This window comes from Microcebus murinus, chromosome 13, assembly GCF_040939455.1.
Source record: "Microcebus murinus isolate Inina chromosome 13, M.murinus_Inina_mat1.0, whole genome shotgun sequence".
Lineage (NCBI taxonomy): Eukaryota > Metazoa > Chordata > Mammalia > Primates > Cheirogaleidae > Microcebus > Microcebus murinus.
In genome coordinates this window covers 5,132,957-5,256,170 of record NC_134116.1, presented here as the reverse complement: position 1 = coordinate 5,256,170, position 123,214 = coordinate 5,132,957, and the positions used below count along the sequence as shown (strand labels likewise).

General features: G+C 41.9%; 2 protein-coding genes and 1 long non-coding RNA gene across 3 annotated transcripts; 2 read left to right on the top strand and 1 right to left on the bottom strand.

The window, feature by feature from the left end:
* Positions 1–32,815: 32,815 nt before the first annotated feature.
* LOC142874950 (uncharacterized) lies at positions 32,816–37,152 on the bottom strand. The gene is made up of 3 exons (XR_012922534.1): positions 36,935–37,152; positions 35,195–35,265; positions 32,816–33,999 (listed from the first exon to the last, which is right to left on the bottom strand). It is a non-coding gene; the product is annotated as an uncharacterized LOC142874950 (long non-coding RNA).
* Positions 37,153–61,515: 24,363 nt separating this feature from the next.
* On the top strand, positions 61,516–109,968 carry LOC105864199 (uncharacterized). The gene is made up of 5 exons (XM_076009277.1): positions 61,516–61,693; positions 71,646–71,735; positions 84,509–84,635; positions 85,131–85,232; positions 106,464–109,968. The coding sequence occupies exons 1-5, from the start codon at positions 61,664–61,666 to the stop codon at positions 108,365–108,367; spliced, it is 2,253 nt and encodes a 750-aa protein (XP_075865392.1). The 5' UTR covers positions 61,516–61,663; the 3' UTR covers positions 108,368–109,968.
* LOC105864207 (MOB-like protein phocein) lies at positions 74,672–77,281 on the top strand. Its single transcript, XM_020290247.2, has one exon. The coding sequence runs from the start codon at positions 74,688–74,690 to the stop codon at positions 75,363–75,365; it is 678 nt and encodes a 225-aa protein (XP_020145836.2). The 5' UTR covers positions 74,672–74,687; the 3' UTR covers positions 75,366–77,281.
* Positions 109,969–123,214: the final 13,246 nt, after the last annotated feature.

The window sequence follows — 123,214 nt, the reverse complement described above, 5'->3', positions numbered from 1 at the left end:
GGCTGTGTGGGGCCACGGCTAGGCTGAAAAAGGCATCCTTTAAATCTAGGACAGTGTACCAAATCTGCGTTGGAGGAAGGGAGCTTAGTAGGGTGTAGGGGTTAGGAACCGTAGGGTGGATGTCTAGGACATGAGTGCTGTCCTCTCTGAGGTCCTGCACAGGCCGATAATCCTTTCCACCCGGTTTCTTCACTGGCAACAAAGGAGTATTCCAGGCTCTCTGTCACCTCCGGAGAATCCCGGCATCCAGGAGGCTTCGAATGTGGGGCGTTATTCCCCCTCTAGCCTCCTGGGGCATGGGGTACTGTCTAACTTGGGCTAGCTCAGCCCCTCTATACTCAATGTATAGAGGTGGCCGATGCTTTGCCCACCCTGCACCCCCCGTTTCAGCCCAGGCTTTGGGAAATTCGTGGAGCCAGGGCTCTATGTCCTTTTCCTGGCTCTTCACAGGCTGGTATAGTCTATACTCATCCGCCTGTGCCAAGGTCAAGATTTGAGTGACCGGGGGGCCTTTATCATCAGTTATTATTATTCCTTCTTCAAAGTAAATACAGGCTGTTAATTTTGTGAGTATGTCTCTCCCTAATAATGGGGTGGGGAACTCTGGAATGACAATGAAGGCATGACTCACTTGTCCTGAACTTAAGTTCAACTTTCATCGTGTAGTCCATCAGTAGGGCTTGGTTCCAGTTGCCCCTTGCACCCAGCTAGTCTTGTTAGACAGTTTTCCCGTGGTCTCAGTAATCACCGAATGTTCTGCCCCCGTGTCTACCAGGAAATTGAGTGGGCTTCCCTCCACTAGTAAAGTTACCCTGGGCTCGGGGAGGGGAACTGAACCCCGTCCCCCCTATTCATCCTCTATTTGCTCCACCACCATAACCTTCTCGGAGGATTCAGCTCTACCTCCCCCTTCCTCTTGGGGCAGTTCCTAGCTCAGTGTCCATGCTCCCTGCAATTGGCGCACTGATCCTTGCCTAGCCTCTCCCTCTGGGGTTGCTCTTGGCCTCTTGACCCTAGCTGACCTCCTCCCGTAGCTGCGAGTAGGATCTTGGCCATTTCTCTGTTCCCTTTACGCATCTCACCTGACTGGAACTTCCTTTCCTCTAGCATCATCCTTTCTAACTTTTCTTCAAGAGTCTCTCTATTGTTGTAAACTTTCTCTGCCACTTCTAGCAAGTCCTATAGAGTTTTCTCGCACAGCCTATCTATCTTTTGCACCTTTCGCCTAATGTCTGGGGCTGCCGGATTTACAAAGGCCATCATGATGGCCACTTTACTCTCTTCTATGGTGGGATCTATCGGAGTATACTGCCGAAAGGCTTTTATAATTTTTTTTAGGTAAGCTGCCAGAATTTTTTTAGGCCCCTGATAGACATCTCCTACGTTAGCCAAATTTATCGGCTTTTGTGCCGCTGCTCAAAGACTGGCCATCAGAGTCTGGCGGTAGACCCAGAGACGCCCCCTACCTTTAGCCTCATTGTAATCCCAGGGAGGCCATTTAAGAGGAAAGGTCTGGGCCAGGCGCGGTGGCTCACGCCTGTAATCCTAGCACACTGGAAGGCCAAGGTGGGCAGATTGCTCGAGGTCAGGAGTTCAAAACCAGCCTGAGCAAGAGCAAGACCCTGTCTCTAGTATAAATAGAAAGAAATTAATTGGCCAACTAATATATATAGAAAAAATTAGACGGGCATGATGGTACATGCCTCTAGTCCCAGCTACTCGGGAGGCTGAGGCAGTAGGATCTCTTGAGCCCAGGAGTTTGAGGCTGCTGTGAGCTAGGCTGATGCCATGGCACTCACTGTAGCCTGGGCAGCAAAGCGAGACTCTGTCTAAAAAAAAAGAGGAAAAGTCTGGTCGATGACTCAGGGGTTGATGGTGGGTCTGCCGTCTTCTCCCGGTGTCCCGGCCCGCAGGACCTTCTGTTACTCGCGGGGGCGAGGGGGACCGTGCCTGAAAGAGATGGGCGAGAGAAAGAAACGAGACCAAGCAAATGGTTGTCAAGGTCTACTTTACTTGGATTTTTAGTAGGTTTTATATACAGAAAACAAGGAAGTAGAAACAGAAAAATAGAGTAGGGGGATGATGAGGCTTGGGTGTGGGCTAATCAGCCCCAATCAGCATCTCAATGGCACCGAAAGCTGTTTGTGATGGATCACTCAACCCCAACCTGGCAGGGGGTCGGGAACAATTGCAGGTAGCATGCCCTGGAGCAAGCACGTCATGAAATGCATTCTTCTCGGAACTATAGCTGGAGGGCTGGGTGCTATTTTCATCTTAGGCTATTTTCCTTGCATAGGACAAGTCAGGACAAGTCAGGACAAGTCGTTGGAATGTGGAGGGTCTTAGTCTCCAACATCCTGGAACCAGCTTCTGTGCTTCCACTTGGATTCTCTCTCTTCAGTTCTAAAAAGTACCTTAAGCAACTATTGGCAATCATCCCAAGTGGGCTGGTGTGTAAAAAGGACCGATTCTAGAATATATATATATAAAAAATTAGCCGGGCATGGTGGCTCGTGCCTGTAATCCCAGCAACTCGGGAGGCTGAGGCAGTAGGATTGCTTGAGCCCAGGAGTTTGAGGTTGCTGTGAGCTAGGCTGACGCCATGGCACTCACACTAGCCTAGGCAAGAAAGCGAGACTCTGTCTCAAAAAAAAAAAAAAAAAAAAAAAGGACCGATTCTAAAAGGTTAATTAAATCCCTTGGATTTTTAGAAAAATTTGCATTTTGGATTTCCAATTGTAGAGGTCACTGGTGGAGAAGGGCCAGTACTTGTATGTCTGTTCCCCATCTGCTCCAGGGGGTCCCGCCACTCTCAGGAGGAGTGTCCTCACGGGCTCCGGATCTGGAGCCCATCCAGTCCACTGCCTAGTCCCGTAAGCCAGTCCTGCCATCAGCGATTCCATTGAGACCATAGGCGCCGCCGCCACCAGGGGGGGCGGGGTCAAGTGCCGACGCTGTCACCAGGGGGGCAGGCGCAGGGGCAGCCGCCACCAGGGGGGCCGGTGCGGGCACTGCCAAGAAATTATAGGGCGAGGGCGCATTCCACTCCAACTCTGTTGAATCTAGGTACAGATTTCAGTCCGGCAACACAGGGGAGGTGCCAGCAGAGGGCGGCCCAGCAAGCCATGAGTCCTGCTTCTCGCCCTTCTTCACCCCTTTAGAAGCCAAAATCTTGGCCTTTTCCTTAGGGAGAGGAAGGAGGGTCTTTAGCCAGGGTGGGCAGTCCTGGACCAAACCCTGCCATACCACAATGTAAGGAATTTGATCGGGATGGCCATGGCAGCCAAACACCACCCCTTTTACCTTTTCGATGAGGGAGGCATCAAAGGAACCCCCTTGGGCCATCCCACCCCAAACGTAGGCCACTCCCCCTCACAAAGAGTGATAAGCTTTCCTTTTTTTTAACCTCCAAGGACAGGTCCTGTGCCCTCGCCCTCACATCCTTAAAGTCACTCATGAGGATAGACAACGGCGTTGTCAGGGTTTGCCCCATTCCTGGAAAGAAGTCCTAGACACAGGACGAACTCACTCACACAGTCACACAGGTGACAGGACTAGACAGACGAGGAACAAATAACAAAACGAGTAAACGGACGAGAAACAATGATCCACCTATTCCAGAATCTCTCCCCGGTCCCCTTCTGGCCGAGCCTATAGCTCCAAAGTCAGCTGTGGGGTTTCCAAAGAGGCCAGCAGACGTCTCCATCTGGCCTCCACCGGCGACCCACCAGTGCGTCCGCCTAGGTCCTAATACCGGTCCATTAGACCGGGGCTCCAATCTATACACTCCTTCTCTGACTCTGCGTCCTATCCAGCAGTCTGTGAGAATCCTGGACGAGTCCCCAAATGTTATATAGCCGAGATTCGCAGGGCCGTGGGACAGAGAGACAGAGTCAACGAGGCTGTAATTATCAAAAGGAGTGTTATTGTCTAGCTCAAGCTAGGGTCCAAGGCCACAGAGTGCCAGTACAGTGGCCTCTTCTTCAGGCAAGGACCCCCCTTTGTGTGCTAGTGAGGCTTTTATACCCAAGCTGTTTACATACTGATCATGCATCCGACATACTGATCATGCATCCACCCCCACAGTGATTCTTCCTTCATCCTGCCCCTGATAGGCTCTAACCTGTTCCGGGTCCTAGCTGAGAGACTCCGGTTTCCGCGTTCTTTGTCTTTCTCCTCTACATCCAATAATGTACTCATAATCCCTTGCAGTTAGCAGACAAGCAGTAAACAGAAGCTGTAAGGTATCCATTGTCCTTACAGCCCAGTATCTTCCAAGCTCCCTAACTGCCAGCCCTCCCAGGTGTCGTGCGCCCAGCCCAGGTGGCGTTCCTGCGCAGGGAAGCTCCTGGCCAGCATCACAGCCAGGGGAGGCCCAGTGGCGTGAGGTCTGGCCTACTGGCACAGACCTAGGAGTAGCCGCAGAGTTGGGGACGGTGGAAAGAAGCAAGGCCCACTCCAGACTGCAGGTCTCAGACAGCCCCACCCCCACACGCAGATTTTCTGACTGAGTGGGGCCATTCCAGCTCCACCCTGCCCCTCCCTGGAAGCTTTTCCTGGAAGCAGAGAACAGAACTTTGACCCCTGCTAACGGTATTGGTGGTGCCTGAGGGGAAGGCTTACCCAACCCAGCTCCACACAGACTCACTCCAAGACCAGCCCTCATTGAGAGGGAGACAGGGACACACCTGGAAGTCCCAGGGCCCCACCCACCACCTGAGGCACTAGAGTGCCTCTCTAGAGGAACCAGACATGGTCACAGGTCACAAAAACAACAGCATAACCTGTTCCTCCAAGCAAGCGCCACCTACTGACAGGGACGGCATCCTGCACAGCCTTTTCACGGCACCCACTGACTCAATATACAGGGAGTGGTCGAATATCACCCACAGACACCATCTACCAGCTCAGAAACTAAACAAGGCGTATGAATACCAAAAAGAAAACCTAAAGGAAAGAAACAACAACCAATCGACATGGGAAAAAATCAGTGAAGGAACTCTGGAAAGATGAAGAACCAAAGGAAAACCAAACCACCAAAGAGGAGCACCAGCCCCTTAGAAACGGACACCAACCAAAGTCAGGCAATCAAAATGACAGAAGAGGAATTTCAAATGTGGATCATAAGAAAATTCAATGACCTGCAAGAACAACTCCATAACTAACACAAAGAAACCACAAAAAGCATCCAGGACCTGGAAAAAATATTCACTAAAGAAATCGATACAATGAAGAAATTTTAACCAAACTTCTGGAAATGAAGAATCAATTCAGGGAACTACAAAACACAGTGGAAAGCCTCAAGAACAGGGTAGATCAAACAGAAGAAAGAATCTCAGAGATTGACGATAACACCTTCCAATTAAATAAATCAGTCACAGAGATAGAGCAGAGAAACAAGGGAAAAGAGCAAAGCCTACAAGAGATGTGGGATTATGTGAAGAAACCTAATATGAGGGTCATAGGGTTACCAGAAGGGGAAGAAGAAAACACTCAAGGGTTGGACAAGCTATTGGAATATATAATAGAGGAAAATTTCCCAAGCCTTGCTGAAAATCTGGATATACAAGTTCAAGAAGCTCAGAAGACCCCTGGGAGATTCAATGCAAACAGGAAGATGTCACGACATACAGTCATCAGACTGACCAAAATATCAAACAAAGAGGCCATTCTAAGAGCTGTAAAAGGAAAGAAGCAAGTAACATACAAGGGAAAGCCAATTAGAATAACACCAGAATTATCTACTGAAACTTTACAAGCAAGAAGAGACTGGGCCCCATTCTCACTCTTCTGAAACAAACAATGCCCAGCTTAGAATCTTATTCCCTGGAAAACTAAGTTTTGTATATGAAGGAGAAATCAAGACATTGTTAGATAAGCAAAGACTGAGGAAATTCACCAAGACAAGACCAGCCCTTCAAGAAGTACTCAAAAGAGTGCACCCACAGATCAGCATAATGAATGCTCACGAATGTAAATCTACAAAGCCCAGACACTACACTGGCTCAAGAGAGAAAACAGAGCAACAAAGTTCAACCCAACATAATGAACAGAAATCTGCCCCACATATCAGTTATCTCAATAAATGTGAATAGCTTGAACTGCCCACTCAAGAGACACAGGCTGGCTGAATGGATAAAAAAAACACAAGCCAAGTATCTGCTGCCTTCAGAAAACACATCTAACCTGTAAGGATGCAATTAGACTAAAGGTAAAGGGGTGGAGAACAATATTTCAAGCAAATGGAAGCCAAAAGAAAGCTGGCATGGCGGTGCTGATTACAGATAACTTAGTTTTTAAATCAACAAAAGTAATAACAGACAAAGAAGGTCACTATATAATGGTGAAGGGTACAGTTCAACATGAAGACATAACAATTCTAAATATATATGCACCCAACCTTGGTGTACTCAGACTCATAAATCAAACACTACTGGATCTAAACAAATGGACGAACAATACCACCATAATAGCCAGAGATTTTAACAGCCCACTGACAGCACAGGACAGATCCTCCAAACAAAAAATCAACACAGAAATAATGGACTTAAACAGAACTCTAGAACAAATGGGCCTGACTGACATTTACAGAACATTCTACCCCAAAACCACTGAATACACGTTCTTCTCATCAGTTAATGGGTCATTCTGTAAGATTGACCATATCCTAGGACACATCTCAAACAATTTAAAAAAATAGAAATTATACCATGTATCTTTTCAGACCACAATGGAATAAATGTAGAAATCGATCATAACAGGAGTCCTCATTTCTACACAAAGTCGTGAAAACTAAACAACCTCCTCCTGAATGATCACTTCATAAACAAGGAAATCAAGATGGAAATCAAAAGATTCTTTGAACTAAACAACAAAGGTGACACAAGTTACCAAAACCTGTGGGACACAGCTAAAGCAGTCCTGAGAGGAAAGTTTATTTCCATAAAGGCCTATATCCAAAAGTCGAAAAGATCGCAAATAAACAACGTAATGAATCATCACAAAGAGCTGGCAAAAAGAAGAACAGACCAACCCCAAACCCAGCAGAAGAAGTAAAATCATTAAGATCAAATCAGAACTAAATGAAATTGAAAACAGGGAAACTATACAGAAGATTAATAAAACAAAAAGTTGCTTCTTAGAAAAAATAAACAATATTGATACACCATTGGCTAGACTAATAAAAAGCAGAAAAGAAAAATCTCTAATAAGCTCCATCAGGAACAATAAAGGAGAAATTACAACTGATGCCATGGAGATACAAGATATAATTTATAAATACTATAAATACCTCTATGTACACAAACTCGAAAATGTGGAGGAAATGGACAATTTCTTAGAAACACACAGCCTCCCTAGGCTCAACAAGGAAGAAATAGAATTCGTGAACAGACCAATATCAAGTACTGAAATTGAAACAGCAATAAAAATCCTTCCTAAAAAGAAAAGTCCTGGATGGAATTTTACCACACCTACAAAGAAGAACGGTGCCTATCCTGCAGAAATTATTCCACAACATCGAGAAGGATGGAATTCTCCCCAACACATTTTATGAAGCGAACATAACCCTGATACCAAAACCAGGTAAGGATGCAACAAAAAAAGAAAACTATAGACCAATATCCCTTATGAATATAGATGTAAAAATTCTCAACAAAATCCTAGCCAATCGAATCCAGGTGCTTGTTAAAAAATAATTCATCACAACCAAGTGGGTTTCATCCCAGCGATGCAGGGATGGTTCAACATATGCAAATCTATAAATGCAATTCACCATATAAACAGAAGCAAAAACAAACACCATATGATCCTCTCAATAGATGCAGAGAAAGCATTTGACAAAATTCAACACCCTTTTATGATAAGAACACTCAAAAAATAGGCATAAGCCGGGCACGGTGGCTCACGCCTGTAATCCTAGCACTCTGGGAGGCTGAGGCGGGTGGATTGCTCAAGGTCAGGAGTTCAAAACCAGCCTGAGCGAGACCCCGTCTCTACCATAAAAAATAGAAAGAAATTAATTGGCCAACTAATATAAATCAGCCGGGCATGGTGGCTCGTGCCTGTAGTCCCAGCTACTCGGGAGGCTGAGGCAGGAGGATCGCTTGAGCCCAGGAGTTTGAGGTTGCTGTGAGCTAGGCTGACGCCATGGCACTCACTCTAGCCTAGGCAAGAAAGTGAGACTCTGTCTCAAAAAAAAAAAAAAAAAAAAAGGCATAGACGGGGGTTACCTAAAAATGATACAAGCCATATATGACAAACCCACAGCCAATATCATACTGAATGGGGAAAATTGAAAGCATTCCCACTTAGAACTGGAACAAGACAAGGTTGCCCACTATCTCTACTTCTGTTCAACATAGTACTGGAAGTCCTCGCTACAGCAATCAGATGAGAGAACGGAATTAAGGGCATCCAAATGGGAGGAGAAGGGATCAAACTCTCACTCTTCGCTGATGACATGATATTATACCTATAAAACCCCAAGGATTCAACCAAGGGACTCCTTGATCTGATAAATGAAGTTGGTAAAGTCTCAGGATACAAAATCAATACAGAGAAATCAGAGACATTCATATACGCCAACAACAGTAAAAGTGAGAACCAAATCAAAGACTCAATTCTCTTGAAAATAGCAACAAAGAAAATAAAGTACCTTGGAATATAGTTAACTAAGGAGGTAAAAGACCTCTACAGGGAGAACTATGAAACACTGAAGAAGGAAATAGCAGAGGACGCAAACAGAGGGAAGAATATACCATTCTCATGGGTTGGAAGAATCAACATTTTTAAAATGTCTATACTACCCAAAGTGACCTACAGAGTCAATGCAATCCCTAGCAAAATACCATCATCATTTTTCACAGATATACAAAAAATAATTTTACCCTTCACATGGAATCAGAGAAGACCCCGTATATAAAAATCAATCCTAGGCAATAAAAACAAAATAGGAGGTATCAATTTACCAGACTTCAAACTATACTACAAGGCTATAGTCATTAAAACAACTTGGGATTGGCACAAGAACAGGGACATTGACCAGTGGAACAGAACAGAGAACCCAGAAATAAAACCATCCTCATATAGCCAACTAATCTTAGACAAAGCAGACAAAAACACACACTGGGGAAAAGAATCCTTATTCAATAAATGGTGCTGGGAAAACTGGATAGCCACATGCAGAAGACTGTAACAAGACCCACACCTTTCACCTCTCACAAAAATCAACTCACGCTGAATAACAGACTTGAAACTTAGGTGTGAAACTATTAGAATGCTAGAGGAAAATGTTGGAAATACTCTGCTTCACATTGGCGTAGGCAAAGAATTTAAGAAGAAGACCCCAAAGGCAATCACAACAGCAACAAAAATAAACAAATGGGACCTGATCAAATTAAAAAGCTTCTGCACAGCCAAAGAAACTGTAAAGAGAGCAAAGAGACAACCCACAGAACGGGAGAACATGTTTGCAAGCTACACATCCTATAAAGGGCTGATAACTAGAATCTATTTAGAACTCACGAAAATCGGCAAGAAAAAAACAACCCTATCAAAAAGGTCAAAGGACATGAACAGACACTTCTCAAAAGAAGACAGAATAAAGACCAACAAACATGAAAAAGTGCTCAACATCGCTAATCATCAGGGAAATGCAAATCAAAACCGCAATGAGATATCACTTAACTCCAGTGAGCATGGCCTTTATCAAGAATTCCCGGCCTGGCTCGCTCCCGGCCGGGCGCCCGCGGGCTGGAGCCTCGGTGGCCGCGCGGGCTCCAGGAAGCGGGCGGCGCGGCGCGGGCCCAGCGGCTAGACGGGCGTCCAAGGAGCCACCGGCCCGCGCCCTCCGTCCTTTCCCTGCGCGGGCTCGGCGCGGGGAGCCGCCTTCGCTGACCGGCGCCTGGACGCGAGCGAGCGAGATGCCCAACCCCCCAAACAGCAAAGGCGGCCGCAAAAACACGCGCGACAGCAGCAGCGGGGACGAGCAGGAAAATGGAGCCGGGGCCGCGGCGGCGGGGGGTGGGGCGGGGGGACCCTGGCGGCGGCGGGCGCGCCGGGCACCCGGGGCGCGGCGGGCGCAGGAGGCGCGGGCACTGGCGCCGTGAGCGCCGCGGGCGACGCCAAGAACTGGAAGCCCGCTGTGCCACGCCCCCATCTGCAGCCACGGAAGGCCGGTGGACCTGGAGAAGGACGACTACCAGAAGGTGGCGTGCAGCAAGGAGCAGTGCCCCGCAGCACCCGATGCACCTGCAGCGCTTCTAGGAGTGGGAGCGCAGCGTCCGCGTGCAGGTCACGTGCATGGGCCGGGCGCAGCTGGAACGAGAAGCAGTGCCGCCAGAGCACGTGGACAGAGAAGGGCTACGACCTGGCCTTCCGCTCCTGCTCCTGCCGCGGTGGCCAGGCCCACTTGAAGAAGGACACGGACTGGTACCAGGTGAAGCGGACGCAGGTGAAGCGGACGCAGGTACCATGGCTAGGAGAAGAACACAGGGAGGCCTCCTGGCGAGGCTGCAGAGGAGGCAAAAAAGTGCAGGCCCCCGAATAAGCCCCAGAGAGGCCCGAGCCACGCCCTGCCCGGCGGCGGCGCTCCAGGGACCGGCGGGACTCCCAGGAGAAGGCGCGAGGCGCAGCGCCCGACGCCTGGCTCCCGGTGCGGCTCCCCGCCTGTCCGCGCCGGCTACTCATCCTCCCGCCCCCTTCAGGGGCCCTCCCCCAGGCACCTCGGGGAGTCCCTAAAGAACGCCACCATCTGGAGCCTCGCGAGAAGGCCCTGGCCCGAGCCGCGTGCTCAGAAACGCCCGCCCCGTGCCAGCCCCGCGGGGCGCCCGTTCGCGGGCACGCTGACGCCCGTGCAGTTCCTGCGCCTGGGCCTCTCCGAGCTCCTCGCGCGTCCCCAGGCATAGGCTGAACACTTCCCACGCGCGGATGGGAGACGCCGCCCACGTGAGCGGGGGAGGATGTGCGGAAGTTCACCCTCGCAGCCTCAGCGCCAGCCGCAGAGACGTGGTGAGCTGGGCCCGGGCACCGCCCGGCCGCGCCCGCGCAGCTCCCGCTGGGGACGGACTCTGAGACCGAGTACGATGTTCCTCGTCATCCTAGGGAGACTCGTGCACCTGCGTGCGGCGTGCGTGGGCTGCCCGGAGGGTTCGCAAGGTCATCTCATCAAGTTGAGTCGCGATGGGACGGTAGCTGGCACCAGCTGGGCACCACGCGCACCTGTGGCATCCTGCTGCGTCTCCGTGCTGTCAGGCCCGCCTGAGCTGAGAGCACCGCGGGGAGCCCGGGATCGACGTGGGATCGGGGTGCAGTGCTCTCCGAGTATAGCGACGTCCGGCAGCGTCCACACCGCGGGGAGCCCGGGATCGACGTGGGATCGGGGTGCGGCGCTCTCCGAGTATAGCGACGTCCGGCAGCGTCCACACCGCGGGGAGCCCGGGATCGAGGTGGGATCGGGGTGCGGCGCTCTCCGAGTATAGCGACGTCCGGCAGCGTCCACACCGCGGGGAGCCCGGGATCGACGTGGGATCGGGGTGCGGCGCTCTCCGAGTATAGCGACGTCCGGCAGCGTCCACACCGCGGGGAGCCCGGGAGCGACGTGGAATCCGGGTGCGGCGCTCTCCGAGTATAGCGACGTCCGGCAGCGTCCACACCGCGGGGAGCCCGGGAGCGACGTGGAATCCGGGTGCGGCGCTCTCCGAGTATAGCGACGTCCGGCAGCGTCCACACTGCGGGGAGCCCGGGATCGACGTGGGATCGGGGTGCGGCGCTCTCCGAGTATAGCGACGTCCGGCAGCGTCCACACTGCGGGAGCCCGGGATCGACGTGGAATCCGGGTGCGGCGCTCTCCGAGTATAGCGACGTCCGGCAGCGTCCACACTGCGGGAGCCCGACTACCATTTCGTGAAGCCATTTTCCTCCTTCAGAGTTCTCGAAGCTTAGTGATGAAAGCTTTGCTTTAGTAATAGCTATTTTATTGATTTATTACTTTATTGCATACCTTTTATAGCGAAACATTCTGTGACATTGATTTCTTTTCTAATTTAAAGGAGAGTTACTTTGTGTGTGTGCCGCTAAGACGGGCCGCCCTGCCCTGTCTCGATTCCTGAGTGTTAGTCCTCGGCCTTGAGCAGAGCCCAGGTGGGTGATCCGTGAGTTTGGGTGGGGGTTCGCTCTCTCTCTGAGTCTCCCATGCAGCTTTAAGGTGATGGGGAGAAGATGGCGTGAGTTGAAGAAAGGGATTGTGTGGTTGTGGACTAAAAGCATAGGAGTTGGAAAAAACTCTTACTAAAATCTTAACTTTCTAAAGACCCACTTTTAGATCTTCCCTGGGCCTTGGGAAAAATATGTGACAAATGAATGTAAGTCTATGCCTGGAGAGCAAATAGTGTCCTAGTCCATCTCAGCTTGTGTCCTGCAGCGCGTGCTGGCATGCAGTTTACTCACCGACAGATGGTTTGAAATTGGCCTAAGTGCTGTTTCTAGCACTGTTGTCGTTTAACAGTCAATTTTTCATGCTGAAAATAACACCCAAATTGTAAGATAGTAAAGATGTTGGTATTGCAAATATTTTTAGGTAAGCTGACCTATAACGGAGAATATATGAAATGAATAATGCATACTGACTTGAGGGCACAAAGGCAGAGTTCTCTCATTTGAATTGTGTCTTTGAAGTTTGTTAAAATAGCTCTTAAAGAGAATCCATTAATAACATGATTTGGGCAGCCATGATTTATACAGGTTGCCCTGTCACAGTGCCATTTGGTGTCACATTCTTCTCACAGGTAAATCTCACACCACAGAATCTAACGGGTGAGTTTCAGAACCCAAAATTGCTGTATTTATTGTCCCCAAAATTGCTTATGGCCACATTTAACCCATTTGATACTGAGTTTCCAAAATCAAAGATTTGGCCATAGGAGGGAAAGGACAAATATTGTTTGAGAGGATGATGAAGACAAGAATAATTTTAATATTTCTTTTAAAAGTGTGTTTTACTTTGGAAAATCACTGATTGTAATGTATAACCGTATGTTTGAAAATAGGTCAATCTAAAGATCTCATGATACCTTACTGTTAGTGAAAAAAGATCATCATATATAGAACTTGATTACTCAGAGCATTGGGCATTCCAAAATACAACCTTCTGTTCATTAGATCTTAATGATTTAAATAGAACGACATCCTATATACCCTCACAGATTTGGAATGTGATTTCTCAATGAATTGGGTAATTTCATGTATGGCATGCATATATGCTAAAAGAATGCTGGAAACGTAATCATTTTATGGATAGCCAAATTTGAGGTTGATGTGAACATTTTGTATTGCTTATTTGGTTTATACCATTTTTTTTCTCAGTGGGGTTTTTCATTTCAGAAGTGTTCAGGCATTATTGCAAGTGAGTTTCAGTTCTACATGAAATATTTGATGTTTTGTTTGAAACAGCACAGCATCAAAGAACCAATGCATTAACTAATATTTTTCATCTTTCAGTTTGGAAGGTTGTTATTTGGTTTGCTGCATCTGGTTTGATGTTTGATGATCTGAAAAATATTTTACAGTGGGGGGAAAATGCACAAAATGCCTTTAAGAAGCAGAAAATCATTGTTGGTCTCACAGTGTTTGATGCAACTAAAAGAGGACTATAAGACATAACCTCTTGCAAATTTGTCTTTAATACACAAAACTGTAATTGTGAATTAACTGTTTTTCTATGGATTCTCTCATGTATCCAAGTCTAAAAATTGGTAAGTTTCTCTTCAGAATACCATTTAAATTTTATTTCTGAATTTAAAATAAATAGCAAAATATTTGTAATTCTGGTCTTTAATCCACCTAAATTTTTATAGTGAAACCTGCTTTATATTGTTCTGAAGCTTAAAGTTGACCTGTACACTATATTCCGTAAGCTCCTAAGTTTAAAGCTGCTGTGGGCATAGTGTATGCCGCATTCTGGTTTCACTATAATTGGGTACAATTGCTTCTGGACATTATTTTTTTTTTTTTAAGGTTTTGCGTCTTCTGGCATGGACATTATTTTGATGATAAACTTAGAATTCTCTGGATATATGCAGTGTTTAAAAAGAGAAGTGTATCATACCTGGAATATAATTGAGTATGCAACACTATAAAGATAAATCTTATTTTGGAAATCTGCTCGCATTAATACCCCACACTTGCCCTGAGTACCTTGATTGGAATTGGAATATGTCAAGAAAGATTATTATTGTTGTTGTTAGGATATTAGTTACCCAAGAGGTCCAATTTCTGTTTCTCTGATGAATAGTGTTCAATAACATGAAGCATGTTTCATCTACCCTTAACATTTTTTTTTATCATTTATTTTTAAAAGTTTTATACTTTGAACAAATACAATTACCTGTGTTAGTGGGAAGACAGTTTCTGATTGATCATTGCTTCTTCAGGCCATCTCAGCTGTCCACTCTCTGGTTACATCTGAAGCAACTGATATACCAGGTCTATACCTTGAAACCAGACATGGTGCCATGAAGTTGGGGAGTTGGGTGAATTCCCATTCCCATTACAGAAGAGCATTCCCCAAATGCCCTTTAATTTCTGTTTCCTGTGGAAGTTTATTTTCTGAGAAAGTTATTTTCATATTTGTTTTGGGAAAAATTAACTCAAGAAAGAATCTTACTAGGTTTTCAAACCCTAAAACTATTTAATAACAGATTGACTGATATATAACTTTCTAGAACACCAAAACTAACTTGCTCAAATCTTTTGTTTAGTCCTGCAAGACCAATGCTTAACACATGCAGTCTGTTCTCCTGTGGCCAAGTCCGTAACTCCAGTTTGCTTTTTTTTAGTCTCCTGGTAGCAACTGTTAAGTAATTGTCGTTGGAGGTTGGGGAAGAGGTGAAGAGAAAGTGCTCTTGTTTAGTGTTTTGTTTCCTGAATAGGATGCTGCCTAACTCAGTTCATCTCCATGTCCTGTTGACTTTATTATTATTTCAGCTGATTGAAAGAAAATACAATGGATGGGCACAATTAAAACCAGCTCAAAAATATATTCTTATCGGTAAAGATATCTTGTCAAGACATCTTGCATTGTACTTTTGTTGAGGGAAGACAGTGTAAATAGTTAAAGAATGTTGATAAAATTGAAGCATTTGGTTGTGGAATTGTGCGTGGTGTTAGAGGGTTTCTGTTTGTGGAATGTACGTATTAAAAATAATAAAATTTCAGAAACTAAAAAAAAAAAAAATCCCCAAACAACAAATGCTGGTGTGGATGTGGAGAGAGAGGAACACTTACACTGCTGGTGGGACTGTAAACTAGTTCAACCTCTGTGCAAAGCAATATGGAGATACCTCAAAGCAATACAAGTAGATCTACCATTTGATCCAGCAATTCCACCACTGGGTATCTACCCAAAAGATCAAAAGTCACTTTATGAAAAAGACACCTGCACTCAAATGTTTATAGCAGCACAATTCACAATTGCAAAACTGTCAAAACAACGCAAGTGCCCATCAATTTGTGAGTGGATTAATAAAATGTGATATACGTATAGCATGGAGTACTACTCAGCTTTAAGAAACAATGGTGATACAGCACCTCTTGTATATTCCTGGATACAGCTGGAATGCATTCTACTAAGTGAAGTATCTCAAGAATGGAAAAACCAGCACCACATGTACTCACCAGCAAATTGGTATTAACAGATCAATACCTAAGTGGACATATAGGAGTAATATTTATTAGGTGTCAGGAGGGGGGAGGAGGGGATGGGTATATACAACCACAACGAGTAAGATGTGCAACGTTTGGGGGATGGACACGCTTGAAGCTCTTACTCGAGGGGGGAGGGGGACACAGGCAATATATGTAACCTTAACACTTGTACCCTCATAATATGCTAAAATAAATATAAAAAAAATTTTTTAAAGGTCTAAGAAGTGAGTAGATATATTAAACTATATTACACTTAAGGAATATGAAAATACAGTTTAAATTATTAATCTGTTTACATGAGAAAAATAAAATTTTGAAGTAAAATTACATTAGATTTTTTTTTTTTTTGAGACAGAGAGTCTTGCTCGTCACCCACGCTAGAGTGCAGTGGTGTGATCATAGCTCACTGTAACCTCAAACTCCTGGGCTCAGCGATCCTCCTCCCCCAGCCTCCCAAGTAGCAGGGACTACAGGCATGTGCCACTATGCCTGGTTAATTTTTCTCTTTTTTGATAGAGATGGGGTCTAGCTATTGCTCAGGCTGGTCTGGAATTCCTGACCCCAAGTAATCCTCCACGTTGGCCTCCCAGACTGATGGGATGAATGGAATGAGCCACCACACCCAGCCAGATTTTTTTTAATATTTACAAAGATGTTTAGTGTTCTGATAAAATTTCTGATCATGAATTTCTGCAAAATAACAATGGAACCCTTCATATGATAGGAAATCATAAAGTAGAAAATGTACATCTGTTCCTTATGTTCCTGGGAATTCTGAAACAAATCTCAACACCACCACTATCTGACACATTTCAACATGATGCAAAAAGTAACAAAAATCATTTAAAAGAGAGTTCCTCCTCAGCCAGGCGCAGTGGCTCACGCCTGTAATCCTAGCTCTCTGGGAGCCTGAGGTGGGCAGATTGCTCGAGGTCAGGAGTTCAAAACCAGCCTGAGCAAGAGCGAGACCCCGTCTCTACTATAAATAGAAATAATTTAATTGGCCAACTAATATATATAGAAAAAATTAGCCAGGCATGGTGGCGCATGCCTGTAGTCCCAGCTACTCGGGAGACTGAGGCAGCAGGATCGCTTGAGCCCAGGAGTTTGAGGTTGCTGTGAGCTAGGCTGACGCCACGGCACTCACTCTAGGCTCGGCAACAAAGCGAGACTCTGTCTCAAAAGTAAAATAAAATAAAATAGAGTTCCTCAAAAATACACACAGATATTCCATTGTCCCCAAAAGCAATGAAACATCACTTAGATCAGGCACTTACAAGCCATGAAGAAGACTTTGGCTTGAAGGATGATCACTGAAGAGCAGTAGAGTCCTTATTAGAGCATGACAGAGAAGATGCCCCTATGTCACAGCAAGCAAAAGAAACACAGGCTTCCCAGAAACCATTTCCTTTGCAGCAGAGCTTCCCAAGCCACATTTGAAGATTTGGCTTCCTCCTAGACCTCCGGATCTTTCATCTGTGTCATCTATCTGCTTTATTCACTCCCAGCTACCGGGGTATTTGGGTACTATCTCATGTCTCTTCACATCCCAGGGCTCCAGACAGGGGGTCACATCCAGCTTAAATGCAGCAAGACCTATTTGATCAGAAAAAGTAACATGACTCTTGCTGGGATTCTCCAATTACTAACCCAGTACTATGCTTAGTAAAGAAGAGTGAACATTATGTAAGTTTCTAAAAAATTCCCAGAAAGCCATTTCCTGAAAAAACATTAGAATATTTAGGAAATATTTTAAATTTGTGCACCCTTAGCTCCAATATCCAGTACGACTGAAACAAAAATTAGTTGTAAAAATTGGATGTTATGGTCTGGGCAATAATGGTTTATATCACTAAATTTCTAGAATTGTCACCAATCTAGAAAGACGTATATAGATCAGCTCAAGATAGAGGAAGGTTCATGTCAATATAAAAATCTTGAAAACTTTGTTTTTATACCAACAGGACTCCACGTTTTCCTTGAAAGCAGGTATATAAAACTCATGCTTGAAAATCAGCAAAAAGTCCCCAAAAAAATTCTACAAAGAAAGAAAATAAAACCCTTAGGGTATATTACAAATCTTAAAGGGAAGTTATCCTCACCCAGGAAGACCAAGTTTCTGTAGTTCTCAAACATCACATTTCTACACAAATCCCACTGAGCAGGGTCCAGGCATGCCCACCCATACAGAGAGAACTCTATGGTCATATCACTGAATGTCACCAGTTTCTGGAAAAAAATACATATTTACCAAGCAGCAATGGGAAACATTCTTAATTTGGATAAAGGTAAAATGAGAGAGTGAAAACAACTAGCTCTGACTTACAAAAGTGACTGGAATTATCCAATAATTAACATAGTAATATTCACTAATATATTCTCTAACTCTAAGGACAGAGGATGGCAGAAAGATCCACAAAACAAGTGTAAATACATTTCTGGATAAACTATAAAATTAAGGGCATCAACACAGGTATATAAATTTTTGAGTGGTATATATGCATCACACAGTAAATAGTATGTTTCTCATATGGAAAAGTCATTATGAGTTAGAAGGGTACTTCTGAAATTTTAATGTGTACTACTGTGAACTGGAGATCGTATTAAAATGCAGATTTGCAGATTTTGATTCAGGAGTTCTGGAATGAGGCCTGAGTTTTTGCATTTCTTTTTTTTCTTTTTTCTTTTTGAGACAGAATCTCACTCTGTTGCCCGGACTAGAGTGCCGTGGCGTCAGCCTAGCTCACAGCAACCTCAAACTCCTGGACTCAAGCAATCCTCCTGCCTCAGCCTCCCGAGTAACTGGGACTACAGGCAAACGCCACTGCGAACAGCTAATTTTTTCTATTTTTTTAGTTGTTTGGCTAATTTCTTTCTATTTATAGTAGAGACAGGGTCTCGCTCTTACTCAGGCTAGTCTCAAACTCCTGAGCTCAAGCAATCCTCCCGCCTTGGCCTCCCAAAGTGCTAGGATTACAGGCGTGAGCCACTGCACCCGGCAGGTTTTTGCATTTCTAACAAATTCAGCAATAATGCCAACTCTTCTGGTCCAATATTTTGTCAAACATACAAATAAGTGATAGAACCTGGGTTTCATCTTAGTTCATGTGAACAGTAAACAAAGATGAGAGCCTTCACTTTTCAAAGCAAGCTATAAGAGAAACTAAGAAGGGGAACTTATAAATTAAATGTGATGATATATGTACATCAGTCAATAAGACTCCCCAAGAATTTATTAATGATAAAAAGAAAACTACTGTGGCTTACGCCTGTAATCCTAGCTCTTGGGAGGCCGAGGCGGGCGGATTGCTCAAGGTCAGGAGTTCAAAACCAGCCTGAGCAAGAGCGAGACCCCGTCTCTACTATAAATAGAAAGAAATTAATTGGCCAACTGATATATATATAAAAAAAAAAAAATTAGCCGGGCATGGTGATGAATGCCTGTAGTCCCAGCTACTCGGGAGGCTGAGGCAGAAGGATCACTCAAGCCCAGGAGTTTGAGGTTGCTGTGAGCTAGGCTGACGCCACAGCACTCACTCTAGCCTGGACAACAAAGCGAGACTCTGTCTCAAAAAAAAAAAAGAAAACTAATTAACTTTATAGTGGAGGAATCTGTCAGAGAGCACCTTAACCAAGTAAATGAAATGAACGTCAATTGTAAGACGACAAACTGATGCACGCAGGGCACACCACTGCTGAGATCAATGGCCAATTTTGAAAAAAATAAATTATAATCTGAGTCTAATCATGAGAAAACATCAGTTTTATACAAAATTCAATGCATATATATTTCCACTGATCTGCAATCTCTAATAGTGTATTTAAATAGTCTTTCTTTAGCATCCCTAGAGAGCACATTTCTTCTAATTAATCTTTTTCAGAACTTTCTGAGTTATCTTGGGCAATTAATGACATCTTCTTTCAATGTGTGTTTTTAATTCTTTTTCCTATAGAGATGACGGCGCATCCAGATGGGACCTCAACAGTCCATAGTCCCCTTCTTCACTGATAAACAAGGACCACCCCATGCTGGAGAGGAGCTTGGGTACCCACACCTTCCCATGTTGATCTGTCAAAAAGGGAACATTTTCAATATTGCAGGCCATAAATTCATGGTCAGAATTTCTCACACTTTGTAAAAAGCCTGGATGGAGAGAATGGAGAAGTCTCTGGTATGTAGGGGAGAAGGGTTTTAAAGAGCTTCTTGAATATCACACAAAGAAAGGGGGGAAGTAGCTGAAACAATAATGTTAGGCAGAAACGTCAGAAGTAGAGAAGCAATGGCTTACAAGTCATCAGTACATGACACTCCAGGAGTGAAAGTGGAACAGCCCCTGACCTGGAGACGCCTGAGAACCAGCCATCTCTTCCTTTTCCTCCTCCTCCTCCTCGTCTAGGATTCTTCTCAGGTGAAATTATCTGAACAAATCACAGCTGCATCTTGAGAATGTGCCTTTAAAGACATCAGCACAAGCCCTTCACTTGCTATGACCACACCCACAGGCAGAAGAAACTTTAAGTGCTGATTACCTGCCCTTTGCCACAAGTGAGATTCAGGAATATTTAGCTCCTACATAAAGATGAAAATGTGAGTTTCTCCTTTCCTGCTGTCAGGTGTCCTCCCCTGCCAGACACCACCAATTTCTGTTGCAGCAATGGGAATATGGGTCACACTGACCCACCCCCACCAAACCCAAGCACAGCAGGCCCTATGACCTTGCTTTGGAAAAAAAGGCTGAACTTAATTCTCATAAAGAGATCTGGGCGCCTGCATGCTTGACCCAGGCCTCACCTTTGAATTACATGGGGCACTTAATTAAAACCACATGGATGGTCCCACTCACACCAAATGACAGGAGCTGTGGGGAGGGCACAGGTCATGGTGTTTCTTCAAACTGGCCATGTGATCCTAATTGGAAGCCGGGGCTCAGAGCCACTTAGCTGAGCATTGCCTCTCAAGCTTCAATGTGCATAGAAATCATTTGGTGATCAGGCCTTTGCTGGGAATTCCCCAGATGACAGGGCTAAAGACAGGGCTTCACCCAGGAATGAGAAAAGAGATAATAGAGGAGAAAAAGTGGGGTCAGGGGACTCAAGGCCTTCCAGACCAAGAGTCCCAAGAGTAATTCCTCACTGGTATTTATTCATCCCAAGAACAAAAGATCACCATAAATCATACAAGCAAACATGTTCTAAAAATATCCCACAGGCAAACAATGTTCTAAAGATTTCCATAAAGATTACATGTTCTAAAGATATCCCACAGGCAAACAATGTTCTAAAGATTTCCATAAAGATTACATGTTCTAAAGATATCCCACAGGCGAACAATGTTCTAAAGATTTCCATAAAGATTACAATAACTGAGTATACATCATACAGGCAAGCTTTTAGGGTTACTTATAAAGATTAAGATATCCAAGGATACATAATCTCAGCAAAGCTATTTCTAGCCTAAAACTAAACAAGAACATAGATTTGAGATCGTGGACAGGCTAGTTTTCCAGCAGGTTGGACGTTCCTAATTGCAGTCCCGCAGCAGTTTTCCACCCCAGGACAGAAACTGTTTTCAGTTCCTCCTGACCTTGGAATGTCTTCACCACTTGGAAAAGAGCCACACTCATGTAGACGGTCATGTCCGCAGAGGTCCCTATGCCTGCAATATCGCTAGGCCACCCTAACATTTCTGAGCTGCCCAACAGCCCCAGTCTAAGTAACATACTCTGCAGGTGTGGGAGGGCCATGGACTGTCTTCATTAACAAGTCCCCTGTCAATGCGATGTTGCTTCCCAGACCTGTCATCACTTGCACTTGGCCAGACACAGCAGGCACAGCACAGAGTCCCGTCCACCCAACACTCTGTCACAACATAAATACTTCTGGTCCAAGTAAAGACCATCAATTACCATCCTGAAACAACATTCTCTGCTGGCCCTTTAAAGTTACAGGTGTTGGAGAAGGTCACTGTATCTGAGGAAGTCTGCATTTGGAAAACAACACGCACACGTGCACTAGTGCACTGTTAACCGGCCACGCGCTTGTGCTCACGAGCGTGCCTCAGGGCCCTGTGCTGGGAGCCGCACATTGCTTTAATCCTCATGACACCCTGGGAGTCAGGAACTAAGTGTTTCGTAATTCCCAGCAGGATCTCCACCTTGGGTCCAGCTTTTCAATTTTTCTTCTGTTTCTTTGTAACTGATGAAATAAAAATTGTATAGAATAAAAGGCATACATGGATGGGAGAGATATGAAAAGGAAGGGTGAAGAAGTAATACAGATACTTTTCATTGTTGTTGAAGTGAGCGAGCCGTCCCAGGGTCAGATTGGCTGAGACCCCAAGTCAGCAGAACGGGAGCCCATTGCTTGTTCCCACGATTAGCAGGACATGGCTTGGTGACCGGCTGAAGAAACTGTTTCTCCAGGCAAATGGCCAAGGACCTGTGGCCTCGCGTGCGAGCCAAGGTTGCCTGGTAACCAGCACGCGGTGCTAGAAGCTGCAAAACGGTCAAGGACTCATGGTCTCACACTCCAGCCGAGATTGTTTGTTATCCAAAAACAGTGTCAAACATCAAAAGAGACCTCTTGTAGAAGGCCATGCTTTTTGCTTTGACTAGAAAAGCAGGTGTTGTTGGCCATGGGAAGTCCGTACCAAAAAGTAGCTGGGAAAGTAGCTGGCATGAGAAAATAGCTGCAGGACGCTTGCCCAATTAAACTGTATATAATAAATTGACGAGCACTTTTCCAGTGCTGCAGTCTGAAACCGTATCTTGTCTCTGGGTCCTTTTTTCTTCTAGGACTGCAGCCAATTCTGTCTGTCTGTCTTATGTATATGTTCTGTGTGTGTCATCCCCTGTTCTGTAGTCGGGCCAAAACAGTTGTATTTATATTTACTTTCTTGTAAGTTGTAGAGCATCTACTGGATCTAAAGGAATGGGAAGCAGGTTGGTGGGTTAAATGTCTCAGAGCTGGGACAGGGAGCAAGGTGGAAAACCTGTGGCCTCAACACCACATATCACCTTCCAGATCCCCAAGTATGACTATTTGACCAAATCTAAACTTCACAGAACAAAGCCCTTTATTAAAAGGAGATTTTTGGCCAGGCATAGTGGCTCATGCCGGTAATCCTAGCACTCTGGGAGGCCGTGGCAGGTGGATTGCTCAAGGTCAGGAGTTCAAGACCAGCCTGAGCAAGAGTGAGACCCCGTCTTTACTATAAATAGCAAGAAGTTAGTTGGCTAAATAAAAATATATACATAAAAAAATTAGCCAGGCATGGTGGTGCATGCCTGTAGTCCCAGATACTTGGGAGGCTGAGGCAGGAGGATCACTTGAGCCCAGGAGTTATTCTTTTTTTTTGAGACAGAGTCTTGCTTTGTTGCCAGGCTAGAGTGAGTGCCATGGCGTCAGCCTAGCTCACAGCAACCTCAAACTCCTGGGCTCAAGCAATCCTGCTGCCTCAGCCTCCCGAGTAGCTGGGACTACAGGCATTCATCACCATGTCCGGCTAATTTTTTCTATGTATATTAGTTGGCCAATTAAATTATTTCTATTTATAGTAGAGATGGGGTCTCGCTCTTGCTCAGGCTGGTTTTGAACTCCTGACCTCGAGCAATCTGCCCGCCTTGGCCTCCCAGAGTGCTAGGATTACAGGCCTGAGCCCAGGAGTTTGAGGTTGCTGTGAACTAAGCTGACGCCATGGCACTCTAGCCCAGGCAATAGAAGTGAGATTCTGTCTCAAAAAAAAAAAAAAAGGATTTTTTTTCTGTAAAATTTGGATTCAGGCTGGGCGAGGTGGCTCATGCCTGTAGTCCTAGCACTCTGGGAGACCGAGGCGGGAGGATCGCTCAAGGTCAGGAGTTAGAAACCAGCCTGAGCTAGAGTGAGACCCCGTCTCTACTAAAAATAGAAAGAAATTATCTGGACAACTAAAAATATACAGAAAAAATTAGCCAGGCATGGTGGCTCATGCCTGTAGTCCCAGCTACTCGGGAGGCTGAGGCAGCAGGATCGCTTGAGCCCAGGAGTTTGAGGTTGCTGTGAGCTAGGCTGATGCCATGGCACTCACTCTAGCCTGGGCAACAGAGTAAGACTCGGTCTCAAAAAAAAAAAAAAAAATTGGATTCAGTCCAAAGGACACACTCAAAGATCCAGAAGGCCACATGTGGCCCCAAGGCCGCAGGTTCCCCAGCCCTGCAAGCTACTATTTTAATTTATGTCTTTTCTAAGCTAGCCCAACAGAAATTCTACTTCCACAGTTTGTATGCTTTTAAGCATCATTTTAAAGTACTTTCTTGTCTATTTCACAACATAGCAAAACAAGCAATTTAACATAAACCATCATGGTTTTCCAGGACAATTACATTAGATACTAAATATTTATTCTGAACAAGGTAAAGGCAATAGAAATGACAACAATTTTTGTTGCCATGGATGGTGACATCAGAACTCACAACAAGGAAGTAGTCCTAACAAAGCCAAAGTCACCTGTACATCTACCCTTCTTTGTACTGACCACATGATGCTGAATTGAACCATTTATCTATTTGCTCTAGACTGAATGTTCCTGGACAGCAACTATGACTGCTTCATCACTGTATTTGTAATGGTCATTTGAAATCCTGGAAGCAGCTTGTTTATCAGTTTGAACCTCTAAACCTCTTCCTTGTTTTTGACTCAAGTACCAGGAAACTGTAGCAACTCCCACTGGACAGCAACCAAGGAGATTCTTTCTGTGAGGAGAGACAAACCCAGGATGACACATTCCTCTCCTTCTGAAATGGAAGGAGAATTAGACCCTGTTGTCAACCTGACCCCAGTTTGCACAGGACATCTCCAATGTCTTAAAGACTCCCAGGTGCTGGTGACAGGGTCCCCAGTGCACCTGGCCTGTTGCCCCCATGGTGATCCATGCAGAAGAGACTCGGGCTGCCTCTGTGGATTCAGGATAGAGAATAAGCCTGCCCTGGTGATGCAGCCAATCATGGATCCGGGTGTGATATCACCTGTCCCAATCAGCTAAGTCTGGGGTAAGAGGATGGAGAACACCCTACCACAGTAGGTGTAACACAGTGTCTAGGCAGGGGAAGTTGTGGTCATGGATCTGGATATTTTGTGATTCTAACTTTTCACTGTTAATCAATTTTCTCCCTTCTAATATTGTATCCAGGTAGGGCCTGGTGTTTCTGGAAGTGGTCAACTTGATGCTGATAATGGTCTTTACTTAGAGGTTGTACAATGAACACTGGAAGACATTTAAAGAACTAAAGCAGGTAGCTTGACAAGATCTGGAAAACTCCAGGGGCCCCACCTGGAGAGAGGCCGTGGTTAATCTGAAGGCTGGCCTTGTGTTGTGAATCCCAGGTGGAGGCCAGGTCTTTTTCAAGGAGAAATTACCCTGGCTCTGTATTCTTGGGTTTTGCAGTGAGGAGAAGGAAACTGGACCCTATGTAGCCTGCTCCAGAGCATCGTGAGGATCTCCAGGCATTGGATGTAGAATTTGAAGCTGCAGATTCAGGCACCTACAGAGGTGGGAACAGCAGCGCCCGCTGCACATTTCTGGCATTTGGGAAGGAGGACACAGCAGACGTGCAGATTCTCAGGCCAACTTGGTGTGCACGCACCCATCTGGGTGGGCATCAGATCCCCGTGGTCTCTGAATCAATTTCATCCTGACGATGCCAGGAGCACTGAAAGACAGGGCCGGAACGGCTGGCTGTCATCCCTTGAGAGTATTTTTGTAGGAGTTTGGGCTATCTGTACTTTACAAGGTACTGCACTCCATCAATAGGCAGAGAGGCCAGAAAGCCTATGTTTTTAAAATTATAAAATATATATTCATGAAGTGTTAGTATGTGACTAACAGTTAAAATTGCTTATTCCAACCAGGTGCAGTGGCTCATGCCTCTAACCCTGGTACTTTTGGAGGCTGAGGTGGGAGGGTCATTTTGGCCCAGGAGTTTGAGGCCAGCCTGGGCAACATAGTAAGTCCTTGTATCTACAAAAATAATAGGCTCACACCTGTAATCCTAGCTCTCTGGGAGGCCGAGGCGGGCAGATTGCTCGAGGTCAGGAGTTCAAAACCAGCCTGAGCAAGAGCGAGACCCCGTCTCTACTATAAATAGAAAGAAATTAATTGGCCAACTAATATATATAGAAAAAATTAGCCAGGCACGGTGGCGCATGCCTGTAGTCCCAGCTACTCAGGAGGCTGAGGCAGAAGGATCACTTGAGCCCAGGAGTTTGAGGTTGCTGTGAGCTAGGCTGATGCCACGGCACTCACTCTAGCCTGGGCAACAAAGCGAGATTCTGTCTCAAAAAATAATAATAAACAAAATTAGTCAGGCATGGTAGCACATGCATACTCAGGAGGTTAAGTAAGGGGTGGATCACTTGATCCCAGGAGTTTGAGGTTGCAGTAAGCTATGATAGTTCTTTTAGTGGTTCTTTTAGAATAAAGTTACTTTAAACTAAATTTGAATTCATTTACTTGAAAGTGTCTAGAATCAGCCCCAGGACAATAACCATTACACCAGAGTAAAGGCATTGCATTCCCACTTCCATTCAAGCCCCAACCACCCCTGCCTGTGGACCCCCCGCTTTCTAGCCTGGGCAGCTTCTCTCAGTGTAAAGGCTCCTTCCATAGTTGGTCTGAGCGGCCCGGGACACCTGGAGGGAGGTTCCCCAGGAATAACTGGCTGTGCCTTCAATGACCCCCTTTTGCTGGATCAGGATTGACCTAGGTCTCTGCTTCCCAATCAAGGTTATTCACTTAGTTTTAAATGAGAAAACAACCAGTGTTTGAAGAATCCAGCAAAATCACTCAACTTCATTGTTTATGATTATAGGAGGGAAGAAAATTATAAGGCATTTCCATTTCACATCTCTGACAATAAACATGTCCCTTATGATTTCTGTAAAAGTCATTTTCTAAACAATTAATCATGTGAATACTTCCGTAAAATGTTCTATCCCACAAAATGTAGCTATAAACACTGCCATCCAGATAACAGGATATAAAACAGAGTCATCCACTCTCAAAAATTCTCCACCTTACATAAGACAGAAAATAATGTATTGCTGAATATTTGTAATTCACCAATTTATCTACCACACTTTCTTGTGGAAATGTATTCATTTTTCTGCAGTCATAATTGTAGAGACATTTTCCCTATTTCTTCTCCCTGCTAGCTTTCCCAAAGCTAAACCATGGGATTCTGTTTGCAATCACCCCAAAATAGAACAGACCTCTTAACTTTACAACAACTCACCCTGGAGAAGAAAAAAATGTAAGTAAGAATTTTCAACCAATAGAATATAAGACTATATATAGCCTACAAAACTCTCCTGTAACTAGATGCTTTTTTTCCTGAAAACCACCTTTCTTGCCTCGTTGGAAATATTTTATAATCTTGCAAGCTCTACTGATAAAATACATTTTATAGTTAATGAATAAATCTTTTCCAGTTGAGAAATCCAGGGAGGAATGGTACTGACTGAAACAGATATATGTGACTCAAGATCAAGTCAGGCCGTCCTATCGCTGGGACATTCTCCCAGCCCATCCTGCTCATTGAAGGAGTAAATGACCACATCACAGGAGACACTGCCCTGTGCCTCCGTGCGCCTGAAGCGCACATTGCTTTGCACTGCCTCACTGGGGTGGGTTTTCCTTGACTTCTGGGATACTCTATCTTCCCTTCACAATGAAAGAAGCCAGAGGACAGGAATCACTTGCGCCCTCTCCTCTAATACCAGTGTCCTACTGGCTAAGCTTCAATGTGTCTCCAAACAACGGAAGGTTAGTGTAAGGTTTTTCGGCAGCAAAAAGAAAAGATAGACAGAGAGAAAGAGTGGGGCCAAACCACGTGGCTTTATTATACACTCATGGACAAAGTTCTGGGGCCCCAGAAATCGCTGCTGTTTGAAGGGCTGAGGCCCTTTATACCCTTTGGGCCTGGCTAGGGACTTTTGGCGGGAAGAGCTGGGGATTTTAGGAGGGGCTGGAGGTGTTCGTGGAATCCAGGAGCCAAAACTTTCTTATCTGGGTGGACATCTGGGTGTGGATCTTCTCAGCGGGGCCTGGCAGTTTTGTCTTTGGCGGGTCTGGTCTTGTGAGCCTTTTCTTTTTGATCTAGGGAAGGGAGGGGGCCGCCACCAGCCTTACCTTCCTGCCTTTTGGTTATCATGGTTATCTTTCTGACTACTTCCTGCTAGGAGGGGCGTGGTCAGGGGCTATAGGCCCGGTCGGCTGGTGGAGGGGCGGCTGGTAGTGGAGAGTTCGGATGAAGTAGTTGGTTTACGCCCACTCGAGTCAGCTCTTGTAGGCGGCGCTGGAGGAGATGTAAAAGACAGGGAACAAACAGAAAGATTAGGCAGATGATGACACCGGGTCCTATTAGTGGCAATGGCCAGGTAGCCAAAGGGAATTGTATCCAGCCAAAGGGGGACGCATCCCAGCGGCGGAGGTTGTGCAGGTCTTTACCCATGTTGGTGAGCTTGTCTATGTTCTGCTCCATAAGGCCTGATTCGCAGACATAGCAGCAGCAGTCTTTATGAAGGAAAAGGCAGATTTTCTTTTTCCAGCCATTAAGTGGATCTGCAAAATTCTTGGGCAGAAATGACACCGTGGCCCAGGGCACCTCCCGAGAGCCCTGAGGCCACAATGGAAGAGGCCAAGCTGAGACCTACCATGACAGGTAGAAGGATGGCTCATCTTGGCTGGGGCCCTGGGAGAAGCCATCCAAGCTCAGACTCACCGTATAGAGTTAATTGAGGGACCAACTACCATGACAGGGAAACAGGGACCCGGGGTGGGTGAGTGTCCCGTTGCACCAGAAGAACTGTCCCGGAGCAGAGGAGGTGGCTGTGGTCACAGTGTGGTTGGGAAGGCGCGTCCATGAAGTTGTAGGCGGGGGCCAGTGCGGGAGGTGAGAAAGCGCACGCGGTCTGCGTAGGGCTGGCCTGTAGGCTCAGGTTCCCAAAGGGGAACGCGAGTGAGCAGAGTGGAGCGTGAGGGAGCGGAGTTTGGGGGTTAGAATGGTTTAGAGGGACAGCAGCCAGCAGGGGCTGCTGAAGGGAGGCACAGAGGAAATACTGGGAAATATTAGGGATTATTCCAGAGGAATTTAGGAAGGTGAGGGTGTGCTGTGTGATATCTAACCAAGAGATGAGAGTGGGATTATGGGGACGAGAAGGAACAAGTTGTCTGGCCAGAGTCTGGGAGGCCATGCCCTCGGGGAGGCGGTGTCCTCGGGGAGGCGGTGCCCTCGGGGAGGCGGTGCCCTTGGGGAGGCGGTGCCCTGGGGGAGGCCGTGCCCTGGGGGAGGCCTTGCCCTGGGGGAGGCAGTGCCCTCGGGGAGGCCGTGCCCTCGGGGAGGAGGTGCCCTCAGGGAGGCCGTGCCCTGGGGGAGGAGGTGCCCTCGGGGAGGCGGTGCCCTCGGGGAGGCCTTGCCCTCGGGGAGGTGGTGCCCTGGGGGAGGCCGTGCCCTCGGGGAGGCGGTGCCCTCGGGGAGGAGGTGCCCTCGGGGAGGCGGTGCCCTCGGGGAGGCGGTGCCCTCGGGGAGGAGGTGCCCTCAGGGAGGCGGTGCCCTCGGGGAGGCCGTGCCCTGGGGGAGGAGGTGCCCTCAGGGAGGCGGTGCCCTCGGGGAGGCCGTGCCCTCGGGGAGGCGGTGCCTTCGGGGAGGAGGTGCCCTCGGGGAGGCGGTGCCCTCGGGGAGGCCTTGCCCTGGGGAGGTGGTGCCCTGGGGGAGGCGGTGCCCTCGGGGAGGCGGTGCCCTCGGGGAGGAGGTGCCCTCGGGGAGGAGGTGCCCTGGGGGAGGCGGTGCCCGCGGGGAGGCGGTGCCCGCGGGGAGGCGGTGCCCTCGGAAAGGCGGGTCACCTGTGCAACCTGAGAGGCTGAGACAAGGGCATAGGCTGCCCGGCGCTTGCCGTCATCGCCCACGGTGGAGCCGCCATCAGCAAACAGTGTTAAGTCTGCATCTGAGGGGCTGGTCCGAGAGGTCAGCCTGGAGGTGGTGGCGGCAAGGACCGTCTCCGGGCAGGAGCGAGAGGAGAGGGTTAAGGATGGGATGGGCAGCAAAGTAGCAGGGTTTAGAGTAGCAGACTGTGTTAGGGTGATGTTGGGATTTTCTACGAATATGAGCTGGAATTCCTGTAATCTAGAGGGAGTGAGGGGCGCCAATGAGCGGGGAGTCAGGAGATCTTAGAGGCAATGGGTGGAAAAGACATGAAGGTGCTGTCCCAGGGACAGCTTCAGTGCTTCCCTGGCGAGAGAGGCTGCCGCGCCCAGTGCCCTAAGGCCAGGCGGCCAGCCAGGACCGTGGTGTCTAGTTGTTTGGATAAATAAGCCACTGGAGCACAGGTGGGTGGGCTCCAGGAGCCTAAGGGCTGGGCGAGGACACCGAGGGCCAGGCCCTGGCGCTCCTCTGTGTAGAGGTGAAAGGGTTTTCAGGATGAGGGAGTCTTAGCGGTGGTGCCTGGAGTAGAGTGTCACGAAGCTTTAGAAATGCAAGGCCGACAGCTTGGGGGTTTAGTAAAGGGCCAGCGGGGCATCACGGGCTGCCTCATAGAGGGGTTTAGCAAGGAGGGAGAAGTTAGGAATCCAGTGTCGGAAGAAACCAACAAATCCAAGGAAAGACAGAATCTGCTCAGCGGGCGTGGGTGGTTGGAGATCGCGAAGAGCCTGTTGGCGGTCAACAGTGGGATCCCGGGACGTGGGGGTGAGCCGAAGTCCAAGATATGTGACCGTGGGCTCGGACAGCTGGACTTTGGAGGGGGACTCGACAGCCCTTGGAGGCAAGGAAGTTAAGCAGAGAGGCAGTGCTCGTCTTAGAGTGCCGTAAAGAGGGGCTACAGAGCAGATCATCAACGTATTGGAGAACAGCGCTAGGCTGTAAGGGACATTGGAGTAGGTCCTGGGCCAGAGCCTGACCAAATAGATGGGGGCTGTCCCCAAACCCCTGGGGCAGGACAGTCCAAGTGAGTTGTCTAGATGTGTTTGTGTCAGGATCTCCCCACATAAAGGCAAAGAGATTGTAACTGGCTGGATCTAAGGGGATAGCAAAGAAGGCACCTTTGAGGTCCAGACCGGAAAAGCGGGCAGTGGAGGGCGGAATATGGGAAAGTGAAGTGCAGAGATTAGGCACCACAGGGTGTATGGGGATAACAGCCTCCTTAAAGAGCCTCAGGTCCCCGACCAACCGGTACGACCCGTTTGGCTTCTTTACCGGGAGAATGGGTATGTTATAGGGAGAATTAGTTGGGATTAAAAGTTTTTCATGCAGAAGACGTTCTATAATGGGTTTTAGACCTCTGCGGTGGGTCACTGAAACAGGGAACTGGGGGCGGGAAGGGAAGGATGAAGGGTCTTTGAGTCGAATGAGGACAGGGGTGTGGTGTGTGGCCACTACTGGGGTAGAGGCGTCCCAAACCCAAGAGTCTACAAGTTCAGGCGGGAGAGGGCACGTCTTTGGGAGAGGCAGAGGGTGGGGGTGAGGAATCTGAAGAGAGGGACAGAAGGAGAAGGGCGGATGTCCCTGAGGAAAAGTGGAGTGTGGTGCCTAATTTGGCTAATAAATCTCTTCCTAAAAGTGGAACAGGACAGGAGGGCATAATAAGAAAGGAGTGGGTGATGGGACGGTCGTCTATAAGACATGTCAGAGGACCAGTAGTAGGAGGCCATGAAGGACTGCCATCAATACCCATAACCGACACCTGGGAAGGATAAGTAGGGCCTGAAAAAGAAGGCAGGACAGAGTAGGTAGCCCCGTGTTGACCAGAAAGGACACTGCCTCACCTGCTACCTTGATTGTTACCCTGGGCTCAGCGAGGGTGATCGGGGTGGCAGAGCCAGGGCGTCGTTGGTCTTCTGCAGCCAAGCCCAAAACCGTCAACGGCAGGTCTGGGGGTGGAAGGACTGACCCTCTAGACCTTTGTCCCAAGGGGCAATCACTCTCCAGTGTCCCTCTTGACCACAGGCGGACAAGGCTTATTGGGCTGATGTGGCTGCGGGCACCGGTTGGCCCAGTGGCCTCCTTACCACACTTGAAGCAGGTGCCCAGCGGAGCGGGGCTGGTGGCTTTAGACGAGGTCGATGGCTTTCCAGGCCCCACAGGCCGCAGGGCTGCAACCGAGGCTTGGGCTTGCAGGTGTGCCTTTTGGTGGACATGGGCTTTCCTTTGGGCCTCTGCCTGTTTATCTCGGGAATTAAAGATTTTAAATGCCATGTTCACCAGGTCTCGGATGGGGGTCTGAGGGCCTTCTTCTGCCTTTTTAAGTTTGCGTTTAATGTCAGAGGAGGACTGGTGATAAAGTGAGTTGCAAGGACGGTGGCCCCTGCTGGGGAAGTGGCATCCAAGCGGGTGTGTTGGATGAGAGCATCCGTAAGGCGGCTAGGAAGCCTCGGGATTTTCATCTGGCTTTTGAGTGATTTCTCTAAGCTTATTAAAATTAACTGCCCGATGGGCAGCGGCCTGGAGACCAGCAAGAACGCATTGCAGCATGCGATCTCGGCGGGTTCTACCATCTCGGCCGGCGGGGGTGTCTGGCTGGTATTCCCACCCTGGCTCACTGCGTGGGACAGCCTCGGCCCCGACCGGCATGCTGCGGTCTGCTAGGTGGACTTGATCAGCATGTCCCTGAGCTGCCGCCCAGACACGTTTTTTTCATCAGTAGTAAGAGTAGAGGCCAGAATGACAAAAATCTCACGCCAGGTCGAATCATATGCTTGTGTAAGATAGTGGAACTCTTTGGTGTAGGCTGTGGGGTCGTTAGAAAAGGAGCCTAAACGCTTCTCAATCTGACAGAGATCCGAAAGAGAGAGGGGAACATGGATGCGTATAACCCCTTCGGCACCAGCTACCTCTCTCAGGGGACAGAGAAGGGTTTGGCCTGAGGGTCCTGCCTGGGAGCGAGTGTGGTGACTAACGGGACGCTGGCAGAGAGCCAGCGCAAGAGGTAGCGGAGGACGGTGGGGCGCTAGAAGGAGGAGGAGGAGGAGGAGGACCTAGATATGGTGGAGGCCGAGCAGGGGGAGAGGTAAGGGAGTCAGGTGGGTCAGAGAAGGCAGAAGAGGTTTCTAACGGGTCCTTCGGCTGAGAGGTGGAAGAGGCCAAGGACGGCGGAGGACTCAGTGCAAGGAGGATTTGTGATGGGTCACAGGTCTGACAGAGGGAAGGACGGGAGCACAGATGGAAGAAAGCCTGGACATAAGGGATCTCCCACCATTTGCCATTTCGGTGACAAAAGTTATCCAGATCTTGTAAGATTTTGAAATTGAAAGTCCCATTTTTAGTCCACTGTGACCCATTGTCTAATTTGTACATCGGCCAGGCGGTGTTACAATAGAAAATGAGTCACTTGGGCCGAATATCAGACTTGAGGCCCAGGGCTACAAGACTGGCTAAGAGACAGCCCAGAGGCGTGCTAGATTTGATTTTGGAGGGTTGACTGCCCATCGTGTCCTAGTCCAATGGGAGAAGGACGAGATCAGGCGTCCCTGAGACACTCGGGGCCTTATGAATCCTTACGGATGGAAGGCCTGACTGAGGGGCTTGGGTGTCCCTGAGAAAACTCGGGGCCTTATGAATCCTTACGGATGGAAGGACTGACTGAGGGGCTCAGGCGTCCCCAAGACACTCAGGTCCTTATGGTGGAGGATCTCTGACTTGGGCCCAAGGTTTTATGAGTCCATTCCGGAGACCCTGGAATGGACTCCATTGGACTAGGAACACAAGGGCACAGGGACTTACCCAGACCAATTAGTCGACTGGCATCCAATGGAGGTCCCGGTCCAAGGTCAACAAACACGAGAGGGGACAGCGCGACCACGGCCCTGAGGCAGGCCGGGACAGCCAAGACTCCCCTCTCGGGTTTCGGCACCAAATGTAAGGCTTTTTGGTGGCGGCAAAAAGAAAAGACAGACAGACAGAGAGAAAGAGTGGGGGCCAAACCACGTAGCTTTATTATACACTCATGGACGAGGTTCTGGGGCCCCAAGAGAGGGGGCCCCAGAAGTTGCCACTGTTTGAAGGGGCTGAGGCCGTTTATACGCTTTGAGCCTGGCTAGGGACTTTTGGCAGGAAGAGCTGGGGATTTTAGGAGGGGCTGGAGGTATTTGTAGAATCCAGGAGCCAAAACTTTCTTATCTGGGTGGACTTTTGGGTGTGGATCCTCTCAGCGGGGCCTGGCAGTTTTGTCCTTGGCGGGTCTGGTCTCACGAGCCTTTTCGCTTTTGATCCAGGGAAGGGACGGGGCTGCCACCAGCATTACAGTTAGGTTTGGTAAAGAAAACCTTAATGTCTGAGAAAGAGTTAGCTTTTTAAATGAGGAGTATAATAGGAATTGCTACCCACAGAATCTCCACCCCCACACCTCAGGCTGTCCTCTAAAAGATGATCCAGGGCTAATATTCACTAGACACCCCAAGATACATGGCTTTGTGGGCATCTTGGGTCATCCCCAGATAGTTAGGAAACCAGGACCAGGAAAAGACATCACCCTATAAAGTTTCCAAAGAGTATTTCAACCTAAAAATAATCTGATAAGTTATATCTGCCTAGGAAATATAAAAGGAGGAGGAAGAGGAGCACAAAGACTTTCTACAGGGAAATATTAGGAGGTGATTTTTCTCTACTTTCCTTTCATGTGAAATGTTCAGAAAGAGGAAACATATATTTTTAAAAGAGCCATTCACAGCTCCATGAAAAAAATGACCAACAGTCAAAATACTGTGTCTGTTTGAAAAATAAATAAAGGAAAAATAGTTGATCATGTTATGAGGTGGAGGGCAGTAGCAGGCTTTGGGAAACGTGTGGGGAAAGAACTGGAAAGTCAGGGTTTCCAAGAGGTCCTTCAATGGTCAGGCTGGGCAAGCTGGATTTGTTTCTTGTACTTGGGATCCTGTTTGCCAGACATTCCGAAAACTCAAGGAAACCAGCCCCCAGGGACTGCTAAAATAATTAAGTAGGGGCAATTAGGCTGAAGTGGCTGTAGTGCCCTGGCTTCCTACTTAAGAAAACCTAATTCTAACTCAAATGCATTTACTGTAAATTACAACTTAGAGGAAAACAAAACTTAGGCAAAAAAACTACAAACTTCCAATAAAGTTCTGATTACATAACCAGAAAATAGCCACCTGGATAAATAAGGTGACTACTGCGAACTAAAATAAAATTTTAAGGCTCCTCCCCCTCCCCCCCACGGCTGACCCAATTGACCCCCTCAAGGCCAAAGGAATATCCTAAAACTAAATTGCCTGCCAGGAGGAGGGGGTGCAGACAGGCCTCATGATGCCCCCTCCCTTCTTGGGGTCAACATTTGTAACCCATTAGCAGGCCTAAGGGTATGCAAGACACACCTGCAAATCCTCAATATACACAACAAATCTATGCCCAGCTTGTCTCAGATTAACAACTCCTTATGTTAAAACATTCAAGCTTTTAGACAAAGCTTCTTGTCTTCAACTAATTACAAGTCAAAGAATCTTTAAACCCACCGGTGGCTCAGGTAGATCGCTCAAGTCAGGAGTTCAAAACCAGCGTGAGCAAGAGCAAGACTCTGTCTCTACTAAAAAAAAAAAAAAAAAAAAAAAGAAATTAATTGGCCAACTAAAAATTATAGAGAAAAAATTAGCCGGGCATGGTGGCACATGCCTGTAGTCCCAGCTACTCGGGAGGCTGAGGCAGGAGGATCACTTGAGTGCAGGAGTTTGAGGTTACTGTAAGCTAGGCTGATGCCAGGGCACTCACTCTAGCCTGGGCAAAACACTGAGATTCTGTCTGAAAAAAAAAACAAAACCCACCTGTAAGCCCCTGCTTCCAGATAGCCCACCTTTTGGGGCAAAACCAAAAGGTGGGCTTTTGAATACCAAAAGGGTATTCCCTTACCTGTAACCCCTGTCTTCCTGAAATGTATAAAACAAAACTGTGACCCAGCCACACTGGGTCCACTGCTCAGCGCTTCTTGGGTGTGACTCTGGGTCATGGGCCTCAAACTTGGCTCAGAGTAAATCTCCTGAAAATTATTTTATAGAGTTTGGCTTTTTTTCCCATTGACACTATCGTATTTCCCCTGAAAATAAGACCTACCCATAAGATGAGCCCTAGCAGGATTTGTAAACATTTGCGCAATAGAAGCCCTACCCCGAAAATAAGCCCTAGTAATGGGCGTGGCTGCACAGTGTATCTGCACACCCCATGCATTTCCTGGCAGAGCAGTAAAGAAGACGAGTAGCCCTTCTCATCTGCCCCATGAGAGCTCTATGGCTGGACATGAGAGATTGGGGTCATTGGTTCTAAAGGAAATAGAGTGGCAAGAAATTCAGGATGGAATTCGGGGATTGGAGAGTGATGATGATGCTCCAGAAGAAGACGACTTGACTATATTTGAAGAAATGCAGAGTGTTGTACCATACTTTAAAAAAATAACACATCCCCTGAAAATGAGCCCTAGGGTGTCTTCTTGAGGAAAAATAAATATAAGACCCTCTCTTATTTTCGGGGAAACACGGTACATAACTGTACTCAATTACTGAACTTGGTTCGTTTCCTCACACACCTTATAACTGCCTTTCCGCCAAGACCCTCCAGCGGCCCCAAGACAACAAACCGTGGTTGGGGGGCTTCTAGATTCACAAATTACCATTTGCTCAAATAAAGTCTTCTAAGTTTTCGCTCTTCCTCAGGTTAATTTTTTTTTTTTTTTTTTTGAGACGGAGTCTCTGTTGCCCCAGCTAGTGTGCATGCCCTGCGTCAGCCTCGCTCACAGCAACCTCAAACTCCTGGGTTCAAGTGATCCTCCGGCCTCGGCCTCCCGAGTAGCTGGGACTACAGGCATGCGCCACCATGCCCGGCCCTCGGGTTAATTTTTAATAGGAGAAAGGAGCAGCCAGGGACCGCGCCCCCGGTTCCTGCCACGAGCACCCCGCACACCGAGGAGGGTCCTGGCCCGTGGCCCTGCTGTCCCCGCGGCCGGGACGCGCGCACCGGCGGGCGCAGAGCTGCCCAGACCGGGGAGCGGGCTGCGGGCGGGCCCAGAAACGCAGGGACACGGCGGAGGCCGCGCCCAGCTGCCCTCTCCACCCCACCCTGTGGCCCGAGGGCGCAGAGGGCTAACGTGGGCCGGTGCGAACTTCCCTCTCGAGACTCTGGAGCTGACCCCGGCCCCGCAACCCCCAGCCCTTCCTCGGGCTCCAACCAGCCCCTTCCCCCTCTCGAGACGCCGGCTGCGCACCCACCGCTTCCCAGCTTCCAGGGTGCCCTGGCGTTGTCTAGGAGTCTTCCCGCACCTGCAGGTCACAGGACGACAGAGCTGCGGCGGAGACGCCAGGGCCCGCTGGACGCCGCCGCGGTGGAGCGGGGACCCAGCTCGCGGCGCACCCGGCAGAGACGACGGCCGCCTGCTCCCTCCGGGCTGTGCGCCCGACTGGACAGGCCTCACCGCGGCGCCTCGGCTGGGATAAAGCTCCAGGCCCCTCCCCTCTGGCCGTGAGTGACAGGAGACCGGATCAGACCCGGGCTGGATGAGGCCAGAAAAACAGGCTTCTGGTTGTAGCTATTTTTAGACAGGGCTTTGCCCCTGCTTTGGGACCTGGCCCTGCTTGGGGGACATTTGTATTTAACCTTGAATATAAACTATATCCTTTTATGATTTTTATATCTATCTCTATATATATTGACACACATACAGTAAATATACATGTTATTCATAAATGGAAATAACATAATGAGAATTATTTTAAAGTTTTAGGTTTTGTAAACATTTTGGCTTCTAGTCCTTTGAGGAGGCAGCCTGAACATTGAACATGGAGGCATTCCTCTAAGGCAGCAATGCCAAATAGAAATAAAATGTGAGCCATATAGGCCATTTAAAATTTTCTAATAGCCAAATAAAAGGAAATAAAAAGAAATAGGTAAAATTGATTGTAATATTTTATATTTAACCCAATATACCCAAAATATTATTGTTTTACTATTTGATCAGTATAAAATTATTAAAGAAGCAATTTTGAGTACTATATCTTTAAAACTCATTCTATGTTTTAATCATGTAGCACATCTCAGTTCAGATCAGACCCATTCCAGGTGCTCAGTAGCCCAATGTGGCCAGTGGCTGCCACACTGAAATGCAGCTGTGAGGGCTCTGATTCCCCTGACCTCAGACAGGCGATGGGCCAGAGCCATGCTTTTTTGCCAGAGGTGAGAGAACATCCCCTCCCTATCATCATCTCTCCTCAGGACCAAGGGTGGAGAGATGGTGCCCCAAGAGAGAACTTGGGGCTGCAAGCATTAAGTGTCCACAGGTAGACCTCCACGTGTACCTGCTCTTGGTGGGGGCCCATCCCCCTTCCAGAAATCATATACTAAACAAAGAATAATGTGGCCCCAGGAGAAGGGAACCCCAAGATTGTGGTTACATAACTCTGCAAATACCCTACAAAGCATGAGACATACACTTCAAAGATTTGATTTGTTATTGGGAAGGATGAGTGTGAGATCTAGGCTTCTGAGAGGTATCTGAAGTCTGATAAGTGCATCCAGGGCCTCAGGGAATAGTGGTCCCTACATACAGACCCAACAGGCAGGACTTGTGCCTCCCAGGAGGGCACTGGTGAGCACAGCACTAGCTCCTCCTCCTGTGGCCTGCACAAAGCGGCAGAAAACTTTAGGCTAGGCTGGGGTACAAGGGCCATGGAGCTCATGAGCAATGGCTGGTAAGGGCCTGGCCAGACTCTGCCCTGTGCCTGAGCAGGACTTCAGCACCTGGGTGTGGAGTCTGGCACATCACACAGGGAACAACCTGATGATCTGGTGGCTGTAGAGCACATGCTCTCAGGCCAGGAGACATTCTACATTAACTTATAGAAGACACACTGCTGTTAACTCACAGATTCCTAGGAAACATAATAGTGTCATTAGGTAAGAGACATTTCTCAGTAATACTCACAGAGACAATCTTGCACAAGATTTTTGGTAGCACCACTGCCCATATTTAGAGAGATATTTAGAGTGCTCTCTTCCTAATTCTAACGTTGCACTGTCCTCTATCCATTTATGTCCAATTGTCACACCCAGATTTGATGATGAACCTCAAAATTCATTACTGTGATACACAGAAAAATGATTGTCTCTTTTTCCATATGCAATGGGGCTAATGTGCAGTATGTTAGGCATTTTTACTCAAATGTTTATGTGCTTTATTTAAATATTATGATAGAAATGCAAACATCTTGCACAACAGTAGAAATAGTTAGATAATAAAATGTATCAAAATAGTACCAATCATAAAGCTTTAAAAAATTTCATTATTTTGTCATCACTTTCAATAACCAATTCCAACTATCCTAGTGGCATTTTAATACAAATATAACAAATCATATTATTTAGTTTGTAGATATTTCTATTCCTATTTCTAATGGATAAAACAATCTAATGCAAATACTGCTATTATACCTAATATAAATAATTTTTTTTTTTTTTTTTTTGAGACAGAGTCTCACTTTGTTGTCCAGGCTAGAGTGAGTGCCGTGGCGTCAGCCTAGCTCACAGCAACCTCAAACTCCTGGGCTCGAGTGATCCTTCTGCCTCAGCCTCCCAAGTAGCTGGGACTACAGGCATGTGCCACTATGCCCAGCTAATTTTTTATATATATATATCAGTTGGCCAATTAATTTCTTTCTGTTTATAGTAGAGACGGGGTCTCGCTCTTGCTCAGGCTGGTTTTGAACTCCTGACCTTGAGCAATCCGCCTGCCTCGGCCTCCCAAGAGCTAGGATTACAGGCGTGAGCCACAGCGCCCGGCCTAATAATTTTTATATTAAATAAAAACTCAGCTAAAGTAATGTTTGTGATTGAAATTCTAGGGTCCTACAAACACAAGAGATTTTGTATGATCCACCTTAATTCTTTACATATTAATATAATATTTAGCCTAGAGACTTAGAGTAACAAATTTGAGTACATTAACTGGAGATAAAATACCATAGAGGCAGGGCGCAGTGGCTCATGCCTGTAATCCTAGCACTCTGGGAGGCCAAGGCCGGCAGACTGCTTGAGGTCAGGAGTTCAAAACCAGCCTGAGCAAGAGTGAGACCCCGTCTCTACTATAAATAGAAAGAAATTAATTAGCCAACTAACATATATATAGAAAATATTAGCTGGGCATGGTGGCGCATGCCTGTAGTCCCAGCTACTCAGGAGGCTGAGGTAGCAGGATTGCTTGAGCCCAGGAGTTTGAAGTTGCTGTGAGCCAGGCTGATGCCATGGCACTCACTCTAGCCTGGGCAACAAAGTGAGACTCTGTCTCGAAAAAAAAAAAAAAAATTCTCCTTAAAGTAGTGCACTACAAATGAGCAAAGCATTCAAAAATAAATGTAGTTTGCAAATTGCAGCCAAATCTACATAATTACTTGCTCTTAAGGATTCAACTTTATTTGAATGTATGTTTATAAATTTCCTTGTAACTGTCATGGACAACATAGAGGCTCTCATTTTTACATCTTAACATAAGTATAGAATCACTAATGGACTTTCTGTTACATAGTCTTGATGTTATTTTAGATTACAATTATAAAAAAGATAGTGTTCAAAGCAGATTTCTAGATTTTCACTTTTATTGTTACTGTATTATTACAATACTCTTATCCCTGGTATCGCCATGATTCAAGCTGCAATACAATGTTCAATAATCATGGATTCATTTAAAATATTTATTGAGCACTTAACAAGTGACAAGTGCTGTCCTAGATAATGAAGACACAGAGGTAACAAACAGACACAATTCTATCCCGTAGAATCTATAATCTGGCAGGAAAAGCTGGAAGATTTTTGTGGTACAAGGTTTCAATAAAAGAGGGTAAATATAGAGAAAGATATAGCCCTAGGTATAGGAAGGGACTCTTTCCAGAACTGTTTGTTCAAACGAAGACCTGAATATGAGTACACTTTATCAGCAAAGGAAGAAAGAGATCAAGGTACAAGAGAAGCACAGGAATGAGTGAGACACATTTGAGAATCAGTAACCAGTAGGATATGGCTTGAAATAGGGCCTTACTAATAACCCATCTGACAGAAAAACTAAACTATCAAACAGAAAGTAAGGAAAATTAACTCAACTACCCCTTTGTTTTGTTTTAATTAAAAACACCTGTGGCCTAACTTGTTATCTCTAATAGTATCATTTTCTCAACCTTGAAAAGCCCAAAGCAGACAGTGGGGGTGCATCTCCCACTCTAGTTCTCAGCCTCAACTCTTGCTAGACAGATTTCAAGGACTCAGATAAGCCAGAAAGAGCACCTGCAACAGCTTCAGCTACCACTCTTGCTATCAGGATGCTAAAGCAAAGGGGAAAGAGCCATTTTTACACTTTAAAACTCCAAGCAACTTAACTGCCCAACACTTCCTTTCTCCTTTCTTTCTTTGTTTATCATGGCCACTTATTCTCTCTCTCTCTCTCTTTTTCTTTTTTTCTTCCTCAGAGAAATAAACAAACTTTTACTTCTGTATATACTAGTCACTGAGAATTCTTTCTCCCCCAGCACAAAGACTTCACACCCTAACATAGCTCAAATGGCAACTGTGTGTTAGTTCCACGGAACAGAATTTATTCTTAATTTCAACAGATAATTTAGATTCCAGGAATTGTTTGGAATTCATGATCTACTCAGCACAGGAAGTTGTGACACTGTCATGAAAGTGACTATGGATTTTACTGCACTACATCCCAGGAAGGCTTTTCCTTTGATTTCATATGAAAGTGTAACATGTTATACTTACCAAAATTTAGTGCATGAAAATAATAGCATGTTGACATCTTACCTCCAATTAATTCAAGAGGGCACCATGCTGGAGGGTTGGGAGAGGTGAGGAAAAAAAAAAAAAAAAAAGGGTACCATACTTTCAAACTTTGATTTCCTGGTCATAAAATTTTATATTCTGAGGAAAAAGGATGCTATAACTTTGTCACAAATATAGACCTTTTTAAAAGTACTAGTGTGTCAGATGGCTATGTTTCTAGGAATATGCAAAGTTATAGAATAAACATGGAATAAATTCCTGGGGAACTCATTTTACTCTATAGCAGCAACTTAAAGTGTTTTATATTAAAATAAATGCAACTGCATTATAGACCAGAATGTAAAATTTGTATAAACTTTTAAAACATTAGTATTTGAAGAGAGTTTTTGGGTACATTGAGTAAAATTGTACTTCCATGTCTTTTTATTATTTTGTCCTATAATGGCTTTAAGTGATATGTAAATGAATAAGTTTGAAAATAGAAATTGATTATTTGATCTTGTCTCACCACTGTGGTAGTTGACTTTGATTAATCAGTACATCCTATTCTTTATGTGAAAATGTTGATTCATGTGAGGTTTCCATGATGCAGAGCTAAATCTTATTCAAAATCATTATCCAACTCCAACTAGTAATTCTTTTAAAAAGCAAATTGTATATGATAAATTATTTTGGATCAGGCCAGGCGCGGTGGCTCACGCCTGTAATCCTAGCACTCTGGGAGGCCAAGGTGGAAGGATCGCTCAAGGTCAGGAGTTCGAAACCAGCCTGAGCACAAGTGAGACCTCATCTCTGTTAAAAATAGATAGAAATTAATTGGCCAACTGAAAATATATAGAAAAATTAGCCGGGCATGGTGGCACATGCCTGTAGTCCCAGCTACTAGAAGGCTGAAGCAGGAGGCTCCCTTGAGCCCAGGAGATTGAGGTTGCTGTGAGCTAGGCTGACGCCACCGCACTCACTCTAGCCTGGGCAAGAGAGTGAAACTCTGTCTCAAAAAAAAAAATTATTTTGGATGTATTTCAATTTCAATGCAAGTTCATATCCAGGAGAACTGATCACTGCAGAGGCTTTTATTTCCTGGCTGGTGTCATATTTTGTCTTTCTTTTTTTTTCTCCCTCCTCTGCCTTCCCATGTTTTGTCTTTCATAGGCCACTCCAAAAGCTCTATAATGCTGTAGATTGCAGTGAACCAGAGCCCCCAGCCGGCCCACCCCCTACACACAGCCAACAGCAGTGCTGACTTGAGCATGGTGAGGTGGGGAGTGTGGTCGGGCCCACCTTGCTGCTGTCGATCTCCACCTGCTAAGTCACTGTGCACCTTGCAGGGGACTCCCCTCAGTGCCCAGCACCGCTGTCTAGTTGGCGGGCAGCCCTGCACGCAGAACGGGCTGGTGAGGAGAGCGCTCTGCCAGGGTGGGTGGGGCTGGGAGCTACCCCCTGCCTGACCCTGCTTTGGCTTACCCTGTACGTACTGCCAAATGCTGCCAAACTTGTTCTCACTACACAGGTAGAGTGGCCGAGGTCCAAGGGCACCACATGACCATGACCAGGCTCTATTACTGGTGCTGCAGCTGTGGGTGGATGCTCAGGTGGGAGGACTGAACCACAGGCCCTAGCCTAGGCCCTGCCCTTGCTACCAGGCCTACCTTGATGCTGGGATGTATTTCCCTCCATGGAACTCCTTGTAGTTCTTCAACCAGCAGATGACAGGAGTGGAGTCGCTAGTTGCTAAGCAGCAGGAGCAATTGGTGTGGGTGGCAGCATGACCAGCAGCTTTTTGTCCATTTACTAGGGCTGAGTCCAGTAAGGCCCTGCCAGCAGACATGCCCAGGAAGGTGATAAGAGAAGTAGGGGATGATGCCCAGCTGACCAGACCCCCAATTCCAAAGCTGCCACTGCCCAATCCCAGCCTCAGTTTCACCTCCTGTGTTAGGAAAATGCTGGCCTCTCTAAGACCCCTGCCTGGCCTGGATAAGGCTCCCAGAAGCCTCAACACAATGTCCCCCCATCCCCACCCTGAGCATTTCCAGAGCTGGGCCATATTACCCTTCACTTCTGCTCCTGCTGAAAGGTTCAGGGTGTTCCACCCTGGCATGTGGTCCTTCAGAGCATGACGGTGTCTCCCAGGGAAGCCGCTACTTACCCAGGGAGGTACACCAGGGCAGGCCCTGTGGGGCAGAAGCCCAGATCCCAACAGGCAGCCAAGCTGGTTGGAGGAGCCAGAGCAGGCCTTGGGAGCCCTTTACCAGGGAGGATGCCCTACTTGTCTGCAGAGCCAGGAACCTCAGTGGCAGAATCTGAGACCTATACTGCCCTCTGCAGAGCTCAGGGCCTGGTGGGCACTTGTGAGGATGCATCCTGGAGGCCCCACCTCCTCCTCATCCAGGTTTCCAGGGCCGCCACCACCCCCACCCTCATAGCCCAACTGATTTTTCTCCTTCTTGGGGCTGCAGTGGGGGCTGCCTTCTTGCTGGGACTTTTGGGCAGGCTGGACTGCCACTCCTCAGGAGGGAGGCATCAGGAACCTAGGACAGTGGAGGGAGGCAGCTCCTGTCCATGGTGCCTTACTGCTGGCCACCCAGAGGAATATACGTATCTGTCAGAGGATGCTGAGGCACTTTTGGGAGCACTGTGGACAGACGCTGAGAATAGGCACCTCCCAGACCTCTGACCTCCCTCCCAGGCCTCCCGCCCAAAGAGCGGGACAGAGAGAGCCCCACAGGCTGTGGCAGGGGCTGTTTCCCAGGACTGGAAGACAATAAGGACTCAACACTGCCCACTGCCAGACAGGGCCTTCTGAAAGAGAGCCCCCCAGTGACCCTCACAGCCTGACAAGGCAGGAACATTAAACACTTGCCTGGGAACGCCAGGAGGGCAGGAGCAAGCAGGGACTTGGGAAGAGGACATTGGAGTGTGTGGTTGGACACAGGGCCAAGGGGGCAGCTGAGCTGGGACATTTTCATCTCCCCTGGGGTCTGCACCCTTGGTTCCTGCAGCTCCGTCTCCCTGGCTGGTTCCTCCCCATCCCCCTGCCTGCTCACCCGAGAGGGCACAGGGCCTCAGTCTATGCACCATTGGTCCCCAAGTTGTAACTGTCCCCCCAGTATATCCCATGTTGATGCTTATCTGCACATGCACACCTCTCAGCTCCTCCAACACCAGAAGCCCCACCTCCCCAACCTCCATGGCTGGGCAAAGTCCACCTGCCACTGTCCCAGGCCAACCCCCAGGCACTGTCCCCTGACTGCTCTCTCTCACCTACAGCTCATCCACCAGAAAGCAACCTGCCAGCTCCCCCTTTACATCCCCACAGCCACCCCCATCCCATTGGGCTGGGACAGTCTTCTGATGATGCCCTTAACCCCTCCTTTCATCTGCCTGACAGCAGCCACCTGAGCCCCTGTGCCCTGTTGTACTCACACCTGTGGTGGCCATTTTATCCAGGGCCAAAACCAAAGTCCACACAGGCCAGCCCTGTGCCTCAGTCTCCCTGTCTGTAGCATGGGTGTCCCCCTCCCAGCCCAGCCCGCCACCCAGAGCCCAGGCCCAGGCATCCAGAGCCATCTCAATGGCCCAGACCCTCCTCTACCCTGAGGTGACTGAAGGGAGGTCACCCCAGGCCTTGGTCCTTCACCTGCCTGTAGAGGGCAGGGCTTAGTAGGTGTGAAGCAGTCCCCACCCCAGCCACACCTGAGTGCCTGGAACCTGGGCTCACCTGTGTCATTAGCCTTGTCCTCCCATCTTCCTCACCTCCTGAGGATGGAGACCTATAATGCAGGAGAGGGTGCAAGTGGATGGAAAGTGTCCCTTTTTGCTCCTCGGGTCCTACAGCTTCTGCTCCTGCCAGCATCCCCACCCAGCAAGGTGCTGACCTCAACCAGGTGCTGCATGCCAAAAGCAGCTCACTGTGCAGCCCAAGGTGTGCTGAGTCCTGGAGGGGCCTTGCTGGGCCTGGGGAACATTTTCCAATCACAGAGTCTTTCTGGCTTTGAACTCACTGGCTCCATGTCTCATTTTCCCCACTGTGGCACAAGGTAAAAATCCCAGCCTGTAGGGTCCCAGAGAGCCCACCACACCAGGTTAAATGGCTGCAGCACGAGAGAGTAGGGAGAGAGACATTCCCTGCTCTGGGTCTCTTGCCCAGGGACTGACGTCTGTTAGGCCACAGCCAGGGTTCTGGGGAGGGCCATGTCCCCTGCCTGGGAACTTGGCTCCCAGTCCTGGGCCACTAGAGTTGAAGCACAGGGGTGGGATGTGGGAGGAGCAATGCTCCATCCTAAGGACCCTGGGTCAACCCCAGAGAACAAGCAGCGGATTCAGACTCATGTGTGAAGCTGGCTGCCCCAAGGGATTTGTGTTTTGGGGAGAGATGAGAGCCTTTGGTCAGGGAACAAAGCATTTTGGTTTTGGGTATGCGTGGAGTTCTTAGCTCTCTGGGGCCCAGGATGTGTTGCCTGATTTGTATTTTCAAAGAGCCTAAGAGGAGGGAGAATGATGCCAATAAGGGCCCCTGAAGCCAAGGGCGAAAGTCCAGCAGCCTTCCTGCCACCCCACCTGGAGACTTTCAGCAGGTTCTTAACAAAGTGTTGGGGGGAAGAGAGACCCAAGGCCAGGCAGGGGTGTCAGTCTGATTTGAGACAACCCTGGCATTACAGGGCCTCCCAGTCAGGTGAGGAAACTGACGTTCCAGGAGGGCACCCAGAGCCTGGGCGGGCAGCTGGCAGCCTGGAGCACCGGAGGCCCGACGAGCCCCCAACCCCGCCAGAGGCGGCTCCACTCCTGGCTCTTTGCCAGGTAACTGGCTCAAGCTGGCGGGCGCCCGTCTCCCCCGGCCCCCTCGCTGGCCTGGCTGTGGCCTTCCTGCGGCCCCCTCTCCCAGGCTGGAAGCTGGCTCCCGGAAGCCACGCTCTAGGCCACACCTCTCCGCCAGCGGCCTGGAGCCTGGCAGCGAGGGCGGTTTGGCTGGGGGCCATGATCGCAGCACCTTGGGGACCGCGGCACCTGTGCAGTGTGGGCTCTGCCGACTCTCCATGCCCCAGGCCCCTCCTAGACCCTCCATGTTGCTGAACGTTTAGGGACAGCAGCCCCACACCCCTGGGGAATCCGCCCTTTCACATCGCCCTGGCCCTGCACGCGCATCCCCGCGGGCAGAACCCTTAGCCCAAGTCTTGAGAGCAGGTTGGGGGCAATGGTGGCACCAGAGGATGTCACCTCGTCTTGCCAACCTCTGGGGGCCAGGGGCAGCCTTCGGCTGACGCAGTCACGCCCACCCTCCAAAGTCCACCCTGTCTTTGACCAAAGCTGGCCAGGGGCCGGGGCGTGAGGCAGGGGCTGTGGGCGCCACTCCCAGGCTGGCTCGGTGGTGGCTCTGGGGCTCCAGGTGCCACAGAAATCGCTGCACGGGTTCCGGCCACGATCTTGGGGAGTGGGAGCAGCAGGAACGCGGGCCCTGGCCCCGCGGTGCCACTCGCACCCGGCGACCCCTCCCCAAAAGGAGTCGGTTAGGTCCGGACACCTCCGCCAGCAGCTGCAGTTCCCGGCGCCTCCCTCCTGCCGCGGGGTCCTTCCTCGCCGGCTGCTCTCGGTCGGACCCGCCGCTCAGCACCGCCGCGACAACCGCGGCCAGGCCGAGAGGAGGGAGGAAGGGCGGGGTAAGAAAGAGGAAGCGGAGGAGGGAGAGGAGGGGGGTAGCTTGTCACCAGGGCTGCAGGAGCGGGAGGAGGAGGAGGGGGAAGGAGGGGGCAGCTTGTCACCTGGGCTGCAGGAGAGGGAGGAGGAGGAGGAAGGGGGAAGGGGAGGGGAGAGGGAAGGGGAGGCGGGGGGAGGGGACGAGGGAGGAAGCAGTTCCTCACCTGGGCTGCGGGAGCGGCAGGGAGAGGAGGGGGAGGGGCAGCTCCTCACCTGCGCTGCGGGAGCGGAGGGCAGAAGCAGCGGCGGCCGGGCTCCTGCTCCCCCGACTTCTGGGATCTCCAGCCGCCCAGCCGGGGCCTGGCGCCTCCTCCCCGCCGAGGTCCCTCCCGGGCAGCAGGGGCAGAAAACTTTCCCAGGGACGGGCGCCACGGCCGGGCCACCGCGCGGAGCGTCGGCTCCGGAACCGGCCGCGAGGGTGCCGGGCCCTCTGCCGGCCCAGGCCTGGCCGCCGGTTCCGATGGCGACGATTGCGGGAAGTCAGCGCCTCAAGACGGGGTTTACTTGACTGCTAGGCAGAAAGCAACTATAAGGCCTAAAGGGCAGGCTGTAAGGAGTGGGCTAAAGGGGCAGCTGGCTAGTGTTTCTGCTGAAAGTCTACATTTTATTTAGACGCCAATGTTTGCTTTTCATCGCGGCGGTTTTGTTAAGGGTGAAAAACCTACTTACTAGGTGCTGGGGAAGCAGGTGGAGAAAGATTTCTCACAAAGAGATTAAGACATAAAAAGGAAAAAAGTGAGGACTAAACTCTGATCTTTTTCTTTTGCTAAAAACTCCTTCCTAAGGAGGCCAGCTGGGTAAGGCTGACAAACGCTAAATTCCCACTAAGCGGCTTTTGTTAACCAAATAAAGCGGTGGTTTACTTCCCAACCTGATTCTGGTATGGCATTAACATCACCTAAAAGATAGGAAGCCCCTATGGTAACTCCAGCATCCTAGTAGATGCCTATCACAAACTTAAAATATCTTGACTCAAGCATCCTAGCAGATGCCTATTCGTAAATTTAAAGCATCTTACGGCATGTTTAAAGCATCCTAGCAGGCACCTATCCTAAATTTAAAATGTCCTGTCTGGACCTCCCAGAGTGCTCACACCCTTATCTTAAAATAAGCATATCCTTTCTGGTCTTTTAGATAAAGTCTAACTCTCTCAGCCAATTGCCAACCAAGAAATTTTTAAACCCACCTATAACCTGTAAGCCCCTGCTTGGAGATGTCCCACCTTTTTGGGTCAAACCAATGTGTACCTCTCATGTACTGATTTGTGACTTTGCCTGTAACCCCTGTCTCTCTGAAATGTATAAAACTGAACTGTCACCCAGCCACAGCGAGTCCACTTGCCCAAGGCTTCTTGGCAGTGGCTCTGGGTCATGGTCCTCAGATTTGACTCAGAATAAATCTCTTTAAAATTATTTTACAGAGTTTGGATTTTTTCCGTTGGCAAAAGTTTATTTTATCTCTTAGAGGGAGACAAAATGAGAGAGAGAAAGGGGGGAGGGAGAGAGCAGAGAGACTGCGTGGCATCCCAAAGAAAGAGACGGGAGAGGCCAGCGGGAGGCCAAGTGGCTTGCTGCTTTGATGGGGACAAAGAGAAAAATAGTAATTGTGGAGTAATTAGCAGGCAGTCTGGAGAAGTCAGTCTTTCTTGTTTCTTCGGTTCCTGGAGACTTGGCTATCTCTGAAATTCAGGCAGGCTTATCACTGGGGATGTTGATTTTGCTAACACATCACATGGTTTCGGGCAGGAAATTCAGGCCTGGAGTTTACCGCCCCCCTCAGAAATTCCTTGAGGCCTTAGAAGCTGTGAGCTTTATTCAACCCCTCCCTGCCAAATTTGACTGGCAAAAAAAAAAAAAAAAAAGCCTGTGAGCTGATGAAAGTAAAGAAAAAGATTTACATTTCCTTTTGGCTTGTGAAAAACGGAGTCCCTGCAGGGTGCCTGCTAGCTAGAGAGAAAAGCAGCAAAGAGTTGGGAGAACTCAAGATTGGCTGTTATTAGAAAATTATAGGATTAGATATTTTCCTGTTATCCAGCAAGGCTGTCCTTATGGGTTTTATCACTTATATATGGATTCAAAAATGTGGATCTCTACAGCAGCAGTAATAGAATCAGCCTTAAAAAAAAGAAATAGAAAACTATATATTTTAATTTGTAAATTAATAAAAAAAAATGTGGATCTCATAGAAATAGAGAACAAAGATTAGAAAAGTGGTTACCAGAGGCTGGGGCAGGAGAAAAGGAGGAATGAAGCGAGGGAAGATGTTGATGGAAGAAAACAAAGTTTCAATTAGACTGAAGGGATAAATGATCTATTGCACTGCATGGTGATCAGAGTTAATAGTAATGTACTGTACCTTTCAAAATTGCAAACATAGAATTTTAATGTTCTCAAGATAAATTGGTGAGGTGATGGATATATTAATTACCTTGACTGAAAATTTCCATGATGTATACATATATCAAAATATCACATTGAACCCCATAAACCTACTGTCAACGGAAAAAAAAGCCAAGTCTGCAAAATAATTTTAAAGAGATTTATTCTGAGCCAAATTTGAGGACCATGACCCGGAGCCACTGCCAAGGGGCCTTGGGCAAGTGGACTCACTGTGGCTGGGTTACAGTTTGGGTTTTATACATTTTAGAGACAAGGGTTATGGGTAAAGCCATCAATCAATGTGTGGGAGGTATACATTGGTTTGGCCCAAAAAGGAGGGCCATCTTGAAGGGGGGGGGGCTTACAGGTTATAGGTGGGTTTAAAGATTCTTTAGATCGCAATTGGCTAAAGACATGAAGCTTTGTCTAAAGAGGTGGAATGTTTTAACATAAACTGTTTACCAGAGGTAAGCCACCATTTGTTGCAAATAGAAGGCCTGCAGGTTTGTCTTGCATACCCTCAGGCCTGTTAATGGGTTACAAAGGAAGTCTCCAAGAAGGGAGGGGGGCATGATAAGGCCTGTCTGACCTGCCTCCTCCTGGCAGGCAACTTTGTCCTTGAATATTCCTCTGGCCACGAGGGGGTCCATTCAGTCAGTCGGTAGGGGTTGAGGATTTTAGTTCACACTACAAAATTATTATTTGTCAATTAAAAAACAGACAAAGACAAAGGGCTTGCAGCTAGTTTTAGTCCTAGTGATACTAATCTTTGGCCACCACCTGGTGACCATCATCAGACAGGGAAGGAAGCATTGGTGCAAGAAGTGGCCACTTTTTCTCTAGAGCCAAAATTAGGACTTAGCTCCTGGCTGTGGATGGGGATGTGTTCTTTTGAAGAATTCTCCCCAATTAGTGCCTGGTCCCCAACAAAGAATTTGGCTTTCTCCACAGAGTCCCCCACCCACCATACTGGCTCTGCTGGCCGGCAACTCTCAAAGGAGCCCAGGTTGATACCTAAGATTGAAGAAGGAACTTCCAGCTGGGAGGATTCTGGGGCTCCATAGGGCATTGCTTTTATTGAGACTCATAGCATTTCCTCTAGTTCAAGTAGGCAGTTTTTCTGGTATTCAATGGCAAACAAACCACACTACACACACACACACACACACACACACACACACACACACACCAGGAGCAACACTTTAATCTATTTGAGTGTATTTTGCTTTAGGAGTGATCAATTCCATCCCCAATATAATCTGGATAGCTTTTTTTCTTCTCCTGTAACACACGGAAATTGAATTTCTCATGTGTCTGTGACAAGAGTACATACGACATTATTTTCTTAGTTTTCTAGAGCTCACCTGGTGACCATCTGCAGATGGGGAAGGAAGCATAGGTGTGAGAAGTGGCCACTTTTTCTCCAAAGCCAAAATAGGACTTATCTCCTACAGCTTGCTTGTAGCACAGCCCTTTTCTGAGCTCCTGCACTTCTCAAGTGACCCTGACAATAGCAGTCAAGAACAGGTGAACCTCGCCACTTCAGACTGAACCACTTCAGTCTGTTCTCCTTCCATTCAAAGCATCAAGGAGGGTCTCCTAGTCTCTGCCTCTATCAGATGATACTGGTCTACTGTATTTTGCAGTTGCTTTAGATGGTTGCCCTGTGACCAGCATGCAATGTCATTTGGTATCATCCATGGATTGACCTCCAAGAACAATTTACAATCTTATGGATCCAGGAGTGATCCATATAATTTTTGTGGAAGAGCTCAACCCTGGAAGCCAAAAGGAACCCCAGGAATATTCTTCCAGAGGGTCTTGGGCCAGGGGTGTCTGCCTGGGTTTGAGACAGACATGTCACCCTCCATGCACCTCCTGGTCCAGGACTTAGAAATCTTATGAGGGCATCTGCTGTGGCAGAATGTGAAGGAAGGGGAGAGTCCTTCAAAGGTGCTGATGGTTCCTGGGGTCCCAGGAGAGTTTAGAATTTCCTGCAGACAGAAACCCCTCCTTCCTCATTTTTGGTCCAACCAATACACTTAGAGGCAAGAAAAACTTCATTCCATGTTTTCATTTTTATATTCATATTTTATTTTTTTCATCTTACAAAAGATATATATTTAAACAACCAGATGCTTGTTTTGAAAGAAAAAGTATCTAGGATTTGCTCTTTTTTTTAAGTGTCATTTAGTCCTATGTAAAGACAGACTTGCCCTATGTGTAAAGGCTACATAGAAAAAAGTTATGAAATTGTCCTTGGTTTTGTTTTTTTTTTGAGACAGAGTCTCGCTTTGTTGCCTAGGCTAGAATGAGTGCCATGGCGTCAGCCTAGCTCACAGCAACCTCAATCTCCTGGCTCAAGCAATCCTGCTGCCTCAGCCTCCCAAGTAGCTGGGACTACAGGCATGCACCACCATGCCCGGCTAATTTTTTATATATATATATATTAGTTGGCCAATTAATTTCTTTCTATTTATAGTAAAGACGGGGTCTCGCTCTTGCTCAGGCTGGTTTCGAACTCCTGACCTCGAGCAATCCGCCCGCCTCGGCCTCCCAGAGAGCTAGGATTACAGGCGTGAGCCACCACGCCCGGCCTGTCCTTGGTTTTACAATGATATTTTTAAAGAATTAAAATTCTCCAAACAATGCATGCAAGGATTATTGCATTTTTGATATTGTTAAGATTAAGCCCTGAAATTAGAAATAAGAGCTGAGGGAGCAGCCACTGGTGGAGAAGGGAAGTCTCTTCACAGAACCGGTGTCTTCCCCACCCCGTCTCCACTGGATGCCATCAACACAGACCACTGCCATCTGGTAATATGCTTGTGCACCTACACCAGACACTTCATGTACAATAAAGGGAAAGGGAAGGGGAAAGAGTAGAGAAAAGGATACTCTACCACCAGGACCTGGTGGGACCATATTGGGGTTTTCCACATGAGAATATCTGCTTGGTCTGCAAGAGCAGAGTTCGGGGGAAAGTAGCAGGTCTGTACTTAGTAGACACTCCCGTGTGCTGCTGGAACACGTCAATTGTATCGAGGGGAATAAGTGCATTTTTTGTTACAGGCCTCTTTAGGCAGCCACCTGTTTCTACAGCCCTCTCTCTTGAGAGTGGCACAGGAACTGCCCTTCAAAAAGCTTTCCTAGTTGTGAGAATAAATCAATTGTTTTTACCTTTGTGAGAGGAGCAGGAAATTCCTACCCCCAAGTACTAATGCTGTCCTGCCCACTGTAGTTTTTATTGCTTATTAACTTTCAGCGATGGACTGAAGGTTTGTGTCTCCCCAACACCTCTAAATTCATGTGGGGCAACTTAATCCCTTGTGTGATAGTACTAGGTGTGGACTAGGAAGTGCTTAATTCAGGATCACTCTGTCCTCATAAATGTTACAGAATTCGTGCCCTCGTGAAGCAGGTTGAAGTGAGCACCCTGTCCCTTCTCCATGTGAGGACACAGCCAAGAGGACGCCATCTATGAGGAACAGGGCCCTCATCAGACACCAAATGTGCTGGTGCCTTGATCTTGGATGTTCCAGACTCCTGAACTGAGAGCAATAAATTTCTATTGTTTATACATTACGCAGTGTAAGGTGCTTTGTTACAACAGCACGAATGGACTAAGACACTTTCTTTTCTTTTCTTTCTTTTTTTTTTAGCTGAATAAAAAGTATTTATTGAATTTAATTCTAATTAAAAATTCTCAGTGGCCAGGCACAGTGGCTCACGCCTGCAATCCTAGCACTCTGGGAGGCCAAGGTGGGCAGATTGCTCAAGGTCAGGAGTTCAAAACCAGCCTGAGCAAGAGCCAGACCCCATCTCTACTATAAAGAGAAAGAAATTAATTGGCCAACTAATATATATAGAAAATATTAGCCGGGCATGGTGGCGCATGCCTGTAGTCCCAGCAACTTGGGAGACTGAGGCAGGAGGATGGCTTGAGCCCAGGAGTTTGAGGTTGCTGTGAGCTAGGCTGATGCCATGGCATTCACTCTAGCCTGGGCAACAAAGTGACACTCTGTCTCAAAAAAAAAAAATTCTCAGAATGACTCTAAGGGAAGTATCTAACTTTATTCAAATTGCAGTTTAATAAAAACATTTAAAAACACATGGTATCCTCTGGGAGGCTGAGGTGGGCGGATTGCTTGAGGTCAGGAGTTCAAAACCAGCCTGAGCAAGAGCGAGACCCCTTCTCTACTATAGATTAAAAAAAAGAAATTAAAAATAATTTAAAAAATTAAAATTAAAAAAATATTAAAAATATATTCGCCAACTAATATATATAGAAAAATTAGCCGGGCATGGTGGTGCATGCCTGTAGTCCCAGCTACTCGGGAGGCTGAGGCAGTAGGATTGCTTGAGCCCAGGAGTTTGAGGTTGCTGTGAGCTAGGCTGACTCCATGGCACTCTAGCCTGGGCAACAGAGTGAGACTATGTCTCAAAACAAACAAACAAACCAACCAAACAAACAAAACCCCACATGATATTAGTAAGAACTCTGAAATCCTCAGAAGATAGCTATAGCTTAGGCATAATGTTTCTCAGTCCTCCTGCAGCTGCAGTTGCTCCATATATCACATTATATAGCCCACTTCTATTTCCCACTGAAGAGAAAATGAAGCATAGGATGTACAATGATCTAATGTTAGGCACTTCCTTGACTTCATCAATATTGATGGATAGAAAATAAAAGTGTGTTTTAAAATTTGGAAATAGGTTTTATGCACTTAAAAATGTCCACAATGTCCTCTTTGTAAACTGGAGAAGCCAGCCATTTGGACTGCCTTGGGTCGATGTATGTAGTGGCAGGTACTGATGGTTTGTCTTGCTCAACAACACACCTGACAAACATGAATGCTCGCTTTGGTGATGTTTTTGAGACAAATGTTAGCACAGAGCTAAAAAAATCTTCCCTTTTAAAATCTCACAGTCAGTTGCAGGGTACAAAAACAAGTAGAGTTACAGGACATCCACGTCCAAGAAACACCTCATCAGAAAGTACATACCGACCGCCAACTGTCAGCACTCTCATTTTGATGTGAAGCCAGTTGAGACTACAGGATATCTCGAAGTCTCATGGTGCTCCATACTCAGGTGAAGCCACAGCGACGAAGAGAAAAACTAAAGCCAACTTCATGATACCAGACTCGAAGCAGCAACCTCTCAGGATGCAGACAATAAAAAAATCTAAGATACTTTTTTTTTTTTGAGACAGAGTTTCCCTTTGTTGCTCAGGCTAGAGTGAGTGCCCTGGCGTCAGCCTAGCTCACAGCAACCTCAAACTCCTGGGCTCAAGCAATCCTCCTGCCTCAGCCTCCCGAGTAGCTGGGACTACAGGCATGCACCACCATGCCCGGCTAATTTTTTCTACATATATTAGTTGGCTAATTAATTTCTTTCTATTTATAGTAGAGACGGGATCTTGCTTTTCCTCAGGCTGCTTTTGAACTCCTGACCTCGAGCAATCCGCCTGCCTTGGCCTCCCAGAGTGCTAGGATTACAGGCGTGAGCCACCGCGCCCAGCCCAACATCATTGTTTTTAAGGTACTTTATAAATTTAATTTGTTCCAATACAGATACTATTAGGAATTGGAGGTCGGCATGTATTGCAAAACATCTTGTAGATGAAAACACAAATAAAATTAGCCAAGAAAATTCTCAAACTGAAAAAAAATGCAATTTGCCAATCCATGAGACATCCTGATTGATGAAAAGACTGATAGATCAGTGGAGCTAAAAATTCAGAAGTAGAGTACAGTGCTTAAGAAAGTACCTTGGCTGGATGCAGTGGCTCACACCTGTAATCCTAGCACTCTGGGAGGCCGAGGCAGGTGGATTGCTCGAGGTCAGGAGTTCGAAACCAGCCTGAGCAAGAATGAGACCCTGTCTCTACTATAAATAGAAAGAAATTCATTGGCCAACTAATATATGTAGAAAATATTAGCCGGGAATGGTGGTGCATGCCTATAGTCCCAGCTATTCGGGAGGCTGAGGCAGGAGGATTGCTTGAGCCCAGGAGTTTGAGGTTGCTGTGAGCCAGGCTGATGCCATGGCACTCACTCTAGCCTGGGCAACAAAGAGAGACTCTGTCTCAAAAAAAAAAAAAAAAAATGTTTGGTAAACAAGTACAGTATAACATTGATGTACAAACACAGTAGCCTTTCTATGTATATTTCACAATCATTTATGAATAAAGTGTGAGAAGATACAATAAAATGCATAATATATAGTAAATTTTAAAACATAAAACAAAATTACCTAGGAACAAATCTAATAAAAAATGTGGATGAGTGAAATAATAGAGCATTCCTGAAATATATGAATGAAGACAAACAAATGAAAAGTTACTTCTTGTACTTGGGAATAAAAACTAAATAATATAGGCCAGGCGTGGTGGTGGCTTATGCCTGTAATCCTAGCACTCTAGGAGGCTAAGGCCGAGGTGGGCAGATCACTCAAGGTCAGGAGTTCAAAACCAGCCTGAGCGAGACCCCCGTTTATACCAAAAATAGAAAGAAATTAATCGACCAACTAAAAATATATATACAAAAAATTAGCCGGGCATGGTGGCACATGCCTGTAGTCCCAGCTACTCAGGAGACTGAGGCAGTAGGATCCTTTGAGTCCAGGAGATTGAAGTTGCTGTGAGCTAGGCTGAGGCCATGGCACTCACTCTAGCCAGAGCAACAAAGTGAGACTCTGTCTCAAGAAGAAGAAGAAAAAAAAGAAACAAACCAAAAAAACTAAATAATATAGAGAAATCATTTATCCTTAAGCTAACTTTAACATTGTATTTGATCTCAAAATAGATTCTGTCAGTTTTTTTTTTTTGCCTTTTTTTTTTTTATTTCGGCATATTATGGGGGTACAGATTTTAAGATTTCAATAAATGCCCATTCCCCCCCCCCACAAGTCTGAGTCTCCAGCATGACCATCCCCCAAATGGTGCACATCTCACTCATTATATATGTATATACCCGCCCCCCTCCCCCCTCCCACCTGCCCAACACCTTATTACTGTAGTACCTATGTGTCCACTTAGGTGCTGCTCAGTTTATACAATTTGCTGGTGAGTATATGTGGTGCTTGTTTTTCCATTCTTGGGAAACTTCACTTAATAGTATGGGTTCCAGCTCTAACCACGAAAATATAAGATGTGCTATATCACCGTTGTTTCTTACAGCTGAATAGTACTCCATGGTATACAAATACCACATTTTATTAATCCATTCTTGGATTGATGGGCATTTGGGCTGTTTCCACAGCCTTGCAATTATGAGTTGTGCTGCTATAAACATTCGAGTGCAGGTGTCTCTTTTGTAGAGTGTCATTGGATCTTTTGGGTAGATGCCCAGTAATGGGATTGCTGGATCAAATGGTAGATTCACTTGTATCGCTTTAAGGTATCTCCATATTGCTTTCCACAGAGGTTGAACTAGTTTGCAGTCCCACCAGCAGTGTAGGAGTGTTCCTCTCTCTCTGCATCTACGCCAGCATTTATTGTTTGGAGACTTTTTGATAAAGGCCATTCTCACTGGAGTTAAGTGATATCTCATTGTGGTTTTGATTTGCATTTCTCTGATGATTAGAGATGTTGAGCATTTTTTCATATGTTTGTTGGCCATTCTTCTGTCTTCTTTAGAAAGGTTTCTGTTCAAGTCCTTTGGCCACTTTTTAATAGGGTTATTTGATTTTTTCTTGCTGATTTTCGTGAGTTCTAAGTATATTCTAGTTATCAGCCCCTTATCGGATGCGTAGGATGCAAACATTTTCTCCCATGCTGTAGGTTGTCTGTTTACTTTCATGACTATTTCTTTGGCTGTGCAGAAGCTTTGTAGTTTGATCATGTCCCGTTTATTTATTTTTGTAGCTGCTGTGATTGCCTTTGGGGACTTCTTCATAAACTCTTTGCCTAGGCAGATGTCTAGAAGAGTGTTTCCAATATTTTCCTCTAGAATTCTAATAGTTTCATATCTTAGGTTTAAGTCTGTTATCCAGCGTGAGTTGATTTTTGTGAGAGGTGAAAGGTGTTGGTCCTGCTTTAGTCTTCTACAAGTGGCTATCCAGTTTTCCTAGCACCATTTATTGAAAAGGGATTCTTTCCCCAGCATATGTTTTTGTCTGCTTTGTCAAAGATTAGATGGCTATATGAGGATGGTTTTATATCAGGATTCTCACATCTGTTCCACTGGTCAATATTCCTATTTTTGTGCCAATACCATATTGATTTAATTACTACAGCTTTGTAGTATAGTTTGATATCTGGCATATTAATGCCTCCCATTTTGTTTTTGTTGCCTAGAATTCCTTTTGATATTTGGTCTTCTTTGGTTCCATACGAAGCATAAAATTATTTTTTCTATATCTGTGAAGAATGCTGATGGGATTTTAATAGGTATTGTATTGAATCTGTAGATCAGTTTGGGTAGTATAGACATTTTAATGATGTTGAGTCTGCCGATCCACGAGCATGGTATGGATTTCCATCTGTTTACATCCTCTGCTATTTCCTTCCTCAGTGTTTCATAGTTCTCCCTGTAGAGGTCTTTTAAGTCCTTGGTTAAGTATATTCCTAGGTATTTTAATTTCTTTGTTGCTATTGTGAAGGGAATTGAGTCTTTGATTTGGTTCTCAATTAGATTGTTGTTGGTGTATATGAATGCCTCTGATTTTTGTGTATTGATTTTGTATCCTGAGACTTTACTAAATTCATTGATCAGTTCCAGGAGTTTCTTGGTTGAATCTTTGGGGTTTTCTAGATATCATATCATCAGCAAACAGTGAAAGTTTGATCTCTTCTGCCCCTCTTTGGATACCTTTAATTCCATTTTCCTGTCTGATTGCTGTAGCCAGGACATCCAGCACTATGTTGAACAGAAGTGGAAATAGTGGGCAGCCTTGTCTGGTTCCAGTTCTAAGTGGGAATGATTTCAATTTTTTCCCCATTCAGTATGATGTTGGCTATGGGTCTGTCATATATGGCTTGTATCATTTTTAGGTATGTCCCTTCTATGCCTATTTTCTTAAGTGATAGTATCATGAAAGGGTGTTGAATTTTGTCAAAAGCTTTTTCTGCATCTATTGAAAGAATCATGTGGTCTTTATTTTTGCTTCTATTTATGTGGTGAATTGCATTTATAGATTTACGTATGTTGAACCATCCCTGCATCCCTGGGATGAAGCCCACTTGGTCGTGATGGATTATTTTTTTGATAAGCGTCTGGATTCGGTTAGCTAAGATTTTGTTGAAAATTTTTGCATCTATATTCATTAGGGATATTGGTCTGTAGTTTTCTTTTTTTGTTGCATCCTTTCCTGGTTTTAGTATCAGAGTAATATTTGCTTCATAAAAGGTGTCGGGGAGGTTTCCATTCTTCTCGATGTTGTGGAATAGTTTCTGCAAGATAGGTACTAGTTCTTCTTTGTAAGTGTGGTAAAATTCAGGTGTGAAGCCATCTGGACCGGGACTTTTCTTTTTAGGGAGATTTTTAATTGCTGTTTCTATTTCAGCTCTTGAGATTGGTCTATTCAGGAAATCTATTTCTTCCTGGTTGAGCCTAGGGAGGCTGTGTGTTTCTAGAAATTTGTCCATTTCCTCCACATTTTCCAGTTTGTGTGCATAAAGATTTTTGTAGTATTCATAAATTGTATCTTGTATCTCTTTGGGATCAGTTGTGATATTTCCTTTTTTGTTCCTGATGGAGCTTATTAGAGATTTCCCTTTTCTGCTTTTCGTTAGCTTAGCCAATGGCATGTCAATTTTGTTTATATTTTCAAAGAACCAACTTTTTGTTTTATTAATCTCCTGAATAGCTTCCCTGTTTTCAATTTCGTTTAGTTCTGATTTGATCTTGTTGATTTCACTTGTTCTGCTGGGTTTGGGGTTGGTCTGTTCTTCTTTTTCCAGGTCTTTGAGTTGTTTCATTAGATTGTCTATTTGTGATCTTCTTGACTTTTGGTTATAGGCATTTATGGAGATAAACTTTCCTTTTAGAACTGCTTTAGCTGTGTCCCAGAGGATTTGATAACTTATCTCTCCATTGTCATTTTGTTCATAGCATTTTTTTTATTTCTATCTTGATTTCTTCATTTAGGAAGTAATCATTTAGTAGGAGGTTGTTTAATTTCCACGTTTTTGTATAGAAATGTGAGTTTCTGTTAGGGTTGATTTCTACTTTTATTCCACTGTGATCTGAGAAGGTACATGGTATGATTTCTATTTTTTTTAATTACTTGAGATTTATTTTGTGTCCTAGGATATAGTCAATCTTAGAGAATGTCCCGTAGTTTTTTTTTTAAGCTAGCAATGATTTTGCAAAGTGCATATGGAAAAACGAACATATAGAATAGCAAAAATCCCTAGGAACGAAAAACAATGAGGGTTTCTGGCCTACACGAAATTAAAACACATTAAAACATTCTATAATTAAAGCAGTGTGGTACTGGTATAAAAAAATAGGTAAATAAACCAGGACAGTAGAAAATTCAGACTTCTATCAAAGTTCATAAAAGAATTTTATGTAATAAAAACTTCAGAGGAGAAACCTTTATCAATACTTGGTGTTTGTGAACTGGACATGAAAATGGATTCATTTTTAGTATGCTAGCATAAGATACAGGACAAATAAAAGAGAAATGTAAATGGTAAAAAATTGAAAATATGCAAATAGTAGAAAGAAATATTGGTAAATATTTCTGCAAGCTGTGAGAATAAATCTGGCCTGTGACTCAAACCAAGAAATGTTAATAAAAGAAAAAATTGATAAAGTACACAAAATAAATATAAAACCAGAATATTGTACATGGCAAGAAGTAAAAATGAGACATCTATTTGCAACTTATATAAGACAAAAGGAAGCACGCGTGTGTTTGTTCCAAAAAATATGAGAGCTCTCAAAACATATGGTCTCATGGCATAAAGAAAAAGCAGGCAATGTGAAGGGTCTGTCAATGACCTGAGACGGACAATTTGAACTAAAAAATAAAGATAAACTACAGTGTATAAAATTCCATCAAATATGCAAAAAATAATGTTAGGAAAAATATTACGTATATGTTTGCTTTGTTTTCTGGGGCCACATCATTTTTCTTTTCTTTTCTGGTAAGCTAGTTTTAATGTAATGTAATGAAGACTCATTAGAAAATGCAATTCTTAAAAGAAGAATGAGATGTATTACATGCAGAGGAGATAATAGAATTAGAAAACTGCTATTTTTCAGCCCTCAGGGAAATAAGTGAAATTAGAAAAATACTAAGCAATAAATGCTAAACAATTATGTGAAAGGAAAAGGCAGATATTTCTTGCACCCATTGATCAACCTTAATATAAATAAGTGGACAAACCAGACATGTATATCCAAATCCACTAGCTGAATAGGGACGTTCTGGAAATTTAAAAGACAGAGTGATTTTGAAATATTTAGTGCTGAAAAAATACTTCATTAATAATAGTATATTAATCACATATTGTAATGATAATATTTTGAATATATTGGGTTAAATAAATTATTACAATTTCACGTGTTTTTCTTTTATGTTGCTAGCAGAAAATTTAAAATGACACACGTGGCTCATACTTTATATTTATCTGCCATTGCTGCTTGAGCAGATCACCTCCCCTTTCAAAACTCAGGCTGCCTCCTCAAAAGACCAGAGGTAAGTAAGGCTATGAAATAGGAAATTTTAAAATTATTGTTATATTGTTTCCAATTTTGAATATCATATATATTTATTATTCATAAATGGATATAACCTTATATACAAGGTTAAAGCGAATATTTTCCAGGCAGCGCCAGGTTCCAGAGCAGAGGGGAAGCCCAGGTTGCAAACCCGAAAATGTGGAAGCCCACCCCCTGTCACTCGCGGCCTAGGGGCGGGGCTTGGCCCCCTACCCAATCAGGGGCGCCGGCGTGGGAACGGCGAATCAGCGAGCCGCGGGAGAGGAAGGGGCGGTCCGGGATGCCGCCGGGGCCTTTGTCACTGGCGTCCGCCCGCCGACTCAGTGCTGGCTGCTCCTTCCGCGTCGCTGGGTGAGTGCAGGTTGCTCTGCCGAGCCTTGTCGCCCTGTGACCTGCAGGTACCGGAGAATCCGTGGGGAGGATGTCGGAACACCACGGAAGCTGGGAAGTGGTGAGTGTGCGGGGCTGGGTGTCCCGGGAGGGTTGGAGGGGCTGGAACAGGCTGTGGCGGAACCTGGGCCTCCCGGGTCAGCTCGGGAGTCCGGGGACGAGTCCTCGCCGGTGCAGCTCGGCCCTGAGCCGCCTCTGGCCACGAAGTGCGGCTGGGCCGGCAGCCGGAACTCCGGCGTCCTGTCCTGTTCCCGCCTGTGGTTTCGGCCTTCGCCAGAGCCCTCTCCGGCAGCTCGTGGTGGCGCAGCCCCACGTCTCCCCCGGTTGCGCAGTGGCCGAGGGAGGTTCCTCAGGGAAGAATCTCCACTCGGCGTGCGGCTTCCTGTGTGGGAGGAGCTGCAGTCCATGGGGTCCCCGGCCCTCCTTTCTCCTGGTAAAAATTGAATTAAGGTACCGTCAAAATATAAGTTTATTAGAGCAAACAGCGATTTATTAATTAGGAAGCCCCCAGGCATGGTTTGTGGTTTGGGGTCCACTGGAGTGGCTTGAAGGAAAGGCTTTTTATAGGTGCATGAGGATTCAGTAATTACTGATAACAGTTACGTAGTTATGTAGTCGCCTTATTTGGACTGTCCAGGTGGCTATGTTCTTTTTGTGTAATCAGAGTTTAATTGGCAGTTTAGTAGTTCGTAAAGCCTAAATTTTATTTCTGTCAGTTCATAATTTACCAAAAAAATGCATTTGGGTTAGATTTCAGCCTTCTTAAGTAGGAACCCAGGGCACTAGATTCAGTTCAGTCTAACTGCCTCCTAAATAGTTGTTTTAACTCTCCACAGAGTCTGGTTTTCTCCTGCATTTTCCAGATGTATGGGAAACAGTTTCTCAAATTCACCACGCTGTTCCCCCGGTGAAACTTGTCTAGGGCTTGCAAATTTTAAATTTCCAGTCCTTTCTCACATTCCCAAGCACCAACTTCCCCACACCAGTTCACATTATTCGACTATTTATTTAGTCGAACTATTCGGCTTTTATTTACTTTCCATAGACACGGTGTTTTTATCATTTTTTCACAGAGCAGTGGGTAGCTACTTCAAAAATACTTATTTTATGTTTCCGAACATTTCACATGAGAGGAAATCGGAGAATATTCACTTGACACTCCCCTGTAAAAATATATTTTGCCTCTCCTTCTTCCCTAGGCACACACACCTTATCAGAATGTCTTTGGGTTGAGGTTCTCCTTTGGAAACTTTACAGGGTGATGTGTCCTCAGCCACTCTCCTGTCTTTTCATGGTCCCAGCCTTTAGAACTGTCTGGGGAATGACCCAAGATGCCCGCAGTGGCCATGTCTCTTGGAATGTCTAGTGAATATCAGCCCTGGGTCATTTCCCAGAATACAACTTGAGGTGTGGGGATGGAGCCTCTCAGGGGAGCAGCTGTATGCCCTAGGGCTGAGAGAAATCTCCTGGTATACTCTTCATTAAAAAAGTGAACCCCTTGGGACATTTATATTTTCTTCCTGCAGCCCCAATTTTTATTTCTTGGAGACACATTGGTGTTCAGCTAGTTTGATGCTGGTATTGAGGGGAAAAGACAGAAAAGATTTCCGTTTTCTAGATTTTCTCACACTTGTGAAGGGAGAAAAACTATCTCAAAAAACAAGGAAAACCCATAACAGCAAAGTGGTGCAAGAACCTACAAAGCAGTTTGCACTTCAGGCCTGAAGTGGGGAAAGTGCAGTATTTCCCGAGAGGATGGTCTTTGAGCACTTTAGTGATCAGGATGGGGTGGAATGATGTCCCAACTGATAGGATGGCCTAGGTTGGCACTTCAGTCAGACATGTCTCTGTTCCTGTCACCACTACCCCCTCTCTAGGTTTGTTTTGTCACATTGAAAATATTTGTTTACTCAACTTTGTTTTGTTTTTTTATTATCTGTACAGTGAATTTTAGCAGTAGAGCTTGAAAGATAAGAAAATACTTTCAAAAAGTTATTTAAAAAGTAGATTTCAGAAAAGAAATCTGATCATATATTGGCATTTGTTAAAAATTCTCATTTACCTATTTTCTTCCCCAGAGTGAGTGTAGTAAGTTTCTTAGGCCTTTCTTTATTTGGAGATGATTTTCAATTGTATTCCAGGGCTTAGCTTTGGGAATGCTACCTAGGAAAAAATAGGGAAAAAAATCTCTCTTCTGTTTTGGTTGCAAAGAAATGAATAAATTTCCACAAGAAATTGTGGTAGAAAAATTGGTGAATGACAAAGACTCACCAAAACATCTATTCCTCTCTTTTTTGCAGGGTGGAGAATTTGTGACAGTGGGTAACTCTGTTTTATATCTTGTTATCTGGATGTTGAAGTTTAATGGCAAATCCTATGATAGGATTTGGCAAGTCCAAGAAATATTCACATATGATTGTTAACTAATAATTTGTTATCATGGAAATAATAATTAAATAACCTGCTTATTGTCTGAAAGGGATAGATACTTTTGCTTTTCCTGTTTTTTTGTTTTTGAGACAGAGTCTCACTTTGTTGCCCAGGCTAGAGTGAGTGCCGTGACATCAGCCTAGCTCACAGCAACCTCAAACTCCTGGGCTCAAGCAATCCTGCTGCCTCAGCCTCCTGAGTAGGTGGGAGTACAAGCATGCGCCACCATGCCTGGCTAATTTTTCCTATGTATATTAGTTGGCCAATTAATTTATTTCTATTTATAGTAGAGATGGGGTCTCGTTCTTGCTCAGGCTGGTTTTGAACTCCTGACCTTGAGCAATCCGTCCACCTTGGCCTCCCAGAGTGCTAGGATTACAGGCATGAGCCACTGCGCCCAGCCAAGAAAAGCATTTTTGGTTTGAGTTTTTTCCTTCAGAATTTACTTCCCTTCTATAAACATAAATAGTGAGTTAAAGCAATTTTCCTTCATTCTTCAAACACTGGGTATTTTCTCATTTACAATTAAATTAATAACCCTGACTGAGAAGCAAAGACATGAGCCTGTGACTCAAAGCTAAGGCCAGTCTTGAGCCTGTAAAAGGACATCATTGAAGGCCCAGTGAGTTCTTCCTGAGGGGCCTCCACCGCACGTGTCCCAGCCTGTTCACATCAACCATGGGAGAAGCCCTTCATACTGAGAAAAACTACAGAGCCCTGGAAAGCTGGGGACCCACAGGATGGTTTGGTTGGGCTTGGGATGGAGTATGTATGCGATGCCCCTTCTGAGACTACAATTGTTATTATCCTGGAGATGTTTTCAAATAAGACAACTTCAGATTTAGATGAGAAGTGACTTTATTGCAAAGAAGTATTGCAATAGGGAGAAAGCACCAAATATAAAATCTGCAAGCATCTCAAAGGTTAGGCAGAAAAGGGCTTTCTTTCATAGGTAGGAGTAAATAAGGTTAGAAGACAGTTGGCGGGTAGGGTAGGATGTAGAGTGGCAAAATTTTATGGTAAATCAGAGACTGATTTTCCCTGAAGTCAGGCTTATCTTAGTAGGAGCACAGAGTAGTTTTCTGCTGGCTAAGGCTGAGAAGGCATCAAAGTTCAGGGCCCTGACAGAAGGAGAGTAACTTAAGCCATATATGGCTAACAAGTATTTGAGACCAGTAAAAACAGAATTGTTCATCTAGTTGTTTATGAGGAAGAAAATGGGAATTTGCAGTCTGTGTCTGTTTTTGTGTTTAGTAAAACAGGGAGCATCATCTAAGTCATAATGTAGAGGGTGTTTCTTTGTAGTGAGCTGCTCTTAATGTACACAAAGGAGGGCTGATTGCTTTAATAACAGCTATTTTCCAGGGTTACCATTCCAGCCTCATCTTACCCTACCACTTTCCCTTGCCATACACTTCCCTTCCATTTGGCCATGCCTAACTATAGCAATTTTAATGAGATGGTAAATGTAATTAAAGTGTTTTGCTGAGTTCAATGAGTAGTTATATCAAATTACTGAACTTGAGAAGGGGGTTATGGGAACCCATGATTGATAGGCAGTTGTTCAGAAGTGTAGATGGGCCCTCAGGGCTTGTAACTGGCATCTGAAGTGTGGGCACTGATATGGGACTGAGCTCTGAACTTGTAGGGTCTGTGCTAACTCTGGGTGGTGTCAGAATTGAATTGTTGGACCACCAATTAGTGTTGGAGTGTTGATTGATGTTCATCAAATGCCACACATTTGATATCACAGGTGTTGTCAGAATAATGACATCACAGGTCAAAACCTTAAACTGACTTTAGGTAAGTTATCATTGGTGAGGATTGAGACCCTGGAGGAGGGAGCATTTTCACCCCACCCTGTGAGGAAAAACAGTAGGGTGAGTGGAGTATCCAGAATAATATTTCCAAACTTCTCAGGTTTCTCAGAATTAAATTTCCCAACTTCTCAGGTTTCTCTCACTTACTGCCTAGGAGTGAGCCATGCTGGGCTCCAACACCATAGTGAGAGTGGTCCCCAAGCTTGGAAATATGTTTAATCTGCTCAGTATGGGCTTCCTTGTAAACTGTGGATAAAACAGGCTGCTTACCTGAGCTGTTTCCCTTTTGTTTCCTTTATAAAATATTGCTGCCAAATAATTCTAATTTCCCAAGTATTCAAGAATTTTATTACATGATGTGAGTGTAAGATTCTTATTTTCTTGCTGTAAAATCTGTGTGGATTATGTGATATGGTCTGCAGAAGCAAAGAGCATTCTTGGAATAGTTTTATGTAGAATTTAAGTAATAAGAATATTGCTTGTATATCCTTATTATATATAATAAGAGTTGCCTTGGGCAGTTCTGGTGTGCTGCCTGATCTCATCTCTCTTCTTCACCTAGAGGTGACTGCCAGCCTGAATCTTTTCATTATTTTTTGTAGCTTAACTATTTATTTATCATGAAGCAGAGGTTTGCTCAGTTTTGACTCTTTTTTTTTTAGTAAGTTAATGTTACTTTTAATATTCTGTTCATATTATGCTAAAAAGGTTTTTATATGGTTTTTGTGTCTCAGTCTGGGACACGTGCTGCTGTCTGAGGCTGTGGGTCACCTGACTTACTCATCCCTTCTACAGCAAATGGAACTTTAATTGTTTCAAGTGAATTTTTTGGTGTTATTGACAAGAACATTATTGGTTTTATTCCCCAAGTGCTAACACTTTGTACATTTTTGACCTAGAAGAAGAAACTGAAGCACAAAACACAATTTTAAAGAGTTTACCTCTGCCAGGGTGAGGAAAGCTATTAATGCCTAGAAGACTCAGACCCAAGTAGCATTGGCTACAAGCTATATTTGGTGTTTGTTACAAGCAGGTGTTTAAAGGCAAAAGGGGAACAAAGAGGTGGGCCAATGCAAAGTTGTTAGGAATTCTTACTGATTTACACAGACATTGATTGGTAATTGGCTATCGTTTAACAATACATTTTACATTGTTTAACAATGAAGTGTGAGTTATGGCATCCAGCACATTCATGGCATTGTTAGTTTAATTTATAGCTATAGAGTACACATAGCAAACAGTTTCTAGAGGTGATTACTTAGTTCAAGGGTCAAAATGGGGAGTAGGAAATGACTGCTGCCTCATGTTTGTGTCTCTCTGGTCCTAATAATTTATATGAGGCTTGCATTTTTCAGATAAAAAAGTTTTCTTTTTCATTTCTCCCTTTAACCAAAATACTTCGTTTTGAAAACTTTGATGATCAAAGTCTGAGTGTCTAGGTGTCCTTCATTACTGGGAAGGCTTGTTCCCAGAGAGTCCTGTCCTACAGTGGGAAAGGGGGGAAGAGGAGACATCTCAGTGAGAAATTTTAAGAGCACCCAAAAGTCAAAATTGGGATGGCATCACAGAGTGCCAAGAATGAGACTTAAGTCAAGTCATTGATTTACATAGCTGCTTGTTTTATTATCTCTAGTCTTTGGAATACCATGATTTTAATTTTCTTGGAAGAAGTAAAATAATGAGAGATACACAGTATTAATAATTTGCACAGTAGGCTGGGTGTGGTGGCTCATGCTTATAATCTTAGCACTGTGGGAGCCCTACGCTGGTGGAAGGTCAGAAGTTCAAAACCAGCCTGAGTGAGAGCAAGACCCCATCTCTACTAAAAATAGAAAGAAATTAACTGACCAACTAAAAATATATAGAAAAAATTAACCAGGCATGGTGGCTCATGCCTGTGGTCCCAGCTACTCGGGAGGCTGAGGCAGAAGGTTTGCTTGAGCCCAGGAGTTTGAGGTTGCTGTGAGCTAGGCTGACACCAAGGCACTCTAGCCCAGGCAACAGAGTGAGACTCTGTCTAAAAAAAAAAGAAAAATCTTTACAAAGTAGGAATGTAATACACATAAGGATAATACAAAAGAGAATTTGTATGCCAGAACAACAACAAAAGTCTGTTCCCTTAAGGAGCCAACTAAAAACATCAGGAAGAAAATTAAATCCAGGTTTTTAATAAGTGACTATTTGTAGCCAAGTGGCTTCTTTTCTGATTTTTTCTAGATGAGTTTTTATTTCATGAGAAGTGTTTTTATACACACACACACACACACACACACGCAACAAGAGATACTTGCCACCATTCTTTTTTTTTTTTGAGACAAAGTCTCACTTTGTTGCTCAGGCTAGAGTGAGTGCCGTGGCATCAGCCTAGCTCACAGCAACCTCAAACTCCTGGGCTCAAGCAATCCTGCTGCCTCAGCCTCCCGAGTAGCTGGGACTACAGGCATGTGCCACCATGCCCGGCTAATTTTTTCTATATATATTAGTTAGCCAATTAATTTCTTTCTATTTATAGTAGAGACGGGGTCTCGCTCTTGCTCAGGCTGGTTTCGAACTCCTGACCTCGAGCAATCCGCCCTCCTTGGCCTCCTAGTTCCGGATAATTTTTTCTATATATTTTTTTAGTTGTCCAGCTAATTTCTTTCTGTTTAAAAAAATAGTAGAGATGGGGTCTTGGTCTTGCTCAGGCTGGTCTTGAACTCCCGAACTCAAACAATCCGCTCACCTCAGCCTCCCGGAGTGCTAGGATTACAGGCATGAACCACCATGTCTGTCTGTCTGGCTGGCTGGCTTATTTATTTATTTATTTATTTGTTTATTTATTTATTTATTTATACATACATACATAATACATACATATATACATACATACATACATACAGAGTCTCGCTTTGTTGCCTAGGCTACAGTGAGTGCCATGGCGTCAGCCTAGCTCAGAGCAACCTCAACAACCTCAAATTCCTAGGCTCAAGCAATCCTTCTGCCTCAGCCTCACGAGTAGCTGGGACTACAGGCATGTGCCACCATGCCTGGCTAATTTTTTCTATATATATTAGTTGGCCAATTAATTTCTTTCTATTTATAATAGAGATGGGGTCTCGCTCTTGCTCAGGCTAGTTTCGAACTCCTGACCTCAAGCGATCCACCCGCTTCGGCCTCCCAGAGTGCTAGGATTACAGGCGTAAGCCACCGCACCCGGCCTGGCTTATTTATTTATTCTTAATAGTTTTGTTTATAAAATCTCATGAGACATTTGACAAATCTAGCTCTCATCTCAAAGTTGAACTTGTTTTTAGCAACTTTTATATTCCTGTATATTATCATAAAAGCAATAACCTTCAAGTTAAATACATGATATTTGGCTGATAAGTCAGAAGGCATAGTTATTTTTATTAAACTGACAAACTAGGCTCACACCTGTAATCCTAGCACTCTGGGAGGCCGAGGCAGGCGGATTGCTCGAGGTCAGGAGTTCGAAACCAGCCTGAGCAAGAGCAAAACCTCGTCTCTACTATAAATAGAAAGAAATTAATTGGCCAACTAATATATGTAGAAAAAATTAGCCGGGGATGGTGGCGCATGCCTGTAGTCCCAGCTACTCAGGAGCCTGAGGCAGCAGGATTGCTTGAGCCCAGGAGTTTGAGGTTGCTGTGAGCTAGGCTGATGCCACGGCACTCACTCTAGCCTGGGCAACAAAGCGAGACTCTGTCTCAAAACACAAACAAACATACAAACTGACAAACTAGTCATGTTTACCAAAATATTTACTGAAGTCATGTGAACTTGAAAAATTTGGGGCTGATTTATTTAATTTATGAGCACTAATTTACCTTTAACTTAATTCAGTACCATACAGACAATATACAACACACATATATAGATGTATATATACATGTAGACACATATAATATATAACTTACACATGTACATTTTCATGCATCTAAAAGCTAAAGAAAATGCAGAATTAAATGTGAAAGAAAAAACTTTAGTGAGGAACCTGTCCACCCACAAGTCTTGGGGTTCCATGAGGAAAAGGGGATATCCTGCCAAAAAAGGAGAAGTCTGTGCTGTCTTTTCTGTGTTCCTTAAGCAGTCCTTAGGTTACTACTGATAGAAGTTTCCTTTAGGACCCTTCAGGTGGTGTCAAAGATGGCAAGGGGAAGGAAAGACAGAAGTAAATGGAAGTCCTAGAGGAACTAATTTGAGATCTTGTTTTCCATAAGACCAATAATGTTTTACATTATCCTTGGCAAGAATCACCTCACTAAGAGGAGGAACAGACAGAGGGAGCACATATAGTTAACAGGTGTTTAAAAGAGAGGAATTAAGTTGACTGAGAAGTTTTTAATTGAGAGAACTTAAGCCTCAGGTAAATATATTTGTACCTGCATAGCCTAAATATTGGTTATAATTAAGTGAACTTTTGATTAGAGAGCACTTAATTTTTTTTTATCTTTTAAATAGCAAAGATTTCTGTTTCTTGGCTTTTTCTTTTTGACATTTACACCAATAAGGCGTTTTGGAGGAGGGGCGTATTTGTTTATTAGGGTAATCACTATTTAAAGCTGTTTGTCTTTGAAATGTTTTAATAAACTATTTGCTTTTTTTGAGTATACAGTTTCATTTAGCTTAAAAGAGAAGGCTATGCAAAGAAAACAACAACAAAAGGAGTTTATATTACATTCTAAATATAAAACAAAAATTTAAAGAATCAATAAAACAGGAAAACAAAAGCTATCCATGGGGGTTTGAAAAGGTTACAAATGGGTATTCCAAATAAGATTTTTTTTCTTTTAGTTTCTTTTTTTTGTACACCATAAATAGTCACAGGAATATATAAATAATTTGAAACAAGCAAATCAAATTCTTATAAATGTTTCTTGCCTAAGCTAGATGTATCTACTGAGAAAAGAAAGTTTGTAGTGAGTCTAAAGGACTTTACTTCTCTGGGAAATTCAGTCTCAGCTGGCATACTATTTATTTAATTCATCTCCAAGGGACTGAGAAGGGCATGGGAAAGATTATTGTGGGTTTTTAAAGTCATTCAGCAATGTCAAACAGGCAGGTTGAGCATTTAAAGAGTTTTCTGTGGGAGTTAAAGGATAGCTCTCTAAAAAAGTACTTTCAAATTGATTATTGTCAGATTCCAGCCAGGAGAAAGAAAGTAGACCTCCCATTAAATTTGTCTGGTTTTAAAACCTACTTTTTCCAATTGTACTTGCGAATATACTAGTTCAAGAATTTCAAAATAACTCAATTTAGCCATTGTAATTTTGGATTATTTTGAGTGATGTGGGTCCAGTTAGTTACGAGGCATTTGCAAGATGGAGCTTCATAGGTAATACACGTAAATTTAGCTGGTGTTTCCAAGTGGGTTTGACCCATAAGAGGAAAGCTCAATTTTGACATGCAGTTTTCCAACATTGAGGAGCTTTTTAAAAGTGATCAAGGCCAGAATAGTGTACCAAGTCAAAGTGTGCTACTTACGTCTCTTTCTCCCACTGAAACTCTGTGTCAGTGTCTGGATTTGCTGTGCTTGGTCAGCAGACCTCGGTTTGGTTTCATAAAAAAGTAGAAGACTTGACAGCACCATTTGTCATATATACTTCAACCTAAATTCACCTGGTGACTGGGGGGTTTATCTGTGTTTTAGTTATATTCAAGAAAAAGTATTTTCCATATCATCATGACAGGAGGTAGTTTTGCAACTTGGAGCCATGTGCCTGCTGAGTGTAACTTCCTACTACCACATATCTATGTTTACAGATTTGGGGTTCAAAAAGGCCACTGTGTGGAGAACTTCCCTTGTGTTACAAAAGAATGATTCCTGTGTTTGTTTTCCTGCAAGTCATAAAGGCAAGCTCTTTTATTTGTTCATACTTTCCACTTTGCAGAAGGGGCAAGCTTTTTGACAAGAGCCTTTGTGCATTGGGACAGGTTGTGTTACAGTTGATGAGGTGCTACATGCCTTGGAGCAGGTTAGTGAGGAATGGTGAGTCTTGACATCAAAAAGTCTGCAGAGCTCTTCAGAATCTTATCTCCTTGATCTTGCAGAAATTCTGCCATTTCTGGGAAAAAACCCAAAAAGATCAAGTAGTTAGTTAAAAGTTACTGAGTTCTGGTCATCAAGCCCTACTGGACTGAGAATCTGAAACATAAGAGGGAGAGGATTATAAAAAAAAAGTAGAGATCACAGAAATTTGTTCATAGAACTAGTTACAACAGGGCAGAGATGTTTATTTTTGAGATCATCTAGTTTACCAGCCTTCTTTTCAATGATACTTTTTATATGTTGTATCTAGTTTAAAAGGGCTTTTATTCTCAATACAAATGGACATAGTCTTCTTTATTGTCAGGTAATAATCTTTTTTTTTTTTTTTTTTTTTTTTTTTGAGACAGAGTCTCGCTTTGTTGTCCAGGCTAGAGTGAGTGCCGTGGCGTCAGCCTAGCTCACAGCAACCTCAAACTCCTGGGCTCGAGCGATCCTTCTGCCTCAGCCTCCCGAGTAGCTGGGACTACAGGCATGAGCCACCATGCCCGGCTAATTTTTTTTTTTATATATATATATCAGTTGGCCAATTAATTTCTTTCTATTTATAGTAGAGACGGGGTCTCGCTCTTGCTCAGGCTGGTTTTGAACTCCTGACCTTGAGCAATCCTCCCGCCTCGGCCTCCCAAGAGCTAGGATTACAGGCGTGAGCCACCGCGCCCGGCCTAGGTAATAATCTTAACTGCAGCTTTTCCCCCCTCCCGTATTCTCTTTAATTATCTGGAAGATTTGAGGCAATAATCTCGTTTTATATTTTCTAAATGAATGTACAAGTGTCTGGACACTAGTGATAATCTCACTTTTATCATACATTTCCAATATATCCTTTATTAGATACCCCCATTTATTTAAGTATATTCCTTCTTGTACATTCTATGGATTAATAGATAAACAGAAATCATGTATCTCTATATAGATATAAATAGATATATGTTTAGACGTGCTTTTTTTTTTTTTTTTTTTTTTTTTTTTTGAGACAGAGTCTCACTTTGTTGCCCAGGCTAGAGTGAGTGCCGTGGCGTCAGCCTGGCTCACAGCAACCTCAATCTCCGGGGCTCAGCGATCCTCCTGCCTCAGCCTCCCGAGTAGCTGGGACTACAGGCATGCACCACCATGCCCGGCTAATTTTTTGTATATATATTTTTAGTTGGTCAATTAGTTTATTTCTATTTTTGGTAGAGACGGGGTCTCGCTCAGGCTGGTTTCGAACTCCTGACCTTGAGCAATCTGCCCGCCTCGGCCTCCCAAAGTGCTAGGATTACAGGCGTGAGCCACCACGCCCGGCTAGACGTGCTTTTGTTCATAATCATGAACAGTGATCACTTTTTTCATCTGTTAAACTAACTCAATATAGCAATATACTTTACATCTTCAAGTATATATGCATTTCAATAATGTATTCACATAAATATATACAAGGCAGTATTTTTTAATAAAATTCTGGGTTCAATTTAATCTTATTAGGATTTCAGTATCTATTTTGACACTTGCAGCTAACTTCAAGTTGTCTTGTACTGACTTTATTTGGTTTTTATGTCAGGTAATACTACATCATAGAAACAGATTGGAAGAGTTCTATATCAATATGTTTTGCATCAGTTTCTAAAACCTGGAAATTATGTCATTTTGAATGTCTGGTACAAATGGAATACACTCCCCTGAGGATGTCTTATCAGTGTACTGCACTTTAGTATATGTGTTGCTGAAGCAAGCATAGTGTACTGAACTTTAAAGTCATGAAAACTAAACTTTTCTCTGCATGGTCATGTTGATATGGTACATAGTTATTTTCATTCATTTTAGTTTGCTTTTAGTTTTAGTGTTTGCTTTTTAATTTACTTTAACTTTATTATTTAGTTTAATGTAACTTACTGTATTATGCATAACATTCACCTGCATCAAATGTCCCTATGTTACACATAAAAGCATCATTCAACAGGCGTTTTTCTTCACTATGTTTCCCACCCCCCTCCACAATATGTCTTGGCCATTGCTCCATACAGGTACACAGAGAAATTTCTCTTTCATATTCATGGCTGATGAGTGTTCTAATATGAGCTGTTGTTGCTACCCAACCAGGTTGTATTGCCTGCTGAAGAGAGAAGAGCCACTACATTGAGGCAGGCAGGGTTTTGAATGGAGAAAGGGTTTAATTCTACAGAATGCTAAATGGGGAGATGGGAAGAATTTCTCACATCTGCCTCCCCAAGAATTTGGGAGATGGAGTTTTAAAAGATATTTTGGTGGGCAAATTAGGTAGTTGGGTTTGTTACCTGGTTAGGTTTGGCATAAAATTATAGGGATGTAGAAATCATCTTGTGTTGAGTCAGTTTCTGGGTTGAGGTCATAATTCCAGTTGAGTCAGTGTATTAGTATGGGTTGCTGGTCTGGGTGGGCAGGGCCTAAAAGATCTCAGAAACTACTTTTAGATTTCAAAAAGGTGATGTTATCTACAAAGAAAGTTAAGAATCTCTATGACCACCAGCTGCTATGTGACTCCAGAATAGCAATTATAAAGAAGCAAACAGGGGGACAGTGATTATTATCATTATTTTTAGCTGGGTCTGTGCCTTTACAGAATTTTAGGCACTTACCACAGTTCTCACCTTGCACTCCTTTATTGATTAGTAAAGGGTGTTTTCAGTGTTATGAGACTATTCAATTTGTGCCTTATTAATGGACACAGCTCCTCTTTCCTTTATTTTGCTATGACATGTAAAGCCACAGGGAATAACCTTAAAAATATTTCATGTTGGACTATGGTCATGGCGGAGGGGATGGCAGTGCTGAGGCGGAACAGGCCGGGCACCAAGGCACAGGATTTCTATAATTGGCCTGATGAATCCTTTGATGAAATGGACAGTACACTAGCTGTTCAGCAGTATATTCAACAGAACATAAGAGCAGATTGCTCCAATATTGACAAAATTCTTGAACCACCTGAAGGCCAAGATGAAGGCGTATGGAAGTATGAACATTTAAGGCAATTCTGCCTTGAGCTAAATGGACTTGCTGTCAAACTTCAGAGTGAATGCCATCCAGATACTTGCACTCAAATGACAGCAACTGAACAATGGATTTTTCTTTGTGCAGCTCATAAAACTCCAAAAGAGTGTCCTGCTATAGACTATACAAGACACACACTTGATGGTGCTGCATGTCTTCTGAATAGCAATAAATATTTTCCCAGCAGGGTTAGCATAAAGGAATCATCTGTAGCAAAACTAGGATCAGTATGCCGTAGGATTTACAGAATATTTTCACATGCTTATTTTCATCACCGGCAGATATTTGATGAATATGAAAATGAAACATTTTTGTGTCATCGGTTTACTAAGTTTGTGATGAAATATAATTTGATGTCCAAGGATAACCTGATTGTACCAATTTTAGAAGAGGAAGTTCAGAATTCAGTTTCTGGGGAAAGTGAAGCATGAAGGGAATCATATAGAAAAATGTACTGATCACATAATTAACATTAATTATGTACTGTATATATATCATTTTAGACACATCAATCATGTATCCATATTATAGCTTCTTCGCTTAGTATAGGATTTTGTATGCTGTGTTTGCCTTTTAAAATGGGAAATACTTTTTAAGTTATTCATAAGCTGTATATTCACTGGTGTGGCACTCATGGTTTTTAAATAAGATTAGTATTATCTGTTTATAATGCCTGTTAATAAAAGAATTTACAGTTTGGTAAAATTGCTGCTAAACAATCATTGGATCACAATCCTCATCAAATAAACCCATCTATAAAAAGATGAGTGAGCTTGAGGTTTCACACAAGCCATTTACTAAAGAGATAGTAATGTTTTCCTTTGATTTTACCCCTGAGTTTAGATATTCTAGAAAATTCTGTAGTACATACTTCCATCTTAACTATTAACTTTCCCAAAATGAGCTAAAAGTGTTTTAAAAATCTGTTTATAGTTTTTGGTATGCATATATGATTATGTGTATATCCGAATATAAAATGCAAATGAAGCATTAGTAATACTTAATCTTACTATGCTACAATAAAGTGTATTCCAGGCCAGCATACTTGGAAAGGATTTACCTTTCTGCAACAGTGAACTTTTACATACAAGATGATGATAAGGCACGTAAATAATGTTCCCACTGGAAACCTGCTCTGTCTTCCCTTTCCCATTTCCCTTAACCTTTTCAAACTATGTTAGCTGAGAAGCTTTTCACCAGACTGTGATTTAGTGGTGGCTTATACCTATTTATATTTGTATTAATTGCTTACAGATTATACCTCATATTAGCAATTATATTACACTACAGGAAAAATGTATTGGCATAGGCTCTTGCTTATCTTTGTTTTCAAAATTGTTTTAACTACTTAGAAAACAGTCCTTAAGATAGTTTGGCTCTTCCTGTTAGTAATATTAATCTTTTCATCTAACCATCTAGGCAGCATTAGAATTGAAGAAATATTGTAGTATTTATTTTATACCCCCTCCCCACCAAGTTTGTTTGAATTATATGCACATATGAGATTATTTGCAGTAATACACAGGTTCCCAAGGGTATTGATTAATGTTCATATATTTTTTGGATTTTGTTATAATTCTATGTTTTAAGAAGGATTCAAGTGCAGATTTAACAATCTTATCATCTATTGAAGGCAGTTTTTGATAAAGCACTGGAAATCTTATTGCCAAATTGTAATGAGGCACTAAGATGGGGTGAAAAAATTGTACATGTCATGAAGAAAATATTTAAGCCATCTCTTGACTAGATTTAATAAATACGAGGAACTTTTTTTTTCATTTATAAGGTGTTATTTTGAAGATGAAAATGAATTCATCTTATTTTTCAAATTTGAGGGAATAATTTATACCATATTATGAGACAAGTATGTACAGCAAAAATGTGGGAAATAGTAGCATAATGAGAGTATGTATATATAGTTTATGCCTTTCCAAACTTGCCAGTCTTTTGGGCTTTGAAAAATGGTATCGCAGCAGTCATAGTCATTACTGTACCCCAACCCACAACTATCTTTTAAGAGGTTTTATGTTCACAGTGAAAGGAATGTTGGCTTTGAAATTATGCATTCATATTAATGTCACTATAAACCAATGGGAATGGTAATTTTTAAATGAACTTGCTAAATATTGGGAGACTAAACTACTAAGTTAATAAATTATATTTAGCAATGTAGCTATCTTTCTAGACAGTGTCTCATAATGGATTTCTGTTGCTTGACTATATTAGTGAACATTTGAACTAAGGTAGTGACTGGCATTGGTGAACTGGCTGATTATTTTGAAACACAGTTTGAATAATATGGTTTAGTGTTAATGGGGAAATAAAATATGACTTTTTTCCTTACTCATTCCATCTTCCCTGTACTGTGTGTTTGGAATTGATCATAAAAATATCTCCGAAAGAAAAAAAAAAAAATTTCATGTTGGTAAGATTAATTGCACAGTACATTCCTAGAATTGGGTTTCTAGAGTCCAAGGTTAATGCCATTGTACATTCCTTTCTACACTTTGATTATATAATTTTGGCTTCCCAGTTGAAATACATGGGTGCCTATTTCTTTATATCACTGAAAATTGTAGAGTTTTTGACAAGTGATAGATGAAAGTAGATGTCTCTCTGTGGTTTTAGTGTGCTTCCGTTTTTACTGTATTTTTTATTTAGGAGCCACTGCCTTTGTCAACTGTATGTCTATTGTGTTAAATAACTGAGATTGTATTAAAATCGGTATGTGAGAATGTTGCACTATTCTATTCAAATAACTTCAGGTCATTTTGTGTCTTTTGAATTCTTTTTTTTTTTTTTTTTTTTTGAGACAGAGTCTCGCCTTGTTGCCCAGGCTAGAGTGAGTGCCGTGGCGTCAGCCTAGCTCACAGCAACCTCAAACTCCTGGGCTCAAGGGATCCTCCTGCCTCAGCCTCCCAAGTAGCTGGGACTACAGGCATGTGCCACCATGCCCGGCTAATTTTTTGTATATATTAGTTGGCCAATTAATTTCTTTCTATTTATAGTAGAGACGTGGTCTCGCTCTTGCTCAGGCTGGTTTTGAACTCCTGACCTCGAGCAATCCGCCCGCCTCGGCCTCCCAGAGAGCTAGGATTACAGGCGTGAGCCACCGCGCCCGGCCTGAATTCTTAATGTTTTCATTATAATACATGTTTTGCATATCACTTAAATTTTTCTTCTGGATATATTTATTGTAGTTCCGCTAATCTCTTTTTGCCTCCATTACATTTGCTAAATTTTTATTGGTTTTATATGTAAAAACCATTTTTAAAAAAGAATATTGTAAAATATTCTACAAAATATATGTAAATTATCTTAGCAGCTAAGTAGGCCGTTTGCCAGTATTTTTTTTTTTTTTTTTGAGACAGAGTCTTGATTTGTTGCCCGGGCTGGAGTGCTGTGGCGTCAGTTTAGCTCACAGCAACCTCAAACTCTTGGGCTCAAGCAATCCTGCCTCAGCCTCCCAAGTAGCTGGGACTACAGGCATGTGCCACCATGCCCGGTGATTTTTTTCTATATATTTTTAGTTGGCCAATTAATTTCTTTCTATTTTTAGTAGAGATGGGGACTTGCTCTTGCTCAGGCTGGTCTCAAACTCCTGACCTTGAGCGATCCTCCTGCCTTGGCCTCCCAGAGTGCTAGGATTACAGGCTTGAGCCATGGCTCCAGGCCTTTGCCAGTCTTTTTGACTTTGGAGTATCTTTCTCTAGAACATTTAACATTGCTTTGAAATGTAAATAGCAAAGAACAGAGGACCCTATCCCACAGTTTCTGGTGGAGAGTAGGAACTTAGCAGGCACCTGGCTCCAAGTTGCAAAACTACCCCCTGTCATGATGATACAGAAAATTTACTTTTTCTTTGAATATAGCTAAAACACAGATAATCTCCCCAGTCACCAGGTGAATTTAGGTTGAAGTATATATGACAAATGGTGCTGTCAAGTCTTCTACTTTTTTATGAAGCCAAACTGAGGTCTGCTGACCAAGCACAGCAAATCCAGACACTGACACAGAGTTTCAGTGGGAGAAAGAGACATGTTATTGCATAATGTCATGCACGAAGAGTGGGCAGCTAACACTTAAGACCCCAAACTCCCCAGTGGCTCACAAGCAAGGATTTTTAAATACATGGGTATGTTTCAGGAAAGCAGAAGTTGCAGGCAAAATTACAAATCAATACATGAAGGTTATACATTTGTTTGGCCCAAAGAAGGTGGGATATCTTGAAGCAGGGGCTTATGGACCATAGGTGGATTCAAAGAGAGTCTTTGATTAGTGGAAAGGGAGGTAAAGTGAGTGTGACTCTCTCCAGGCCCTTCAGGAAGAAATTTAGAACAAAGAGCTGCAGTCAGAGTTCAATTATTCTGTTCCCATCTGCATTTTCCATTTGGTGTTTCTGATAAACAACTTAAGAACATATGTTAGGGTGTTATCTTTTAGTTTCCATAGGGAACTAAATCACCTTATGACTCTGGCTCGCTTGGGGGACTATTGTGATTACTCTCATTTGCTCATCAGGTTGCCCATTCACTTTTCAGGGCTAGCTAGGCACCTTGAAAGGTGAAAGGAAATTTTTTTCCTTTATTTCCATTCTTATGGGACTCTTCAAGTCCTTAAGAGGGATTCCTGCTCCATTGCAACTTGAGGACTAATTATAGTGACCTTTCTTCTGTTTTTGCATCCTCTTAGCAGATTGCCTGTGGTGAAATTCACATTCTGGTTTAATTATGTAATAAAACAATTTTCTTTTTGTTCTACCATTGTGGAGAGTTCTTTTGGGGCTGGAGATATTTTTTTTTTTTTCATTGTAATTCCAAACTCTGTCCAGAGTTATCAGACATGATATAAACATAGAAGGTGACTACCTAGAGTCACTCTAGAGGGCCCTTTCCAATTCTGGCTTCCAGTTATAAGCCAAAATTGTTGAGAAAAGCGGCAGTTGCCTTCAAATCTGCAGGCAGAATGGTCTCTTTGCCTATTTGGGACCTACAGTCCCTTCTAAAGCAGCTTCACCATATGTTTACAAAAATAACCTCACAGGGGGGCAATGAGTTGTTCCAGCTCTGTCTTTCAACGTCCCTGGCATTATTAGACCTGACACTGCTTCAGAGACCATGGGATCCAAAAACCAGCCAGGCTCACACATGTGCTTTGAGTAGTTCTAAGAATCTCAACTTCTCCCTCCTTCTGTTGCTCAATTGCCCACAACTGTGCAAAGGGTTTCCTGCACTTCCTAGTCCTTCCAACACCTAAATCTGCAGCTTCGGATTCTGAATCCAAGTCCTGGAGTTCTTCAGGATGTGTTAGAACAGCCTCCTTGTGGGAATCTTTCCTCCAGTTTCCCTCCCCTCACTGTAACACTCAGGAATACAAAGCCAGTTTAATCCCACCTTGAATCTGCTCTTCAGACCTAGCTTCCACTTGGGATTCACTGGACAGAACCAGGCAGAGGATGTACAGAAAGAAAACCCTGGGAAGACATTTTCTGCATCATGAGAGATCAACATAGACTTTGTAAATCCTCTCTTTTGAAGTGTGGCCCTCCATATTTTCCAGATCTTGTCCAGTGACCTGCCGCAGATGTGAGAGGCTCCTGGTGTAAACATAATCTGGTAGCAGAATCAATAAGTGTAAACAAGCACCTCAGCAGTGAGAGAGTTTAGGGCCACAAAATATTCAGAACCATGACCACAACCATACCTGCCTGCACACTGTGTTACTGGACTAGAGTATCCTTGTCCTTCCTCATATTCAAGAGCTAGCTGATCAGAGTCAGGTAATATGGATTCAAGGGTGGCTGCTACACCAGGCCAGTCCATTTTCTATCCTGGCCCCATAGAGTCACCATGAGTCTCTCCTGACTGAATCACCATGGGGACATCAGCCCAGGCTCACTGGGGACACTCTCACCAGCACCTGGGAGTATTTAAGACATCTGGGGATGTCCTGTGCAGCCTAGGTTCAGGCTGACTCTGCTTCCATCTCAGAGGAAGAGGAATGAGTCACCTAAGGTTTGTTTCTCTCCTGACATAAGAAATTTCATTTGTTGGAACACAGATGGGAATTGCTCCAGTTTCCTGGTACTTGGGTAAATAACGATGAGGAGGTCTGGAGACACAAACTAACACATAAACCACTTTCTTCCATTTCATATGGCCATTAGAAAAACAGATGAAGCAATTATAATCCCCACTATCCAGGAACTTTCATCCTGGAGCAAATGGAAAAATGGTTAAATTCAGCATCATGTGGTCGGTACAAAGAAGGGAGATGATGTACAGGGGACTTTGGCTTCATTTGGGCCACTTCCCTTATGTTGTTGTGAGTTCTGATGTGACTGCCTGAAGTGTTACTTATGGACAGAAGAATTGTTGTTTTTATTGTTATTTCTATTGCTTTTACCTTGTTGAAAATAAATATCTAGCTTCTAATATAATTGTCCTAGAACCACCGTAAGGAATTTGATTAAATTGCTTGTTATTATATGTCATAGAATATACCAGAAAGTGGTGTAAATAGATTAAAATTATACAAACTGTAGGAGTCAAGTTTGTCTTGAGCAATTTAGGGAAGACAGAACTGAATATACCCCAGGGGCATAGAGAGATGAGAAGACTGGGGCTCCTTTAAAAAGGCCTCAGGGTCCAGGTCTCACCCCACCCTGGAATCTCCCTGCACAAAACTTATTAGAGGAGATCAGGGTATTGGATGGCTTCTCCTGCTGTCTCCCTAGAGCTGTTGCTCACAATTTCTCCAAACCTAAAAGCAGATAAATGAGAGGAAGAGATTGTTTGGGGGCCTTCGTTTCTTTTTTATTCAAGCCTATGTTTCTGGAGACATTCCATCCAGCAATCTGTTTTCCATTTGTTTAGATTTAGTAGTTGCTCTACAAGTTACAAGAAAGTAAATATAAACACAACAATGAAAAATTTCTCTGAACTTTACTCCACCCTTGCTTCATGTATCCCTCTCATCTGTCTATATTCAGCTTGTATTCTATACATTTTCTTTTAAAAATCAGTAATTGATAAACAAAAGAAGAAATAGTGTGGGCCCTTCATCTAAATCCTGGGAATTATGGGACATTTAGTATTCACCTCCCAGGGTGTTATGAGGGTGAATTCATAAACTGAGTTTCCTAGCATGCTGCACTGTAACATATTTGAGCATATATGTTTATATATGCTCAGTAAACATAGCATTAATGCATGTGCACATGTCATTTTCCAAATATGGACTAACTCAGACACTGCTGCCTTCTCCAGCCTCTGTAAACTTTAAAGGGAATGCCATGTTTCAGGATGGAGATTGGTGGTCTTCATTTTGGACCCAAAGTAGTTTTGCTATGATAAGATTGTTGGGTGTAAGGCCTTCTGTGTGCCGTGCTGGCTTTCTCTGAGTGCTACTGATTACAGGTGTAGGGGAAGCAACATCAGCACGAACAGAGGCCTTTTTAAAGGAGCCAATTCATGGACTCTTTCCACACCTGCAGAATCACATTACTTAGAGTGGGGCCAAGATTAGCAAATGCTTTATGTGTACATTCTAAGAGATTCTCGGTCCGGGTTTTCCATTGGAATTACGTGGCCGGTTTGAAACACCATCACCTGCGCCCTTCGTGCCGAATTTGTTTATTGGTCTGGGTGGGATCATCTATGTGGTTTTAAGTGCCTCATGTGATTCTAAGGTGAGGCTAGGGTCAAGAACAAGGGCTCTGAGCTATATTTATGATACTTGAATCCAGACTTTGTTCCTGGAAGATCATAGGGCCTTCTTTGCTTAGATTTTGTAGGGGCAGCTCAGTGTGGTCCAGATTCTCATTGCTGTAGCAGAAATTGCTGGTGACTGTGGCAGGGAAGAGTACCTGAGGGCAGGAAGGAAGAAACTCACACTTTGCTCTCCATGTAGAAGTTCTTGATTCTCCTGTAATAGAAGACAGGGAAGGTGGACTTTTTTTTGCACTTCAGGGTCTGTCTGCCTGTGTGTGTGGTGGATGCAGTAGAAGGGGTTATGCTGATGCCTTGTAAGGCATATTATCAAGATGGCAGTATGATTTGTTCAGGTCATTTTACCTAAGGAGGAATTTCAGAGAAGGAGGAAGAGGAAGAAATGGCTGCTTCTGAAGTAATTATGTCCCAGCTGAGGGGCTGTGTTTACTTTTCCTATTGGAATGTTATGAGTTTAGACTTTGCAAACCTTTACTTCTTTCCTTTGGTGTTCCTACTTAATGAGTTTGTTTCAGCTATTTTTTTTTTCCTTAATGATAGTCAAGAGGCTCTGGAAAGTTCTTTTTTCTTATATACAAGAGTCTTCTCTCTATTCTCTTCATCCAGGCTTATTTATGCCATAAACAGTTCTCACCATACATTTATGATCTTTAATATTAAAAAATATTCCCTTTGTGTGTTTTGAACACCTTGGAAGCAGATTCTGGGATGCCCAAGGTTCCTATTGGAGATGAGTTCAGTCCCTAGGATATCAGTGAAGAAAGGGAACATGTTTAGGTTCTGTCTGGATGTTCCATCAGTTCTATTCAGAGCAAGATTAATAAAATAGACAATAATTGTCCAGAATAACTCAGAAAGTTCTGAGAAAGAGAATAATTAGAAGAGATTTGCTCTCTAGAATCCTGAAGAAAGATTATTTAAATACACTGTTAGAGATTATAGATCATGAGAGTTAGCTGTAGCTTGAACTTTATATAAAACTGATGTTTCTTCATGATGAAATTCAGGTTATAATTTACTTTTTTCTTTGGCCAACAATATCACAGCAGTGATATCTTTGTGCATTGGCATCTGGTAGTAATTTGTCCTATGACAGTTGATGTTAATTTTCTTCCCTTGGTTAAGGTTCTCTCTGACAGATTTTTTTTTCACTGTAGATTTAATTATTTTTCTCTTCATTTTAATAGGTACCTCATGAAGATTTAACAAGATAGTTTATGATGTACATAAACCATCACATTTAATGTGGAAGTTCCCTTTTCTTCTTAGATTCCCTTTGCATATAGTTTTGGAAAATGAAGTCTCTCATCTTTGTTTCCTGGTCAGATGAACTGAGCTAAAGCTAGGGTCTGCCACTTACTGGGTGTTTGAGAAACATTCCCCTTGGGCCAGAAGCATTCACATGACTGGTGAGCTTGTTAGAAATTCAGGCTTCACCCCAGATCTCCTGAATGAAAATCTGCATTTCAACAAGATGTCCAGTTCATTGTAGTACACACCAAAGTTCAAGAAGTACCACTTAACTCTCAGCATAATTTTTCCATCTGAAATATATATACAACTAGTCCTGCATGATGTAACTGTAGCATTCAAAAATGTATTTTATACTGTATCTTCCAGAAAACTATAGTATCTACAGTGGTTTTGTGGATCTTATGTCATCCTGTTTCTTCAGAGTTACAGACATTAACATTAGAGAATATTTCTGTGTTAAAAATTGTCTTTTCAAATAATAATAGTCACTCATGTGTTAGAACCCGTACTCTTTCCTATTTCATTTTGCCTGGAGTCACATTAAGATCTTTTTCCATGGCCATTTTGTAAATCTTGTGCTTTTCTTTCAGGAACTGTTGACATTCAGGGATGTGACCATAGAATTTTCTCCAGAAGAGTGGGCATGCCTTAACCCTGCTCAGTGGAATTTGTATAGGGATGTGATGTTAGAGAACTACAGAAACCTGGTCTCTCTGGGTGAGGATAACTTCAATACATAATTTCTATTCCACACTAAAGTTTTCATATCCTTCCTTTGTTTTCTTAGCGTTTCTGCTTTATATGAATGCGTTTCAGATCCTTATTTCCAGGGAAAACTGGGGAATTTGTTGGAATAGAAAATATCTTCAAGATTTATCTTGATATTAATCTTACCTTTTTTTGAGCTGATCTGTATCCTTCACTGTAGATTAGTGGTAATCCCAGAAATCTAGTGGCATAAAGTATTGTTGTTCACAACTTAAAACTCAATTTCTACTATCAATTTTTGATTCATAGTACTGGGTAATAGAGCTAAGGATGCACAAATTTTAAGTACTTCCTAAATATTCAAAAGTTTATCAGGAAATGGTACTTTGGAATTAATTATTTAAAATCTTCTACAATGTTCTTTTTTTTCTACCGAGCACAGTACTGAGTTGGTAATTGCAGAATTTCAGCAAGAGTCATGTTACATTCTTTTTATTAAAACAGGTCTTGCCGCCTCTAAGCCAGACCTGATCACCTGTCTGGAGCAAACGCAAACGCAAGAGCCCTGGAATGTGAAGAGGCATGACAACGTAGCAGAACACCCAGGTAGGTGGAAGTGAATGAAGCAGATGACACAGGTGAGAGATCAAAAGTTCAAGGAGGAAGCCATACCTTAAAATGTAGTTTGGGGAACTCTGCTTCAATATAAATGGTTTCTGAGAAGCCTGGGTTTTCTTCTGTTGATATCACATTAGGGGCATCTCTATCCCTTTGTTTGTTTGTTTGAAGACAGAGTCTTGCTCAGTTCCCCGGGCTAGAATGCCATGGTATCAGCCTAGTAGCCAACCTCCAACTCCTGGGCTCAGCTTCCCAAGTAGCTGGGACTACAGGCACATGCCACCATGTCCCGCTAATTTTTTCTATTTTTTTTTTTATTTTTTTTTTATTTTTTTTATTTTTTTATTTTTTTTTTTTTTGAGACAGAGTCTCGCTTTGTTGCCCAGGCTAGAGTGAGTGCCGTGGCGTCCTAGCTCACAGCAACCTCAAACTCCTGGGCTCGAGTGATCCTTCTGCCTCAGCCTCCCGGGTAGCTGGGACTACAGGCATGCGCCACCATGCCCGGCTAATTTTTTATATATATATCAGTTGGCCAATTAATTTCTTTCTATTTATAGTAGAGACGGGGTCTCGCTCTTGCTCAGGCTGGTTTTGAACTCCTGACCTTGAGCAATCCGCCCGCCTCGGCCTCCCAAGAGCTAGGATTACAGGCGTGAGCCACAGCGCCCGGCCATTTTTTCTATTTTTAATAGAGGGGGTCTCACTCTTGCTCAGGCTGGTCTTGAATGCCTTGAGGTCAAGCAATTCTCATGAGCCCCAGAGTGCTAGGATTACAGACATGAGCCACCATGCCCGGCCTTATCCCTTGTTTTTAAGTTATCCAAGAACTTTACTTCCCCTTCATTGATCTTCCTTTGAGGTCATAGTGAAAACCAACGTCCTGTTCATGGTTTATAAGGGTCTGCAGGACCTGACTGCTCTTTCATTGCTTTTCATGACATGGGAATATCTATGCATTTTTGAGGAATTCTACATTAAACCATTTTTTAATTTCTCGTTTTGCATCATATCTGAAATGTGAGTGTAGTGGTGTTATTGGTATTTGGTTCAGAAATCCCAGTAACACCACAAGCAGATGTTGTGTGTTTTCTGTTTTATGGCTTTTTATCCTATGGAAGTATTAAATATAACTCTGTAGAAATTCATACTTAGTAATATTATCAGAACATTATCTCCATAAATATAATAAAATCTGATGTTATTTTACTTCAAAAGTGTTTTTAGTGTGTGAACCCTGATTAATAATTTAAACTCTATATGCCTAAATTCCTCAGCTTTAATATAATTGCATGTATCTATTCCCTACATTTCCTTTCTTTTTTTTTTGAAACAGAGTCTCGCTTTGTTGCCCAGGCTAGAGTGAGTGCCCTGGCGTCAACCTAGCTCACAGCAACCTCACACTCCTGGGCTCAAGCAATCCTTCTGCCTCAGCCTCCAGAGTAGCTGGGACTATAGGCACGCGCCACCATGCCCGGCTAATTTTTTCTATATATATTAGTTGGCTAATTAATTTCTTTCTATTTATAGTAGAGACAGGGTCTCGCTGTTTTTTTTTTTTTTATTTCGGCATATTATGGGGGTACAGATTTTAAGGTTTCAATAAATGCCCTTTCCCCCGCTTCCCAGGGTCTCCCTTTTGCTCAGGCTGGTTTCAAACTCCTGATCTCAGGCAATCGGCCGCCTCGGCCTCCCAGAGTGCTAGAATAATAGGTGTGAGCCACCACACCGGCCTACATTTCTTTTTTTTTTTTCTTTTTTGAGACAGAGTCTCTCTTTGTTGCCCAGGCTAGAGTGAGTGCCATGGCATCAGCCTGGCTCACAGCAACCTCAAACTCCTGGGCTCAAGTGATCCTTCTGCCTCAGCCTCCCGAGTAGCTGGGACTGCAGGCATGCGCCACCATGCCCGGCTAATTTTTTCTATATATGTTAGTTGGCCAGTTAATTTCTTTCTATTTATAGTAGAGACAGGGTCTCAAACGATCTGCCTGCCTCAGCCTCCCAGGGAGCTGGGATTACAGGAGTGAGCCACCGCACCCGGCCTACATTTCTAAATAGTATTATGTCATTGGGCACCTTGGAACACTGCTGAGCATATATTAAACTCCCAATTCTTATGTTAGTAATATTTTTTAATAACTATCATTTTGTAATTTTCTCTTGTTTAGTATGAAGTTTACTGGGACTGCATCATTCATATATGTGTGTGTGTGTACATATATATCCATACGTACATAAATGTGTGTGGTATATGTTTGTGTGACATGGATTTTCTTCACAAATAAGTTGTATAACTATATAATTATATATAATGTAATGATTTGATTTGTGTACATATTGTGAAATGATTAATACAATCAAATTAATGAACACATTTATTACTTCGCAGTTACTTGTTTTGGAGGTAAGAACACTTAGGGTCTACTCTCAGCAAATTTTAAGATATAAAACTTTATTATTAGCTATAGTCACAATGTTATACATTAGATCCACACAACTTATTCATGTTATAACTGAAAGTTTATACGCTTTGAGTAACTTCTCCCAAGTTTTCCCCACCTCAGGCCCCTGGCAACCACTTTTGCACTTTGTTTTTAAATGATTACAACCTTTTTAGTTTCCCCCATAGGTGAGATCATGCAATATTTTTCTTTATCTGCTTTACTTTAGTTAGCATAATGTCCTTCAGGTCCCTTTATGTTGTTGACATGGTTGAATAATATTTTTTATAACTGAATAATATTCTATTGTTTATCTGTATCATTTTTTTGTTTATTTAGCATTCACACACATTTAGGTTGTTTTAATTTCTTGCCAATTATGAATAATGCTGCAATGAACATGGTAGTGCATATATTTATTTGAGATACTAATTTTATTTCCTTTGGTTATATATACAGAAGTGGGATTGCTGAATTGTATGGTAATTCTATTTAACTTTTAGAGATCTTCCATACTTGTTTTTATAGTAATCTACCAATTTCCAACTCACCAATAGGGGATAGGATTTATTTTTCTTCATATCCTTGTCAAAACTTGTTACCTTTTCTTTTTGATAGTAGATATCCTTCCTAACAGGTATGAATGAAGTGATATCATGATTTTGATTTGTAATTCCCTAATAATTGGTGATGTTGAGCACATTTTCATTTACCCTGTTGGCCACTTATTTGTCTTCATTGGGAAAAAAATCTATTCAGTCTTATGCCTATTTTTCAATTGGTTATTTAATACATTCATTATTATTATTTTTGTCTTTGATTTATATGTTTCTTATATAATTTATATATTATCCTTGCAAACCATATCAGATATATGGTTTGCAGTATTTTTTCCAGTCCTATAATTATTCTTATTTCACTGTTTTCTTTGCTGTATAGAAGCTTTTTAATTTTTTTAAATGTAGTCCAACTTCTTTATATTTGCTTTTGTTTTCACACTTTTAGTGTTGTATTTAAAAAATCCATTACCAACATCAATGTCAAGAAGGTTTTTCGTGTGTTTTTTTTTTCCACTTTTTTCCTTTTATTATATTTTCTCAAATAAGCTTCCCAAACGGAAGATTTTTTTTTTTTTTTTTTTGAGACAGAGTCTCACTCTGTCACCCGGGCTAGAGTGCGGTGGCATCAGCCTAGCTCACAGCAACCTCAAACTCCTGGGCTCAAGCAAACCTTCTGCCTCAGCCTCCCGAGTAGCTGGAACTACAGGCATGCGCCACCATGCCCGGCTAATTTTATATATATATATATTAGTTGGCCAATTAATTTCTTTCTATTTTTATAGTAGAGACGGGGTCTCGCTCAGGCTGGTTTTGAACTCCTGACCTTGAGCAATCCGCCCGCCTCGGCCTCCCAAGAGCTAGGATTACAGGGATGAGCCACTGCGCCCGGCCTCTTTTATTTTTAATATATGGATTCACTAATATTTGTATGATAATATTCTGCTTATTTACTGATTATGTATTTTAGTTTAAACAGTTTTTTGGTATACTATTTATGGTTTTCTCTATAGTTCTGCCTATGATTTTCAAAACCGTGTTAAAATAGAAGCATTGAAAATGGACATAATATAATCTTGCATTAGTATCTATGCATTTAAAGGAGCAAATGCCTCTTCTAGTTTTGTTTTTTTTTTTTTTTTGAGACAGAGTCTCACTTTGTTGCCCAGGCTAGAGTGAGTGCCGTGGCGTCAGCCTGGCTCACAGCAACCTCAATCTCCGGGGCTCAGCGATCCTTCTGCCTCAGCCTCCCGAGTAGCTGGGACTACAGGCACGCGCCACCATGCCCGGCTAATTTTTTTTTTTTTTTGTATATATATTTTTAGTTGGTCAATTAATTTCTTTCATATTTTTGGTAGAGACGGGGTCTTGCTCAGGCTGGTTTCGAACTCCTGACCTTGAGCAATCCGCCCGACTCGGCCTCCCAAAGTGCTAGGATTACAGGCGTGAGCCACAGCGCCCGGCCCCCTCTTCTAGTTTTTATAAGCCAGTTCCAGAAAGTAAAGATCTTCCCTTCTTGGGTACCCAGGCTGATGAGATCTCCTCTGGGTTTGCACATAAGAGGGCTTCTAGCTGGGTCTAAAGTCTGCTGTTGGGTATGCAGTGAGGTCTGCCTTTAGTGTAGGCTTGTTGCCAAGGACTGGGGTAGTTGCGAATTCTGTCTTATTCATGGGCAGACTGAACTGCCTTCATGTCTTTGATCTATATGGCAGGCACTTGCAATTGGGTCTGCATAAGGTGGTCCTTGATGTTATGTGTATGGATGAGTGTGGCTCCCACTGAGGATGTTGGGGGTTTTCTCCAGCTTGCTCTGTGGGTTCTTAGGTGGGCAGGATTGGTCAATGACTGCGGCTAGGAGGGCTGGAACTGAATCACAGAACTGCTTCAGAGACCTCAGTAAGTACCAAATTCTGCAGGCTTATCTCCATGGCCACAAATGGTTATCTCTCCCTAGATGTCATTAAAGGTGACCACTCCTAGATCATGATTGGGAGAAGTTGGAGATGACTACACTTTAGATTTCTTTAGTGGGACCAAGTTAATTGGGTCATTTCCTGATCTATAGCCAAGACCAGGGATCTTCAAGTTTGCCACTTGAATTGGCCTGTCTGCTTAAGATAACTCTTCTTTTTATAGGGATTTACAAGGGCTTTACAACGGTTTCCTTGGATCCCAAAGCTCCCATAAAAGCACTTTTTAAAGATGGGAGTCTCACTATATCACCCAAGCTGGTCTCAAGCTGTTGGACTGAAGTGATCCTTTAACCTCAGCTCCTTAGTAGCTGAGATTACCAGTGTGAGCCACTGTGCTGGACTTTTTTCCATGGATAAAGGCACTTTTTTCCATGGATGGCTACAAAGTGTTGCTGTGTGTGGGGAGGTAAACAAGCAAAGAACTTTCTATTCTGCCATCTTGCTGACTTTATATTTTCACTTTCTGTTTTGTTCTATATTAAATTTTCTGTAAGTTTAGATTCAAATGTTCAGAATATTATGCTATAATTTCACATTATGAAAGAAGTAAATTAGATAATTAGTAGGCACGCCATATTTATTAAAAGATTCACTTGAAAGTTTAAGTTTACTGCAGGCAAAAAGGAATCAATTAAAATTGTCATCCAGTTTCCTCAACCTATATCTAAATTATAATTTTTACCAAATGTTTATTTTACATAGCAGTGACTCTCATAATATTTTACAAAATTTATATTTTTACTTTATTTTGAAATATAAGGTTTTTTTGCTTCCAAAGGCTGAATTTCAGTTTTTGTAAGAATAGCATCAACAAATATTATGCTAATATTAATACTATAATAGAAGTTATTTTTTATGCTTTTTAAATTCTTATTAAAATATTTTGATTAGAGCCTTTTATGATGATGATTTCCGTACATTTTCTCTGAAATTTACTGCCATACGCTGCATACTAGTGATTCAACATACCTAACCTCCATGGGTTCACAGTCACAGTTGAACATTGTAGTTATCTAGAAAAATTTTGATAGTACAACAATGTTGCATACAGGATTTTATGTCTAAAAATTTCTCTTATTCTTATTTTGTAATTTCATATTCCTGTGTTTCTTTCTTAAAGTATGTTCCTTGACATCAGTTTGTGTTTGGTTTCACCTATGTATTATAATTTTGAATGAAATTACAACTCTATATACACTTGGAGTTAATGTGTGATTTAATTAAAATATGAATCATCTGTATGTATATTAAATATTGTATATATGTCTATGTGTTTGTCTATAAATACACCCTAAGTTTGTTTATGGTTTATTTTGTATATTTCTTTTCCGAGCTCATTTTCAATTGTTATTTTGTCCTGTCTAGATGAGTAGTCATGGAAATAGTCTTAAATTTACCATGTATTTATTGATTAAAGATGTATTAAAGATACATCTTTAATATAGATGTATTAAAAATAATACATCTATATTATCTTTGTGAGAAGGAAATATTTCTGTGATTTGCAGGTAATTTTTGTAAAGCTTTGTAACTATTTTAGTTATTCTTTTAAAATAATTTCATTGTGAAAATACATAATACAAAATTTACTATCTTAAATCTTTTTAGGCTTGACACAGTGGCTCACACCTGTAATCCTAGCACTCTGGGAGTCCGAGGCAGGCGGATTGCTCGAGGTCAGGAGTTCGAAACCAGTTGAGCAAGAGAGAGACCTTGTCTCTACTATAAATAGAAAGTAATTGGCTAACTAATATAAATAGAAAAAATTAGCCTGGCATGGTGGCACATGCCTGTAGTCCCAGCTGCTCGGGAGGCTGAGGCAGGAGCATTGCTTGGGCCCGGGAGTTTGAGGTTGCTGTGAGTTAGGCTGACGCCAGGGCACTCACTCTAGCCTGGACAACAAAGTGAGACTCTGTCTCCAAAAAAAAAAAAAAAAAATCTTTTTAAGTGTACGTTTCAGGAGTAGTAAGTATATTTACATTGTTATGCATAAGACCTCTAGAACTTTTGTATCTTGCAAAACTAAAACTCAATACCTATTAACAACTGTTCATTTTACCCTTTCTCCAGCCCTTGACAAACTCCATTTTACATTTTGTTTCTATGAGTTTGACTAAAATCATATTAAGGGTAATCATACACTATCTGCCATTTATTTCAGTTAGCATAATAGTCTCAGTGTTTCTCTTTTTTTTTTTTTTTTTTTGAGACAGAGTCTCACTTGTTGCCCAGGCTAGAGTGAGTGCCGTGGCATCAGCCTAGCTCACAGCAACCTCAAACTCCTGGGCTCAAGCAATCCTTCTGCCTCAGCCTCCCGAGTAGCTGGGACTACAGGCATGCACCACCATGCCCGGCTAATTTTTTCTATATATATTAGTTGGCCAATTAATTTCTTTCTATTTATAGTAGAGACGGGGTCTCACTCTTGCTCAGGCTGGTTTCGAACTCCTGACCTCGAGCAATCCGCCCGCCTCGGCCTCCCAGAGTGCTAGGATTACAGGCTTGAGCTACTGCGCCCGGCCTCAATGTTTCTCTTTATCATAAGAATGTGGCAAGGTTTTTCTTTTCTTTTTTTTGACACATGAAACATTCTACTGCCTGGAATAGAGTGCAGTGGTGTTATCATAGCTCACACTGCAGTTTCACACATCTGAGCTCAAGTGGTCCTCCAGCTTCAGCCTCCTGAATAGCTGGGACTACAGTGCATACCACTATGCCTAGCTAATTTTTCCTTTTTTTTTTTTTTGTAGAGACAGGGTCTTGCTATGTTGCTCAGGATTGTCTCGAACTCTTGGCCTCCCAAAGTGCTGCAATTACAGGCACAAGCCACCACACCTGGCATAAGAGTTTCTTATTTAAGCCTGAATAATAGTCCATTGTCTGTATATAACTTTTTTTTTTATTTTTTTTTTGAGACAAAGTCTCACTCCATTTCCTGGGCTAGAGTGCTGTGGCATCAGCCTAGCTCACAGCAACCTCAAACTCCTGGGCTTGAGCGATCCTCCTGCCTCACCTTCCCAAGTAGCTGGGACTACAGGCATGAGCCACCAGGCCTGGCTAATTTTTTCTATATATTTTTAGTTGTCCAGCTAATTTCTTTCTATTTATTTTAGTAGAGACGGGGTCCCGCTCTTGCTCAGGCTGGTCTCGAACTCCTGACCTTGAATGATCTGCCCGCCTCGGCATCCCAGAGTGCTAGGACTATAGGCATGAGCTGCTGTGCCGGCCATATATATCATATTTTTTAATGTGTTCATCAGTTGGGCATCTGGGATGCTTATGCCTCTTGCTTTGTGAATAATGAATGCTGTAATGAACATGAGTGCACACATATCTCTTCCAGTTTCTACATTATGTACTTTGGATAGATAACCCAGAAGTGGCATTGCTGGACCATACACTAATTTTACTTTTTAATTTTTCAAGGAACCTTCATATGTTTTATAGTGTCTGCATCATTTTCCACCACCAATATTTCAAATGGGTTCCAATTTCTCTACATCTTTGACAAACTTTTTTTTTTTTTTTGAGACAGAGTCTCACTCTGTTTGTTGCCTGGGCTAGAGTGCTGTGGCGTCAGCCTAGTTCATAGCAACTTCAAACTCCTTGGGCTTAAGGGGTCCTCCTGCCTCAGCTTGTAGGGAACTACAAGCATGTACCACCATGTCCAGCTAATTTTTTCTATATATATTTTTAGTTGGCCAATTAATTTCTTTCTATTTTTCAGTAGAGATGGGGTCTTGCTCTTGCTCAGGCTGGTTTTGAACTCCTGACCCTGAGTGATACGCCCACCTTGGCCTCTCATAGTGCTTAGGATTACAGGTGTGAGCCACTGTGTCCAGCCCAAACTTTTTTTTTAATATTGCCCATTTTGAATGTGAGGTGGTATTTCATTGTGATTTTGCTTTCCATTTTTATTTTTTATTTTTTTGGAGTCTCACTCTGTTGCTCAGGCTAGAGTGTGCTGGTATCAGCCTAGCTCACAGCAACCTCAAACTCTGGGGCTCAAGCAATCCTAGTGCCTCAGCCTCCGAAGTAGCTGGGACTACAGGCATGCATCACCATGTCCGGCTAATTTATATATATATATATATATATTTTTTTTTTAGTTGTCCAGCTAACTTCTTTCTATTTTTTTAGTAGAGATGGGGTCTCGCTCTTGCTCAGGCTAGTCTCAAACTTCTGAGCTCAAATGATCCGCCCACCTTGGTCTCCCAGAGTGCTAGTGTTACAGGGATGAGCCACCGCACCAGGCCCTGATCATTTCTTAATAGAGAACTTTCAGAAGTTCTGAAATAACATGCTTGATTTTATGTTTTAAAAAATTGAATTAGATAATCAGTATGCACCCCTCATTTATTAAAATGGTTTATTTATATGTTTCAGTTTTCTGCATGCAAATAGTTATTAGCATTTCCATCCACTGGAATCAGCCTTTATCCTAATGATAATAAAATTTATTACTAATCGTTCATTTTATATATCACTTTCATAGCATATTTGACAATATCCATGTTGTTACAATATTTAGAAATGTAAGACCTTCCTTTGCTTCTGAAAACTAGATTACACCCTTTCTCTTTTGTGTAAGAAGAGCATCAATATATTAATAACATAAAAAAAGTTTTGCTAGTATCATTTAAATGCCTAACACTTAATATTTTCTTATCAAAGCTTTTTATGAATGATTATGATATGTTTTTGCAAATATATCAATGTTTTGCAGAAATCGCCCTAACTATGTGCTAGTGATTCAGTATCTGTGTTCTTCATGGATGCCTAGTCATCTTTGAAAATTATAGTTATCTAGAATTCTTCTTCAGGAATACACTATGTTTATTCAGGATTCTATGGGTTAAAGTTTCTTTTCATTCTTGTGTATAATTTTATAGTTCTGCTTTGTTTATTTATTTATTTTTTGAGACAGAGTCTCACTCTGTCTCCTGGGCTAGAGTACTGTGGTGTCAGTCTAGCTCACAGCAACCTCAAACTCCGGGCTCAAGTTATCCTCCTGCTTTAGCCCCCTAAGTAGCTCGGATTACAGGCACTCATCACCATGCCTGGCTAATATTTTCTATTTTTTAGTTGCCCAGCTAATTTTTTTTATTGTTATTATAGACAGTCTCACTATTGCTAAGGCTGTTCTAGAACACCTGACCTCAAGCGATCCTCTTACCTTGACCTCCCAGAGTGCTAGGATTACAGGTCTGAGTCACTGCACCTAGCCTCTGCTTCATTTTTTAAAGTAGGCCATCTCACATCACTTAACTAAGTTTTTAGTTTTATGTATATTATATTGTTTTACTTGGCAATATTCAACTCTTTATGCCTTGAGACAATGTAAAGCAAAAATCAAATATAAATCAGCCTTGTATCTACTGCTAATATAATTCTCTTTGTGTTTGCTTGCCTGTATAAATAATTAGTCCTCTTTTGTTTATGGATAGTACATTTTTTTTTGTTTGGTGGTCAATGATTATTTTGTCTTGTCTAGGTAGATAGTCATGAAATTGTCTTAATTTCAACATATATTTATAGGGGAATATATATTTGTGTGAAACATTTGTGTGATTTGAAGATAAATTTTGACAAGCTTCAAAACTCTATTTTTGGCATTATTTTTTGTAAAAAACATGAAATTTACAATGTTAAATACAAGTGGATTCATGGAGTATGTTTTTTGGGAGGGACTGTCTTATATTCTTTATTATAATGTCAAGATTTATCTTTATCGTAGATGTTAGATTTCCTGCTTTTTAAAAGCTGAGTAATACTCCTTTATTATTTTATATCCCAAATTATATTTATCTTTTCATTTTGTGAGGCAAGTTTAGGTTCTTTTCACCTATTGGTTCTTGTGAATGATGCTGAAATAAACATGGATGTGCAAATAACTCTGTTTTACCATATATGCGAGGGATTTATGTCTGTCCTACATTTTGTCTAATTCATCTAGTTTTCTTCCTTTATGCCAGTAGCAAACTGCTTTGATTAGTGTACCTTTTGTAACATGTCTTGAGATCAGAAATTGTAATGCCTCCAACATTGTTTCTGTTTTTGAACACTGTTGGGCTCTTCATGGTACTTTGGCATTCTATATAATAATTGTGAATTACTTTTTTTTTTTGCGTAATATGACAATAATTTTAAAGAGATTGCTTTGAATTTGTAGATCATTTTGGTCAGTATGAACATCTTCACAATAGTAAGTCTTCCAGCCCTTGAACTGGACCATGTTCAAGAGTGTGTGATTTCCACTCATGTGGATTTTCTGATTTTTCTTCTGTAATTGATTTCTAGTTCCATTGCATTTTTGTTACAAATAATAGTTTGTAAGATTTTAAATTTTAAAAATTTGTAAAGGATTGTTTTCTGGGATAATAGGTGTTCTGTCTGGGAGAATGTTTTATGAGTTATTGAGAAGATTGTGTATTCTGCTGTTGTGTGGAGTGTTCTCTCTTTGACTATTAGGTGTAATTGTTTTATAATGCTTTCAAGTTGTTGATTCCTTTATTAATGTTATGTCTTACATTATTATTCATTACCAAAAGGTATTCAAGAATCCTACCATTATTATATTGCTGCGTGTTTCTTGCTTCAATGTTTGCTTCATATATTTGTCAACCCTGATTTTATACACACACCCCCATACACAATAGGCATATATAATATATATTATCTATGTGAATATATAAAGACACAGGGATATTAAATAATAATAAATGGGTTCATTTATTTATTTAATATCCCTGTGTCTTTTGTGGCAGTTCTGACTTAAAGTATATTTTATAAAATAGGACAAGTGTTGCCTCAAAATGTATTGTGCCTAATTGTGAACTCAATATTTGCATGTAGTAGTTTTTTTGTTGTTGTTGTTCTGCCACTTTTAGTCCCTTGAGAGAAGATATAGTAGGATATTGTTTTTTTATTTTCTTAAATTTTTGTCTTTATAATATTTTATTGTGAAGTTTAGTCCCTGAATAATTACATAATTTTCTGAAAGGGAAGGACTTTCTATTGCCGTGTCCCTCTTTTCCTCTCTTTCTGTTTCCCTTTGTGTCTCATTGAACTTTTGAGTTTCATGTTTTGAATCTTTTCATATTATTTGAGTGTATCTCTATAGGTGTTTTCATTGTGGCACTATGCAATTACACAAAACTTCTTACAGTTAAAACAGTATGTTTTATTTTATTATTTCAGAATATTACAGGGGTATAAATGCTATGATCACAGAAATTGCGTTTGTATCACCCGTGCCAAAGATACAAGCATGCCCATCACCCAGACATTGTGCACCAAACCCATTAGGTGTGAATTTACTCATCCCCTCTCTCCCCTCACCTGCATGATCCTCAATGAATGTTACTTCCATATGTGCACATAAGTGTTGATCAATTAGTATCAATGTAATGGTAAGTACATTTGGTGTTTGTTTTCCATCCCTTTGATACTTCACTTAAAAAATAGGGATTAAGCTCTATCCAAAAAAACACAAGAGGTATTAGTTCACCATTTCTTTTATGCTTGAGTAATACTCCATGGTGTGTGTGTGTGTGTGTGTGTGTGTGTGTGTGTGTGTGTGTGTGTGTGTGTGTATGTATGTATATACCCCACCTTTTATTAATCCATTCATGTATTGATGGGTATTTGGGTTGGTACCACATCTTTGCAACTATGAATTGTGCTGTAATAAACATTTAAGTTCAGTTGTCATTTATATGGAATGTCTTTTTTCTCTGGGTAGTGGAATTGTTGAATCAGATGGGTAGATCTACTTTTAATTCTTTGAGGTCTCTCAATATTACGTTCTATAGAGGTTGTACTAGTTGTACTAGTTTGCAGTCCCACCAGCAGTGTATGAGTGTTCCTATCTCTCCCCATCCATGCCAATTTGTTGTTTTCAGATTTTTTCTTTTTTCTTTTTTTTTTTGACTCAGAGTCTAGACTAGAGTGTGTGGCGTCAACCTAGCTCACAGCAACCTCAACTGCGGCATCAGCGGCATCAACCAGCTCTGGCTCAGGCTGGTTTTGAACTCTTGACCTTGAGTGATCTGCCTATCTTGGCCTCCCAGAGTGTTAGGATTACAGGCGTGAGCCACCCTGCCTGGCCTGTTTTGGATTTTTTGATAAAAGCCATTCTCACTGGAGTTAAGTAATATCTCATTGTGGTTTTGATTTGCATTTCCCTGATGATTAGAGAGGTTGAGCATTTTTTCATATGTCTGTTGGCCATTAGTTTGTCGTCTTTTGAAAAGTTTCTATTCATGTCCTTTGCCCACTTTTTAGTGGGATTGTTTGATTTTTTTTTTTTTTGCTTGCTGGTTTTTCTGAGTCCTTTATAGATTCTAGTTATCAGGGCTTTATTGGATGTGTTGCATATGAATATTTTCTTTCATTCTGTAGGTTGTCTGTTTACTCTTGAGATAGTTTCCTTGGCTGTTCAGAAGCCTTTTAATTTGATGAGGTCCTATTTATCTATTTTTATTGTTACTGTGATTGCCTTTGGGGTCTTTGTCATAAATTCTTTGTGCATATGTTGATGTCTATAAGAGTTCTTCCAAAATTTTCTTCTAAAATTCTTATGGTTTCATGCCTTAGGTTTAAGTCTGTTATCCATCATGAGTTGATTTTTGTGAGAGGTGAGAGGTGTGGATCCTGTTTCAGTATTTTCCATGTTCCTATCCAATTTTCCCAGCACCATTTATTGAATATAAATTCTTCTCCCTATTGTATGTTATTTTCTGCTTTGTCAAATAATGCAATATATGGATCTTTGTCAAAGATGGCAATATGTGGATGCATTTATTTATTTATTTATTTATTTATTTATTTATTTATTTATTTATTTATTTTTGAGACAGAGTCTCACTTTGTTGCCCCAGCTAGAGTGCTGCGGCATCAGCCTAGCTCATAGTAACCTCAAAACTCCTGGGCTCAAGCGATCCTTCTGCCTCAGCCTCCCAAGTAGCTGGGACTACAGGCATGTACCACCATGCCTGGCTAATTTTTTCTATATATATTAGTTGGCCAATTAATTTCTATTTATAGTAGAGATGGGGTCTCGCTCTTGCTCAGGCTGTTTTCAAACTCCTGACCTCGAGCAATCTGCCCACCTCAGCCTCCCAGAGTGCTAGGATTACAGGCGTGAGCCACTGCACCTGGCCTTGTTAAGTATTCTTAACATAAAAGGGTGCTGAATTTTGTCAAATGCTTTTTCTGCATCTATTGAAAGGATCATGTGGTCTTTATGTTCTTATTTATGTGGTAATTACATTTATAGATTTGTGTATATTGAACCATTGCTGCATGTCTTGGATGAAGCCTACTTTGTCATGATGGATTTTTTTGATTAGTATTTGGTTTTCTTGGATTTTATTGAAACTTTTTGCATCTGTATTCATAAGGGATATTGGTTTATAGTTCTCTTTTTCCTGTTATTGTGTCCTTTCCTGGCGTTAGTATCAAGGTGATGTTGGCTTTGTAAAATGTGTTGGGGAGCATTCTTTCCTTCTTGATATTATGCAGTAATTTCCTCAGGATAGGTACGAGTTCTTCCTTGTAGGTCTGGTAAAATTCTGGTGTGAAACCATCTGGTCCAGGTCTTTTGTTGTTGGAAGACATTTTATTGCTGCTTGAATTTTGGTACAATTCTGTTTCTTTCTGAGTCAGTCGGTGTGTTTCTAAAAATTTGTCCATTTACTTCACATTTTTAAGTTTATGTGCATAGAGATTTTTATAGTATTCAGAGATGATATTTTGTATTTCTGTGGTATCATTGTAATTTCTTCTTTTTCATTCCTGATTGGGCTTATTAGAGTTCTTTCATTTCTGCTTCTGGTTAATCTAGAGAGAAGCCTGCCAATTTTGTTTATCTTTTCATAGAACCATCTATTTGTTTCATCAATCTTCTGTATAGTTCTTTTGTTGTTAATTTCATTTAGTTCTGTTCTGATCTTGGTTATTTCTTTTTTTATTCTTCTTTCTTATTTTCTTTGCTTTTCTTCTCCTGGGTTTGGGTTTGGTTTGTTCCTCCTTTTCCACTTCTTTGAGATGATTCATTAGATTGTTGATTTGTGATCTTTCTGGTTTTTTGAATGTAGGCACTTATGGCTATAAAGTTTCCTCTCTGGACTGCTATATTCCTAATTTAATTTCAACAACTTCGTGTAGAGATGAGTATTTCTGTTGGAGTTGATTTCTAATTTTATTCCACTGGGTTCTGAGAAGATTCATGGCATAGTTTCTGCCTTTTGAATTTGTTGAGACATGTTTTGTGTCCTAGGATGTGGTCTATCTTAGAGAATGTTCCATGAGCTGATGACCAAAATGTATATTCAGTGGTTTGGGGTAGAATGTTCTGTAAATGTCAGTCAGGCCCATTTGTTCTAGTGTTCTGTCCATTGTTTCCTTTCTTTTCCTTTTTTTTTTTTTTTGAGACAAAGTCTCGTTCTGTTGCCCAGGCTAGAGTGAGTGCCGTGGGGTCAGCCTAGCTCACAGCAACCTCAAACTCCTGGGCTCAAGCAATCCTTCTGCCTCAGCCTCCCGAGTAGCTGGGACTACAGGCATGTGCCACCATGCTCGGCTAATTTTTTCTATATATATTAGTTGGCCAATTAATTTCTTTCTATTTATAGTAGAGACAGGGTCTCGCTCTTGCTTGAGCAATCTTACTGCCTTGGCCTCCCAGAGTGCTAGGATTACAGGCATGAGCCACTGCGCCTGGCCTCTTTGTTTATTTTCTATTTGGAAGATCTGTCCTGTTTTGTCACAAGGGTATTGAAATCCCTGGCTCTTACTGTGTTGCTATTTATTATTTTGTTTCGTTCAAGTAAAATTTTCTTTATGAATCTGGGCCCTCTGTGTTAGGTGTGTAAATATTTAAAATTGTTCTGTCTTCTTGTTCACTTGTTCCCTTTACCATTATATAATGATCATGTCTTTTATTACTTTCATTGATTGTAAGATTGTATTATATGATAGGAGAACTGTTACGCCAGCTTTCTTTTGGTTTCCATTTGCCTGGAATACTGTTTTCCATTCCTTCACTTTAAGTGTGAATAAATCCTTGTGAGTTAGATGTGTTGTTTCCTGGAGACGGCAGATACTTGATTCATATGTTGTTATCCATTCAGCCAGACTATGTCTCTTGAATGGTGAGTTCAAGCCATTCATGTTTATTGAAGGAATTGGTAAGTGTGCGGTGGATTTCTGTTCATCCTGTTGAGTAGAACTTTATTGCTTTGTTTTACCTCTTGAACCATTGTGGTGACTGGGCTCTGACCTTTAGCCTTTGAGGGTTTTTACACTGGTGGACAATTATTTTTCTGTTCTATGTGTATTACAGATCTGCATACTTCTTGCAGGGCAAATCTGGACAGTTGTCCAGGACAACAGTGGACAAGTCTCAGTGTTTGGTTGTCTGGAAAAGAGTTAATTTCTTCATCAAATATGAGCCTTAGTTTCACAGGATACAAAATTCTAGGTTGGCAGTTGTTTTGTTTAAGATGAAGATGTGGGCCCACTCCCTTCTGACTTATAAAGTTCCTGCTCAGAAATCTGTTGTTATCTGATGGGTTTTTCCATGTAGGTCATTTGTTGCTTACATCTAGATGCTTGTAGACTTTGACTTTGGCCAGGTTGAATACTATGTGTCTTGGAGATGTTCGGTTTGCCATCAATTTTTCCAACGTTCAATGGCCGTCTTGTATCTGGATGTCTGGATCTCTGGCAGTCCTGGGGAATTCTTCCACAGTAATTCCCTCAAGTAGATTTTCTATGCTTTTAGCACATTCTTCTCCCTCAGTGATATCTATAATTTGTTTGTTTGTTTGTTTCACTTTGTCCCATATCTCTGTATGTGATTGTTCTGCCTTGTTCTTTTCTTCTTTGCCTCTTTAAATGATTGGTTTAGCTCCAGAGTCCTGTCTTCAAGCTCTGAGATTTTTTTCTTCTCCTTGGTTTAATCTGTTGCTGAAATTTTCTGCTGCAGTTTGAAAAGCACTATAATCCTCTTTTATTTCTTTTCTTTTTTTTTTTTTTTTGAAACAGAGTTTCGCTTTGTTGCCAAGGCTAGAGTGAGTGCCGTGGCATCAGCCTAGCTCACAGCAACCTTAAACTCCTGGGCCCAAGCAATCCTGCTGCCTCAGCCTCCCAAGTAGCTGGGACTACAGGCAATGTGCCACCATGCCCGGCTATTTTTTTCTCTATATATTAGTTGGCCAATTAATTTCTATCTATTTATAGTAGAGACGGGGTCTCGCTCTTGCTCAGGCTGCTTTCGAACTTCTTACCTCGAGCAATCCGTCCACCTCAGCCTCCCAGAGTGCTAGGATTACAGGTGTGAGCCACTGCGCCCAGCCCTCTTTCATTAAGTTTTATTATATCCTTCCTAAGTTTGTTAACCTCTTTGGTGACTTTTCATTAATTTTCTGAAATATTTTTTGGGCTTCTTTTTGTTGGTTTTCAGTTTTCTTTTCAATTACATTCATCTTATTTGCCATCCATATTCTGAATTCCATTTCTGTCATTTGAGCAATCTCCTTGTAGTTGGAGTTCACCAATGTAACTCCATTGTAATCTCTTGGGGGTGTTAATGTCTTTTGAGTTTTCATGTTGCCTCAGTTATTTTGTTGGTTTCTTCTCATCTGAACCCCTTTTCTTCAGTTCCAGGGTAATGGGTTTTCAGGACTTCTGTTCCTTGCTGTGAACTCTCCAGATAGTTTTAGGATGTTCAAGTTGAGAGCTGGATGAGACTCTCTTCTCAGAGGCTGGTGTTGTGAGGGTCTCCCCACAGAGGTAACTGGAGCAGCTGGATGAGGTTGTTGTGGGTTCCTGGGTTGTGGGCAGTTGCTCAAAGCAGGTCACAGTGTGCTGGCAGCGTTAGGCTGGGAGGGTGCGGTCCCTGACCGGGCGTTGGACTTTGGAGTATCTCTTCTAGCCCTGGTTTTGTGGTGGAGGCTCTGGGGTAGGGTCTTGGGGTCTAGATGCAGTGCTGGAAACTTTGGAAATGTGTCTTGGGCTTTGTGAGATTTCTGGAGGCTAAGGGGCAGAGCGTCAGACTCCACTGTGACAGTCTCCAAGCTATGACTAGGAAGGAGCTGTGAGCAGAACCATTGCACAAAATCTTTTACCTAAAAGAGGAGCTGTGCCAATGGCAGGCTGATCCATCCTGGAGGAGCAGGGTCAGGGCCATGCAGACTTGAGGTGGTTGGGGCAGAAGGGTGGAGTCTTGGCTGAACAGGTAGTAGCAGCCTGCTCCACAGGCTCTGGGGGCCCATGAATGCCAAGTCAGGTAGGCTGAGATTGGCCCCAGTGGCGAAGGGACCACAGAGCTTTTCACACTCCTGTCTGGCCTGCAATGCCAGCCAGAACCTCTCAGGTTGGCCTGCTCTGCCCTGGCATTAGAGCCTCTAAGCAGGGACCATGGTGGAGCCAGAAGCAAAGCCTCTGATCTGAGGATCCAAGCCAGGGTCATGCAGATGGTGTGCTGAATTGACCTGGAGGTCAGAGTCAGGGCCAGGGACGAAGGAGGTGGCTGGGGCGAGCAGATTCACAGTGGAGCAGGCTGCAGTCTGCTTCTTAGGCATTAAGTTCCCACAGATGCCAGGTCAGACATGCAGTGGTCACAGCTCTCCTTACCCGACAGAGGACCTGCTGAAATGGTTACCTGAGGCCTCTCATGGTGGAGCCTGTTGCACCCTGGCATGAGAGCCTTTGAGCTGGGACTGGTGTGGAGACAGAAGGTGAGCCTTTGACCAGGGGCTGCAAGCCAGGGGCCATGCAGATGACAGGATGGCCTGACCTGGAGGGCGGCGGGGGCAGGGCCAGGCAGGCAGGAAGTGGTTGGGGCTTGGAGAGCAGGTTCAGGGCTAATAAGCAGGCTGCAGGCTGCTTCTTAGGCCCAAGAGTGCCACAGATGCCATGTAAGACATGCAGAGGTCATAATTCTGCACACCCCACCCAGAACCTGCAGAAACAATCACCCAGGGTCTCTCAGGTCAGAACGTGCTACCCTACAGACAATTCCTGTGCCCAGGTCCTGTTGTGCTCAAGTGGTAAAATGCCTGGCAATAATTTCCAGGGTCTGGCTCAGGAAAGCCACAAATCAGTGCAGAGTCTTCCTAGCCCAGTGTACCCCAAAAGTTCAGGATTTCCTTAGCTCTTGCCTGATCTCCACAGTGTCTGCTATCTAGCACAAGGGCTCTGCACAGACTCCAGGCATGTCCCTGTCTTAGCAGGTAGGAGGTCTGTGGGAGTGGTGTGTGTCATCTGGTAGTTCAGTCTACACTGCACCAGCAAGGGGAGCACAGTGCTTCCACACTCTATCCTCCTATTTTTCTCCTCGTGTTCTCTAATCTTTGTATATGTATCATCCCATCACCTTTTTTTCCACACTCAGTATCCCACGTGCTTCTTTCTGAATTCATTACAATACTTCCTAGGTGAGCCATCCATATGTAGGCAGCTGCCTGTACCTTTCACTTCTTTCATTGGTAGCAGCAAGCTGGCAGGCTGCCTCTAGTCTGCAATTTTTTTCTCTGCTATAACAATAACTGGTAACAACTTACCTTTAGTTGCATATAAAAATTCTCCCTCATTATATCTGCCCTCAACTTTGTTATTGACATCACCAATTATATCTTATATTGTATACCCATTAATAGAGGTTCAGTATTATTTTTCTGTTTTTGTCTTCAAATTTTACAGCATGATTAAAACTATATTGTACACTGTTTTAATCCTACAGAAATTCACTTAGGTGTACTTACATATCTTTCCCAGGGATTCTTATTTTCATAAGATTTTGTGGTGTTTTCTAGCATCTTTCTCTTTTCTATGAAAGGGGCTTCCTTTGGCATTTCTTATGGGTCAAGTCTAGTGGTGATAACTGTTTCAGCATTTAATTATCTTGATAAGTCTTTATTTTTTCTTCATTTAGAAGGGAAGTTTTGCTGGATATAGTATTTCTGCTTGAAGCTTTTGATTTTTTACCATTTTGACTATATCACTGAATTCTTTTCTGGCATGCAAGCTGTCTTGATAAATCTACTGGTAATTTCATAGGGGCATGCTTATAGATGACACATCACTTTTCTCTTGCTGCTTTCAATATTCTTTTGTGTGTGACTTTCACAACTTTCTTTATAAATCTGTCCTGTTTATCGTAGCTGAAGTTTCTTTAGCTTCTTAATGTGTTATGCCTTTTTTCTTATATTTAAGAATATCTGTCATTTCTTATTGTATTCTTCAGCCTCACAATATTTCTTTCTATTCTTTGTTGTAGATATTCTCATTTCCCTGATTTTATTTAGTTGTCTGTATTGTTTGCATTTATTCTGTTTGTTTAGCATCACTCAGGTGGATATTTTTAATATTTTCAGATAATTAATACCTCTCCATTCCTTTATGGCTGATTTCTAATAATTTATTTTGTTTGTTTGACTAGATTATGTCACCTTGATATTGTATATATATTTTAATCTTTGGTTGAGATTTGTGGATTTTGAAAAAGCCACCTATCACAAACTTTATAAAGTTGCTTTATCCTAGGGGACCCTGACCCCAATGAACTGTGTTAGAGATTTAAGGAACCTCAAATCTGTTCTGAGCATGTTTATTCTGTAAAATTTTTAATTTATTTTTCAGTTAAAACAATATTCCCACATTTCAGAGCCAGTCATCATTTGCTACACCTGTTCTCTTGTTTGTGGCACTGAAATTCCTCTACTGTTGTAAGAATCTTTCACCTTTTATTTCAGTACACCCATTCTGTGTTTTAAATTCTAGCATAATTCCTTTCAGCACTCTGTGTTATGGTAAACAGAAACCAATCTTTATAAGGGCCCCCAAAGCCAGAAGGATGGACGCAGGTCTTACTATTTTCTTTCTTTTTTGAGAAGCAGGGAGTTGTGAGTTTACTTCTATGTACATCATCTGTGTTAAACAGGAAAGGGCCATGGTGGGTGAACATAACAAACTTTTCTTCCTTTTCTATGTGGCTCTTGTCATTGTGTTCAGCTGGCATGCTGCAAACTCTTACTTGGTTTTTAGAATTCCTAGAAATCAATCTAGTAAATATAGTTTTGTTAAATTTATTTATGTAAAAGATAATTAGAGCCTGTATATTTTATTATGACATTTTGCCAGTGTACTTGGTATTACTTCACATATTAAATTTATAATGTATATTCATCTGATTCTGAAAAAAAGAAGTAAGTGGGATAATTTGGTGTTTTTTAAAATTTCTTTCAGCTATGTCTTCTCATTCCACCCAAGACCATTTGCCAGAGCAGGAGATAAATGTTTCATTCCAAAAAGTGATACTGAGAAGATATGGAAGCTGTGGCTTTGAGAATTTAAACTTAATAAAAGACTGGGAAAAGGTGGGTGAGTGTAAGAAGCAGAAAAGATGTTGTAATGGACTTAAACAATGTTCAACAACTACCCATAGCAAAATATTTCAATGTAATAAATGTTTGAAAGTCTTCAAAAACTTGTCAAATCTAAATAGACATAAGATGAGACATACCATAGAAAAATCTTTTAAGTGTAAAGAATGTGGGGAAGCATTTAACCAATGCTCACACATTACTGAACATAAGAGAATTCATAATGGAGAGAAGCCTTACAAATGTAATGAATGTGACAAAGTCTTAAAATCTTGCTCAAGCCTTTCTAATCATAAGATAGTTTATACTGGTGAGAAATGGTGTAAATGTAAAAATTATGGCAAAGATTTTAGCCACAGTTCAAATCTTTCTACACATAAGAGAATGAATACTGTAGAGAAACCTTATAAATGTGAAGACTATGGCAAAGCTTCTAACCACAACTCAGACCTTAGTATACATAAGAGAATTAATTCCAGAGAAAACTCCTATGAATGTGAAGAATGTGGCAGTGCCTTTAGCCACTACTCATATATTTCTGTATATAAAAAAATTCATTCTGGAGATAAACCCTACAAATGTGAAGAATGTAACAAAGCCTTTCACTGGTGCTCACAACTTACTGCACATAAGGGAATTCATACTGGAGAGAAACCCTATAAATGTGAACAATGTGGCAAAGCTTTTAACCAGTGCTCATACCTTACTAAACATAAAAGAATTCATAATGAAGAGAAACACTACAAATGTGAACAATGTGGCAAAGCCTTTAACCGTTGTTCAGACCTTAATATTCATAAAAGAATTCATACTGGAGAGAAACCCTACAAATGTGAAAAATGTGGCAAAGCTTTTAACCGCAGCTCTAGCCTTATTATACATAACAGAATTCATACTGGAGAAAAACCCTACAGATGTGAAGAATGTGGCAAAGCTTTTAACCACAGCTCAAACCTTAGTCTACATAAGAGAATTGTTCATACCAGTGAAAAACCTTACAAATGTGAAGAATGTGGCAAAGCCTTTATTCATTGCTCAGTCCTTACTAAACATAAGAGAATTCATACTGGAGAGAAACCCTACAAATGTGAAGAATGTGGCAAAGTCTTTAATCAATGCTCAGACCTTACTAAACATAAGAGAGTTCATACTGGAGAGAAACCCTACAAATGTGGAGAATGTGGCAAAGCTTTTAACCACAGCTCAAGCCTTATTATACATAAGAGAATCATCCATACTGGTGAGAAACCCTACAAATGTGAAGAATGTGGCAAAGCCTTCAACCGTTGCTCAGACCTTACTAATCATAAGAGAATTCATACCGGAGAGAAACCCTACAAATGTGAAGAATGTGGCAAAGCCTTCAACCGTTGCTCAGACCTTACTATTCATAAGAGAATTCATACTGGAGAGAAACCCTACAAATGTGAAGAATGTGGCAAAGCCTTCAACCGTTGCTCAGACCTTACTATTCACAAGAGAATTCATACTGGAGAGAAACCCTACAGATGTGAAGAATGTGGCAAAGCCTTCTACCGTTGCTCAGATCTTACTAATCATAAGAGAATTCATACTGGAGAGAAACCCTACAAATGTAAAGAATGTGGGAAAGCTTTTAACCACAGCTCAAACCTTAGTCTACATAAGAGAATTATTCATACCAGAGAAAAACCTTACCAATGTGAACAATGTGGCAAAGCCTTTAACCAGTACTCACATCTTTCTGTACATAAGAGAATTCATACAAGAGAAACCCTACAAATGTGAAGAATGTGGAAAATCTTTAAATATTGCTTAAACCTTTCTAATTAAGACATAATTTATACAGGAGAGAAACGCTACAAATGTGCATAATGTGTCAAAGCCTTTAAGTGATGTTCATACCCTACTAGCAGAATACATACTGAAGAGAAATCTTACTAAAGTTAAGAATGTGGCTAAGTCTGTAAACAATGCTCAAACATTTATAACTGTAAGTAATATCTGAGAGAAATCATACCAATGTGAAGAATATGGCAAAGCATTTACCTGGTGCTTTTCCTTTACTATACAAGAGAGAATTCATACCTGTGAAAAATCCTACAAATCTAAAAAATGTGGGAAAGCCTTAATAAGTGCTCACATATTACTTGATATCAGACAGTGATATTGGTGGTATAATTGTAGCAGCTGTCAAAATGTCTTTTGGGAAATAAATGTCTTAGAGTGCTCTAAAGTGTTTATACTGAGAAAAAATATTATAGCTATAAAAAGTATTACTATACCTTTAATTCTGTCACAGATCTTACTGTACACAAGTAGAATTTATACTGGAACAAAACCCTCCACCAGTAACTCAAAGTTTAAGTTTAGAGAATGTAAACTGGAAAGAAACTCAAATGTATATTTGTCCAAATGCAGAGGGTTTATTATCAAGAAAAATCTAACATGAAGATTGTTAGATGATTTATGTATATGTATGTTTAAAAGGAGCAGAAGGCCAGGTGTGGTGGCTCACATCTCTAATCCTAGCACACTGGGAGGCTGAGGTGGGAGGATCACTCAAGGTCAGGAGTTCAGTACCAGCTTGAGCAAGAGTGAGACCCTGTCTCTACTAAAAATAGAAAGAAATTAGCTGGACAACTAAAAATATACAGAAAAAATTAGCTGGGTATGGTGGTGCATGCCTGTAATTCCAGCTACTCTGGAGGCTGAGGCAGAAGGATTGCTTGAGACCAGGAGTTTGAGATTGCTGTGAGCTAGGCTGACACCACAGTACTCTAGCCCAGGAGACAGAGTGAGATTCTGTCTCTAAATAAATAAATAGAGATTCTGTCTCTAAATAAATAAACAAACAAACAAACAAGCAAGCAAGCAGTAGATTTTATGGTGAGTTACAATTACATTCAAAGCATACTTTTTTGCATTAAAATTTTTAGATTTTTTTTGAAAGTTATATGTTGATGTAATTCAACTTTCAAGTTACTTACTTTATAATATGCCTTCATTTTTGGAGTTTGTGTGAAAGCATGTGGTCAATTCTTGCTGCATTAAAACTATGAAAGGTCCTTCTAAATTACATGAACATCATTCATATACTCTTCTAAGGAATATTGAGGATACTTTAAGTTTTACATTTTACATTTAATGTAAGTTGCATGAAGAAAGTTTAACTGGAGAGGCTCTTTGTATTGACTTATAAGAATGTTGTGATATCAAAGGTAGGTGGTCAGAGTAATATTCTTCTCCATTATAGTTAGAAATATTTTGAATTTGAGAAGTAAATTTCTTTTACTAATTGCATATTAAGGTAGTAAAATACTTTGGATTTTGAAATGCTTTTTGTATTATGAACTTAATTTGTTTTAATAAAACAAAATTGTATTTTATGTGTTAAGAGTCTTATGCATACAATGGAGTGTTATCCTACCACAAACATTAACCTGTTCCACCTTATTGAAGGTTGTAAGTAACAGATGGTAGCAACATATTATTTGGCAGCCTAGTGGAATAACATCTTTAGTGATTTTATTCCAGTAGGCTTTAAACTTCAAGTAATTTGAAAAATATTATTTCTATCAGTTATTTTCGTTATTTATGTAGATGAAGGGTTATTATAATGGTTATAATGAAGATTATAGAGGAGTATAATAAAAAAAAAACCATATATTGCTGAATCCTGCATGACCATTTACAAAATTTTATTCTATATTTTTCTTTGGACATGTGACCTCTCTGGCCTACAAAACACATACATACTTTCATGTTTTGTTTACATGGAGTGAAATATATAAGTATATCTCGCTAAAGATAAACATAAGTTTAAGAGGATTATGCAGATGTTTGTGTTTATGGTAGGATGTACCAGTTTTGAGGAGAAATTTAATATGTTGGAACAAAACTGGTAATTTAAAAAATGTTGACAATTTACTTGCAAAATAGAAACCTGAAAGATTGCATTAGTGACTGTATTTTCTCCACCTTGTATTGAATTCATTTTTCTAAAATGTTATGGCTCCTGGTTAAAAATATTTCCATGAAAATCTGCTGGTAGCTGGTCATGGTGGTACACACCTGTAATCCTAGCACACTCTGGGAGGCCGAGGCAGGTGGATCGTTTGAGCTCAGGAGTTTCAAACCAGCCTGAGCAAGAAGAAGACCCTGTCTCTACTAAAAAAAAAAAAATAGAAAGAAATTAGCTGGACAACTTAAAAAAAAAAAAATATATATATATATATATATTAGCCGGGCATGGTGGCACATGCCTGTAGTCCCAGCTACTCAGGAGGTTGAGGCAGGAAGATTGCTTGAGCCCAGGAGTTTGAGGTTGCTGTGAACTAACTAGGCTGACACCACAGCACTCTAGCCTAGGCAACAGATTGAGAGTCTGTCTCAAAAAAAAAAAAAAAAAAAAATCTGCTGCTGTTTATTGTCTCTTACTCATGCTAGACCTGGTACATAATTTACTGCTTCCAATATATTTGGAATATTCTTTATATGACCTGCTCAGAGACTATAAAAATGGCTTTTATTAAATTTAATGGTTCTCACAAAATAATTTGAAGATGTAATTCCACAACAGTGTATTAAGTTAAATTGTGTTGATTTTGTACTTTTCATTTTTTGTCTCAATTGAAGAATTTTATTTGAGCTAATATTTCTTTAGTTATTATTATTTTGACTTTATAATTGAGGTAACTGAGTTGGTTAACTTTATTGGGCTAATTATTTAAGTAAAACTGGGGAGACTTCGTAAGTCAAGGGTTGTGTTGATATTTATATGAAGTAGACAAATACAAGACAGCACTAGAGGTGTAATAGATGCCCCATAATGAGCAGTAAGTATTCCTGTTAGAGTTAGTTTGTGTCTCCATATTAGAAATAGAAAATGAGTCAATGTAAGAAATAGGAAATAGCCACATGTAGAGATGGCATTGATTATTCATATGGAAAGAGAACACCTGTGCCCAGGCCACACACCTGGCTCTTTCTGAATTAAAAGAAAGTAATGCTGCTTTTATTTCCGAATTATCTCTAGTTCTTTCCTGTCTCTTTATGTTCATCTCCAGCTACACATGCATCTCAGCCCTTCTGTTTTTTTCCTGTGTTATGGCTAACAGCTTTCTTACTGTTCTCCCCACCCCATGTCCTTTCACGCAATACATTTTAGCTTCTGAAGAGAAGGTTAGATTTTTTAATGTGGTGAAACATTGTTTTTATCTGGAGAGTTTGAGAGCATTTATAGGGTATATATGAAGTATTTGGATCACTTAATTGAGAAAAGGATGCAGTTTCTATGGACCAGAGGGTTAAATCAATTGGCATTGTTTTTGTAAAAGGAAAATGTTATTAGATCCTAACACAAAAGTGTGGAAAATTTAAGTTAGTCTGAGTACAGCATTAATAACAGTGGGCCTTAACTAAATATTGTAAGCAATATGTAAAGAGAAACATTAGAATTTGGAAATTGCATAATTTTCAACACATCTAAGAAATAAAATCTTTAGGAGAGTTAGTGGTAACGATAAATTTTGAATTTAGTTTCTTATGAAGTACCTATATCACAACATTTATTTCTATGCAGATTTGTTTTTGGGTATGCATATTAAGTGTTGGTCAATAATAGAATGATGTATGTGGATTTATAGTTTGGAATAACTTCCTTTTCCAGATTGATATTACAATCTTGGGGAACTTCTAACTCATATTTATTATATCTTTCTTTATTTTAATGGGAACAGTTCACAGGCCACGGTTTTTACCTAGGTGTAGCCAGCTCCTTTGTTCATTTTCTCTAGAAAAATCTTAGAGAGCTTGGTAAGTTTTGGATTGAAACTTTCCTTAAGTGATTTTGATTCAAAATTAGTTTTTACATTCAGAGTGGCCAGATATGGAGTCATTATCACCACCTGCAATTTTAGTGTCTGTCTGTCTGTCTGTCTGTCTTTCTTTCTTTCTTTCTTTCTTTCTTTCTTTCTTTCTTTCTTTCTTTCTTTCTTTCTTTCTTTCTTTCTTTCTTTCTTTCTTTCTTTCTTTCTGTCTTTCTTTCTGTCTTTCTTTCTGTCTTTCTTTCTGTCTTCCTTTCTTCTTTTCTTCTTCCTTTCTTCTTCCTTTCTTTCTTCCTTCCTTCCTTTCCTTCCTTTCCTTCCTTTCTTTCTTTTTTTTTTGAGACAAACTCTCACTTTGTTGCCCAGGCTAGAGTGAGTGCCGTGGCATCAGCCTAGCTCACAGCAACCTCAATCTCCTGGGCTCAAGCAATCCTGCTACCTCAGTTTCTCGAGTAGGTGGGACTACAGGCATGCACCACCATGCCCGGCTCATTTTTTCTATATAAGTTGGCCAATTAATTTCTTTCTATTTATAGTAGAGACGGGGTCTGTCTCTTGCTCAGGCTGGTTTCGAACTCCTGACCTTGGGCAATCCACCCGCCTCGGCCTCCCAGAGAGCTAGGATTACAGGTGTGAGCCACTGCACCCGGCCTTTTAGTGTCTTTCATATCATCACCGTCAGCACCAGTAAATCCAGGTGACCCTAGGTTAATGTAAAAGCCCTAAAGTTCATTGCCTACTGCGATGTTCTGTGCTGGTTCCTACACATGCTGGTAAATATCAGAGTCCCTATGGTTATGACTCACAATGGAATGACAAAAGCATCACAGAATCTACATTTTTTATGCAGTTTACCTAAGCTAATGACAAAGACACAGGCTCAGTACCATATTTCTAAAATTAGTTAATTTTTTTAAGTTGACAAAATTATATATATCATGTAAAATATATTTTGGAGAACATATACATTGTCAAATGCTTAATTCTAGCTAATTAGCAAATGCTTTTCCTCACAGTTACCTTTTTTGTGGTGAAAACACTTAACATCAATTGTCTTAGCATTTTTCAAAGATATAATATATCGTTAACTATAATCACCAGTCTTTACAATAAAGACTGGAATAATTGTTGCCACTGAATCTTCACAAAGGTCTCTAAAGTCTCAAGTGTAGGAATGACAGATGAATATGTACATTTGTTTAAAAGATAATAGGAAGTTTATGCAGAAAAATGACTGTTCAGATGATGACAGTATGATTGTTGTCAGCTAACCAAGGAAGTGAGTTTTTGGAAATGAGATAATAAAAGGTACTAATCTTAACTTTTTTATTTTTATTGATCACAGGAAAGGAGGAACTCTCTGGCAAGTGCTTAAGATAACTTTGTTTCAGAAATAGATTTGAAGTAACGTTTGAGGATGAGTGACTATTCTTTTAAAACACTGATCAGCAGAAATCCTGGAGTATGAAATAGAGACAACAGAAAATAGTTTGGAGCTAATTCCTAATTCATTCTCTGAATGGGAAAGGAGATGATGGTGAAAGGGTCAGATGGGGCCAAATTATATGGGAAAATACTTTTCATGGGCTCAAGTGAAACCTGAAGAGTCTAAATTTACTTTAAGGATTATGTAGGGCAGCATGTCCTAGTTTCTACTTGGTTGGGTTTTGTTTTGTTTTGTTTTTGCTATGAGTGATGAGTGATGCCCATTATAGTCTTATTGCTGCTTTCTGCTTGCTATTTTACCTTATATGATTCTACTCTTTCTAATTAAATATCTGAAAATTGCTAGTATCATTTTTATAAGAAAATACAAAATGGACCTTATAGTAAAGTCAAAATAAGAATTGTGAAAATTACTGGTCTGTGGAGCAATAATATATTTTTAAAAATTAAAGAACACCTTCTAGAAATGATGCAAGTAACCATATGATTAATAGCTGTGTCACAGTTTTCCAGATTTTGTTTGTATACCCAATTTGTGCCAAATTATAGTGTTTTATGCTTGCCACTTTTACAGTATACTTATTTACTTATTACTTATTGTACAAAAGGTAAACTTACAGTGAAATAATAGTAATATCTACTTTAGCAACCAGGCAGAACTTTTTGTGAGAATCAAATGCACAGAGTAAACAGAAACAACTTGAAAACTATATTATTGTACAATTGTAGTGGATAACAAGTGTGTGAATGTAAGTGATAGTAATTATGGTGATCACAATGATTATAGTGAACATGCTAAAATTTTCAGCTGCTCTTCAGTAATATAACCAGCTATGCAATAATTGTTCACTATGTATTATCTCACGGATAGCTTGTAATAACCCATGTATCCTTATCTTTATTCTTGTTATAAAATACAGGATCAGAGAGTTAAATTCACGAAAAAAACTTTACATTTTTGGTATGTGTAAGAGCTAGAACTATATCTGGTTTTAAATTTAGACTCTCACCAGTGAACTTATGAAGAATAAGCCCATCTTCATTCCAAAACAACATTCACAGGATATATTTTAGTGATCAGTTTCTATATATCTATGAAAATATCTGCCTGCTTATTTATCTATGTATCTATCAATGCTGATGCATTGTGGAATTTCATGGAAGAATATAATTTAGAAGCCCACGTACACACAGATACTCACTGTATATTTTCAACTTTTTCATACCATAGAAAATTATGGTTCTCCAATTTTATACCCTTCTCAACAACTGAAATACATACTGTTTAAATATTAAGTAAGATAAGTCATTCCTAAGTGAGTAAAATAATATAAGCCATTATATACCCTTCATCTCTCCTTTAGTAAAATCAGTTAGGGTTAGGAAACATTTGGAGAAAGGAGGAATCTCCTATAGGATTCCATGCAATGATACTGTGGAGAACTATCCTTGACACTCTTTTTTTTTTTTTTTTTTTTGAGACAGAGTCTCGCTTTGTTGCCCAGGCTAGAGTGAGTGCCGTGGCGTCAGCCTAGCTCACAGCAACCTCAAACTCCTGGCTCAAGCAATCCTGCTGCCTCAGCCTCCCAAGTAGCTGGGACTACAGGCATTCGCCACCATGCCCGGCTAATTTTTTGTATATATATTAGTTGGCCAATTAATTTCTTTCTATTTATAGTAGAGACGGGGTCTCACTCTTGCTCAGGCTGGTTTCGAACTCCTGACCTCGAGCAATCCGCCCGCCTCAGCCTCCCAGAGAGCTAGGATTACAGGCGTGAGCCACCGCGCCCGGCTTATCCTTGACACTCTTTAGAGACATCTGATTGAGATTCCAGATAACTGATGGTAATGTTAAATAACTCTTATTATAGACATACAGATTCAAGTATGACCAGCTTCTTTTAAGGAACTGTAACTGAATCCAAGCTTTTACCACTCACTGCATGACAGCCAATAAATAAGTCAAGAGACAAGATGTTGGGAAAAAGACAGTGACTTGTATTTGAGAAGCCATCAAACCAGGAAGATGGCAGAGTAATGTCCTGAAGAACCATATTAAGTCAGTATGAACTTTAGGCTCCTTTTTATGTTAAGGGAAGGAAGAAGGGAAAAGGGGTTGCGGGAGGTAACTGATGAGCACAAATATCTGGGGCATCAGCAGGATTTAGAAGTTTATGAAACTTCTTTGCTCTTGGTCAGTTAGCATTGGATGACATAGGTCAGGTCACAGTGTTCCTATAAATCTTTAACATGGCATTGCTGCTTGTGTGCATACTTTCCTTCATTCCCTAGGAGTTAGTTTTGAGAAAGGGACATTATCTTTCTTCTTGAATTGACCTACAAATTAAATTCTTGCCATAATTAGTTGGCCTACTTATAGCGCTAAACAGAAACTTGTAACCTAAAGGATATTATTGCAGAGGACAGAAGTGACTAGTGGAGCTAGTCATGTTAAGCCTCCCTTCCACTGTTGCAGAATTAAGGCTGAATTCATGGAGTCAATGATTTCAAAGCCCTTGTAAAATTAACCCTGTTTCCTAGTTTATTGATCCTCAACCTTACATGTAAGGAAGGAAGGTCATTTTCTAGCAGGTTCAGAGTATCCTGAGAAGTGAGAAAGTGATCCAGACTTCTGTAAAACCTGAGGAGTGTCTTAGATTTTATTGACTTTTAAAAGTCTAATATGAGATTTCTTCTAAAATGTCCAGCAAAGCCAGTTTTTTGGTAAGTCCACACTCTTGCTGCAACTATGTAAATGATCAGAATAACTCTAATGAGAGCAACCTTATTTTGTGATTAGTAATGATCTTTGAGAATAGTTTTGATCAAAAGTGCAGAGGGCATAGGGAAAAAACATGTCCTCCTTTGTTCCCAACTCTGTCACTAGGCCACTGTACAGTTATGAATAACTCTTCAAATTTCTACAATCCACTTATATCCTTGTGATAATAAGGCTATATTTGAAAAAATCTATACCTTCTATAAATGTATGAATCAATAAATTGAAGGGTTTTGTTTTCATTTTCTCATTTTTAACTCTAAAGAGAAGCATAGGAAAAAAGAGGTATATGTAATACAGTGATGCATCTTGACTTCAAAAGATGGTAACATGTAGTTCATTTGAAACTTGGCAAAATTTGGAGAATTTTACTCATAGTGAATATGTACCTCCATTTGATTTTCACAGGAGATTATATGGATTTTTTGGTAAGCAAATCCTTCTAGTAGGGAAACTTTTGTATTGGGAATAAAACACAAATTTTATTTCATTTAGAGTTTCTGAAAAATCATTTTTCTCTGAAGATAAATATGGTTGTTGCAGAGTCAAGTGAAAGTATAGTAAAGGCCAGGCGCGGTGGCTCATGCCTGCAATCCTAACACTCTGGGAGGCCGAGGTGGGAAGATCGCTCAAGGTCAGGAGTTTGAAACCAGCCGGAGCAAGAGTGAGACCCCATCTCTACTATAAATAGAAAGAAATTAATTGGCCAACTAAAAATATATAGAAAAAATTAGCCAGGTATGGTGGCACATGCCTGTAGTCTGAGCAGGAGGATCGCTTGATCCCAGGAGTTTGAGGTTGCTGTGAGCTAGGCTGATGCCATGGCACTCTAGCCTGAAAAAAAAAATAAAAGTACAGTAAAACCAAGTTATATGAAGAAACAGATGAAGGTGTTGAAATGAGCAAATTTTAAACATTAAAACAATCTTATTTATGCTTAAAAATTGTATATATTTTTTCAACTATTTACCACCTGTATAGAGTTTCTATTTTAATAAATTTTATCTTTTTTCTTTCTTTTCTTTTTATTTTTTGTTTTAGGTGATTAAAAAGTGAGCCAGGCTTATTTAAGATGTATTGCATAAAAATGTTTGAAGGACAGGCTAGACCATGAATTTTTATAAAATTATATAAATTTATAGATATTTATATGTGGGTAATGTGTGTGTGTGTACATATGTCTGTGTCTATATATATATATAAACTTTATATATATACACACATGTGTGTTTGTGTGCATGTGTGTATATATATCTTAACAGCTGGGGATCTAGGGAAGTTCACTAAAATCTCTGATTTTTAGTTTTGTCTTCCATAAAATGTCAATGATGATATTAACCTGAGGAGCTTGTTATTAGTATCAAATCCAGTAGAATCCTGGAACAAATATTGACACATTCCATGTGCCAAGTTGTGGAAATAGTTACTAAAAGTTCATGCATCTACCTTTCTTTTCATCTAGGTTCAGGGTTTAGTTTTGCTACTCACTGTTGAAACCGTCATCAGAATTTTTTCTGCTTGCTCTTTCCTCTTGTGTATAATATCATTAATGCTGATGCCTAGATTGCACAATTTTTAGGAGAATTAAAAAATTCAAGGCAATTGAAAATATTTTAAGTTGGCTTAAAATAAGTTACTTACAGTTATTTCAGCAGATGAAAGTATAAAAAGAATAGAAACAACCTTTTGAATTTATTTTTATATAAATTGTCCTCACATTATTGAAACAGATATATAATGGCTGAGGCTGCTTCTATGTCAGGGGCAGGGCTCTAATTTTATTTAAATATTATTATATGATAAGAGATTAGAATATTAGAACACTGGAACATTAGAATAGTAGGAAAAAATGCTGCATTGGCAATGATGAGACAAAACACCAAATATTGGACCTGATGTGCCATTTATTATTTCTGTTCTATGCTCCTTTTTTCTCTTCTTTAAATTAGGATTATAATAATTATCTCATGGAAACTTTGTCATAGATGGCCATATATATATATACAAAATAAAAATGGTAGAAATGATTGTAATGGTAATTGCATTGGTAATTTCAAATATAACATTTTCTATTTGCCAATAATTAAACTACTATTATATACTATTGCATCAATCCAATATGATGGTCTCATAATGATTTTAAACAAGATTTATGATAATAGCCAGGCGTGGTGGCTCATGCCTGTAATCCTAGCACTCTAGGAGGCTGAGGCGGGCAGATTGTTTGAGCTGAGGAGTTTGAGACCAGCTTAAGCAAGAGTGAGACCCCGTCTCTACCAAAAATAGAAAAAATTAGCCGGGCATTATGGCACATGCCTGTAGTCCCAGCTACTTGGGAGGCTGAGGCAGAAGGATCGCTTGAGCCCAGGAGTTTGAGGTTGCTGTGAGCTAGGCTGACGCCACAGCACTCTAGCCTGGGCAACAGAGTGAGACTCTGTCTCAAAAAAAAAAAAGATTTATGATAATAATTTGCTCTTGTAAATTCTCCTTTGCAAATAATCAGAGGCCATACGATAATCTGAGATCAATTGCTCTGCAAAGGCTTAGGAATCTACTTGAAATTTCTTAAAATATGGAATAATTTCAGTATATTTAAATATTTTTGACTTTTATATTAGAACAAATATATATAATAAAATGAACCATTTTAATAATTTTAAAGTGTACAGTTCTGTGGCATTAAGTACATTTATATTTTTGTTCAACCATTACAACAATCCATCTCCAGAATATTTTCATTGTTCATAATGAAAACTTTGTACTTATTACTCCCATTCTCTCCTTTCCCCAGGCCCCAGCATCTACCATTCTACTTTTTGTATCTACAAATTTGACTATTTCTGGGTAGTTTATGTGAATGGATTTATATACTGTTAGTCATTTTGTACTGGCTATTTCACTTAGCATAATGTCATCAAGGTTAATCCATCTTGTAATATATGTCAATGTTTTTCCTTTTTAAAACGAAGTAATATTACATTGTATGTGCATACTACATTTTGTAAATTGATTCATCTGTGGATGGACAATTAGGCTGTTTCTGACTTTTGGCTACTATGAGTATTGCTGCTATATACCTGAGCATACAAATATTTGTTTAAGTGTCTACTTTTATTTTTTGGGGGGGAGTACACATTCAGAAATAGAATTGCTGGATAATATACTAATTCTATGTTTAATTTCTTGAGGAATACAGATGGTCTTAGACGTATGGTATTTTGTCAATTTTTCAACTTTATGAAGATTTATCAGGATCTAACCCCATTGTAAGTCAAGGAGCACCTGAACTTAAGATGATTTGACTTATGGTTTTTTGATTTTATGATTAGTTTGTCATGGTATTAAATACATTTTCAACTTGCATAATTTTGAACTTATCATGGGTTTGTCAGGACATAGCCCCATCATAAGTTGAGAAGCATCTGTATCATTTTCTACAGTGGCTATACCATTTTACATTATCACCAATAATGTACAAAGTTGCCAATTCCTTCACATCCTTATAAAAAATTATTTGGTTCATTTGCTTGCTTGTTTGGTCAAAATTTCTTTTTTTGTGTGTGATTTTTGCATGCTGTTTAAATGCAATAGTTCATATATTTCAGTTATGAGAATTTTTTGGCAATATTAACTTCATTATTATTTAGTTATGTGCATTTCTAGGAATGCTCATGAGCATATATTGGCTTCCTACATTAACTCTCTAATTCTCCTAGCTTTTCTAAATGTCAGTCTTTTCATATTCTTGTTGCTTCTATTTCCTTTTCCATCTGAGAGATTTATTCCACTTTTGTCTTTTAACACTTTAATGTTTTTATCAATTATTATATTTTTAATTTCCAAGATTTTTTATTGTTACCTGCCACTCACTTTTATAAAGCTAATGATACTTATTTTAAAACAATCATACTTCTCTGAACATATGAATTCTTATTTCAAAGAAATCGTTTCTTTTTACTTTTCCTCATATTAATATTTTTACATTTCCCACTTTCACACCTAGTTGATTGTAAAAAATGTAATGTATAATAATGTAATGTATAATAATGAAAAAAATCATAAGTGTTATTTCACCATCTTTCAAGGACTGCAGCCATTTTACCAGCACTTATAACAGAGTGGTTTCATGAGCTCACAGCCTAAGATGATTCGTTGATGCCGAGCTAAGGTGTTATTTCAAAGAAGTTGGTCTTAGAGCCTTTAAAATAACCATTCGTTAAAGAATGATCTCACCATTGATTTACTTCAAGAATAGTAGCCATTTTATCCATCCTTTCTAGAATCCTTTTTTTTACATTTCTCATTTTTTACAATTAGTTGATTAATTACAACTAAATGCTACAGATGTCCAGCATAAACTGGATCATTTAATGGATAATTATACCTTTTAGATGAATCCCATATCTATTGCTATTATTTTCCATGGACTGCAGCAATTGTGTGCCTGAGCAGAATTGAATTCTCATCATCCAATGTCATGGGACATTATCTCATTAAATATAAGAAAATAAAAACTAGCTTGAGCCGGGCGCGGTGGCTCACGCTTGTAATCCTAGCACTCTGGGAGGCTGAGGCGGGCGGATTGCTCGAGGTCAAGAGTTCGAAACCAGCCTGAGCAAGAGCAAGACCCCGTCTCTACTATAAATAGAAAGAAATTAATTGGCCAACTAATATATATATAAAATTATCCGGGCATGGTGGTGCATGCCTGTAGTCCCAGCTACTCGGGAGGCTGAGGCAGCAGGATTGCTTGAGGCCAGGAGTTTGAGGTTGCTGTGAGCTAGGCTGACGCCATGGCACTCACTCTAGCCTGTGCAACAAAGCGAGACTCTGTCTCAAAAAAAAAAAAAAAAAACTAGCTTGAGGAGAAAGTGTTCTTATAATAGCAAAAGTAGCACTTTTATGAATGTTTTGAGATTTCCACAAGGAGAGAAAACTGCCAATGTCACTATTAATTCATGTTAAAAATAAAATCCATTTTGCAGATGGCAAAACTGACTCTTCACATGAGAGTAATATTGTCACTAGAAGAGTAAGTTTTTAAGAAATGCATCATGGACTTGTTAACAAAAAATACTATTCCTATGTTTCAACTTCAAAGAAATCATTCTTTTTCTACATTTTTCCAGTGATTTTTTTTTGTTGTTCTTTTGAGAGAGAGTCTCACCCTGTTGCCCAGGCTAGAGTGAGCGCCATGGCATCAACCTAGCTCACAGCAACTTCACATTTCTGGGCTCAAGCAATCCTTCTGCCTCAGCCTCCCAAGTAGTTGGGACTACAGGCATGCGCCACCATGCCAGGCTAATTTTTTTCCCTATATATTTTTAGCTGGCCAATTAATTTCTTTCTATTTATAGTAGAGACGGGGTCTCACTCTTGCTCAGGCTGGTTTCGAACTCCTGACCTCGAGCAATCCGCCCACCTTGGCCTCCCAGAGTGCTAGGATTATAGGCCTTTCTAGTGATTTTTAACTCAGTGTTTATGTGTGTATTATGTGCGTGTGCATGTATGCATATGTATGTATGTATGCTGTGTGGACCTTATACTTTTGTGTTGTTAACTTCTTCAAAAGTATAGTGACCTTTGGGCCTAGAATAATATTTGAGCCTAGAAAACTACAACTCTTAGGCATACTGTGCAAGGTTGTCCACTGATGTCTTATCTGGAGTAGAATTCTCCTATCTACCTCAACCTAGAAGACTCTTAGGATGCTATTTCTTTTTTTCCATTTAAGTGACTGGCCATTTCTCTATCCAAATTCCTTCTTTTGAAGGACCCATAAAGCAATGTATGATGTGTCTAAGCATTAGAGGAGCAGAGAGACTGAATACACAGCCTATTTGGGGAAAGCTTGGGCAGAGACATGGAAGCTAAAATGAACATGGTATAGATATTCAGGTAAAGGGTATGTTTTAACTAGAATATTCTCAAATTATGTGAGGTGATAAAAGAGAATGAATGGTGATGAACATTGAAATTCAAGAGTATGCATATATATGACTGTGTAACAGGTATTTGGTAATAAAGATTCACTCTAGTTTTCTAAATAGAAGAATCAAATAATGATACTTAAAGGAAATTTGACATGGCATTATTGCGCAAAGACAATGCAAAAAGAAAATATAGTTTCTCAAAATGAGTGATAGGCAGCTGTAGTTTTAGGGTTAAGTCATAAAGAATAAATGTGCAAGAAAAATATCTCATAAGGTAAAACTAATTTACGCGTTACATGGATCTATAATGTATGATTCCCATTGACTTTTTATGCCTATGTTTTGACTTTGACATCTGGATTTATGATATTTGAATTTGTGTCATGCAGTGAAATATTCATATCCTATTGATATTGTGATAGAAATATATTTTTTAATTTATATATTTCTATAAAAATTTGGTCCTATGTGTTTTCTTCAGCAAATACTAATCTCTGGGTAAAAAATAAGATTTCTTTTTTCAAAATAGGTAAGGTCAGTTTTTAAGAGCTATAAAATTTTATAAATAATTTACAGTTTAACTAAATTAAGAACTATTTTTAATTGGCATAATATTCTATGAAGTAGCCCCCTTTAACTGCTGGTTCGC

Bases quoted from the DNA above. Each gene is read 5' to 3' on its own strand.
- LOC105864199 (XM_076009277.1), top strand. From the start codon at position 61,664: ATGTCGGAACACCACGGAAGCTGGGAAGTG. The intron at 61,694-71,645 runs GTGAGTGTGCGG...CTATGTTTACAG, and splicing joins ACCACGGAAGCTGGGAAGTG to ATTTGGGGTTCAAAAAGGCC. The intron at 84,636-85,130 runs GTGAGGATAACT...TTATTAAAACAG, and splicing joins CAGAAACCTGGTCTCTCTGG to GTCTTGCCGCCTCTAAGCCA.
- LOC105864207 (XM_020290247.2), top strand. From the start codon at position 74,688: ATGGTCATGGCGGAGGGGATGGCAGTGCTGAGGCGGAACAGGCCGGGC.